Below are 121,896 nucleotides of genomic sequence, written 5' to 3' on the forward strand. Positions count from 1 at the left end.
GCTGCACTTCAGGTGTCCTAATGCAGCCCTAGTCCTCTCCAGCGCTCAGGGGCACTGTCCTGGCAACGGACTGTCCTGGTAAATAGAACAATGGCTCCTGGCACCCTGAGAATGCCTGTTCCCCCGGCAACCTCAGTGCCATTTCCTATGGAAGTGATGGTGTCAGTAAAGGTGATGGAGGTGGTCAGGCCTAGTGGTTGGAGCTGGACTCAGGGGGCGGGGCAGGGCATGGGTGGAGCAAGGCTGGAGCGAGAGCAGGGCTGGAGTAGGACTAGGAACAGGGCTGGAGCAGGCTCAGCCTGTTGCCTCTGTCAGGCAGGAGCGAGTTCCTGGCCCTGGAGTGATGTTGAGCAGACTGAGCTGCTGCTGTGAGACTGATATACCTGCTCTGGGAGTCACAAGGCCAGTTCCTGGCTTGTGGATTAGCTGGAGCCCAGCACAGGAGGGAATCAGCACCTTACAGATGGCTCCCGGGACGCTTGGCTCCCGGCCCCGCTGGGTATTGACATGCCAGGTGCAGGGGGCGAGGTGCAGCGCCAGGGAGGAGATTGGGGAGGCAGGAGCACTGAGGTGGGGCTGAGCGGGCAGGTGCTGAGGAGCTGCGGCTGGCTGGCCAGCAGAGAGGAAGAGCAGCAGCTCGGCTCTGGAGGGCCCAGCTGCAGCTCCACACAGGGCGCTGCCAGAGCCTGGCAAGCGGCTGGCTGAAGTGGCACTTTGTGATCTGGCACGGGCGGGAGCTAGCTCCCCACAGCTGAACGCTCCGCAGCGCCGGTGGATTCAGATCCAAACCAGGATCTGGCTCCAAATTCACAGCTGGCCCCTTCCCCCGATCTGGAGCGGCCCGCACCGTGTGGGGGTGGTTGATTTCACAAGAGAGGGGGCTTCCCACAGACTCTCCAACTCCCTCACTGTGACGAAGTGGGGCTGTTCTTAATGTTTCCTCTGAATACTGTAGGGGTGCCTCAGTTTCCCCTATGCATTTCTTAAGTCTCTAGGTGGGGGGATAAAGGGGCACTTGGTAGACATGCGCCGCACAGCCAGGAGCTCGGGGAAGGCTCGGTGTGGCTGGTGATGCAATGGAAAAGCAGCGGCGGGCAATAGAAGATTCTCCTACCTGGAGTCAGGAGTGGGCAGAAGCCAGCGTGTATATGGGCCACCCACTTTCTGCTATCAGTGGCGGAGCTGAAACGGCCGGATCAGCTTTCCCAGCGGCACGTGCCAGCTCTCGCTCTGCCAGAGCCAAGCCTGGCAGTGAGGGGATGAGGCTTTGGCAGCCAGCAGGGGGCACGTCACAATGGGCAGGTGAGTCACAAGCCAGCCAATGTGTGACTGCCCAGCCATGGGATGCCCCAGCCCAGATTACTTTTGGCCTGGCCGGGGCTTTAGAGCCTGTCCTTCCCCACCCAGAGCAGACTGTCAAAGGCCAAACCCCTCTCACCACCGGCTCTGTAGCTCCCCCTTGCTTTTGGTCTGTCTTAGACACCATCCTGGCCCTCATCCCCGTGGCATCAGAGCACTGTCCAACCTCGATTTCATTTATTCTAACCGCCCCCTGCAGGGCAGGGCCTGGCTGCTACCCCCACTGAACAGACAGGGAACTGCAGCACAGAGGGAATAAGGGATTTGCCCGAGGCCACGCAGAGCATCTGTGGCAGAGCTGGGAAATGACCATGGGTCTCGTGGGGCCCAGGCTGGCACCTTCTCTTCCAACCTCCTGCCCCCTTTGTCCCTGGTTCAGTGTAAGCTGTGAGAGCTCTCTGGGGCACAGGAGCTGGCTGGTGCCCAGATGGAACTACATTGCCTATTGCACATATCTCGCTTTTCCCGAACATTGAGTCTGCTGCTACAACCATACCAGGGCCCGCCAGGATCCTTGCAGCTGGTCAGTGCTAAGTTGTGAACTGTGCTAAGTAGGGAAGACAAAATAGATCTTCCATCACTAGCGCAGCTCTGTGTTACTGGGGACTCACTGCTGGCTCAACCCAACCAGCCCTCCTCACACAGAGCCTGTAAATCCTCCAGCCCTGCTGTTCTCCTTTGTATTTCGGCAGTGCCCAGAGGGCTCAGTCCCGGATCAGGGCCCTGCAGTGCTAGACATTGTACACACACAGCCCGATTCCCCCCACGCTGGGTCTCCTGAATGGCTCCTGCCCGAAGGCGGGACGGCTCTATTCCTCACCCAATGTCTCCTGCTGGCAGAGATGCTCTGAGAGACGTCTACGCTCTGGGTCTCTGGGCTTCCCGGGCTGGGAGGCAAGCGTGGCTGTCTCCGGGCGGTTCTGCTGACTCTCCAGCAGCTGCACTTCAGGTGTCCTAATGCAGCCCTAGTCCTCTCCAGCGCTCAGGGGCACTGTCCTGGCATCGGACTGTCCTGGTAAATAGAACAATGGCTCCTGGCACCCTGAGAATGCCTGTTCCCCCGGCAACCTCAGTGCCATTTCCTATGGAAGTGATGGTGTCAGTAAAGGTGATGGAGGTGGTCAGGCCTAGTGGTTGGAGCTGGACTCAGGGGGCGGGGCAGGGCATGGGTGGAGCAAGGCTGGAGCGAGAGCAGGGCTGGAGTAGGACTAGGAACAGGGCTGGAGCAGGCTCAGCCTGTTGCCTCTGTCAGGCAGGAGCGAGTTCCTGGCCCTGGAGTGATGTTGAGCAGACTGAGCTGCTGCTGTGAGACTGATATACCTGCTCTGGGAGTCACAAGGCCAGTTCCTGGCTTGTGGATTAGCTGGAGCCCAGCACAGGAGGGAATCAGCACCTTACAGATGGCTCCCGGGACGCTTGGCTCCCGGCCCCGCTGGGTATTGACATGCCAGGTGCAGGGGGCGAGGTGCAGCGCCAGGGAGGAGATTGGGGAGGCAGGAGCACTGAGGTGGGGCTGAGCGGGCAGGTGCTGAGGAGCTGCGGCTGGCTGGCCAGCAGAGAGGAAGAGCAGCAGCTCGGCTCTGGAGGGCCCAGCTGCAGCTCCACACAGGGCGCTGCCAGAGCCTGGCAGGCGGCTGGCTGAAGTGGCACTTTGTGATCTGGCACGGGCGGGAGCTAGCTCCCCACAGCTGAACGCTCCGCAGCGCCGGTGGATTCAGATCCAAACCAGGATCTGGCTCCAAATTCACAGCTGGCCCCTTCCCCCGATCTGGAGCGGCCCGCACCGTGTGGGGATGGTTGATTTCACAAGAGAGGGGGCTTCCCACAGACTCTCCAACTCCCTCACTGTGACGAAGTGGGGCTGTTCTTAATGTTTCCTCTGAATACTGTAGGGGTGCCTCAGTTTCCCCTATGCATTTCTTAAGTCTCTAGGTGGGGGGATAAAGGGGCACTTGGTAGACATGCGCCGCCCAGCCAGGAGCTCGGGGAAGGCTCGGTGTGGCTGGTGATGCAATGGAAAAGCAGCGGCGGGCAATAGAAGATTCTCCTACCTGGAGTCAGGAGTGGGCAGAAGCCAGCGTGTATATGGGCCACCCACTTTCTGCTATCAGTGGCGGAGCTGAAACGGCCGGATCAGCTTTCCCAGCAGCACGTGCCAGCTCTCGCTCTGCCAGAGCCAAGCCTGGCAGTGAGGGGATGAGGCTTTGGCAGCCAGCAGGGGGCACGTCACAATGGGCAGGCGAGTCACAAGCCAGCCAATGTGTGACTGCCCAGCCATGGGATGCCCCAGCCCAGATTACTTTTGGCCTGGCCGGGGCTTTAGAGCCTGTCCTTCCCCACCCAGAGCAGACTGTCAAAGGCCAAACCCCTCTCACCACCAGCTCTGTAGCTCCCCCTTGCTTTTGGTCTGTCTTAGACACCATCCTGGCCCTCATCCCCGTGGCATCAGAGCACTGTCCAACCTCGATTGCATTTATTCTAACCGCCCCCTGCAGGGCAGGGCCTGGCTGCTACCCCCACTGAACAGACAGGGAACTGCAGCACAGAGGGAATAAGGGATTTGCCCGAGGCCACGCAGAGCATCTGTGGCAGAGCTGGGAAATGACCATGGGTCTCGTGGGTCCCAGGCTGGCACCTTCTCTTCCAACCTCCTGCCCCCTTTGTCCCTGGTTCAGTGTAAGCTGTGAGAGCTCTCTGGGGCACAGGAGCTGGCTGGTGCCCAGATGGAACTACATTGCCTATTGCACATATCTCGCTTTTCCCGAACATTGAGTCTGCTGCTACAACCATACCAGGGCCCGCCAGGATCCTTGCAGCTGGTCAGTGCTAAGTTGTGAACTGTGCTAAGTAGGGAAGACAAAATAGATCTTCCATCACTAGCGCAGCTCTGTGTTACTGGGGACTCACTGCTGGCTCAACCCAACCAGCCCTCCTCACACAGAGCCTGTAAATCCTCCAGCCCTGCTGTTCTCCTTTGTATTTCGGCAGTGCCCAGAGGGCTCAGTCCCGGATCAGGGCCCTGCAGTGCTAGACATTGTACACACACAGCCCGATTCCCCCCACGCTGGGTCTCCTGAATGGCTCCTGCCCGAAGGCGGGACGGCTCTATTCCTCACCCAATGTCTCCTGCTGGCAGAGATGCTCTGAGAGACGTCTACGCTCTGGGTCTCTGGGCTTCCCGGGCTGGGAGGCAAGCATGGCTGTCTCCGGGCGGTTCTGCTGACTCTCCAGCAGCTGCACTTCAGGTGTCCTAATGCAGCCCTAGTCCTCTCCAGCGCTCAGGGCACTGTCCTGGCATCGGACTGTCCTGGTAAATAGAACAATGGCTCCTGGCACCCTGAGAATGCCTGTTCCCCCGGCAACCTCAGTGCCATTTCCTATGGAAGTGATGGAGTCAGTAAAGGTGATGGAGGTGGTCAGGCCTAGTGGTTGGAGCTGGACTCAGGGGGCGGGGCAGGGCATGGGTGGAGCAAGGCTGGAGCGAGAGCAGGGCTGGAGTAGGACTAGGAACAGGGCTGGAGCAGGCTCAGCCTGTTGCCTCTGTCAGGCAGGAGCGAGTTCCTGGCCCTGGAGTGATGTTGAGCAGACTGAGCTGCTGCTGTGAGACTGATATACCTGCTCTGGGAGTCACAAGGCCAGTTCCTGGCTTGTGGATTAGCTGGAGCCCAGCACAGGAGGGAATCAGCACCTTACAGATGGCTCCCGGGACGCTTGGCTCCCGGCCCCGCTGGGTATTGACATGCCAGGTGCAGGGGGCGAGGTGCAGCGCCAGGGAGGAGATTGGGGAGGCAGGAGCACTGAGGTGGGGCTGAGCGGGCAGGTGCTGAGGAGCTGCGGCTGGCTGGCCAGCAGAGAGGAGGAGCAGCAGCTCGGCTCTGGAGGGCCCAGCTGCAGCTCCACACAGTGCGCTGCCAGAGCCTGGCAGGCGGCTGGCTGAAGTGGCACTTTGTGATCTGGCACGGGCGGGAGCTAGCTCCCCACAGCTGAACGCTCCGCAGCGCCGGTGGATTCAGATCCAAACCAGGATCTGGCTCCAAATTCACAGCTGGCCCCTTCCCCCGATCTGGAGCGGCCCGCACCGTGTGGGGGTGGTTGATTTCACAAGAGAGGGGGCTTCCCACAGACTCTCCAACTCCCTCACTGTGACGAAGTGGGGCTGTTCTTAATGTTTCCTCTGAATACTGTAGGGGTGCCTCAGTTTCCCCTATGCATTTCTTAAGTCTCTAGGTGGGGGGATAAAGGGGCACTTGGTAGACATGCGCCGCACAGCCAGGAGCTCGGGGAAGGCTCGGTGTGGCTGGTGATGCAATGGAAAAGCAGCGGCGGGCAATAGAAGATTCTCCTACCTGGAGTCAGGAGTGGGCAGAAGCCAGCGTGTATATGGGCCACCCACTTTCTGCTATCAGTGGCGGAGCTGAAACGGCCGGATCAGCTTTCCCAGCGGCACGTGCCAGCTCTCGCTCTGCCAGAGCCAAGCCTGGCAGTGAGGGGATGAGGCTTTGGCAGCCAGCAGGGGGCACGTCACAATGGGCAGGCGAGTCACAAGCCAGCCAATGTGTGACTGCCCAGCCATGGGATGCCCCAGCCCAGATTACTTTTGGCCTGGCCGGGGCTTTAGAGCCTGTCCTTCCCCACCCAGAGCAGACTGTCAAACCCCTCTCACCACCGGCTCTGTAGCTCCCCCTTGCTTTTGGTCTGTCTTAGACACCATCCTGGCCCTCATCCCCGTGGCATCAGAGCACTGTCCAACCTCGATTGCATTTATTCTAACCGCCCCCTGCAGGGCAGGGCCTGGCTGCTACCCCCACTGAACAGACAGGGAACTGCAGCACAGAGGGAATAAGGGATTTGCCCGAGGCCACGCAGAGCATCTGTGGCAGAGCTGGGAAATGACCATGGGTCTCGTGGGTCCCAGGCTGGCACCTTCTCTTCCAACCTCCTGCCCCCTTTGTCCCTGGTTCAGTGTAAGCTGTGAGAGCTCTCTGGGGCACAGGAGCTGGCTGGTGCCCAGATGGAACTACATTGCCTATTGCACATATCTCGCTTTTCCCGAACATTGAGTCTGCTGCTACAACCATACCAGGGCCCGCCAGGATCCTTGCAGCTGGTCAGTGCTAAGTTGTGAACTGTGCTAAGTAGGGAAGACAAAATAGATCTTCCATCACTAGCGCAGCTCTGTGTTACTGGGGACTCACTGCTGGCTCAACCCAACCAGCCCTCCTCACACAGAGCCTGTAAATCCTCCAGCCCTGCTGTTCTCCTTTGTATTTCGGCAGTGCCCAGAGGGCTCAGTCCCGGATCAGGGCCCTGCAGTGCTAGACATTGTACACACACAGCCCGATTCCCCCCACGCTGGGTCTCCTGAATGGCTCCTGCCCGAAGGCGGGACGGCTCTATTCCTCACCCAATGTCTCCTGCTGGCAGAGATGCTCTGAGAGACGTCTACGCTCTGGGTCTCTGGGCTTCCCGGGCTGGGAGGCAAGCATGGCTGTCTCCGGGCGGTTCTGCTGACTCTCCAGCAGCTGCACTTCAGGTGTCCTAATGCAGCCCTAGTCCTCTCCAGCGCTCAGGGCACTGTCCTGGCATCGGACTGTCCTGGTAAATAGAACAATGGCTCCTGGCACCCTGAGAATGCCTGTTCCCCCGGCAACCTCAGTGCCATTTCCTATGGAAGTGATGGAGTCAGTAAAGGTGATGGAGGTGGTCAGGCCTAGTGGTTGGAGCTGGACTCAGGGGGCGGGGCAGGGCATGGGTGGAGCAAGGCTGGAGCGAGAGCAGGGCTGGAGTAGGACTAGGAACAGGGCTGGAGCAGGCTCAGCCTGTTGCCTCTGTCAGGCAGGAGCGAGTTCCTGGCCCTGGAGTGATGTTGAGCAGACTGAGCTGCTGCTGTGAGACTGATATACCTGCTCTGGGAGTCACAAGGCCAGTTCCTGGCTTGTGGATTAGCTGGAGCCCAGCACAGGAGGGAATCAGCACCTTACAGATGGCTCCCGGGACGCTTGGCTCCCGGCCCCGCTGGGTATTGACATGCCAGGTGCAGGGGGCGAGGTGCAGCGCCAGGGAGGAGATTGGGGAGGCAGGAGCACTGAGGTGGGGCTGAGCGGGCAGGTGCTGAGGAGCTGCGGCTGGCTGGCCAGCAGAGAGGAGGAGCAGCAGCTCGGCTCTGGAGGGCCCAGCTGCAGCTCCACACAGTGCGCTGCCAGAGCCTGGCAGGCGGCTGGCTGAAGTGGCACTTTGTGATCTGGCACGGGCGGGAGCTAGCTCCCCACAGCTGAACGCTCCGCAGCGCCGGTGGATTCAGATCCAAACCAGGATCTGGCTCCAAATTCACAGCTGGCCCCTTCCCCCGATCTGGAGCGGCCCGCACCGTGTGGGGGTGGTTGATTTCACAAGAGAGGGGGCTTCCCACAGACTCTCCAACTCCCTCACTGTGACGAAGTGGGGCTGTTCTTAATGTTTCCTCTGAATACTGTAGGGGTGCCTCAGTTTCCCCTATGCATTTCTTAAGTCTCTAGGTGGGGGGATAAAGGGGCACTTGGTAGACATGCGCCGCACAGCCAGGAGCTCGGGGAAGGCTCGGTGTGGCTGGTGATGCAATGGAAAAGCAGCGGCGGGCAATAGAAGATTCTCCTACCTGGAGTCAGGAGTGGGCAGAAGCCAGCGTGTATATGGGCCACCCACTTTCTGCTATCAGTGGCGGAGCTGAAACGGCCGGATCAGCTTTCCCAGCGGCACGTGCCAGCTCTCGCTCTGCCAGAGCCAAGCCTGGCAGTGAGGGGATGAGGCTTTGGCAGCCAGCAGGGGGCACGTCACAATGGGCAGGCGAGTCACAAGCCAGCCAATGTGTGACTGCCCAGCCATGGGATGCCCCAGCCCAGATTACTTTTGGCCTGGCCGGGGCTTTAGAGCCTGTCCTTCCCCACCCAGAGCAGACTGTCAAACCCCTCTCACCACCGGCTCTGTAGCTCCCCCTTGCTTTTGGTCTGTCTTAGACACCATCCTGGCCCTCATCCCCGTGGCATCAGAGCACTGTCCAACCTCGATTGCATTTATTCTAACCGCCCCCTGCAGGGCAGGGCCTGGCTGCTACCCCCACTGAACAGACAGGGAACTGCAGCACAGAGGGAATAAGGGATTTGCCCGAGGCCACGCAGAGCATCTGTGGCAGAGCTGGGAAATGACCATGGGTCTCGTGGGGCCCAGGCTGGCACCTTCTCTTCCAACCTCCTGCCCCCTTTGTCCCTGGTTCAGTGTAAGCTGTGAGAGCTCTCTGGGGCACAGGAGCTGGCTGGTGCCCAGATGGAACTACATTGCCTATTGCACATATCTCGCTTTTCCCGAACATTGAGTCTGCTGCTACAACCATACCAGGGCCCGCCAGGATCCTTGCAGCTGGTCAGTGCTAAGTTGTGAACTGTGCTAAGTAGGGAAGACAAAATAGATCTTCCATCACTAGCGCAGCTCTGTGTTACTGGGGACTCACTGCTGGCTCAACCCAACCAGCCCTCCTCACACAGAGCCTGTAAATCCTCCAGCCCTGCTGTTCTCCTTTGTATTTCGGCAGTGCCCAGAGGGCTCAGTCCCGGATCAGGGCCCTGCAGTGCTAGACATTGTACACACACAGCCCGATTCCCCCCACGCTGGGTCTCCTGAATGGCTCCTGCCCGAAGGCGGGACGGCTCTATTCCTCACCCAATGTCTCCTGCTGGCAGAGATGCTCTGAGAGACGTCTACGCTCTGGGTCTCTGGGCTTCCCGGGCTGGGAGGCAAGCGTGGCTGTCTCCGGGCGGTTCTGCTGACTCTCCAGCAGCTGCACTTCAGGTGTCCTAATGCAGCCCTAGTCCTCTCCAGCGCTCAGGGGCACTGTCCTGGCATCGGACTGTCCTGGTAAATAGAACAATGGCTCCTGGCACCCTGAGAATGCCTGTTCCCCCGGCAACCTCAGTGCCATTTCCTATGGAAGTGATGGTGTCAGTAAAGGTGATGGAGGTGGTCAGGCCTAGTGGTTGGAGCTGGACTCAGGGGGCGGGGCAGGGCATGGGTGGAGCAAGGCTGGAGCGAGAGCAGGGCTGGAGTAGGACTAGGAACAGGGCTGGAGCAGGCTCAGCCTGTTGCCTAGGTCAGGCAGGAGCGAGTTCCTGGCCCTGGAGTGATGTTGAGCAGACTGAGCTGCTGCTGTGAGACTGATATACCTGCTCTGGGAGTCACAAGGCCAGTTCCTGGCTTGTGGATTAGCTGGAGCCCAGCACAGGAGGGAATCAGCACCTTACAGATGGCTCCCGGGACGCTTGGCTCCCGGCCCCGCTGGGTATTGACATGCCAGGTGCAGGGGGCGAGGTGCAGCGCCAGGGAGGAGATTGGGGAGGCAGGAGCACTGAGGTGGGGCTGAGCGGGCAGGTGCTGAGGAGCTGTGGCTGGCTGGCCAGCAGAGAGGAGGAGCAGCAGCTCGGCTCTGGAGGGCCCAGCTGCAGCTCCACACAGGGCGCTGCCAGAGCCTGGCAGGCGGCTGGCTGAAGTGGCACTTTGTGATCTGGCACGGGCGGGAGCTAGCTCCCCACAGCTGAACGCTCCGCAGCGCCGGTGGATTCAGATCCAAACCAGGATCTGGCTCCAAATTCACAGCTGGCCCCTTCCCCCGATCTGGAGCGGCCCGCACCGTGTGGGGGTGGTTGATTTCACAAGAGAGGGGGCTTCCCACAGACTCTCCAACTCCCTCACTGTGACGAAGTGGGGCTGTTCTTAATGTTTCCTCTGAATACTGTAGGGGTGCCTCAGTTTCCCCTATGCATTTCTTAAGTCTCTAGGTGGGGGGATAAAGGGGCACTTGGTAGACATGCGCCGCACAGCCAGGAGCTCGGGGAAGGCTCGGTGTGGCTGGTGATGCAATGGAAAAGCAGCGGCGGGCAATAGAAGATTCTCCTACCTGGAGTCAGGAGTGGGCAGAAGCCAGCGTGTATATGGGCCACCCACTTTCTGCTATCAGTGGCGGAGCTGAAACGGCCGGATCAGCTTTCCCAGCGGCACGTGCCAGCTCTCGCTCTGCCAGAGCCAAGCCTGGCAGTGAGGGGATGAGGCTTTGGCAGCCAGCAGGGGGCACGTCACAATGGGCAGGCGAGTCACAAGCCAGCCAATGTGTGACTGCCCAGCCATGGGATGCCCCAGCCCAGATTACTTTTGGCCTGGCCGGGGCTTTAGAGCCTGTCCTTCCCCACCCAGAGCAGACTGTCAAAGGCCAAACCCCTCTCACCACCGGCTCTGTAGCTCCCCCTTGCTTTTGGTCTGTCTTAGACACCATCCTGGCCCTCATCCCCGTGGCATCAGAGCACTGTCCAACCTCGATTGCATTTATTCTAACCGCCCCCTGCAGGGCAGGGCCTGGCTGCTACCCCCGCTGAACAGACAGGGAACTGCAGCACAGAGGGAATAAGGGATTTGCCCGAGGCCACGCAGAGCATCTGTGGCAGAGCTGGGAAATGACCATGGGTCTCGTGGGTCCCAGGCTGGCACCTTCTCTTCCAACCTCCTGCCCCCTTTGTCCCTGGTTCAGTGTAAGCTGTGAGAGCTCTCTGGGGCACAGGAGCTGGCTGGTGCCCAGATGGAACTACATTGCCTATTGCACATATCTCGCTTTTCCCGAACATTGAGTCTGCTGCTACAACCATACCAGGGCCCGCCAGGATCCTTGCAGCTGGTCAGTGCTAAGTTGTGAACTGTGCTAAGTAGGGAAGACAAAATAGATCTTCCATCACTAGCGCAGCTCTGTGTTACTGGGGACTCACTGCTGGCTCAACCCAACCAGCCCTCCTCACACAGAGCCTGTAAATCCTCCAGCCCTGCTGTTCTCCTTTGTATTTCGGCAGTGCCCAGAGGGCTCAGTCCCGGATCAGGGCCCTGCAGTGCTAGACATTGTACACACACAGCCCGATTCCCCCCACGCTGGGTCTCCTGAATGGCTCCTGCCCGAAGGCGGGACGGCTCTATTCCTCACCCAATGTCTCCTGCTGGCAGAGATGCTCTGAGAGACGTCTACGCTCTGGGTCTCTGGGCTTCCCGGGCTGGGAGGCAAGCGTGGCTGTCTCCGGGCGGTTCTGCTGACTCTCCAGCAGCTGTACTTCAGGTGTCCTAATGCAGCCCTAGTCCTCTCCAGCGCTCAGGGGCACTGTCCTGGCATCGGACTGTCCTGGTAAATAGAACAATGGCTCCTGGCACCCTGAGAATGCCTGTTCCCCCGGCAACCTCAGTGCCATTTCCTATGGAAGTGATGGTGTCAGTAAAGGTGATGGAGGTGGTCAGGCCTAGTGGTTGGAGCTGGACTCAGGGGGCGGGGCAGGGCATGGGTGGAGCAAGGCTGGAGCGAGAGCAGGGCTGGAGTAGGACTAGGAACAGGGCTGGAGCAGGCTCAGCCTGTTGCCAATGTCAGGCAGGAGCGAGTTCCTGGCCCTGGAGTGATGTTGAGCAGACTGAGCTGCTGCTGTGAGACTGATATACCTGCTCTGGGAGTCACAAGGCCAGTTCCTGGCTTGTGGATTAGCTGGAGCCCAGCACAGGAGGGAATCAGCACCTTACAGATGGCTCCCGGGACGCTTGGCTCCCGGCCCCGCTGGGTATTGACATGCCAGGTGCAGGGGGCGAGGTGCAGCGCCAGGGAGGAGATTGGGGAGGCAGGAGCACTGAGGTGGGGCTGAGCGGGCAGGTGCTGAGGCGCTGCGGCTGGCTGGCCAGCAGAGAGGAGGAGCAGCAGCTCGGCTCTGGAGGGCCCAGCTGCAGCTCCACACAGGGCGCTGCCAGAGCCTGGCAGGCGGCTGGCTGAAGCGGCACTTTGTGATCTGGCACGGGCGGGAGCTAGCTCCCCACAGCTGAACGCTCCGCAGCGCCGGTGGATTCAGATCCAAACCAGGATCTGGCTCCAAATTCACAGCTGGCCCCTTCCCCCGATCTGGAGCGGCCTGCACCGTGTGGGGGTGGTTGATTTCACAAGAGAGGGGGCTTCCCACAGACTCTCCAACTCCCTCACTGTGACGAAGTGGGGCTGTTCTTAATGTTTCCTCTGAATACTGTAGGGGTGCCTCAGTTTCCCCTATGCATTTCTTAAGTCTCTAGGTGGGGGGATAAAGGGGCACTTGGTAGACATGCGCCGCCCAGCCAGGAGCTCGGGGAAGGCTCGGTGTGGCTGGTGATGCAATGGAAAAGCAGCGGCGGGCAATAGAAGATTCTCCTACCTGGAGTCAGGAGTGGGCAGAAGCCAGCGTGTATATGGGCCACCCACTTTCTGCTATCAGTGGCGGAGCTGAAACGGCCGGATCAGCTTTCCCAGCGGCACGTGCCAGCTCTCGCTCTGCCAGAGCCAAGCCTGGCAGTGAGGGGATGAGGCTTTGGCAGCCAGCAGGGGGCATGTCACAATGGGCAGGCGAGTCACAAGCCAGCCAATGTGTGACTGCCCAGCCATGGGATGCCCCAGCCCAGATTACTTTTGGCCTGGCCGGGGCTTTAGAGCCTGTCCTTCCCCACCCAGAGCAGACTGTCAAAGGCCAAACCCCTCTCACCACCGGCTCTGTAGCTCCCCCTTGCTTTTGGTCTGTCTTAGACACCATCCTGGCCCTCATCCCCGTGGCATCAGAGCACTGTCCAACCTCGATTGCATTTATTCTAACCGCTCCCTGCAGGGCAGGGCCTGGCTGCTACCCCCACTGAACAGACAGGGAACTGCAGCACAGAGGGAATAAGGGATTTGCCCGAGGCCACGCAGAGCATCTGTGGCAGAGCTGGGAAATGACCATGGGTCTCGTGGGTCCCAGGCTGGCACCTTCTCTTCCAACCTCCTGCCCCCTTTGTCCCTGGTTCAGTGTAAGCTGTGAGAGCTCTCTGGGGCACAGGAGCTGGCTGGTGCCCAGATGGAACTACATTGCCTATTGCACATATCTCGCTTTTCCCGAACATTGAGTCTGCTGCTACAACCATACCAGGGCCCGCCAGGATCCTTGCAGCTGGTCAGTGCTAAGTTGTGAACTGTGCTAAGTAGGGAAGACAAAATAGATCTTCCATCACTAGCGCAGCTCTGTGTTACTGGGGACTCACTGCTGGCTCAACCCAACCAGCCCTCCTCACACAGAGTCTGTAAATCCTCCAGCCCTGCTGTTCTCCTTTGTATTTCGGCAGTGCCCAGAGGGCTCAGTCCCGGATCAGGGCCCTGCAGTGCTAGACATTGTACACACACAGCCCGATTCCCCCCACGCAGGGTCTCCTGAATGGCTCCTGCCCGAAGGCGGGACGGCTCTATTCCTCACCCAATGTCTCCTGCTGGCAGAGATGCTCTGAGAGACGTCTACGCTCTGGGTCTCTGGGCTTCCCGGGCTGGGAGGCAAGCGTGGCTGTCTCCGGGCGGTTCTGCTGACTCTCCAGCAGCTGTACTTCAGGTGTCCTAATGCAGCCCTAGTCCTCTCCAGCGCTCAGGGGCACTGTCCTGGCATCGGACTGTCCTGGTAAATAGAACAATGGCTCCTGGCACCCTGAGAATGCCTGTTCCCCCGGCAACCTCAGTGCCATTTCCTATGGAAGTGATGGAGTCAGTAAAGGTGATGGAGGTGGTCAGGCCTAGTGGTTGGAGCTGGACTCAGGGGGCGGGGCAGGGCATGGGTGGAGCAAGGCTGGAGCGAGAGCAGGGCCGGAGTAGGACTAGGAACAGGGCTGGAGCAGGCTCAGCCTGTTGCCTATGTCAGGCAGGAGCGAGTTCCTGGCCCTGGAGTGATGTTGAGCAGACTGAGCTGCTGCTGTGAGACTGATATACCTGCTCTGGGAGTCACAAGGCCAGTTCCTGGCTTGTGGATTAGCTGGAGCCCAGCACAGGAGGGAATCAGCACCTTACAGATGGCTCCCGGGACGCTTGGCTCCCGGCCCCGCTGGGTATTGACATGCCAGGTGCAGGGGGCGAGGTGCAGCGCCAGGGAGGAGATTGGGGAGGCAGGAGCACTGAGGTGGGGCTGAGCGGGCAGGTGCTGAGGAGCTGCGGCTGGCTGGCCAGCAGAGAGGAGGAGCAGCAGCTCGGCTCTGGAGGGCCCAGCTGCAGCTCCACACAGGGCGCTGCCAGAGCCTGGCAGGCGGCTGGCTGAAGTGGCACTTTGTGATCTGGCACGGGCGGGAGCTAGCTCCCCACAGCTGAACGCTCCGCAGCGCCGGCGGATTCAGATCCAAACCAGGATCTGGCTCCAAATTCACAGCTGGCCCCTTCCCCCGATCTGGAGCGGCCTGCACCGTGTGGGGGTGGTTGATTTCACAAGAGAGGGGGCTTCCCACAGACTCTCCAACTCCCTCACTGTGACGAAGTGGGACTGTTCTTACTGTTTCCTCTGAATACTGTAGGGGTGCCTCAGTTTCCCCTATGCATTTCTTAAGTCTCTAGGTGGGGAAATAAAGGCCAGTGTGCATAAATGGCCAACACTCTGTCTCCTGGCAACTAATGTCCGGGGCCCTTCCCCCCTGCAAGGGGATCGCTAAAGGTGTTGGAGAACAAAGATCAGGTGACCTCCTGGCCTGGGAAAGAGACAAAGGCCAGAGAGAAGGGGCTGGAGAGTTTCAGTTTGGAGCTGGCTGGGGAGGAGGAGTGAAGTGCAGATGTGGGTGTCTGGCTCACTGCCCCCCAAAATGGACCCAGCTGAGGGGTCCTGTTCTCTGTACCTACAAGCTGTTTTAGACCATGTTTCTATCATCTAATAAACCTCTGATTTACTGGCTGGCTAAGAGTCACGTCTGACTGCGAAGTGGGGGTGCAGGACCCTCTGGCTTCCCCAGGATCCCACCTGGGCGGACTCGCTGTGGGAAGCGCAAGGAGGGGCAGAGGATGCTGAATGCTCCAAGGTCAGACCCAGGAAGGTGAAAGCCCTTTGAGCTTCTGGCCCAGAAGACAGTCTGCTCACAGAGAGGAGACTTCACCAGAGTCCTGACTGGCTTCATAGGGAGCAGCTCCAGAGCATTGTCTGGGGACTCCATGACACACACCTCTCATGCTTCTTCCCATTTGCCTTTAATCACCCCCACATGGCCCATGTTGGCCACCAGCTACCTCCCTGTCTGGACCCTTACCTGGCCCCATCATGGCAGTGGCTGAGCACGCGGGTGTTGTTGTATTTAGCCTCTCAACCCCCCGCATGGAGCAGGGACGTGCTCTCCCTAGTTTGCTGAGGCCCAGAGTGACAGGGACTCACCTGATCTCACACAGAAGACTTACAGCAGAGCTGGGAACTGAACACCGCTCTCCTGAATCCCAGCCCAATGCCTCATCTACCAGCCTGTGTCGCCTTCCCGTGCCCTGCCACCAGCCCCGCCAAACCCTCCTCCCTGTCTCTGTCCCCTCCGGGCTGGACTGGTGTGACCCCTTCTGTCTGGCCACCGCAGACTCCCTCCTGTGCGCATGCCACTGCCCACTTCCTCACTGGCACCAGGCTAGACAGCCGGCACCGGGGCACTTGGTAGACGTGCGCCGCCCAGCCAGGAGCTCAGGGAAGGCTCGGTGTGGCTGGCGATGCAATGGAAAAGCAGAGGCGGGCAATAGAAGATTCTCCTACCTGGAGTCAGGAGTGGACAGAAGCCAGCGTGTATATGGGCCACGCACTTTCTGCTACCAGTGGCAGAGCTGAAATGGCTGGATCAGCTTTCCCAGCGGCACGTGCCAGCTCTCGCTCTGCCAGAGCCAAGCCTGGCAGTGAGGGGATGAGGCTTTGGCAGCCAGCAGGGGGCATGTCACAATGGGCAGGCGAGTCACAAGCCAGCCAGTGTGTGACTGCCCAGCCATGGGATGCCCCAGCCCAGATTAGTTTTGGCCTGGCCGGGGCTTTAGAGCCTGTCCTTCCCCACCGGGGTCATGGGAGGGACCTGTGATGGGTTGGATCACAGAAACCCCCCGGGAGCTGCCACCTGATGTGCCAAGACTACCTCTGCTCCTGTTTTCCCTGCCAGCTCAGGACTCCAGCGCCCTGTGTTGCTGAGCCAGACACTCCTGTCTGCTCCAACAAAGACCCAGGGTCTGAATTACTTGCACCAAAGCTGCAGGTTTACCTGAAAGCAGCTCACAGAAGTGTTCTTGTCTTTAACACTCAGATGCCCAACTCCCAATGGGGTCTAAACCCAAATAAATCCATTTTACCCTGTATAAAGCTTATGCAGGGTAAACTCATAAATTGTTCGCCCTCTAGAACACTGATAGAGAGATATGCACAGTTGTTTGCTCCCCCAGGTATTAATACATACTCTGAGTTAATTAATAAGTAAGAAATGATTTTATTAAATACAGAAAGTAGGATTTAAGTGGTTCCAAGTAGTAACAGACAGAACAAAGTAAGTCACCAAGCAAAATAAAATAAAATGCGCAAATCTATGTCTAATCAAACACTGAATACAGATAAGATCCTCACCAGTTCCAGAATGCTCCCTTTTACAGACTAATCTCCTTTTAGCCTGGGTCCAGCAATCACTCACACCCCTTTGTTCCAGTTTCTTCCAAGTATCCTGGGGGGTAGGGAGGCTCTCTCTTTAGCCAGCTGAAGACAAAAGGGAAGGGTCTCCCATGGGTTTAAATAGACTTTCTCTTGTGGGTGGTGACCCCCCTCCTCACTCCTATGTAAAGTCCAGCTCCAAGATGGAGTTCTGGAGTCACCTGGGGAAGTCACATGTCCTTGCATGACTCACAGTCTTTACAGGCAGAAGCCATTGTCCACATGGTATCTTGTATGTCTCCAGGAAGACTTCTTATGTGGATTGGAGCATTCCAAGATGCATTGTTCCCCAAGTGCTTCCTGATCGGGTACTTAACCTTGCGAATTCCTTCCTAAAGAAGCTGACCAAATGCCTCACAAAGCTTACTTAGAAATCAAGCAAGTATACGGCCAATATTCTTAACCTCAAGTACAAACTGATATATGTGTACAAATAGGATGAATAGATCTAGTAGACCATAACCTTTACAGAGATATGTTACATGGCACAGGCAGCACAAAACATATTCCACTTCTGTCATATTTCCATAAAGCCTTATGGGAGGTACCGTCACAGGACCTTCCACTCCCCACAGTCACAGATGTTAGGCCGGAAGAGACCGCTGGGCTCGTCTAGTCCCAGCTCCTGCAGACCCCAGGCCAGAGCCCCTCCTCGTATCTCTGCAGCTGGAGCCGGGGGGGTCTCCGGATCCCCGAGTGGGAGAAGCAGTTCCATCCTGGCTCCTCCTCCTCATGACAGCGCAGAACAGGGGTTCCTGAACTCTCCCGACCCCCAGCTCCCAGCTCCCATGGGCGGCTCTTTGCACCTGCCCAGGCTGCCGGGTGCCTTGGCCGTGGGATGTAAAACGGCCCCATCTCTGCTTCCCCTCCCACCGCGGCAACAACACAAAAGCTGCTTTAAGAGCAGCCCCCCACCCCAGCTGAATCTCAGGCCTTGCTAGCCGCTCAGTGCCACGGCAGCCCCAGGACTGAGACCATAGGCAGGAAACACCTGTGTGTGAGGGTAGAACCAATGGGCTGTTGTCACAGAGTGTGGGGTAGTCAGCGCCCGGTACCCCTCTTCCTGAGATTCACTGTGACTCTCAGCCAGCCAGTAAAATGGAAGGTTTATTGGACAATAGGAACGCAGTCTACAGCAGAGCTTGTAGGTACCACCCAGACCCCTCGATCAAGTCCTTCTGGGGGGTTCAGGGAGCTTGGACCCCAGCTTGGGGTTCCCTGCGTTCCACCACCCAGCCTAAACAGGAAAACTAAAAACCAAAACCCTCCGGCAGCTTTCTCCCCCCTCCCCTCTGCCCTTCTCTCCTTTGTTCCGTCTCCTGGGCAGAAGGTGTCATTTCTCCCAACCCCGCTCCTGGCTCAGGTTACAGCTCAGGTATCTCCCTGCAAGGCCAGCCCCCAATCCCCAATGTAACTCCCCTGCTCCATCACAGCTATGTTTGGAGTCTTTGAGTTTGATTTTTGGAGCTCTATTTACGTGTATACACGAGAACCCCAAGGAGGAGTAATGGAGTGGTAAAAAACCCATGTGTGAGGTTTGTTTCAGAAGCCTTTGAGGGAGAAATGGTTAGCAGGGCACTGCAGAGGCGCCTCTGTGCTTGGGGAGGGGTGTGCACAGGAGGCAGCTGACCCCATTGCAAGGATGGAGACACACAACCTCTCCCCCAGACCAACAAGAGCTCTGTTAAGGACTCTGGCTCCCTCCTCTCTGGGCTGGGAATGGAGACAGGAAGGCTGCTATTGTGCTATCTTTAGCTGGCTGGGAAGTGCTCAGAGGCTGCAGTGGTGGGAGTCAGAGAGAAGGATACACCAGAGGGTGTTATACATTGCCAGGCGTTTGCAATCCATCAGTGGGTTGGACAGGTGACTCCATTACTCCTGTCAGCCTGCGGCAGTCATAGATTCCCCCCGCAGCACCTGCCATGTCCTGCTGAACCCAGCTAGTGGTTGGGAAAGGATCCTGGGGCGGAAAGGCTGATCTAGACAATGCATCTGACCCTGCATGATGTCCCAGGCAGGGGCTGCTGCAGTTCCTTGAACCACCCTGGGAGGCAGCTGGGCTTCATGATGCAAAGGCAGAACTGATGTTCCCCACTTGGGCCTGTGCATCCTCCCTCCCCCACCTCCACATCCCAGAGCAGTGGCTCCACCAATAAGACCGCTCTCCAGAGCGAAGGAGGTGCCGGAGCTGACTCCTCTCCGGCCAGCATGGCTCCGCTGTGGCTAAGAGCCCAAAGGACCGCTGTTGACCCCTCTGTTGGCAGGCTGGTACCTGGATTCCTCCTTCTCTTACCCAGCATGAGCGACGGACTGTTTCCTGGGCTGGTCTCGCAAACTCTTTTTTCCATCACCACATGCCAGAGCCTCGGCGCCCTCCTCTCCCTCCCTGACTGCGTCAGCACTGCAGCCTCCGGATCCTCCCTCCCACACCCCGCACTGTCTCCAGGCCACAAACTCCTCTGCACTTGAGATCTGAGGGCTGGGGTGGGGGTGGGGGCAGCTTTTAATGAAGTGGCTCTAGGACTGGTAAAAGGAACTGGGTGAGAGTCCTGGAGACCAAAGCTCCCTGGTCTTCCACAGCTTGGCCTGGCAGGGACACTGGGCTAGGCTCACCTCTTCTCCCCAGGTACCTCAGCCCTAGCCTGGAGAGCCCACAGCTGGGCCTGAGAGGGGAGTTCAAGTCTCCAAGGCCCATTGGTCCATGGCCTCTCTGGAAGGTGGTTCCATGGTGGGGATGCCTGGCCACTGCACTGAGTCCTACCAAATTCATTTCAGGTATGGGTCACCACACGGTAGCAACTTCTGGTACCTCCTAACCAGGGCCACATTTTACCCTTGGGGCAAAAGGTACACAGACTGTTGGTGGCTCCTCAAGCCATGTGCTTCTGTGGCATTCAGAGGTTTGGAAGTGATGGCCTTCTCCAGGAGAGGGATGAAGGACCGCATCCAAGGGCCAGACCCTCAGCTGGGGCAACTCCATGGAAGGCAGCCGAGCTACGTTAAATTACACCCGCTGGGGGGTCTAATCCCAACTTCTTAACACCCATGGAAGGACATGGGCTGGATGGGATGTTCTACCAAAGCAAACCTCCTTGTGATGAGTGACCCACTCCATCTGTCCCCATTGCACTTACCAGTCACATGGCCAGAAGCTCCAGGGCTGACATGAGAGAGTCTCTCTCTCTAGGAAAACAACGAGGAGTCCGGTGGCACCTTAAAGACTAACAGATTTATTTGTGCATAAGCTTTCGTGGGTAAAAAACCCACTTCTTCAGATGCATGGAGTGAAAATTACAGATGCAGGCATAAATATACTGTCCCATGAAGAGAAGGGAGTTACCTTACAAGTGGAGAACCAGTGTTAACAAGGCCAATTCAATCAGGGTGGATGTGGTCCACTCTCAATAATTGATGAGGAGGTATCAATTCCAGGAGAGGGGAAAGTTGCTTTTGTAATTAGCCAGCCACTCCCATTCCCTATTCAAGCCCAAATTTATGGTGTTAAATTTGCAAATGAATTTTAGTTCTGCAGTTTCTCTTTGAAGTCTGTTTCTGAAGTTTTTTGTGTTGAAGGATGGCTACTTTTAAATCTGTGATAGAATGTCCAGGGAGATTGAAGTGCTCTCCTACTGGCTTTTGTATGTTACTATTCCTGATGTCCGATTTGTGTCCATTTATTCTTTTACATAGAGACTGTCCAGTGTGGCCAAAGTACATGGCAGAGGGGCATTGCTGGCACATGATGGCATATATCACCTTAGTAGATGTGCAGGTGAATGAGTCCCTGATGGTGTGGCTGATGTGGTTGGGTCCTATGATGGTGTCGCTGGAGTAGATATGGGGACAGAGTAGGCAATGAGGTTTGTTATAGGGAATGGTTCCTGGGTTAGTGTTTCTGTGTTGTGGTGAGTATTTGCTTCAGGTTGGGAGGCTGTCTGTAAGTGAGGACTGGCCTGCCTGCCTCCCAGGGCCTGTGAGAGTGAGGGATCGTTTTCCAGGATGGATTGTAGATCGTTGATGATGTGCTGGAGAGGTTTTATCTGGGGGCTGTATGTGATGGCCAGTGGTGTTCTGTTATTTTCCTTGTTGGGCCTGTCCTGTATCTATCTCTAGGGACACTTGTTTTCTGTTTCCCTGCTGCATGCTAGAGTGTGGGTTACCTGCCCTCCTTGGCAAGTGATGGGGTCTTGGCTCATCCTACCAGGGATCCACAGGCATTTCCATTGCCTATCCAGTACCGCGACAACATCCTGGTCACTTCAGAGCATTACTGACTCATAAGGTGTGACGAAGTGGGGGATTTTTTTATTTTTTCGTGGTTTTCCAATGGTTTGCATGCAGAGGGAGTGGGACTCAGTGTCCCTGGGTGTTACTGGTTTAACAAGGTGAGGGGAGAGGGAGTTTGTTGTTACAGAGGACCGGAGAGGGAACTTGGGACCCCAGCCGATGGCCTGGAGGAGGGACACCCCAGCAACTGGTGACCTGACAGAGACGCAGCTCAGGAGTCGCAGCCGGTTCTGGCCAGTAGGAGGACAATGGGCTGCGACGAGAGGACCCCATGACCTAACCAGCCGGATCCAGCCAGAGGAGGGCAGAGAGGAGAGGAGGCCCAGATGACCCTGTTTACCTGGAAATAAGACAATGGACAGAGGCGGGGCCTGGAGCCGGTGATATCAGATGCCCAGCTGGGAAGCAGGGGGGCTCGGGGCTGAAGATAGGAGGCAGGCAGGGCCAACTTGGATGCAGAGAGAGACTTGGATGTGCTGTGCTGAGGGAGGCCAGGCCTGAGGGTCAGAGAGTTTCCTGTGCTGTGTTCAATGCTCAATAAACCCTCCTGTTTTACGCTGGCTGAGAGTCACTTCGGTCTAGAGAACAGGGTTGCATCGTCCCCTTCGGGGGTGGGGACCCCGGGGGTCCAGAGCGAGTGGACTCCCTGAGGGGGCCCACGGCAAGAGACAGATGTGCTAAGGCTGAGAGAGGTGTGGCTCCAGGAGGTGGAGGGGCCTGACCCCGAGAGAGAGTGGACCCCCGAGAAGGGCTGTCTCACTGGGCACCCCCCCACACGGACCGCACAGGGCCAAGAGTGGGCACGATCTGTGAGTCCGTGACATAAGGCGAAGTGGACTCTGGTGAATCAAGGAGCGATGGAAGCCAGGGAGAGACGGTTTGGGGGAGACAGGGATGGTAATGGGCTGGGGAATGGTTGCATAGAGCTGGCCCTGGGACAATGGAGTCAGGATGTGGGTGCATTGCCAGAGCTGTGGGGACGAGGGAGAATCTGGGGCTGTGGTGTGGGTAGGGATTGAGGCATGGGCAGAGCTCAGGGGAGACAGTTGGGGTGGAACCCAGGTTGGGATAGCAGTGGGTGATGGGTCGTGCTTTTGGGGAATCAGCAGAGCTGGGCTGAGAGAGCTGGTTGAGGTGATGCTTGCTCAGCCTGGTAACTGTCTCCCCCTTTCATCCTCTCTGGGCCCTGAGGATCAGGTGGTGCGAGAGGGGGGAGCGCGGTGCATGTAAGGGAGGCCAGTACTAGGAAGAGAACGCCGGCTCTCGCCAGCGTGGGGATCCTTTGCCATATCTGAACGTGCCGGCCAATTCACCAGGCCGGCGGGGAAGCAAATGGCGCTGGAATTCACGTGGGGATGGATCCAGGATCTGCTGAGGCATCCTTCTGGGCAGCTAACTGCCTGTGATGATCTGTTTCCTTTGGACGTGTGCCCGGGGCTCTTGGGCAATGTTTTCCTTGGGTCCAGTGATATTTAACCAACACTTTGTGCAACAGCCTCTTTTGGAGGGGTTGGGCAATATCGGAGGCACGCATTCGATGCCAGCTTAGCAGCCTCCCTTGACTTGGATGTCTTGCGCTGCTGCTGCTTCGACCCACAAAGGCCAACTGAGGTCCTGTAGCCTGGCACCCCCTGCCCTAAGCACCCATGAGCCTGCCTGCTGCCCTCATCTCTGCAGTAAAAGGCTCAGTCTAAGAGCCAGCAGAGGGGCTTGACTAGACCAGGGCTCCAGCGATAAGGACTAGGCTGTAGGGGGGGGGGCTTCTTCCTGCTGGGTGGGGAAAGCATCATTACAAGAGGCCTGAAATGAAATGCTGGAGGTTTGGGGGGGGGGTGATTTCATGGGGTGTCCCCCTGGCTTTGCACAGCTGGATGCGGGGGGCTCAGCCTGGATCCCAGGGCATGGGTGGCTGGAGCGTAGCTTCCTCCCCCACACACTCCCACTGGTGCTAATTTGTCCCATACCCCAGTTGGCATTGTGACCAGAGAGACCCATGGACTGTGGAGACTGAACTGCCCTGGGACCTCAGTAGTGGGTCTCAGTGGCTCAGAGCTGAGGCACATCAATGCAGGCTGGTGTGGGGGCTTCATTCACAAGGGCTCCCTAGCCACCTCTTCTCGCCAACCAATGCCAGGGGTGGGGCTGGCCCTTGGGTTATGCTGAAGACGGGTTCCCACATGATTGGCTGATTATTTTTTCCCCCAACTCAAATATCTGCTCTCCCTGCACCTGCCTCCATGGATGGGGAAGCTCCACTGATTCAGCACTGGACAGGGGCAGCCAGGACTTGGCCAGGCCTCTGGGAAGCCACTTACAACAAAAGAGCTGCTGGAGGCTACTTCCCTTCCAGGTAGGAGGCTGCAGAGAGATCCGCATGGGGCGAGTGACCCTGGCAGGCATAGGGTAGCTGAGTCCTGCAGTGGCTCACCCACTGGGCTCTGCAGCGCACCAAGGGCTGGGGCAGGGGTCCTCTACTCAACTATCAGCTTTATGGGGATGTTGTGAAGCCTGGTCATAGACTCCCAGACTCAGGGTGAGCTGGGAATGGAGGGGAGATGAGCGGGCAGTGCATGATTTAGAGGATCCTCTCCATCCCAGTGGCATAAAGGAGATCTGCCTGGAGCAGGGGGTGCAGGACATCAGGACACAAATATTATGGAGTGTACAGCACGTGGCTATAAGCATTGGAATATTGTCATCGGTCAGGTCCAGCTTCCCATATAGGCAGCACCAGTGGGCCTTTAAACGGCCAAAAGCACACTCAACAGTCATTTGGCACTTGCTCAGCCTGTTGTTGAACCGCTCTTTGCTGCTGTCAAGTTGCCGTGTGTATGGCTTCATAAGCCATGGCATTAAGGGGTAGGCGGGGTCTCCCAGGATCACAATGGGCATTTCAACTTCCCCTAAGGTGATCTTCTGGTCTGGGAAGAAAGTCCCTGCTTGCAGCTTCCTGAACAGGCCAGTGTTCCAAAAGATGCGTGCATCATGCACCTTTCCAGACCAGTCTGCGCTAGTGTCTGTGAAACGCCCACCGTGATCCACAAGCGCCTGGAGAACCATTGATAAATACCCCTGGCGATTAATGTACTCGGTGGCTAGGTGATCTGGTGCCAGAATTGGAATGTGTGTGCCATCTATCGCCCCTCTGCAGTTAGGGAAGCCCATTTGTGCAAAGCCATCCACAATGTCATGCAGGTTGCCCAGGGTCATGGTCTTTCAGAGCAGGTTGCGATTAATGGCCCTGCACACTTCTGTCAACACGAGTCCAACAGTCGACTTTCCCACTCCAAACTGGTTAGTGACCAATTGGTAGCAGTCTGGAGTAGCCAGCTTCCACAGTGCAATCGCCGCGCTCTTCTCCAACAGCAGGGCAGCTCTCATTCTCGTGACCTTGCGCCGCAGGGCTGGGGCGAGCTCATCACACAGTCCTATGAATGTGGCTTTCCTCATCGGAAAGTTCTGCAGCCTCTGCTCGTCATCCCAGATGTGCATGACGATGTGATCCCACCACCCAGTGCTTGTTTCCCGAGCCCAAAAGCGGCGTTCCACTGTGGTCAGCACCTCCGGGAATGCCACAAACAATCTCGTGTTGTAGCTAGTACGAGCGGCGAGATCCATGTCTCACGCCTCTTGCCTTTGTAGTTTCAGGAATAACTCCACTGCTACTCGTGACGTGTTAGTCAGAGCGAGCAGCACACTGGTCAACAATGCGGGATCCATTCCTGAAGCCCAAAGAGGCAGAGCGCGCAGTACACAAACCATTGAAAGATGGCTCCAAATGCGGACGGAAGCACAGGGACTTCTGGGATGTGAAGCAATGCATCACAGGGCTTTGGGACAGGACCCAGGATGCCCCGTGACCCTCTCCGCCTTCCCACAACTCCTAGCGGCGGAAGAGGAAGAGGTGCTCTGTGGGATAGCTGCCCAGAGTGCACCGCTGCAAGTGCCGCAAGTGTGAGCACGCTATTGCGCAGGCAGCTGACAATGTGAACACACAACAGCGGTTTCCCTTCAGCGCTCTCTGAGCGGCGCTGTAACTGCTGGTGATGTAACTCTGCCAGTGTGGACAAGGCCCTAGATCTCCCCCCCCCCCCCCACTGCAACTTGAGACCATTGTCCCTTGTTCTCCATCTCACTGAGCCACCCAGCACGCAGCAGCCATGGCTACCCTGGGGCAGCTCCAACCTGGGGGGTGGGGGGAGAGCTGTTTATATGGCAGTGGGCTCTGTCTGCAAGTCCATTGCCTAGTGCAGAGAACTGGACGTCTGGGGTTCTGATTCTAAATCAGTGTGGTCTCTTCTGAACTGGATTCCTGCCTCATTGGACGCCAGTGAAGGCAAAGGCCAAACTAAGAAAAGATGCTTTATTGTAAATGCACTCCAGTCTCAAGAAAGCCCCACTTTACACAGAACCCAGTGCCTAAGAGGAAGTAGTTCAGGCAGTTCAATCCTGACAGCAGTTAGTGTTTGGAAAGAGACATTATGTACGAATACAGTCAGCAGAGCTTTCGAGAGAAGATGTGAAAATTGTTCAAAGGTCCAAGCTAAGCACTGCGCCGTTAGGAAAAGGGGATGGGAAAGATGGACAGGTGACCAGCAGGGTGTGCGCTGCAGGTTTGCATATGTGATTTTATTGCTCGGCATCTTGTGACTGTGGGGCTGCATGGCGTTGTGCTGTTATTGGAGACATCGCATTGGTTATGTGAGTTTATACTACAGCAGGGGTGATGAGTTCCTGCGGTCGCTCAGGTTTCACATACCCTGACTTTTCGGTGTATTGTGAGCCTGTTTTCAAAGCCTGCTGAAGTTTTTCCATTGACCTTAATGGGCTTTGGGTCAGGCCCTAAATTCCCTAGATTGCTTTTTTTGTACCTACATAAAAGGAAAAGTCCCCGGGCGAAACCCTGTTGAGTGGCTTTCACTAGGTGCTGCTGCTACCTGTGGGGAATCCGTTCTCACTGAAAGACGCCAGTGGGACTAAAGGTGCCGGCTGCCATCGGGAGCCATTACCGGGCCAGAAATGGGAGCGTCTAAGCTGTGAATCCGCTCCACAGGCAAACCCAAATACCCAGAGGAACTGGTCCTTATGCACCCTGAAGCTCCTGCCTTCTCTTTGGGGCCTGAGACTTACTGTCTGGGTCCTGGAGGGTGTCTACAAGGTAATCAGAGGGGTGACAGCAGCAGAGGGGTGACGGCAGACACAATCAGAGGGGTTACAGCTGCAGAGGGGTGATGGCAGACACAATCAGAGGGGTGACAGCAGCAGAGGGGTGATGGCAGACACAATTAGAGGGGTGACGGCAGCAGAGGGGTGACGGCAGACACAATCAGAGGGGTGACGGCAGACACAATCAGAGGGGTTACGGCTGCAGAGGGGTGATGGCAGACACAATGAGAGGGGTGACGGCAGCAGAGGGGTGATGGCAGACACAATCAGACGGGTTACGGCTGCAGAGGGGTGATGGCAGACACAATCAGAGAGGTGGCGGCAGCAGAGGGGTGATGGCAGACACAATCAGAGGGGAAACGGCTGCAGAGGGGTGATGGCAGACACAATCAGAGGGGTGACAGCAGCAGAGGGGTGACGGCAGACACAATCAGAGGGATGACGGCAGCAGAGGAGTGACGGCAGACACAATCAGAGGGGTGACAGCAGCAGAGGGTGATGGCAGACACAATCAGAGGGGTTACGGCTGCAGAGGGGTGATGGCAGACACAATCAGAGGGGTGACGGCAGCAGAGGGGTGATGGCAGACACAATCAGAGGGGTTACGGCTGCAGAGGGGTGATGGCAGACACAATCAGAGGGGATACGGCTGCAGAGGGGTGATGGCAGACACAATCAGAGGGGTGACAGCAGCAGAGGGTGATGGCAGACACAATCAGAGGGGTGACAGCAGCAGAGGGTGATGGCAGACACAATCAGAGGGGTGACAGCAGCAGAGGGTGATGGCAGACACAATCAGAGGGGTTACAGCAGACACAATCAGAGGGATGATGGCAGACACAATCAGAGGGGTGACAGCAGCAGAGGGGTGACGGCAGACACAATCAGAGGGATGACGGCAGCAGAGGAGTGACGGCAGACACAATCAGAGGGGTGACAGCAGCAGAGGGGTGATGGCAGACACAATCAGAGGGGTGATGGCAGACACAATCAGAGGGATGACGGCAGCAGAGGGTGATGGCAGACACAATCAGAGGGGTGACAGCAGCAGAGGGTGATGGCAGACACAATCAGAGGGGTTACGGCTGCAGAGGGTGACGGCAGACACAATCAGAGGGGTGACAGCAGCAGAGGGTGACGGCAGACACAATCAGAGGGGTGACGGCAGCAGAGGGGTGACGGCAGACACAATCAGAGAGGTGACGGCAGCAGAGGGTGACGGCAGACACAATCAGAGGGGTGATGGCAGCAGAGGGTGACGGCAGACACAATCAGAGGGGTGAGGGCAGACACAATCAGAGGGGTGACGGCAGCAGAGGGGTGATGGCAGACACAATCAGAGGGGTGACGGCAGCAGAGGGTGACGGCAGACACAATCAGAGGGGTGACGGGAGCAGAGGGTGATGGCAGACACAATCAGAGGGGTGATGGCAGACACAATCAGAGGGGAAACGGCTGCAGAGAGGTGATGGCAGACACAATCAGAGGGGTGACGGCAGACACAATCAGAGGGGTGACGGCAGCAGAGGGTGATGGCAGACACAATCAGAGGGGAAACGGCTGCAGAGGGGTGATGGCAGACACAATCAGAGGGGTGACGGCAGCAGAGGGGTGACGGCAGACACAATCAGAGGGGTGACGGCAGCAGAGGGTGACGGCAGAAACAATCAGAGGGGTGAGGGCAGACACAATCAGAGGGGTGACGGCAGCAGAGGGTGACGGCAAACACAATCAGAGGGGTGACGGCAGCAGAGGGGTGACGGCAGACAGAATCAGAGGGGTGACGGCAGCAGAGGGTGACGGCAGACACAATCAGAGAGGTGAGGGCAGACACAATCAGAGGGGTGATGGCAGACAAATCAGAGGGGTGACAGCAGCAGAGGGTGACGGCAGACACAATCAGAGGGGTGACGGCAGCAGAGGGTGACGGCAGACACAATCAGAGGGGTGACGGCAGCAGAGGGTGATGGCAGACACAATGAGAGGGGTGATGGCAGACACAATCAGAGGGGAAACGGCTGCAGAGGGGTGATGGCAGACACAATCAGAGGGGTGACGGCAGACACAATCAGAGGGGTGACGGCAGCAGAGGGTGACGGCAGACACAATCAGAGGGGAAACGGCTGCAGAGGGGTGACGGCAGACACAATCAGAGAGGTGACGGCAGCAGAGGGTGACGGCAGACACAATCAGAGGGGTGACGGCAGCAGAGGGGTGACGGCAGACACAATCAGAGGGGTGACGGCAGCAGAGGGTGACGGCAGACACAATCAGAGGGGTGACGGCAGCAGAGGGTGACGGCAGACACAATCAGAGGGGTGAGGGCAGACACAATCAGAGGGGTGACGGCAGCAGAGGGGTGATGGCAGACACAATCAGAGGGTGACGGCAGCAGAGGGGTGACGGCAGACACAATCAGAGAGGTGACGGCAGCAGAGGGTGACGGCAGACACAATCAGAGGGGTGACGGCAGCAGAGGGGTGACGGCAGACACAATCAGAGGGGTGACGGCAGCAGAGGGGTGACGGCAGACACAATCAGAGAGGTGACGGCAGCAGAGGGTGACGGCAGACACAATCAGAGGGGTGACGGCAGCAGAGGGTGACGGCAGACACAATCAGAGGGGTGAGGGCAGACACAATCAGAGGGGTGACGGCAGCAGAGGGGTGATGGCAGACACAATCAGAGGGGTGACGGCAGCAGAGGGTGACGGCAGACACAATCAGAGGGGTGACGGGAGCAGAGGGTGATGGCAGACACAATCAGAGGGGTGATGGCAGACACAATCAGAGGGGAAACGGCTGCAGAGAGGTGATGGCAGACACAATCAGAGGGGTGACGGCAGACACAATCAGAGGGGTGACGGCAGCAGAGGGTGATGGCAGACACAATCAGAGGGGTGACGGCAGCAGAGGGGTGACGGCAGACACAATCAGAGGGGTGACGGCAGCAGAGGGTGACGGCAGACACAATCAGAGGGGTGAGGGCAGACACAATCAGAGGGGTGACGGCAGCAGAGGGTGACGGCAGACACAATCAGAGGGGTGACGGCAGCAGAGGGGTGACGGCAGACAGAATCAGAGGGGTGACGGCAGCAGAGGGTGACGGCAGACACAATCAGAGAGGTGAGGGCAGACACAATCAGAGGGGTGATGGCAGACAAATCAGAGGGGTGACAGCAGCAGAGGGTGACGGCAGACACAATCAGAGGGGTGACGGCAGCAGAGGGTGACGGCAGACACAATCAGAGGGGTGACGGCAGCAGAGGGTGATGGCAGACACAATCAGAGGGGTGATGGCAGACACAATCAGAGGGGAAACGGCTGCAGAGGGGTGATGGCAGACACAATCAGAGGGGTGACGGCAGACACAATCAGAGGGGTGACGGCAGCAGAGGGTGACGGCAGACACAATCAGAGGGGAAACGGCTGCAGAGGGGTGACGGCAGACACAATCAGAGAGGTGACGGCAGCAGAGGGTGACGGCAGACACAATCAGAGGGGTGACGGCAGCAGAGGGGTGACGGCAGACACAATCAGAGGGGTGACGGCAGCAGAGGGTGACGGCAGACACAATCAGAGGGGTGACGGCAGCAGAGGGTGACGGCAGACACAATCAGAGGGGTGACGGCAGCAGAGGGGTGACGGCAGACACAATCAGAGGGGTGACGGCAGCAGAGGGTGACGGCAGACACAATCAGAGGGGTGACGGCAGCAGAGGGTGACGGCAGACACAATCAGAGGGGTGAGGGCAGACACAATCAGAGGGGTGACGGCAGCAGAGGGGTGATGGCAGACACAATCAGAGGGTGACGGCAGCAGAGGGGTGACGGCAGACACAATCAGAGGGGTGACGGCAGACACAATCAGAGGGGTGACAGCAGCAGAGGGTGATGGCAGACACAATCAGAGGGGTGATGGCAGACACAGTCAGAGGGGTGACAGCAGCAGAGGGTGATGGCAGACACAATCAGAGGGGTGACAGCAGCAGAGAGTGACGGCAGACACAATCAGAGGGGTGATGGCAGACACAATCAGAGGGGTGACGGCAGCAGAGGGGTGACGGCAGACACAATCAGAGGGGTGACGGCAGCAGAGGGTGACGGCAGACACAATCAGAGGGGTGATGGCAGCAGAGGGTGACGGCAGACACAATCAGAGGGGTGACGGCAGACAGACCCAAGCTAGCTTTGCAGTAGCGAGCTCAAATAACAATAGCAGTGAAGTCGCAGCAGCAGGTCCTGTATCAAGAACCATCCTGCCTGGGACCCTGGATGTGGACTCGACTGACTCGCCCATGCTGCCGCAGCTTCACTGCTGTTGGGACTCCTGCCAGCGAGAGCAAAGCTAGGTCGGGTCTGTCTGCACACTGGAAGAACTCTTGCTTGACTCCGAAAGAAGGATTGGAAGTTTTGATGGAAGGAATGGGAGCGCTGGGACTGGGAGAGCTTTCCTTGCGTGTGTGTGTATTAAATAATAATAGTCACTAACTCTTTCCTTCCGCAGATCCCAAAGCATTCCAGAAAGGAAGAGCAGTATCATTATCCCCATTTTACAGATGGATAAACTGAGGCACAGAGCAGCAATGTGATTTGCCCAGGGTCACCCAGCGGGCCAATGGCAGAACTAGGAATAAAACTCAGGTCTCCCCAAGTCTCAGCCCAGAGCTCTGGCCACTAGGCCACACTGCTGACAGAAACAAACCAACGAACTTTAAACAGTCTGGGTAAAAAATCCCTTCTGTTCCTGTCTCAGCAGACATCACTTCCTTGGTACCCGTGATGTCACAACCCCGCCAGCTCCCCTGTCACCTAGAATGTCTTCCAGGGTAGACCAGGCCAGAATTCCTAATGGAAAAACCCTGTCTCACTCCATCGAGGTCATCCTCTCCAACCTTCCTGTGCCTCGGTTTCTCCCCTGCCCCCATAGAGGATAGTCCTGCTGGGAGGGTTCATTCCCTAATGCTCTAAGTGCTATGGACTATTACAGCCTGGCCCTGCAGCAAATACCAGCAGGCAGGGCTGAGAGCATAATGCAAGGAGCCTTTCCTGCCCAGACCTTTCAATAATATATGAACATTGTGTAACATCATCACACTCCCTTTTATCAGTCCGGAGAACTACAGCTGTGATGGAGGTAGAATCAGGGATCCTGGAGTGCAGGGAAGAGCTCCAGTTAGCCCTGCAGATCCCTTCGAAGCATCCCTGTGTATCCCCTAGCTAGGCCTGGCCCTCTAGGAGAGCGTGGTTTTGCTGATGCAGGGAGTTCCTTGTGGGGCGGGTGGAGAGGGCTCTGCTCAGGCACTGCTGTCTGTATATCCACCCCTGGCCTGCCAGCCCTTTGTTTGTCACTAAACAAGAAGTTCAGGAGATGTTTGTAAAAAGATGCATGTTTGAGACACCTGACTTGTTAGCTGAACCTGAATTTCAGGTTCCCAGCCTCGACTTTGTCCTGACTGTCTGCATGTTCCTGGCCCCCACTGGAAGGGAAGTTACTTGGCCAGAGAACAGAGAGCAAGGTAGGTTTGATACTCCTTCCTCTTGCATGCAGACGTCCAGGTGCAATGTCTAGGTCCCGTAACCAGAGGATAGCCTGTGGATCAAGGGAGGCCAGGAATTGCAAACTGCCCTCCAGCTATGGAACTGGGCAGGCTTCTACCACGAGTTATGATCTGCAACGCTGCCCCACAGTCCCTGCGTGGAGAGGAAACCAGGCCAGGGCAGAGGCAGCCTGTTGAGCCTGGCCCAGGATCTGTGATTAAGTGGACAAAGAGGCAGATGCAGCAACTGACTCCTGAATTTACTTGGTGCATTAGACTCTTTCCCACCGCTGCGTCCTCTCTGTAAGAATGTAGTTTTCAGCACCTTGTCAGTGTGTGGTAACCGGCCGTCTGCGTTCTTGTGCAGGAGTGCGTGAGCAAAGGGGCGTTGAGAGCTGTGGTGTCACACCTTGGTCCACAGGAGCAGGATCCCTCCCCTGAATACGAGCAGTGGGTTGTTTCCTGTCTGAAAACAGGGCACCAGTCAACCGGAGATGTCATTGGTTGGTTTCCTCCGGCACAGCTCTCCAGGCAGGCTTAGCAGTATTGGCATCTTGTTAAGGGTCTCGATTTTTCTCCAATGACTAGCTGAACTTCAGGCCAATATTTGTGAAATGGGGCAGCTATTGTGGGCACCAGCTTTGAGACCCCTTGACCTGATTTCCAGAGGTGTGGAGCGCCCGCAGATCATGGACTAGTGGAGCAGTTACAGGCGATGTAGGCAGGGGACGTGCTTGGAGTTCTCTTTCAGGTCATGCTGCGAGAACCCGATGGGGCTCTCTTGCATTTAAGTCTTGCGCTGGGGTGCGCCCCGGCATGGACATTCAAGCCCAGCATTTTATGAGGCCCGGGTGTCCTTTTGCAGTTTTTTTGCAGTACGTCATCCTGCGAGCAACACAGGATTGCAATAACGTCACTATAGGTCCCCCGGCCTCCAGCTCCAGAGAGATCCCCTCTCATCGCAGGAGTCCTGGGCTGGAGGTAGGATTCCGATGACTGAGCCAACCGTGTCTTATAAACTTGCACCCCCAGATCAGCACAAAATAGGGGGATGAGCGGAGGGATATTTCAGTGGTTTGAGCATTGGCCTGCTAAACCCAGGGTTGTGAGTTCAATCCTTGAGGGGGCCATTTAGGGATCTGGGGCAAAAATCTATCTGGGGATTGGTCCTGCTTTAAGCAGAGGGTTGGACTAGATGACTTCCGGAGGTCCCGTCCATCCCTGGTATTCTATGATCAACACCCACCTCCCATGCATGTACACCAGTTTCCCTTCTCCCCTACCCACCCTATTGGATAGATCTGGAGAGCATGATTCGGGATTAGTGGTAATTCTCTGCCCTTATTTTTCAGAACTGAACATTCACGTCAGCAGAGGCTGGCACAGGGAATCTTCTCCCTCTGAGAAGCCCCCAAAGAATTGCCCTTTGTCAAAACGGCAGCTCTCCCCCACTGCTCTCAACCGTATTGCCTCCAGGGCAGGCCGTGAACGGAGGACAATGGCAGACAGTGGCCGTTTTGCCAACGGGCAGTTTTCAGTGAGTTTCTCTGAAGACATCCCATCTTGATTTAAGAAATTGTCAATGATGGGGAATCCACCTGGTAAATTGTTCCCATGGTTAATTGCTGTCATGGTTAACAATTTACGCCTTTTCTCCAGTCTGAAATCCTACATATTGCTTTTCAAAAGCTACTCTTTGCACCGGATCGGGTCCAGATTCATTTCCCTGCCAATTTTTGCCTAGATAGACAATGGCTAAACTGAGATCAAAAAGGACCCCCCCCCCCAAAAAAAACCCAACAAAAAACCTGATGCCAAATGCTAACTTTCTAAAGGCCCAATTTTAAATCCATTTTCACTCCTAAACTAATAGATTGATTTGTAAATTCTTGCAGAATTCGGCCTCCGCTTGGAGTGAGGGCTGTAATTTAGAGGGGATAGGCTGTGTTCTCTAGACATAATGAACAAGTTGAATCCTTGCTTTAAGAACACAATTCAGTCAGCTTTAACTATGGATCCATGACTGGCGCCTCCAGAACTCTTTAGATAGGTGTCATAGCATGCCTGGCCCCTTTAAGGGGAGATGGGCCCAGCCCACCTGTGACTAATAAGTTACCTCCCTGCAGGCTGTGGGGCCAGGGCATCAGGTGATCGCTTGAAAAGCACCTGGTCTTTATAAAGGCCAGCAAGAGCTCAGTTGAGAGTGGCTGGGAGCCTGATGCTTGCAGGGATTGCTGTGGTCAGGGAAAGAACCCAGCTGTCAGGTGACTCCCCGGTACACAGGTTGGGGGTGAGAGCTGCAGGAAGTAGAAAGGTTCCTATGGGAGGCCCTGGCTCTGTGCACTGGGTGAGGGAAGAGCTTGTAGGAGCTGGTGCCGGGCAGAGGCAGTACCTTATTTGGGGATTTTGCCTAAGTTCCTGGTTAATCAATAAATGATGCCTTGAGGGACGGGCCTGAAACAGGCTCTGGTGTGGTATCCGTCCTTCCTGGGCTGGCGAGGTAGCCCACTGCAGGCAGAGGTGTGACTGTGGCATGGGTCGCGATACCGGAGCAAGCGAGCTAGCCCCAAGCTGTCGGGGCTTCACGGCTATTGCTTTCGAGCTAGCCAGACCCAAGCTAGCTGGGGGATGTCTATAGGAGCCGCAGTCGCCCCTCTGGCTGCGGGATAGCCATCCCTACAGAGGCTATCGAAAAGAAAGGGGGGGGGCTATTCCTGTACCAGGCACGGGGAGGAGTGCGCTTAAAACGAATAAAATGATGCTGCAGTGAGACCACTTGCCCACGTCTCATGCGGGTGGTACCCAAGCAGGGCCGGCTCTGGCTTTTTTGCCGCCCCAGGCAAAAAAGCCTCCGGCTGCTCCCCCTCCTGCGGGGGGGGCGGAGCCTGGGGGGCGGCGAGCCCCGGCGGGGGCTCCGCTCTCCCGCCGCGGGGAGGGCGGCGAGCCCGGGCGGGGGCTCCGCTCTCCCCCCGGGGGCAGGGCGCCGGGGGGGAGGGCGGCCGGAGCCCTGGGAGGAGGGCGGCGAGCCCCGGCGGGGGCTCCGCTCTCCCGCTGCGGGGAGGGCGGCCGGAGCCCCGGGGCGAGGGTGGCGAGCCCCGGCGGGGGCTCCGCTCTCCCCCCGCACCAGAGGGCTTCTGCCCGGGCCGCTGCACACTGGGGCCGGGAGCGCAGCCCAGAGGCTGCTCCAGCCCTGCAGCCCATGGGGCAGCGTGGTGGGTCCAGGCGGAGCGGTCAGGGGCCCAGTGGGCAGCGCGGGGGCGTGGGCCGAATCCCTGCTGCTGCCGGGGAGCCCCGCGCCTCTCCCTCCCGCTTGTGGCTGCGGCTCCTTCCCGGTGGGACGCGCCCCCCGGCCTGCCGCCGGAGGGGAGGGCGGCGAGCCCGGCTGTGGCCCCGCTCTCTCCGGCGGCCCGAGCGCCGCGCCGCCCCCCTCCAGGTGCCGCCCCAAGCACCAGCTTGGTTGCCTGGTGCCTGGAGCCGGCCCTGTACCCAAGGCCTGTGGAGGCAGTTTCCTTCATCCCATCGCACACGTCTCCGCCTCAGTAGCAGCCAGCAGGTAGTAGAAAGGGCAGGGTGAAGGGCTGTAATGTGTTTCGAGGGCATCTGCATCATTGGCTGAACAATTCCGTAACACTTACAATAAGTGACTTAGCAAGTGTTGATTGCGGGCCCTGCCCATCCTCCCAAGGCAAAAGGGACCTAGAGAGGACTAATAACCCCTCCTGCTGCCCACTAGCACCTGACTGGGGTCCGGGCGAAACTTCTGTGGGCAGGTTTGTCCGTATTGCTCATTAGGGGATTTCTTGCACCTTCCTCTGGAGCAGCTGGTGCCAGGCGCCTGGGCTGGCTGGATTCATGTGCTGAGCAGTTTGGGGTTCCTATTTACTGACGACCATCAAGTGCTGTGAGCAAGACCCTGCCATTCATATCCTTTAACACCTGAAGACTGGGTCTAGGGTCCAGTGCCTGGTGCATCCACGTGCTCGTACCTGGGCTGGGATTCTAAGTGGTCGGAGAGGAGTTGAGACACGTCTGACGTTGTGCAGCTGCCTCTCCTCGCCCCGAATCTGCCCTTGCTTTTCATGCCAGATTCCTGCTGCAGGTAGCAGGCTGCGCCTGAGGGTCGCAACCCCGGCTCTCAAATGTCCAGGTATCACTCGAGAAAAGAGCCAACGTACTACAACAGCCAAATCATCAAAGGCTTTAGAGTGCAAAACAAACATTGTGTATTGCACCTGGGAAGCCAGGAGGTCAGAGCCACCCTAGGGTGTGCTCCTTTCACCTGTGTCGGCAGGCATGTTCTGCAGTAGCTGATGTTTCCTCGTGAACTTCGGGTGCAGCCCCCTGGACTAGTAGCTTTATTTTTCTGGCAGGGCCCGTGAGCTGCTGTGCACCGTACAAAATGGATCTGTGCCTGCAGATCTTCCAGCGCTCAGTGCAGTGAGCGGATCTGGAGGTCGCAGCGCCCCAGAGCTCTGCAGTGTACTGGGTTTTGTGGGACATCTCACAATTGGAGTTGGGGGGGGGGGGGGGAGACAGCACCTCTCCCTTCAAATATGCTATAGACCAGTGGGGGTGCACCCACCTGTCCTGAGTGCTGTTTATATGTGCAGGTGCTTTGCAGCCCTCCTCCCCCAGCCCTAGAAGGCAGCCAAGTATTCGCCTGTCCATGTGACAAATAAGTCAAAGGAGCTCATGTTGATATAAAATTATTCTACTTAACTGCCAGGGGGCAAATTTGTCACGTACACATGGAAGCTATACAGCACAGCTATAGCTATGTCTTAACTCAGGAAGTTCCTTCGAGAGGAAATGTAGCCAAACTCCAAACCTGGAGACAATGGAACTTTCTGTGCCTGCGTCCTGTAAATAGCTAACCGCTTGGTTTGCAAAATAAGCAAGGAGGAGGGGGCAAATAAATAAACAATAAGAGGGGCAGATACATGTAACTTGCTAATTATGTATGGTAATAATGGCAAATTTTAGCCAATCATAGAGCGATAAATTATCATAAGCAACTGCATATAATGCTTTGGTGTAAGTGTTTTCTTTGTTCTTGCTGACTTATGAGCTCGAACCCAATTGCAATTGAAATAAACGGATCGCCCCTCCTGGGGCTCCTTGCTTAGCTAGTTGTGTCCGTCTCTCCTTATTCCTCAGCTGGAACCGACAGAAATTTCTATGACATTGTCATGTGACATAACTTAGTATGGCAGATCCCAAGTTTATTCAGTCAGGGGCCGCTCACTGGCTAGGAGTTCAGTCTGTTTGTGGCGGTTTCTTCCTGGCCCCTGTAGAGCCAGCAAACACCCTCAGCTCCCCGCCGGGCCCCTCACCCTTACGGGTGTCCTGTGCCGGACCCTTGTCACGGAAGCTGGTGAGAGCCGCTTGGGACTCTGGCTCTCCGCGCTGTGAGAGCCGAGGCGCTGGCTGGCTGCCTGGCAGCCCTCCCTGCCCTGATCCCTGAGCAGGCCGCCTCTGCATGGCCAGGCGCTCCCCAGGCGGGGCGGGCAGCGCTGCTCCGAACAGTGCCCTCATGCACTCTTGCCTCTCCCCCGAAGGAGCCCGGCCGAAACTGGCAACGCCCCCAGGCGCCAGCCCCTGCCCGCGGAGCCCGGCTGCCATGAGATGCTTCCCAAAGCGCTTGTTCGCCACTGCCCTGACGCTCCTGGGTCTGCTCCTGCTCCTCAGCCTCTGCCTGCAGCGCCCGGAGGACCCACTGGTGGTAAGTACCAGGCTGGGCTGGGCGGAGACTTCGCCTGTGCCTGCCCCCGTGCTCCGTAACTGCTGTGTTCCCCTCCCCTGCCCCAGGGCTGCCCCACATCCCCTCGCTCTGGGGTCTGTGTTCCCCTGGCCCTGCCCCAGGGGCTGAGTGGCTTCCCCTCCTCTTGCTCTGGGGTCTGTGCTCCCCTGGCTCTGCCCCAGGGCTGCCCCGCATCCCTTCTCTGTCCCTCCCCTTGCCCTGCCCCACATCCCCGCCCCTCGCTCTGGGGTCTGTGTTCCCCTGGCCCTGCCCCAGGGCTGCCCCACATCCCCTCCCCTCCCCTCGCTCTGGAGTCTGTGCTCCCCTGGCCCTGCCCCTGGGCTGCCCCGCATCCCCTCCCCGTCCTTCCCCTTGCCCTGCCCCACGGGCTTTCCCGCATCTCCTCCCCTCGCTCTGGGGTCCACGCTCCCCTCTCCTAACCCCACCTCCCATCCCTGAATTGGGGGCTTCATGGCCTCTCCTCCCTTGCCCCACTCCAGTGGAGATGTCTGAGCAGGAGGAGGGCGTGACTGGCTGGGTGGGGGGTGGAGCAGCACTACTAGGGGATGCTGTTCTCCAGCTCTAGCCCTCCTGAGCAAAGGGGGCTCTGGGCTGGAGCCCCTGGCGGACGAGGTGTATTTGCCACAGGCCTGCCTTGGGGTGCGCTAACAGCAGCTAACGCTGGCTCTGCTCTGGCTCCCAGGCGGAGGTGAATCGCTGGGTCCAGGAAATGGTGCTGCAGCAACTCCAACCCGACGGGAACCTGCGCAGCTTCCAGGAGCTGTGGAACGCTTCTGCCTCCAGGAACGTCTCCTATCGCTACCTTGCCGGCCACCCACCCTCTAGGAAGAGTGAGTATCCCAGGACCAGCCTGCTTTAGCCTCCAGCATTCTCTGCCAGCAGCAGGATCTGGAGAGAGATGGTCTAGAGCAGTGTTTTTCAACCTTTTTTTGGGCAAAGGCACACTTGTTTCATGAAAAAAATCACGAGGCACACCACCATTAGAAAATGTTAAAAAATTTAACTCTGTGCCTATATTGACTATATATAAAGTAATTCTCTTGAATAGGAATCAAATAAACACAAAGAAAGTATTTTATAATTACTTTATTATGAAATAGTAAGTAAACAGAAATATGAAAAATTATAAAATACTTTATTCAGTGCGCAACCTGGGCCTGTTTGGCTGAACACAAAGCTGATATTCTGAGCTATTTATAGTCCTTAACATCAGTGGTGGGATTCAAAAATTTTAGTAACCAGTTCCGACATTCAAGCATGGTTTAATATTTTTTTCCCACGGCACACCAGGCAACATCTCGCGGCACACTAGTGTGCCGCGGAACAGTGGTTGAAAAACACTGGTCTAGAGCTGTGGTTCTCAACCTTTTTGATACCACGGGGACTGACTTGCTGCCTTCCTAAACTGTGTCCGGGAGATCTCCGGGACTGGCGAGAAACGCTGGGTTAGAGGCACCAGCCATAGCGGAGCAGCTTTTGGGAAGCCAGCTGACGGATTTCTGCAACTGCTGCTCTGGCACCAATGCAGAATGGGGGATAACCGGCTTGGCAGCAGCACTGCTGAGAAGGATCTGGGAGCTGTGGTGGTTCATAACCTCAGCAGGAGTCAGCAATGCGATCCTGTTGCACAAAAAGCAAATGCAACTTTAGATTGCATTAACAGAGGCATACTCAGCGCTGGTTAGGCCTCAGCTGGAGGACGGTGTCCATTTTTGGTCACCAATATCTAGAAAGGATGTAGAGAAACTGGAAAGGATCCAGAGGCGAGTGACAAAGATGACCAAAGGGAAGGAATGCAGCCATACGAGCAAAGGCTGAAGGAACTGGCTATGTTTAGTTTGGAAAAGAGATTAAGGGGGCACATAACGGTCTTCAGATACTTGAAAGGCTGCCATAAAAAAGATGGAGAAAAGTTGTTCTCTCTTGCCACTGTGCTGTAGTTTGACCCCATTGCAATGGGGTCAAACTACAGCACAGCCACAGGCACCAACTTTTTTTGGTGCCGGTGGGTGCTCGCGCCGCCACCCCTTCCCACCCCGGCCCCACCCCGACTCAACCTCTGCCCCAAAGTCCCTGCCCGAACTCCGCCCCTTCCTGCCCCTATTGGATCCCTCCCCAAATCCCCGCCCCGGCCCCGTCTCCTCCCCCAAGCACGCTGCGTTCCCCCTCTTCCCCCCTCCCTCCCAGGCTTCCCACGTGAAACAGCTGTTTCGTGGCGCCAAGTGCTGGGAGGGAGGGGGGAGAAGCAGGACGTGGTGGCGCGCTCAGGGGAGGAGGCGGAGCGGAGGTAAGCTGGAGCGGGGAGAGCAGGGCGAGGAACTGTCCCTGCACCCACCAATTTTTCCCCATGGGTGCTCCAGCCCCAGAGCACCCACAGAGTCAGCACCTATGAGCACAGCAGATGTAGATTAAACCTCAGGAAAAACTTCCTAACTGTAAGAAGAGTAGGACGATGGGACAGACGCCTAGGGAGCTTGTGGAAACTCCTTCGCTGGAGGTTTTCAGAAGGAGGCTGGAGCCATCTGTCTGAGATGGGTTAGACACAACAAGTCCTGCATTGTGGCAGGGGGCTGGACGAGCTGACCTTGCGATCCCTTCTCACCCTGTGGTTCTGAGTCTATACCTGTGTTCGGGTGCTGGGCTTGGCTGTCTTGCCCGTGGCGGGGCTCGCCACCGTTTGAGAGGTCTGGGAGCAGCCTTGACGTTACTTGGAAGAATGGCGTGGGCTTTACTTGAGTTAACATCCTAGTGAAGACAAGGCAGGTTGTAGCTGTCACATGAGTCTGCAGGTCAAGTTAAAGGCTAGGCTCCCCCGTAGCCTCTACCTGTTAACTCCTCTGAAAGCTACAAGCTGCCACACCCTCACTAGGGCTCTAGCAAACACATGGCTGAGTCTCTCCGGAGCCTGGAATAGCGGCTGCAGACGTTTGTCATTGAGGAGCTATTCACGCCCACGGGAGAGGGCCCAAAACAGAAACAACAGTGGGCTGTGGCCTTCCCTCTGCTGCAAGTGGGAGTGTGTGACCCCGCCCCCCGCTCCCGGGTCCGAGACAAACCACAGGGCAGACTTGCGTAGGGTGCAAAAATCCACAGGAGTTTAGTGAGTAGGGTTACCATTCGTCCGGATTCCCCAGGACATGTCCGGCTTTTTGAGCTAAAAATAGCATCCGGGGGGAATTTGTAAATGTCCGGACTTTCCCCCTCCCTGCAGAGCGCGCGCGGCTAACAGGGCAGCCGGCGGGATGGTGCCACTTACATGGGGTCTGACAGCCAGAGAGAGCCCCTCCTCCTCTCCCCTGCAGCAGAGATCACTCCCTCCCTCCCTGCATTCGCAGATCGCCTCCGGCAGTCTGGAGCTCCTCCCCCGCTCCTCCTGCCCAGCGTGCTGGGACGAGCGGCTCAGGCCGTTCCTGAGCAAGTTCACAGAGACATTAGGCGAAGGCCAACAAGGGGGCCAGGGGGTCGGAGAAGGGGCAGGGAGGTTTTGGAGGGGGCAGTCAAGAGACGGGGGGGCGGGAGTTTGGGGGGGGCTTTCTGGGGGAGGCGTGGATAAGATTTTGGGCAGTCAGGGTACAGGTAAGGGGTAGGGTCCTGGGGGGCAGTTGGGGGGGGGTCTTAGGAGGGGGCAGTTAGGGGACAAGGAACAGGGAGGCTTAGGTAGGGGGTGGGGTTCTGGAGGGCAGTTAGGAGCAGGGGTCCCAGGAGGGGGCAGTCAGGGGACAAGGAGCGGGGGGGTGTTTGGGAGTTCTGGGGAGGGGGCTGTCAGGTGGCAGGGGTGGGGAGAGGGATCGGAGCAGTCAGGGGACAGGGAGCAGAGGGGTTTAGATGGGTCGGGAGTTCGGGGGGGGGGGCTGTCAGGGGGTGGAGAGTGGTTGGATGGGGCGTGGGAGTCCCAGGGGTCTGTCTGGGGGTGGGGGTGTGGATAAGGGTTGGGGAAGTCAGGGTACAGGTAGGGGGTAGGGTCCTAGGGGGCCAGTTAGGATGGGGGGAGGGTCTCAGGCGGGGGGACAAAAGGCAGGGAGGCTTAGGTAGGGGGCGGAGTCCTGGGGGGCAGTTAGGGGCAGGGGTCCCAGGAGGGGGCAGTCAGGGGACAAGGAGCGGGGGGGTGTTTGGGAGTTCTGGGGAGGGGGCTGTCAGGTGGCAGGGGTGGGGAGAGGGATCGGAGCAGTCAGGGGACAGGGAGCAGAGGGGTTTAGATGGGTCGGGAGTTCGGGGGGGGGGCTGTCAGGGGGTGGAGAGTGGTTGGATGGGGCGTGGGAGTCCCAGGGGTCTGTCTGGGGGTGGGGGTGTGGATAAGGGTTGGGGAAGTCAGGGTACAGGTAGGGGGTAGGGTCCTAGGGGGCCAGTTAGGATGGGGGGAGGGTCTCAGGCGGGGGGACAAAAGGCAGGGAGGCTTAGGTAGGGGGCGGAGTCCTGGGGGGCAGTTAGGGGCAGGGGTCCCAGGAGGGGGCAGTCAGGGGACAAGGAGCGGGGGGAGGGTTGGGGGTTCTGAGGGGGGAAAGTGGGAGGGGCAGGGGCGGGGCTAGGGCAGGACGGGGGCGGGGCTCCTCCCATCCTCTTTTTTGCTTGCTGAAATATGGTAACCCTATTAGTGAGGCATTTCCCCACTGCTCCCAGACACAGGTTCCCTGCCGCAGTCTCGCTGGGCCCCACAGGCCTGGCCCAGGCAGCCTGCAAATCACTGCTTTGCTTTACTGCAGAAGGGGTTCCAAAACCAATCTCCACCGTCCCGCGCCAGGCCCACCTTCCCCCTAGAGCTCTGGCACCCAGGCAGCAGTCTCTGCAAAGGCTCTGGGCTGATCCTTTCCTCAGGAAGCAAAAGATAAGAGATCTGTTCTCCTCCTGGGACAGCCACCCACAGACCTGTCCACTTCCCTTGGTAAATTCCTTCATTACCTGGCAGCGAATGCAGGTGCAGCGGGGCAGGGCTGAGCCCCATAGCCCTTGCCAGCTCAGTGTGGGGCTGGTGTCCCCCATCACAGCCGGGAAGGGAGTTTCCCCTTGGCATAGCTGGTGTGACACTGTCGCCCAGTGGGCAAAACGATCTGGCACAAGACGTACAGCTTCCTTCTAGCTCTGTTTGTACAACTCTTGCTACTCCATGGCCACAGGGAGGCAGTTCTTCCTACCTGCTCCTGCTCTCCCTTGGGGAAGGGGACCAGCAGAAGAGAGAGGAGACCCTGTCCTGTCTTGTGTGTTGGTGGAGGGTTTTTTTAGTGGCACTAAAATTCTCATTTGCGTCAGTTTGGAGGTGCAGTGGGAGTGGTTGAGTCATCTGGGGCGAGGAGAGATGGCAGCTATTCCACTCTGATTAAACAACACGGGCTTGGAGCTTTTCACTGAGAGAGATTCGGTAGGACGCAAAGGGGAAATTAACAAGAAAACGTGATAAATAAGCAAGGGCGAGTACGCACACATTTCTCCTCAAATTACTAGCATCATTAAACAATTCACATTTACCAGTGGGCTAGCTGCTGTACAAACAAATAGTACAATTTGCTTCCTGACTCCTAGAGCCTACCATTGAAATTCAGAAGACAGACACAAAGTTGGGGAAAGGAATAGAATCATAGAAGATTAGGGTTGGAAGAGACCTCAGGAGGTCATCTAGTCCAATCCCCTACTCAAAGCAGCAGGGCCGGCTTTAGGGCAATTCACCCGATTCCTCCTAAGAGGGCCCCACAACGTCCCTAAGGACCCTCCGCCGAATGCACCGGCAGCCAATAGAGCTGCCGCCGAAGTCCCGCCGCTGTCTTCAGCGGCAGCTCTTTTGAATCGGGCCCCGCAGTGCCTAAAGCCAGCCCTGCAAAGCAGGACCAACCCCAACTAAATCATCCCAGCCAGGGCTTTGTCAAGCCTGACCTTAAAAACCTCTACGGAAGGAGATTCCACCACCTCCTTAGGGAACCCATTCCAGTGCTTCACCACCCTCCTAGTGAAATAGTGTTTCCCAATATCCAACCTAGACCTCCCCCACTGCAACTTGAGACCATTGCTCCTTGTTCTGTCATCTGCCACCACTGAGAACAGCCGAGCTCCATCCTCTTTGGAACCCCCCTTCAGGTAGTTGAAGGCAGCTATCCATCTCAGGTGGGATGTAGCCAATCTGTCATAGGTAAGGCTGGGCACAACTCCCCGTAAAGGCCCAGCCATCCTCTGAGACCTTCAGTAGAGGGTGTCAGCCTGAGTTCAAACACAAGGACCTGCTATTGGCTTCTTGTGAAATCAGCCAGCCTCGCACCCTCATAGGTATTTAGGTGCCCAACTCTCCCGGATTTCAAAGGGAGTTAGGCCCCGAAATACCGTGAGGGTCTGAGCCTTACTGATGTGTCAGTGGTGCTCATGTCTGTCCTTTCATCCCTCCGTGTTTCAGAGTTCCTCACTGTGGGGCTGTCGTCTGTCAAGCGGAAGCGAGGCAACTACCTCCTGGACACGCTGAAGTCCATCTTCAAGCAGTCAACCCAGGAGGAGCTGGAGGAGATGGTGGTGGTGGTGCACCTGGCTGACCCGGACTCGGAGTGGAACACCCAGGTGGTGACGGACATTACCGCAAGATTCACTCCCCACCTCCTCCGGGGCCAGCTGCTGGTTATCCATGCCCCTCCGGAGTGCTACCCGCCCCTGGAAGGCCTGAAGAGGAACTACAATGATGCCGAGAATCGAGTGCAGTTCAGATCCAAGCAGAACGTGGACTATGCGTATCTCCTCAGCTTCGCTGCCAACCTTTCCTCCTACTACCTCATGATTGAGGACGACGTGCAGTGCTCCAAGTCCTTCTTCACTGCCATCAGGAAGGCAGTGGCATCCCGGGAAGGCTCCTACTGGGTCACGCTGGAGTTCTCCAAGCTGGGCTACATTGGCAATCTCTACCACTCCAGCAACCTGCCCCAGCTGGCCCAGTTCCTGCTGCTGTTCTACCAGGAAATGCCGTGTGACTGGCTGCTGGGGCACTTCCGCCTGCTGCTCACTCAGAAGGAGGTGATTCGCTTCAAGCCGTCCCTCTTCCAGCACATCGGCCTGTACTCCTCCTTCCAGGGGGCGGTCAATCGGCTGAAAGACAACGACTTCGAGGCAGATTCCTTGGACCTGCCTGACAACCCCCCAGCTGTGATGTTCACAGACATAGACACCTTTGAGAACTACCTGCCCAGCAAGGCCTACGGCACAATGCCAGAGTACTTCTGGGGGAAAGCCCCATCTGCCGGCAGCCACTTCACCATCGTGTTCCACCAGCCTGCCCGTATCTCACGGCTCCAGGTCCACACCGGCTCCGAGGAGCGCCACACCGACTATCTCCACTCAGGGGCCGTGGAGCTGGGCAGCCAGCGGCAGGGGAAAGGCAAGGGCTGCTCTACATACACCCACATCGGAGCCTTTGAGAAGGGACACTTTGAACGGAGCGGCTTGGAGAACAGCACGGCTGCCGCCCCGGAGTGCGTGCGGATCCTAGTGACAGAGAGTCAGAGCGAATGGCTGATCATCCGCAGCATCAGCATCTGGACCAAACCAAACAGCTAAGGGGGCTGCAGGGGACAGAGGCACGGCTGGTGACCCACACACCAGGGAGCTGGCCTCCCTTCTCAGGGGCAAGCAAGCGGTTTGGGGGTGTCTGAGGGGCAATGGAGGGTGGTGGCACTGCCCCTCCCAGGCAATGACACCCTGCGGGGGAGGCACAGTGAGGGCCTAGTGGGGAAGGAAGATGGGGCACTGAGGGTCAAGGCAGTGGCACAGCAGGATCCTGGTAGCATGGCAGGATGATGCATTAGGGCAAGAAATGGGAGCTAATGCAGCACATTGATACTCTGGCCTTTCAGGGCACCCTATGTCCTTGGGCACTAATTGCCGGTGGATAGGAGAGCCTGGGCCCACAGAGCTGACTGACTCCTCTGAACTACTTCCTGTGGGGGCCGTGCAGTCAGAACCAGGCCCGGGGAAGGCGTCCCACTGGGCCAGACCCCAGGAGCGAGACCTGGAATGGTGCTTGCAGCAGACCGCTGGGGCTCTGGAGAGGTCAGGAGAGCCAGCAGTGCCCAGCTCGGGGCAGGTTCAGAGCATTGTCTACTGGGGAACTCTAGCCCAGACATGGGCAAAACCAATGCCCCAGCGTGTGAGGCTGCTCCCAGGGCAGAGGCAGCCATGGGGGAAACCTTGGCTCAGGATCCTACTGCTCACAGTCGACCTGCTCTACCCCAACAGTTTAGAACTGGGCGTCCAACCTCTCCAGCCTGACGGCTAAAATGCTGTACCCCGAATGCCAGGGGGCTACATTCACGGTGGGAGGGGCAGGTTATTAATCACATTCATTACAGCAGTGCCTAGGAACCAACCAAAATCGGCCTGGTTGTGGTAGGTGCTGCACAAACACAGAGTGGCAGACAATCCCTGCCCTCAAGCGCTTACAATCTAACTAGACAAGACAGCCTGCTCGCCAGCCCCCTCCTCGCTCCTGACTTCTTCCAAAACCACATTGAGCCCCTAGAAGCAGGGCCTTGTGTGGCGCCTGGCACCACGGGGCCAAATACAGGGGCAAGAACTCCTCCGTTCTGTGGCAGTGTTCATCTAGTATATCCACTGTTAGGCTCAAGCCTTTGACAATCGCAAGATTGGCTTAAAAGTCATGAGATTTTTACAAACATCATAAATATTTGGTTCTTTTCACTTGCCTTCTGGTGTCTGAGCTTTTAGGGTCACACTTGGGTCACGTTTTTAAACTTTTCTCCACCACCGGGAGGGTGAAAAGAACCCTTCATATTTGTTTGAAGTGCAAGCTGAGATTCTCTTGTATTCACCTGACTTCAGGCCTTATGAGGAGTATCAAATATCATGACACAATCAAATCATGGGAATTGGCAACATTGGGTATCCCCAGGACACACCCGTCATTGCCAGTCCTAAGCGCACACAGCTGGCTCTCTGGGCCTTGGCTTCTAGAGGCCAGCCTGCACTTCTGGCCCGCTCCTCCACTCCTTGCCTACAAGCTAAATAAGCCTGGCAACCCAAACCCCCAGCCAGCTCTCAGAGGGCATGTCTACACTGCAATGTAAGGCATGGGTTAGTGGGACCTGAGTCCGTGGACCCTGCATTTGGGAGTGTCCATGCCCTAGGTTTACAATTTCAGGACACAGGCCCCAAAGCCGGGGCTCCAGCATCCACACTGCAGTACTCAAACCGGAGTCAAACCACCCTATCCCAGGCTTCCTAGCGCCCTCCCCAGCTGTGGCCACTCTAGCTCCTGGTTCAGTGTGGGAAAACGTGACTGTTCGCCCTGCATATGGCAGGAAGCTGTTACGGCCCATCGGGTTCCCAACGCATCCTGCCAAGCCGTCTTTTGGGTCTGCACGCTCCCGGCAACCAGAGCCAGCAACAGGGAGGAGTCCCCGTTTGAAGAGCTTCTCTTGCTTGTGCTTTCACTCCTGTTTCAGCAAACAGGTAGAGCATGCCGGAGACGTTGGTGGGCAGGGGCGTGGGCAGGAATTTCAATTTGACCACTTTTGGAGGGGCAAGTTAAACACATACATATTATACACATTAAACCATATCAACACACGCACCTACATCATCTGCATAGAAATAAACAGTGGTACACTCACCATTTCGACGGAAATCCATGCACCGGGGAGCCATCTGAATAAAGGTATCCACAGCCTCTTCTGTGTTAACGCTGTTGGTTACGTCAGTCTCTACTGCAAGAATTAACAGTTGCTGAAGACGAGCTTCTGTCAGGCGGCTGCAAAGTCTACTAAGTTTACACTTTTTAGCATTAAAACATTTTTCTGCAGTTGCAACTGTAACAGGTAATGTTGCCAAAAGCACCAATAGGTCAAATCCATCAGGATACAAAAGTTCCAGGTCATGTTCTTTACAGACCTTCATGAGTTCCAGAAAAGATATTCCGCTGTCTGGTCCCTGAGCGTTTAAAATAGGTTCAGTGTGGTGTACTAATAAATCATATTGCATTTCAGGAACTCTGCACTGAAATTCTTCGTTCAGCTTCACAAGTGCTTCTTTTCCTTTTGATATATGAACAGTTTTCAGGCTTTTTGCAGTGAGATAGGACACGCTTTGAGTATTAAATTGTCTGTCAATTTCACTTATTGCAGCATTGAGTGCAGGGAAAAAGAAATCGACTTTATATTTATTGTTTAAAGATTCAAAAGGTAGGATGCGGTGTGACTGCGATAAAAATGATCCAGAGTTTTTGCTGGTTGCCTCTTCCTGTAAGCTGGCATTTGCAGATTCAGTTCAGTAGCCTGCTGTTCAGCTTTGACGAAATACCTGTGGAACTTTTCATCCATTCTCAGGTTGTGCAAAACTTTTCAGCAACTCTCTTTTGCATTTACTGCACAGGCAAAATCAATGTTTTCCCGCTGCAAGAAGGTGATAACATAATACACACATCCAAAAATACCAAGATGCAGATTGTGAATTCGAAATCCATCCGTACCATAAGTCCCTTTGCTTCTGCCAACACACTTGCTTTGCTGGCATTCTGCTGACTATTGATTAAAGTTTCTCTAGTAACAGAAAACTATTCTTCTGTGACCTGCAAAGCTTGGCAGTATGAATACCAGTGCACTTCATGAGGAGCCTGAAGACGTGTCTCTTGACCACTGTATTCATTGCTATTGACACTTGAAGTCCCTTCTGTCTGTATCATGGGCCTAGTCTACACTACGGGGTTAGGTCGAATTTAGCCGCGTTAGGTCGATTTAAAAATGAATGCGTCCACGCAACCAACCCCATTCCGTCGACCAAAATGGCTCTTAAAATTGACTTCTGTACTCCTCCCCGACGAGGGGAGTAGCACTAAAATCGACTTTGCTGAGTCAAATTTGGGGTAGTGCTGATACAAATCAACGGTATTGGCCTCCGGAAGCTATCCCAGAGTGCTCCACTGTGACCGCCCTGGAAAGCACTTTGAACTCTGATGCACTAGCCAGGTACACAGGAAAAGCCCCGGGAACTTTTGAATTTCATTTCCTGTTTGGTCAGCGTGGCGAACTCAGCAGCACAGGTGAGTATGCGGTCCCCCCAGAATCATAGAGCGTAGAATGTTTCTACGCACTCGCGATGACATGTTTTCCGAGCTCATGCAGTCCTTCCGCACTGATAGGGCACAGCTTAATGCATGGAGGCATTCAGTGGCAGAGGCCAGGAAAGAATTAAGTGAGTGTGAAGAGCGGAGGCAGGATGCGATGCTGAGGCGAATGGGGGAGCAAACAGACATGATGAAGCATCTGTTGGGGGAGCAAATGGACATGATGAAGCATCTGTTGGAGCTGCAGGAAAGCCAACAAGAGCACAGACCCCCGCTGCATCCACTGTATAACCGCCTATCCTCCTCCCCATGTTCCATAGCCTCCTCACCCAGACGCCCAAGAATGCAGGCGGGGGGGGGGAGCTCCGGGCACCCAGCCACTCCACTGCAGAGGATGGCCCAAGCAACAGAAGGCTGTCATTCAAACAGTTCGATTTTTAGTGTGGCTACAATAAGCAATGTGGCCTTGTCCTTCCCTCCTCCCCCACCCCACCCGGGCTACCTTGTCCGTTATCTCTTTAAAAAAAAAATTAATAAAGAAAGAATGCATGGTTTCAAAACAATAGTTACTTTATTTCGAAGGGAGGAGGGTGGTTGGCTTACAGGGAATTAAAATCAACAAAGGGGGCGTGTTTGCATCAAGCAGAAACACAACTGTCACACCGAAGCCTGGCCAATTATGAAACTGGTTTTCAAAGCCTCTCTGATCTGCAGCGCGCCTTGCAGTGCTCTTCTAATCGCCCTGGTATCTGGCACGAAACGATTGTCTGCTGTTGCTTTCATGGAGGGAGAGGCAACTGACGACATATATCCAAAACCACCCGCAACAATGTTTTTGCCCCATCAGGCATTGGGAGCTTAACCCAGAATTCCAATGGGCGGCGGAGACTGCGGGAACGGTGGGATAGCTACCCACAATGCACCGCTCCGTAAGTCGATGCTTGCCACGGTAGTGATGACGCACTCCGCCAACTTAATGCGCTTTGTGTGGACATATGCAATTGACAATATAAAATCAATTTCTAAAAATCTACTTCTATAAAATCGACCTAATTTCGTAGTGTAGACATACCCATGGTGTACTTCTGTATTTTTTTAAAGATGGTGCTGTGGTAACTACTAGGTGGAGGAAAGTATACAGGTTCTGAACAAGTCCAAAAAAGTTCTTGGAAACGGTATTAGAGCTCAAAGGAGCAACCACGACTAAATGTAGACAATGCGCATAGCAATGTGTGTAAACAGCACGTGGTTGTTTTGTTTGGTTGTTAACAACCATCCAGCAAGAGCCATTGATGGGATTTCCCCCCCCTAACTTCTGTGTACGTGTGCCATGACATTACACCTCCCAGGTCTAAGCGACAGTGCAGGGCATCTCACAGACTAATTGAACCTTGTTAGTGTAGTTATTACCTTGGTTATCAATATGTGTAATTGTGTATTATATAAATGTTGGGGTTTTAAGAGTTATTGTTGTTAAGTTTTGGCTTGGAAGGGAAGATGTGGTATTGGGAGTTGTGCCTTCAAGGGCTGAGCTTCCCAGACAGAGAGTCTGGGCAGGGTGCCACAAAGCTCTTGTTGTTTTGTACAGCAAGCTGGAACTAGGCATAGAATGCTGAAGCGCTTGTGAGCACCCTCAGCATTGAGGCCCAGATCCTCCAGGGCATTTCAGCTCCTAAATCCCATTGAAATCAATGGAATCACCTTTGTGGTTTGGATGTGATCTCTGAATGCCACAGTCCCCACTGGGCTCTGCTGAGGATTCTCAGGCCTCCAAGAGGAGCCTGCCAGTTGGTGGATTTGATTGGAAGCCAGGTGCTACTCGGGGCTGGCACAGAGTTTGCCTCCTAACCTGGGGCAGTTTGGGCCGAATCTCCCTTGGCAGTTTGGGGCTGAGTCAAAGCCTGCAAACTCTTGAACCACAAAAAAGCACCTGCAAATCCAGCTCCGTGATGGTCCCATGGTACCATTCAGGACGATCTTGTGTCTTCTAGGGCTGGCGGTATCCCTGCCAGAGGCAGAGTCTGTCCAACTGGGGCCGGATGGAAACGTCGCCTCTGAATTTGCCATCTAGGCCTGATATTTCTTCACCTAGAGCCTTAGAAAACCCCAGGAGCCACCACCATGTCAGTCCTCTGCGGCTAACCCTTCCTGGCCAAGGGGATGGCACGGGGCAGGGAGCAGACCTTCCTTAGTCCTTCCATTCACACATTGCTGGATCTCTGTCTTTAAAAGCACACACCTAGTCAGTGATCAGTCAGTGTGTGCAATTACTTACAGCTGTGACTGGGGTGGAGGAAAACCATCTACCAAGGTGCGTGTACCAATTCCAAACTTGCCATACTCCCAGCTGGCCACGAGATGTCCCCAGAGACCCTTCCTAGTACTAGCAGCTGCTAGTGGCGCTGGAACAGGGCTGAGATCCTCAGAACTCCCCTCTGGGGCTGCAGCAGTAGCGGAGCTCATAGGTTGAATCCCAAGTGAAAGGGGACAGTGATTAGTGGGAGAAGGAGGGAGGGCAAAATGGGGACCCACTCAGGACTACAGTCAGATGTGGTGAACGCAGCCCATGATACCTCCAGGGACCCCATCATTTGGGGCGTGAGAAGGAATATTTGACCCTAAAATGTGGGAAAAGATTGGGGGGGGGGGTGCGTGTGTGGAATTAATGTTGCTAATTTTACCCCTTTACAGCTGAGCTGATTCTCCCAGAACATGCAGCAATGGACAGGAACAGCTGCAGCGTCTCGTCTCCCCCCATTGGTTAGCAGGCATGTAGCCAAGGGATTCTCCTTCAGGACTGTGTCGCACTGGGGTTGCTGGCCCTCAAATTGGGATGCTCCCAAGACAGGCAGTTCCATGGCAGATGACATGATCCTGAGATGGTATGAGCCTAGGATGACCAGATGTCCCGATTTTATAGGGACAGTCCCGATTTTGGGGTCTTTTTCTTATATAGGCTCCTATTACTCCCCACCCCCTGTCCCGATTTTTCACATTTGCTGTCTGGTCACCCTATATGAGCCATAGCAGGGTGGTGGCAGAGTGGTTAGCACCTCCAGCTGCAAGGCAGGGAATGGGGGTTCTGTCCCTAGCCTGCTGTCTGGTGTGGGGCCAGTACCGCCATCATGTGGGCCTGTAGTTTCTCTGCTTGTAAAATAGGGACACTGATATGTTCTTTCTTTGTCAAGTGTTCGCAGAGCAGGGTTTAGAAGCGCAAGATATGGTTGTTTTGTCAGCTCTGCCGTGAGTTTGCTGCATGCCTCTGAGCACGTTGCCTCTCCAGGCCTCAGTTTCCCCACCTGTGAAATGGGGATATGTGACGAACTGGGACTGTTCTTAATGTGGTCTTTGAATGCTGACAGGGGAGTGTGGCTAAGACGGTCTGCATTGGGGGATGGGAGACTGGCCAAGGGAGGATATCTGAGCATGTAACCTGAGAACCCAGGAAGGGGTTAGAGGCCAGGTGACACCTTTGTCCGGGAAACTGAACAAAGGCTAGAGAGAGAGTTCAGAGCTGGCTGGTGATATGGCTGGGAGGGAGACGGGGCTCTGACCTCCCAAGGGGGCTGGGGTGCCCTGGGACCCCAAGATGGACCTAACTGAGGGGGTCCTGTTGTCTGTGCCTGCAAGACCTGTCTTGGACTGTATTCCTGTCATCTAAATAAACCTTCTGCTTTACTGGCTGGCTGAGAGTCATGGTGAATCGCAGAAAGCCGGGGGTGCAGGGCCTTGTGTCCCCCCACACTCCGTGACAGGATAATACGTCTGACCCAACTTTCTAAAGAGCTTTGACATCTGCAGATACAAGCCTCTCTGTAGGTGCTCGGTATTATTATCTAGTAATGTTTGTAAAACACATCCAGGGTAAAGGCCCCTGTAGCAGGGCAAAGTCTAATACATCTCCTGGAGTATTTAACTGTTTGTATGTAGACATTTCCCTAGGGGACATGCAGGCAGATCAGTCAGTGTAAAATGCAGCGATGCGACAGAGGGGTAAGACAAGATGTTGGGTGTTGGTGCTAGCCAGTCCTAGACCCTTTTAGGGAGTGAAATCCAGAACAAGCCCTGTAGAATCCTCGAAATGTGGGGCTGGAAGGGACCTTGGGAAGTCATCAAGTGCAGCCCCCTGTGCTGAGACAGGACCAGTAAACCTAGACCAGGTGTGTGTCCAGCCTGTTCTTTAAAATCTCCAGTGACAGGGATTCCACAGCCTCCCTTGGGAGCCTGCTCCAGATCTTAACCACTGAATTTCCCTGGCAGCCGAGCGGAGGCAGCAGGAGACATGGGCTGTGTTCCTTGCTCTGGATGAGGCTAACGGCACTGCTGACCCCCCTTTGCTGGGCAGGCCTTGGAGAAGTGCCTGCTAGTTACAGTCAGGATCCAGGGGCAAACGCTCCGAGTTCGGCACGTGCTTTCTGTGACTACTCTGCAATGCAGAAGGAGACACTCGGGGTTCCCGCCCTGGCGTGGGGCTCAGGAGAGCTGCGTTCCATTCCTGGCTCTGCTACTGGGACTTTGACCCAGATCCGCAAAGGCAGTTAGGTGCCTGATTCTCATTGAGCCCCGTGGGAGTTAGGTGCCCAAATACCTTTGAGGATCTGGCCCTCACTGCTCTGTTCCCCTTCTGCAAAGTGGGGATCAGAACTCTAACTTCCTCCCACTCGTGTCTGGTTAGATTCTACACTTGTTGGGACAGGGATTGTCGCTCATGTACGTGCAGCGCCTAGCACGGAGCGGTTTCCATACATTCCCTGATTCCGATTAGTAACAACATTTGCTTTGACGGGGAATGTTTGTCCTAACAAACGCACTGGCCGGAAGGATTACCGGAAAGTGAACACCAGAAGGGAGAGGCAAATGCATTTGCAAATGAGGTAGGATTTATCTGCAGCAGTCACCCAACCCAAGCGAGGACTGATATTTCATTCTTTAGATGCACCCTGGTCCCAGTCGGACAAAGCAGGCGGCTTGTGTTGTTTAAACAGCCTGATGATTCCTTGGGCTGCTTCAGAAGCCAGAGGGAGATGGGGAAGAGGGCCAGGGAGAGAGCTGAAGTGGGTTGAAGAGGGATTTTCACCGAGTATTTCCCTCTTGAAGTGGGTCCCTCACCCCCACTCCCAACCTGGAGCCGTAGCTTGGGAAGCAGTTACCGGTGTTGGGATAAGCAACAGCTGCTGGGCTTCTTTTGCTGTCTCAGGAACTCTGACAGCACCAGAGAGCGGGGACGGAGTCTAATTTTAAACTCATGCCTGGTGCATTTGTGTATGTGTGAGTGCGATTTCCAGCCCCCGCTCACCCTCCGCCTCCCGCTCTGCACCGAGGAGACTGGCTCGGCAGAAGAGAACCAGAAGGGGCTTCAGGCTGGGGACGGGGGTCTCAGCTGTGGGAGGAGAGGACGGGGGGAGAAGAACTGGCGGAGGCAGCTAGGGAAGGAAGATCATGGAGCCTGCTTCTGCCCAGGATGATCAGAAGAAAAAGCAACAGAAAGAAAAGCCAAAGAAACCGGTGCCACCAGCAGCCCCCCGGCCAGCCAGGGCTCTGTTCTGCTTAACCCTTCAGCACCCGCTGCGGAAAGCCTGCATCGGCATTGTGGAATGGAAGTATCCTTTCCACCTGGGAGGAGAGACGGGACCTGCGTGGGGGTGTCTAGAAACATGGGAGACGGACACCCGGCAAAGCACAAAGGAGGCATTAGAAAGCGTGTGGAGGGAATGCCTCGACCCAGCGGCGAACGAGAGGAAAGTGCGTGCCCAAGGCACAGGAGAGAATGGGGCCGTTTGGTGGGTGTGGACAGGTTTAAACTCGGTGAACGATCGATCTGGTTTTCCTGTTCCTGACGGCTGACGAAGTGCCTGTTTGTACCGTCTATCTCGCCGGCGATGCGAAAGAGCAGGGGAGACTGAGGAAAGACTAAATATAGCTGAGGGGCCCGGTTCTGTGATCCTGCTGCACTCAGTGGCATGAAGCCGGAGTCAGGGAGATCAGGATCTGGCCTGTGTTTTCTTGGGACGAGGTCGGAGATGGTAATTGATGTGTTCAGTGGAAGGGGGGCTGTTTGGGTGAGAGAAACCGAGGCGGTTTGGACACTGCGGTTTCTGTTCAGTCTCTTTGGTACCAAGCGAAGATGGGGCCATGGGAAATAATCCCAAGGGTTCCCCTCTCCAGAGCGTTGTGCAGCCAGGCAAGCGGGAGAGACGTTGCTTTCACTTCAGGAGGGAAGTTATATACATGGTGCTGGCGGGAATCCAAGGAAGGCAGAAACCATTTTGGGGAAGGAATGCGAGAGGATCAACCAGTTTGGGGAGAGGGCTAGGAGGAGAGAACCGAAATGCAGGGGCCAGGGGCAGGAAGATGCCGGGTGATTGGAGAAGCCGGGGCAGAGATCGGGGTGTGGTGGGGAGAGGATGCACTTTGATCAGGAGGCAGGAAAGAGAAAAAGCTGGAGGTGGCCCGGAGCGGGGCGTAGGGGAGAAAATGTCAGACCGGGAAAGTAAAGTGTGTGTGTGGGGGGGAAGGGACTGAGAGGGACACTGCGAGCTGCTTGGAATAGCTCAGAGAGTGAGTCAGCCGCTCGCCGGCTGCCCGCAGCTGCTGTCTGACATCACAGATGGATGGCTCCCTTCGCCATTCCCTTCTCTCTCCCTCTTTCTTTCCTTCTCCCTTTTTCTCTCCTTCATTCTCCCCATCTCTTCCTCATTCTCTCTCCCCACCACCATCTCTCTGTCTTTCCCCTCCACCTCTCCCTCTCCATCCATCACTGCCCTAGGCTCCCCGCTCTCTGATCCCGGCTTTGCTAAAAGCTCGGCTCTAGCTCAAAGAGGAATGAGTTCAGGCCCTGTGTGATACAGAGGGTCAGACCAGATGGCCACAATGGGCCCTTCTGGCCTCAGATCGGGACCCTGCAGCAGGGATGACGGAATGGCAGCCCAGAGGGGCTGGGAGCTAACCCTGGGGGGCTGAAGAGGAGCCCATGGAGAGCGGAAGAACCTTTTGTGTGTTTGGATTCTTGTTACCTTGGAAGGGGTGAAGTTTTAGTCAGAGACTTGGCTGGAGGGCTGGGCCCTATCACCACCTCCAGCCTGGGTGGGGAAGGCTGAGGGTTGGGGACCACCTCGGAGGAAACTGAGGCAGGGAGTGCCTGTAGTGCCAGGCGTGGCCTGCAGAGAGTGCTACAGGCAGCCACACCGGTGACAAGTGTTTAGGAGGATGCCGCTGCTTCCAGCTCATAGCCCGAGGCCCAGAATTGGGAAGGTATTTAGGCACTGCTGTGCTCAGAACCCTACATATCATTTTCAAAAGGGACTTAGGAGCCAAAATCTCATTGGCAGTCAACGGCATTCCGGCTCCAACTGTGTCAATTACTAAATATGTAACAAGCTGGGCCTTACTTCATTAGCTCAAATGACAGAGGCTGTTGCTTTTAGGATCCCAAAGGGCCCAGATTCAACCCAGGCGTACTAGGCTGCATTCTGGCCATCAGGCATGTCGTCTGGGTCCTTTCTTGACTTGAGGGCGCTATCTCACTCTGGGAGAAATCAATGAAACAAGGGGGGGGGGTCGTCCTGTGGGTACATGCTGGCAGTTTGGCCATCAGAGTCCCTGTACTGTGGGCTGCAGGTATGGAACATGAAGCATGTTTGGGTCTAGTCACGGCTTGGCTGGGAGATCATCCCGGGTGCAGCAGGAAGAGGTGTTAGTGACTCAAGAGGTGGCGTCAAGTATCGGGGTAGCCGTGTTAGTTTGTATCTACAAAAACAACAAGGAGTCTGGTGGCACCTTAAAGACTAACAGATTTATTTGGGCATAAGCTTTCGTGGGTAAAAACCTCACTTCTTCGAGGTGGCGCTTCTCTCATGGACTCAGTCCTGAAGCCTGGCACCCGGCCGGGTGCCCCGTGCTGCTGGATCAGACCTAAAGTGTGGGGCGTGGCCATTGAAGGCTCGGTGGTACCTTTTGGAAGAAATGGCGTGTGGGGCCTTTGTCTTGGGTACGCTCCAGTTTTGCACTCTCTGCCTCCCTAAAATCCTTCCTGCATAATAGCTGTTAGTGACTCCTCCTCCCTCCCTCCCTGCCAGGCAGTGTTCTACCCCAGAAGTGGCAGCATTTCAGTGGGGAGTGAGCAATCCCAGTCCTACCCTATGCAAAGGGCTCTGGGACCTGCTGGGTTTTTTGTATCCTTTAATAATAACGCTCTAGGCTGCTTTTGCCCAAGGCTCTCTCACTGCCTTACAAACATTTAATGAATTAATTCTCACAACTGCTCCCCGCAGCTGTAACACAAGTAGTGCCCTCAAGCTACACATGGGACAAGAGACACAGAAAGCAGAAGTGACTAGCTCAGGGTCAGCCTGCAAATCAGTGGCACATCTGGGACTAGAACCTACGACTCCTAGGTCACTGCCGTAACCACTGAACCCCTTGTAGCCATGAGAGCGAATGGACCTGCTACTGAACACAGATTGGAAGGAGGAAAGAGACAGGTGTGCCAACAGGAAGGTCAAAGAAGCAGTCACTGCAAACAGGGTAGGGGACAGCATGATTGTGAGAGAGAGATTCCTCTGCATCAGGTTACACTGGTACCCACAATGCAGCAGAGTCTATCTATACCCACAATGCACTGGGCACTATTTATACCCACAGTGCCCCTGGTTTGCTGCTTTGGGGTTGCAACGAGAGGAAGTGGCCTAGTTCTGGCCACTCAAGGTAGCATTTGCTCAAAGGTCAGGCCGGTTGCTTGGTAGGGGGTTAATTGTAACCGTGCTTTGTGAGCATGCTGGGGGTGTACGGAGTGGGGTTTGGGAGTGTTGGGGCGCTGGGGGGACATGTGCCCCATTACAGGTATACATGGCACCTGGACTCCACCCTCGCTTCACAATGCTCAGAAGGCAGGTTGCTTATCCGGTGCCCAGTGGAGCTTGCTCCCTCTTATGCCCCAGAGAACCTGGCTATAAAAGCCAGCAAATTTCCAGGCCTGGTGTGATTTAGGCTGCAGCTAGAGACAGGTTTATGATGCATGCTGCTGCTGCTTCCGCCAGGGCTGAGCTGATGCTCTCAAAGGGCTTCGCCGGAGTCATAAATGGAGAGAAGCCAGGAGGGAACCCTGCCCCCACAGGATCCCAAACGGCTGTATTGGTTTAACTTGGCTGCATTTCCTGCCAGCAAAAGGGGCCAGGCTGGCACCCCTCGGCACTTCAGCCACAGACAAGTTAAGACCCGAGCATGCAGCAGGTTAGGACCAGAATTAGCTAGTACAAAGGAGGTCAAGTAAGGTGTCTATAAAAAAGTTGTGATTTGCTGGTTATGATTATGCTGTCTGTATGCATGTATCATTTTTGTATTTAAAGTTATAAGTATTGGCTCTATACTGTCTGTATTTCAAACTTGTGCTATGCTTCTGGGTGACACCCCAGACAGTTTGGCATCAGCACTGAATGGCCTGCTTGATGGCCCATTGAGAACCATCAGCTATACAACTGACCCATAATTGACCCATTGAGAGAAGGCAGATACACCTTATGACTCAGCAAGGCAGCAGGGGCATGCCTATGGAGAAGACTCTAAGGCTTTCAAGCCATGTGCTGGGCAGCTTGTGTTTGGAACAAAGGAAGTACAGGCCACATGGCAAGAGACGATAAAAAGCAGCTGTATCTTCTCCATTTTGTCTTCAATCCTGCTTCTTACCTCTTGCTACAAACTGAAGCTCTGAATAAAGGACTGAATGACCCATCCAAGCTGTGGATGTACTCCAGAGACTTGATTTGAACCTGCAGTTTATTCCATCACTGCTACAAGCCTGAACCAAGAACTTTGCCATTACTGTATGTAATTGATTCCATTTAACCAATTTTAGCTCTCATCTATATTTCTTTCTTTTTATGAATAAACCTTTAGATTTTAGATTCTAAAGGATTGGCAACAGTGTGATTTGTGGGTAAGAGCTAACTGATATATTGACCTGGGTCTGGGGCGTGGTCCTATGGGATTGGGAGAACCTTTTTTCTTTTACCAGGGTATTGGTTTTCATAACCATTCATCCCCATAAGGAGTGGCACTGGTGGTGATACTGGGATACTGGTGTGTCTGAGGGAATTGCTTATATGACTTCTGGTGGTTAGCTAGTGGGGTAAAACCGAAGTCCTCTCTGTCTGGCTGGTTTGGTGTGCCTTAGAAGGAACCCCAGCCTTGGGCTGTGACTACGCTGCTCTAAGCAATTTGTCCTGAATTGATACTCTCAGTAGAGTCCCGCCAAAGGCCGCTTCGTTACAACCGTTCTTACGTAATATTTCTATTCTGTACCTGGAAAAAAGCAGGACAATGTACTTGTATCATATGAAGCTGACAAACTATTTTCCAGCCCATCAGCAGGTCCTAATAACTTGCACCTAAGAGTCCTAAAAGAAAGAGCTCCGGAGATATGTGGCCCACTAGTGTTAATTTTTAATATATTTTAGAGTACCAGGGAAATTCCAGAAGACTAGCAAAAGACTAATGTTGTGCCAATATTCAAAAAGTAGAAGTGATATGAGCTGAGTAAGTAGAGGCCAGTTAGCCTGACATCAATCCTAGGTAAAATAGTGGGAAATCTTATATGGAAATCAATTACTAATGAATTAAAGAATAGGAATATAATTAATTCCAGTCAATATGATTATATGAAAAATAGATCCTGTCAGGCAAACCTGTTTTCATTCGTTGATGACAAGTCTGGTCAATACAGGTAAAGAGTTTGCAGGCACAATGCAGCCTCTTTTGGTTAAAGGTACATATCCACAATTAGTCAGTACGATCTGTAGTCTAGGAGTGCTCTTGGAGTCCTTGCGGATACTAAGCTCTCACATCACATCAGCCATGAGTAATGCTTTCTGCCATCTCCAGTTGGTTAGGAGACTCGATCCCACCCTAGTGAAAAATGACCTGGCCTCAGTTACTCACACCTTCATCACGTCTTGACCGGACTACAACAATCCAATATATCTGGGCATGAAGTCTTCAGCAGTTACAAAATTCCCACGAATACACTGCACCTGTCCTCCACTCCCTACAGTAGCTTCCCAGGTGCTCTATGGCCTAGACCCAGGATATCTAAAAGATTTTCTAAGCTCCAGAACAGTCAACAACCTCACTCCTCAAGCACATGGAACTCTCTGCAGTAAGGGTAACACTTGTTTGTGCAGCAGAAATGACTTTCTCGGGGATCGGTTCCAGACTGTGGAAGTGAACTTCCCCAGGAACTAGGGAACAACACAAACCTCACCACCTTCTGCTCCAAGTGCCAGGCTCATTTCTTTGACCTTGCCTTTTCTAACATAAACATATAGCAACTTGTACACCTCTACCCCAATATAACGCGACCCGATAGAACACAAATTCGGCTATAACGCGGTAAAGCAGTGCGCCGGGGGGGTGGGGCTGCGCACTCCGGCAGATCAAAGCAAGTTCAATATAACGCGGTTTCACTTATAACGCGGTAAGATTTTTTGGCTCTTGAGGACAGCGTTATATCGAGGTAGAGGTGTATATTTAAATAATAAAAAAACAAACCTAAACCCCAACAAAAACAAGACACTGTATTGCACACACTTCTTTCCTGGGGAGAGGATGAGAAAACGAACACCATATGACAGATGTGTCATTGATTAATGCACTACAGGAAGGCACTCAGATACTGCAGTGAGGAGCACAGTATAAGAACCTCTGTAGAACAGAATAGATATAATATAGGTAGACTTTTGCAAGGCCTTTGACTTAGTACTGCACAACATTCTGATTTAAAAGTTAGCACTCTACCATATCAATAAAATATACATTAAATGGATTCAGAAATGGCTGACCGGTCTCAAAAAGTAGTTGTCGATAGGGAGTCAACATTGAATGTGGGTGTTTCTAGCGGGCTTCTGCAGGGAGCAGCAGTAGCCCAATGCTATTTCAACATTTTAACCAATGAACAGGAAGTAAGGAGGTTTGCCAGGAGATGGAGACCTAAGCCCTGAGGTAAGTGGGGAAGTGGGATACTAGGAGGAAACACAAGGAGGAGAGTAAACAGGGGAGGCCTCCTGATTCATAATGAGAAAGTAGGGCAATTGGCTAGTTATCTTGGGTGCCTGTACCCCCAATGTCACTCCGACAACCCAATGTCAGCCTATGACACACCACCACCGTCACGCCACAACTTCCCCAATCTCACCCCAACACCTCCACATCCCATTGTCACCCCATGACACCCCACTGAGTGTCACCAAACGTCACCCCAATACCTCCACATCCCACTGTCACCCCATGACACCCCACTGACAGTGTCACCAAACATCCAATGTCACCCCAACACCTCCACATCCCACTGTCATCCCATGACACCCCACTGACAGTGTCACCAAACACCCAATGTCACCCCAACACCTCCACATCCCACTGTCATCCCATGACACCCCACTGACAGTGTCACCAAACACCCAATGTCACCCCAACACCTCCACATCCCACTGTCATCCCATGACACCCCACTGAGTGTCACCAAACACCCAATCTCACCCCCAATGACCATCCAACGTCACCCCACCCGTCACCCCACAGTCACTCCAATGACACCCCCCCCGACACCAGCATTCTCAGCCCGCAACACCCCCAATGTCACCACGCCCAGGCGCGAGGCTCCGGCTCGCCACGTCACTAACCCCCGCCCCCAGCACAGGGCGGGCTCCCAGGGTGCCCTGCGGCGGGGAGGAGGGGCACACAGCGGAGTGCTCCGCCCAGCAGGCGGGGGCTGGCACCGGAAGTGGGGTTGCTGCCGGCCGGAAGTGGGTCGCTGCCGCTATGGACTCGCTGTGGAGGCTGAAGCAGTTCGATGCGTTTCCCAAGACGCTGGAGGATTTTCGAGTCAAGACCTGCGGGGGCGCGCTCGGTGAGGGGCGGGGGCGCGCTCGGTGAGGGGCCGGGCCGGGGGGGGGCGGCGGCGGCGGCGGGTGGAGCTGCCAGGTCCCCCTTGCTGAGCCCGTCCCCTGCTGAGGCGCGCATCAGCAGCCTGCCGCTCGCTGCGGGCCCCGGCCGGGCTCAGGCCGCGCCTCCCCAGTGGGCCGGGGGCAGACAGGCCCTTCCGCCGCCTGCCTCGGAGCCCGGGCTGCGGCCGTCACGTCGCCGTGCAGCGTGCGGGGCAAGCGAGTCCCGGGGCGTGGGGCTCCCGGGCCAGCGCCGAGACCATCGCTCTCTTGCCCCGTAGCCACAAGCTGGTGCCCAGCCCTCGGCCGCAGGGAGTGAGACTTCCCCGCGCTTCCCCCGCCTCTGCATTGATCTGCCTCCTCTCACGTGCAACCGGGCACCTCAGCACCGAGCCAGGGGGCTTCCTAAAAAACCCACCTAATTCTCCCCTTCCCTTAACCAGCCTCCCCCCCCCCCCCCCGAGTGCCTCGCCTGAAACTCCCTCAAATACAGAACGTGATGGGAGAGAAAATACCTCCTCGCTTTGAAGGGTGAACATCCCCAGCCTGTTCCTCTCCCGCTAAGGCTAAAGACTAGGTCGTTTCAAGTCCAGCTGCATCCTTATCTCTTCCTCCCTGAGAGTCTTTCACCTCCATAGTCACTAAGGTGAACCACTCCACGCGCAGGGGAAAGGTTGTCACCTAACCCACTCCAGCCCTGGGCCATCAAAGCTGGAATAAAGGGCGTGTGCTTGTGTAAAAAGAAGAGAAGAGCCACCTCCCTGCCTGCATGGTACGAACCATCAATACCACTCCAAACAAACTGTCCAAACACACTCCTCAGTCCTAGAGCAGTACCTAGCCCTCAACCCAGAAACACAACAACCCCAGCCTCCCCATCCATGTCATCACTTACAAAGCAGAACATCCGGCCCTCATATAGGGCAGATAGTGTCTGATCATCCCAAAGCCAGACTGATGTTTCCAGCTGGAATTTGTGGGCCAGAGGTGGTGACAAATGGGCTAGGAGTGGCATATATTCCCTCACTCTGTTGTTCACGCACACCTTCCTTCTGATTGTCTCCCTGCTTCCTTTGTCTCCCGTTGTCCTCTTTTCCTCTTCTCTCTGTTCCTTCTTCCACCCCTGCTTTGAGGAGTAACCTGACCAGTGCCAGCACAGCCAGCAACAGCAGTGAGGGATGGGTAGGGTAGAGGCTGTTCAGTCTCCACTCAGGCCCCAGAACCTGGCCTGGATCCTCGTTTTGCAGTGACAGAGAAGAGGCTGCATCCTCTTTTAACTCTGAAGGTGGTCAGTGGGCATGATGTTTGGGCTTGTTTGCACTGGCAATTTACAGCGCTGCAACTTTCTCACTGCCGTAGCAGCGCTTTAGTATTGCCAGTGTAGACTAGCCCTTTGACTCACCTCAGATTTAAAATTTCAAATAAAGTGCGTGTCTCCCTTCTGTCTGTGTCATCCTTCCAGGCAAGGCTCAGTAAGCTCTTGTTCTTTTGTTAGTTGTGTTGTTTTGGGAGTTTTAGGTATAGTGAGGTGCTAGGAGTCCCACAGGCACCCTTAAACATGGTATGTATTTGACCTAAGTAAATCATAAGAGACTGTGTTTTGCTATAAGAAAGACCTGTCTGTTTGTTGCTGTATAGGAGAGACAAGTATTCATATGTAAGGTTTCTGTAGTGCAGAATTTTGGAGCAAGGTAGTGATCCAGCCAATCAAGTAGCCTGTTCCTGACAGTGGCCAATACAAAAATTAGTTCAGAGAAAAGAACAAGAAACCTCCCAGTGGGCCATTATGGAATAAACAGCATATAGGGAAGCTACTCCCTAGTTCTGTCAGTTGTTGGCTGGTACCCTAAAGCAGGAGGGTTTGCTTATGCAAATATATATGTTTAAATAATAGAGCCAAAACCACCTCATTAAAAGAATATTAAAGTGGCAAAGTCAAGCCCTCCAAAATTAGGAAATATCAGAATTAAGGTTACCATCGAACCTTAATCCTCCTCCCTCTGCTAATGGTGTGTGTTATGATACAGTCTTTAATTACGTGATCCCATACTATTTTTTCCACAGGACCCTTGCCTCATTCAGGGAATAGATAGTGGCATGGAGCCATAAGACCAGTGCTACACCCCCAGCTTTGGAACAACGAACAGGAGTACTTGTGGCACCTTAGAGACTAACAAATTTATTAGAGCATAAGCTTTCGTGGGCTACAACCGGATGCATCCGAAGAAGTGGGTTGTAGCCCACGAAAGCTTATGCTCTAATAAATTTGTTAGTCTCTAAGGTGCCACAAGTACTCCTGTTCATTTTTACAGATACAGACTAACACGGCTGCTACTCTGAAGCTTTGGAACAGTCTCTTGGAAGAACCCTTTGATGTGCCAGACCTCCAGGGGTCTCACTCTTCCCTCAGGGTAGGCCACCCAGTCTCACTGCCTCCTAAGATTGAACCTCTGGGGCTGCAGTACTCCTGCTTCATACTGTGAGCTCTGTTCAGTGAGTTCAACTGAGACAGACTCCTGGGAGAGACTTGTCCGCGCTGCAGGGATTAACGCACCTCACAAAGTATTTACAGGGACACTCAAACAGTGGTTTCAAACCAGTTGGGTTTATTAGTCCCCTGGCATACAGCATGGGAAGTCCTTAGGTTAGCACAGAGAAATGAAGCTTAGCACAGTCCAGTCTGGTCAGCCCAGAGCCCCAGCCATGCTGTAGTGAACGCTATTTTCAGGCTCTGTCTTTCTCAATTTGACCTTCTGTGTCACTTCCCAGGTTTCTCCAGAGAACTCCCAGCTTCCTCCAGAAGCCCCACTGCCCACCTTCCAGTCCTTTGTTCTTAAACTGGGCTCTCTGCCCAACTTCCTTGCTGAGAGGCCTTACCTCCTGCTTCTTTTGCTTTCCTTAAGCAGGTCTTGCAGGAGTGTGCTTCTGACCTGCCTCTGGAACTCCTCATTGTGCCCCTGCCCCGTGAGCCTCCCTGGCTGACAAGCCAACCTGAGTTGCCTGAACAACATCCAGCCAGTCCATCTCTGAACTGGACCCAGGGAACATGTGAAGCACAAGCATGTACACCATCTACTTCCCTGCCCTTGTGTCCCACCCTGACACTAAATGGTGAGACCTGTTGCCACCTAAGGAGTGTGGGCCAGTCTGTACTCTACTCTGGTTCCACAATCCACCGGCAATATTAGTTGGCAGCCCCTCCATGGAGCTGCGAGCACGAGTTTGTACCTGACACAGTTCATGAATTCTCCCTACACCTGTCCTTTCTGGGGTGAAAGGGAGAACCTGGCACACATCTGTGTAGAGTACGTCAGGTTGCAGTCCCTCTTCTGGCTCCCCCAGAATCTCTTATTGAGGTTCTAGGTGCACTTTTCCACATACTTCCTAATTCTTGCACACCCCATCCATGATCCTATAAAGTTGCAGGACCTCCTTGTCAACCTCCTCCTGGCACTGGGCAAGATGGCCATCCATCACTCCAGGAGGAGAAAGCTGCATGGGGGTACTCTGTGACTGGAGGGCCTATTTCTGGTCCCTTGTCTGATCATGTCTCGAGGTAGAGTTCCTCCAGGCAGTATCCACAGACTCTTTAGATGCCTTTGAGGAGTGGTGGGCACTGACCAGGGTTCTCTGCTCAGTGTTCCCTTCTGGTTCCCTGATTATTAAGCTTTGACCTTGCTCCTGTTTCTGTTTTTTCCTTTGTTGTCCCATGTACTCACTTGTGGCTTGGGCTTAGTGGTTCCTCCCCCTTAGCTGAGGAGGCAGACCTTTAGTTTTGTGTGGGCCTAGACCCACCTGGCCCAGTACCCGCAAATAGAACGTGCCTTCCAATTATTGCAACAGTTGAAGCAGGGGTCCTATAGACAACAGCCTCCTTTGCTACACAAACCTGATTCATCCCCAGAGCACCATCTCTCAGTTCTAGGATTAACTGCATCTCTGCCCCCTCTGTGGTCTCCTCAAGGGGCACCCCTTGAGGTCTCAGGCCTCCAGTCCTCACCTTTCTCTGGGCAGGGACTTGCATCCCCGTCCCTTCAGATCAAGGATTGCAGTCCTCCTTCAATTTGCTGTGATTATCACAGCAGATCTGACCTTCATCCAGCACCCCTCTGCCAGGGACTATGCCAGAGTTGTCAGTGACCAGACAGTTTCCACAAACCACAATACAATTATTTAGGACAAAAGCATTACAGAGAAAACATAATAAGGCAATAAACAGTCTCCATTGCATGCTAGTTTACTGGCCCTTCTTCTGACACAGGGACACTGGCAGGTTCCAGTCCTTCACACCCTTCCAACAAGGTTTTGCCGTCTTGGTTCTAGTTTCATGTCAGTTCTTGGATCAGAGGTACCTCAGCCAGTTCAGGCTGATCCTTTATGCCACAAGCTCTTTCTTTGTCTCCTGGATCACGGCTGAACTGGTCTGTGTACCTTTAGAGGGGTAGTGCTTCTCTGGAGTTGTTTACCTGTCCCAGGATTTGCAGTAATTACCCTCATTGATTTCAGATGTTGGGATAAACTCAGTAACCCTCTGCCATGGGCTGGAATAATGTCTGTAACTCACAAAGTTATATCAAATGTATAGATAGTTAAATCCACAGCTGACTGCAAGGAATTACAAAGGGATCTCACAAAACTCGGTGACTGGGCAACAAAATGGCAAATGAAATTCAATGTTGATAAATGCAAAGTAATGCACATTGGAAAACATAACCCCAACTGTACATACAAAATAGTGGGGTCTAAATTAGCTGTTAGCACTCAAGAAAGAGATCTTGGAGTCATTGTGGATAGTTCTCTGAAAACATCTGCTCAGTGTGCACTGACAATCAAAAAAGCTAACAATGTTAGGAACCATTAGGGAAGGGACATATCATAATGGCACTATATAAACCCATGGTATGCCCACATCTTGAATACTGTGTGCAGTTCTGGTCACCCCATCTCAAAAAAGATATATTTGAATTTTAAAAAGTACAGAGAAGGGCAACAAAATGATTAGGGGTATGGAACAGCTTCCATATGAGGAGAGATTAAAAAGAGTGGGACTGTTTATGTTAGAAAATAGATGATTAAGGAGGGGTATGATAGATGTCTATAAAATCATGAATGGTGTGGAGAAAGTGAAGAAGAAAGTGTTATTTGCTCCCTTCACATAACACAAGAACTGGGGTCACCCAATGCAATTAATAGGCAGCAGGTTTAAAACAAACATAAAGGAAGTACTTCTTCACACACCACACAGTCAACCTGTGGAACTCGTTGCCAGGGGATGCTGTGAAGGCCAAAAGCATAACTGGGTTCAGAAAGAACTAGATAAATTCATGGAGGATAGGTCCATCAATGGCTATTAGGGGACTGATTAGGGACGCAGTCCCATGCTGTGAGTATCCCTAAACCTCTGACTGCCAGAAGCGGGGACTGGATGACACTGAATAATTGTCCTGTTCTTTCCCTCTGAAGTATCTGGCCTTGGTCACTGTTGGAAGACAGGATACTGGGCTAGATGGACCATTAGTCAGATCCTGTATGGCCATTCGCATAGGATTTCCATGATTCCAAAGTCTTGCATCTGTCACACCAACCATTTTGTGCAATGAATGAGGCAGGGTTTCTGTGGAAAAAATAGTATGTGATCATGTAACTAAAGACTGCATCATAATGCAGACACACTGGTGACAGGGTGAATTAAGGTTGCAAGGAGAACTTTAACCTGTGTATGTCCTTGTGTGCTTGACTTTGAAACTTCAGTGTTCTTTTAAAGTCATTTCTTTTTGTTGCAATTACCTATTTAAAAAAAAAAAAAAAAAACCACTGAAAAACAGACATTCCATTGTGTGGAACCATACTGACCCCCAACTTGTGTTGTCAGAAGGATTATGATCTTTAGATCCACAACACAGATCTTCACCACTTCAGTTAATGGAGTAACTGGTAGCAACGGTAGGCTTTGTTATCCTCTATGTCAGTGGTTCTCGACCAGGGGTCCAAGGCCCCCTGGGGGGCTGCCAAGGCCAGTTTTAGACTTGCTGGGGCCCACGGCAGAAAGCTGAAGCCCTGCTGGGTGGGGCTGAAGCCCTGGGGCTCTGAGCCCTGCCACCTGGCACTGAAGTCAAAGCCTGAGCAACTCAGCTTTTCAGGGACCCCTGTGATGTGGGGCCCCAGGCAATTGCCCTGCTTGCTACCTCCCTAATGCTGACCCTGGGTTTTGTATGTTGTGGCACTGTTGGTCTGTGGAGTTTTTATAGCATGTTGGGTGGGGCCTCAGAAAGAAAAAGATTGAGAACCCCTGCTCTATTGGGACCAGCACTAGACAGTGATGAGATATGCACTTTACCAGTCGGTTTCATAGCTATTTGCTGACAGGAGAGGAATATAGGGACTCTCAGAATCATAGAAATGTAGGACTGGAAGGGACCTCGTTGGGTCATCTAATCCAATGTTACTCAAACTTTTTGATACCAGGGACTGGCTTGCTGCCTTCGTAAACCGTGTCAGGGAAGTCTCAGGGATTGGCAAGGAGGCTGCCATAGTCTAGCACCCATCCGTGGACTGGTTGTTGAGAAACATGGATTTCTAGTCTAGTCCCCTGTGCTGAAGCAGGATTTGGGGTATGTCTGCACTTAAAATGCTACAGCGGCACAGTAGCAGAGCTGCAGCTGTGCCATGGTAGCACTTCCATCTAGACACTCACTGTAGCGACATCTGGAGTTAATCCACTTCCCAAAGAGGCAGTAACTAGGTTGATAGAAGAATTCTTCCAATTGCTATCTACACCAGGGGTTAGGTTGGCATGGCTATGTCTCCCTGAGATGTGGATTTTTCATACCTCAGAGATAGAGGTATTCTGATGTAAGTTTTCAGTGTAGACAGCTCTGTGGTATCGACCCTTCCTGACAGTTTGTCTAACCTGTTTTTAAAACCTCCAATGATGGAGGTTCAGCAGCCTTCCTAAGTAATTTGTTCCAGTGCTTAACTATCCCTTACAGTTAGGAAGTTTCTTCTATGTCTAACCTAAATCTCCCTCACTGCAGTTTAATTCCATTACTTTTTGTCCTGTCCTCAGTGGATAAGGAGAATAAGAACAATCTTTTACATACATCTAGACTGTTACCATGTCCCCCCTCAGTCTTCTCTAGACTAAATAAACCCAATTTTTTCAATCTTTCCTCGTAGGTCATGTTTTCTAGATCTTTAATCATTTTTGTTGCTCTTCTCTGGACTTTCTTCAATTTGTCCACATCTTTCCCGAAATTTGGTGCCCACAGTCGAACACAATACTCCAGTGGAGGCCTTATCAGTGGTGAGTAGAGTGGAAGAATTACTTCTTGTGTCTTGTTTACTACACTCCTGCTAATACATCTGTCATGGGGTGCACCACTCACTGCTGGTCTGGCACCTCCTGATCACTCTGGACATTAGCTCATTCAGTAGACCCCTATTTAGCGGTTTGCACACCATTGCTCCAATGCTATGCAGCCTGCAGCCCCTTTCTCCATCTCAAGATTCACAGCATCCTCTCCGTGCCTCAGTCCTCTAGCTAGGTCACTCAAAGTTCTCCCTTCCGTGATATAGTTTCTCAGCAGTCCTAGGCAGTCTTCCCATTCACTGCCTCGGTGCCACTCCCGCAGTGGCTGGTAGGGGAACCTGGGCCCGCCCTCTGCTCTGGGTTCCAGCCCAGGGAACCTCAGCTCAGCAGTCCGGGCTGTCCTCCTCTACCCTCACTGCTCTTTGCTTGGGCTGCTTTCTACCACTGGTTCCCCTTCTCTTTCTTGGTCTATCAGTTCCCACAGCCTCCTCCCTCTTCCAAGGGAGCCAGCAGCCAACACCCCTGTAGTCTCCAAACATTCCTCCCCTTCTCTTGGGAGTGTCTGCCCTTTCCCAGCAGCCCTTGATGCTTCCAATTTTCTGTCTTTATATGTCCTGCTCAGCTCATTCCTCCCTAGCTGGTCCCTCACTCACTCAGGGGATTACTTGTCTGCCTGATTCCCCTCAGCTGTGGCCTGTTGGGTTAATTAGCCTCCTTCTTGGCCCTCATTAACCCTAGCGGCGAGTCGGGGTGGGGTGGGACACCTCATCTCAACATCCCAGGATGATGATTGCTTTTTTGACAGCAGTGTTACATTGTTCCCTCACTTTTAGGTTGTGATCCACTATAACTCCAGATCCCTTTTTGCAGTTACTCCTGGTAACTTTGCTAGTTGTCTGGTCACATGTTATTTTTTGTGTGAAGACTGAATCAAAGTAGGCACTGAGCAGCTACACCTTCTTCTCATCTTCCTTTTTTGCAGTCATTTTCCATTTTCATAGAATCATAGGGTTAGAAGGGACCGCAAGGGTCATGTAGTCTAACTCCTTGCCAAGATGCAGGATTTGCTGTGTTTAAAGCATCCAAGCCAGATGGCTATCCAGCCTCCTTTTGAAAGCCTCCATGCTATGCCTCTGTTAATGCATCCCAAAATCGCATTTGCTTTTTTTTGCAACAGTTGCATTGTTGACTCATGTTGAGGTTGTAATCCACAACTCCCAGATCTTTCTTAGCAGTGCTGCTGCCAAGCCAGTTATCCCCCATTCTGTATTTGTGCATTTGGTTGTTCTTCTCTAAGTGTAGCACCTTACATTTGTCTTTGCTGAATTTCATCTTGTTGTGTATAGCCCAGTTCTCCAATTTATCAGGATCCCTTTGATTTTAGCACTGTCCTTCCAAGTGTTTGCAACCCCACCTAGCTTTGTGTCATCTGCAGATTTTATCAGAATGCTCTCTATTCTTACATCCAGGTCATTAATAAAGTTGTTAAATAACACCAGACTCAGAACAAGTGCCTGTGGAACCTCACTTGAGACCTCCTTCCAATCTGACATCTTTCCTTTAATAGTCACTCTTTGTTTGCGATTATTTAACCAATTATATATCCACTTAATGGTAGTTCTACCGAGCTCGGATTTCTCCAGCTTACTTATGAGAATATTATGTGGGACTGTGTCAAAAGTATTGCTGAAGTCCAGGTATATTATGTCCACTGCATTCCCCCATCCATCAAACCAGTTGCCATGTCAAAGAAGGAAATCAAGCTAGTTTGGCATGATTTGTTCTTAGTAAAGCCATGCTGGCTGCTAGTGCTCACCCCTTCATCCTCCAGGTATTTGGAAATTGAATGTTTTATACATTGCTCCAATAGCTTCCCAGGTAACAAGGTCAGGCTGACTGGTCTATAGTTCCTTGGCTCCTCCTTTTTCCCCTTTCTAAAGATGAGCACTATGTTAGCTCTTCTCCAGTCTTCCAGGACCTCTCCTGTCATCAGTGAGGTTGAATATATTATTGCCAGGTGGCTCTGAGATTTCTTCAGCTAATTCCTTCAGCATGCTGAGTTGAACAGCATCAGGCCCTGCTGACTTGAATTCATTGTAATTAAAAGATCTCTGATGTGTTCTTTATTTGTCCTGATCTGCATGCCTTCCCCTTTATTGTCTATGGTAACTTTGCTAGTTGTCAGGTCACATGTTATTTTGTGTGTGAAGACTGAAGCAAAGTAGTCATTGAGCAGTTCCACCTTCTTCTCATCTTCCGTTACCAGGCACCCAGGATTGGGTTCAGGTGCAGGTGGAAGAGCCAGGAGCAGTGTTGGCATTGGCGATGCAACCTTTCCAAATCATGGTGATTGTATTCTTTCTCCCTCTCAAGCTTGCCTGTTTGCTGCCCCCTTTTCACTAGCTGGGTTCAGTTCCAGATTCTGGAGGGGAATGTGCTCTGCTGGTTATAGACTCCTCTGCCCCTGTGCGCCCAGCCTGTCCTCATCCCCCTCTCCTTCTGACCTCCCATTTGGCACTTATCCATCCCCCCATCTTCCTGCTCCTGCCCCCTTTCTGCTCTGCTCCTATCCAGTCCCCACAGAGGTTTCTGCCCCCTCCCCCATACAGCTGCTGTCCAACCACACACACACACACACACATCTGAGTCCTGCACTATCTATTCTCCCATATCCCTGCCCTTCTCTCACCCTGCTTCTACTCTGCTCCCTATCCCTCCAATTCCTCAACATTCAAGGAGGCAGCTTCCTCCTTCTTTAGGCTGATGGCTCCAGGTGGGAGAGCATCAATGTGAGAGCACAGAAGAGAGTGTGTACTTGCTCTCACTTCTAGTGCCCTGTGCTACTGTGACCCCTGGCAGCCAGGAGTAAAAATTGCAGAGAAATCCCACTCCGCCCCTGTAGCATGGGACTGGAGCATGCTCAGTTGCTCTGTGGGAATGGCGCATTCAGTGTGGTCAGCACATCAGAGCTGTGAGGGGATGGAGCATGCTCAGTGCAGATGGAATCTTCGGATAGTTTAGTTGTCAAACTCTAACAAGTCTCTACTGAGCATGCACAAACAGTTTTTTCAGAGGCTTATAGTGTGGCCAAATTTGGCTGAATTTTCATGGGGATGTCAGAAGGCACCTCTCTGACCCAAGGGAGACCCCAAATTCCAAGTCTCTATTCCAAAGCATAGAGGCTCTACTGTGTCTCAACAAAATGGTTGTAAGATTTTTTTAGCTTGGGCAGAATAACATATTTTCCCTAATTTCATTCCAGAAAGGGCTGAACCCTTTTAGCTGAAACTTTCCAAAAACAAATTCAGCCTAAGGCAGACACCAAGCATGGAAATTTTTATCTTGAATGGTTAAAGTTATACGCAACTGAAAACAGAGTCTTATAATGGGATGTGTCAGTCAGCCTGAAATACAGGCAGTGCTACCAGCTCCACCTATAATATATTTATAATATTTTTAATATATTTTGAAGGCCAAGACCATAAGAAGGTTCAAAAAAGAACTATATACGTTCATGGAGGATATGTCCATCAATGGCTATTAGCCAAGATGGGCAGGGATGGTGTCCCTAGCCTCTGTTTGCCAGAAGCTGGTAATGGGCGACAGGAGATGGATCACTTGATGATTACCTGTTCTGTTCATTCCCTCTGAAGCACCTGGCATTGGCCACTGTCAGAAGACAGGATACTGATGGACCTTTGGTCTGACCAAGTATGACCGTTCTTATGTTCTTTTTTAATCATATCTTCTGTGACTGTGGATGCTCTCATTATCCAAATAAATGTCTAATCGTAGCCAGGTTGGGGCTGCAGCCACCCCAGAAAGCATCTCTTCTATGTGAATGTTTCCTTTGGTGGCCAGGAGAGGAGGACTGTGCCCAAATGAATGAAAACAGCTCCTATCTTGGTACTCAGTACTGGTTCACTCTCCTCTTTAATAACTTTGAAATGCATGGATCAAAGATTTGCTTTGTGGTCTAGCCTTCAAGATGTACTGTCTAATTGGCATTTGTGTTGGGCTATCAGCATGTGTTTTTTACAGAGCACATGCGAGGAGGATAGCGATTTTCATGAGCAGCCTGGTTTCTTCTTACCTGCTGTAATGCCAGCTGCTTTCTTCACTGGAGTCAGGCAGCGGATTAGTGAGTCCCAGGGCTGCTCCACCACAGCCCATGGTAATGCTTGTCATTCTCCATTTGCAGTGACAATAATCAGTGGACTTATCATGCTCCTGCTTTTCTTCTCGGAGCTGCAGTATTACCTCACTAAGGAAGTAAGTAGAGCTTTGTATTGCTGTCTTTTTGGGTTTATGTTTTCCCTGTGCTGTCCTGTTGGAGCCCTGGAAGAAGGTAGGGCCACATATTCAACCAGGGTCCACCGTTTGTCAACAGCTGAGCCAGGCTCCCAAGTTTTGCAAGGCACAGGACCATTCTATAGCTGCACGTTGTCTCGCCTTTTCCATGCTGTGACGGGATGTGCATACCCCGCACTAGGCAGGAAAAGGTTAATCCCACACTCTGAGCAGAGGAAGTCCTGCCCCTCAGACCATGCTCCAACTGCTCTGCTAGTACAAAGGAGAGCAGCCCAGCTCAGTAAGGAGGAAGGATGCTTGGTGGAGGCTCTGGCCCAGGAGCCGTTACAGCCCTTGCCTGTGGGAGCCAGAGATCCCACAACCCAGACCGGAGGCCTGTGGCCTACAGCTGACTGGCTGGAGTCGAAATCCCAGGGAGTTACCTGCGCCAAGAAGCCCAGAGACCCTGATGTTGTATAGACTGCAGCTTCAGGAAGCCCGGTAGGAAGTGACCCAGGGAGGTGGAGTGGTATCTTCCACCTGTGGAAGGTCAGCATGTTGTGGTTGGATTTCCCCGCTGACCCAGTGATGTACCACTCCTCCACTGTTAGGGCCCTGAGTCAGGACGTGGTGGAGTCGGGTGGGCCCGGGTCCCCCTACCCTGGCCACCACCTCCTTTGGTGATGGCCCCTGGATTTGGCCACTAGGCCACGCTGTCCTGCACTCGATGGCCACTGTACAGACTCTGGCCACTAGGCCACGCTGCCCTGCACTCGAGGGCTGCTGTACTGACTCTGGCCACTAGGCCACACTGCCCTGTGTTCGTGGGCAGCCTTATTGTCTTGAGTCATTAGGCTGCGCAGCCCAGGTGGCTCAGAGGACCTGCCTTGTTGCTGTGATGGTGGCTAGAATTTAATATAAATTCCTGCCACACACAGCCAGCAGTTTCCAGTGCTTGGTCTAGTTCTGTTGTGAACCAGGGAAGGAAGTAGGATCGGTGACTTGCACTAAGACTTTGCTTTACTGTGTTTTGAGCTGGCACTGACCCTGCTGACAGCCCGACTAGTGAGATGAGAGTGAATTGCTGTTGCTGCTCCCTTCCTCTTTCCTCCCTGCATATCTCAAAAAAGATGAGCACTGGCCCTGCAGGGAGCCTCTTTCCCCTCCTGGTCACCCTAGCATTGGCTTCCTGTGCCTCCGATTGGGCTTTCGGTACCTGTCAACTCCACTAAGGCCTGGATCCCCCTCCTGGAGAAGGCAGCAGAAGTCATACTGGGCTGCTGGTTCCTCCAGCTTCTGCTGTGAACGGAGCACTCTCCTATGTCACCAGTAGGAGATAGCCACCAGTTTCCCACTTGCAGACTCCCTAGTGGGGAAGAAATTGCAAAAAATAAAATATTTTAAATTGCTTTTATTTAATTTAAATCCCCAAATTATCACTTTGCTGGCTAGGAGCATCACACATCGCAGCCAGGTTTGGAAGCCACTTCAACTGCTCTGTCACAGCATTCTGGAAGGTGCCAGCTTGTGCACCCCATGTGGAGGAGGCCTTTGGAAGTATGGTGGCATGGCACCTGTAGAGAGGCTCCTGGGCTGGGGAGAAGGCAAGGGAAAAGGCCTTGCCATGTGCTTCCAGGTGGAATGAGACTTCTGTTTTCTTTGTTCCTAGGTTCATCCTGAACTGTATGTTGACAAATCGAGAGGAGACAAATTGAAGATTAATATAGATGTTGTCTTTCCGCATATGCCTTGTGCTTGTAAGTAAGTCTGCTAAAGAGTTGGGAAGAAGGAAGCTTTCACTCTCTGCTGGAGGTTGGGCATACTGGCCAGTCAGTGCACGCAGCATTTTGATTTGCTATTCAGCTGCTTGTCTTGTCAGCAGTAAGGAATTACATTTCCCTGTAGTTAGAAAGAGGGAATTCAGTCAGGACTCCTGGGTTCTGTTCCCAGCATTGTCATTTGACACAGTAGGACCCTGGTCCAGTTGCTTCATTTCTCTGAGTGTGTTTCCTAATTCGTGCAATGAGGATAAAGCTCTTTATCCACTTCTGTAAAGTACTTTGAGACCTGCAGGTGAGGAAGAAGAGCCTGGATGAAAGGAGTATAATACTGACTTGCTCCCACGGGCTTGTCCCAGTTGCCATTAATTTTTGTAATGTGCAGAGCCTATTATGGAAGTCACTGTAGAGTAGATCTTGGAACCAGCTACTTTCTTGACTCTTGTGTTTAAATTCTGAACGTGTACATTAATGTCATGTGGAACCAAATCAATTATGTTACTGATGTCATGTGACACATTTTTCACTCTGTAATAACTTCCTCCAAAATGTTTCTATTGGTCTGAATACTTCTTAGCTGAATTGTGAGGTTTGTTGCAACTAAATCCATTCAGCTATTTGTGCTGTTTTTGAGGGGAGAATATTTTTACACTTAAAATTTTTTCAGACCCTTGATCACAGATAGCTCAAGTATGAACACTGGAGCCTCACATTTCCTCTGAGGAATAGGGATTTCGTAATTTAACTGCAAAGTGAAAGTGATTAAAAATCCCACCACTCAAGTGTACACTGCAATTTCTATTCTGTTTTTAGTAAGGTGGGCAGTTCTATGTGCTCTGTCTCAGATCACCCCATTGAAATGTAGTTGCGGAAGATACCATCACCCTAGGGAGGATTCTTCCCCTACTCCAATCTCAGACTTCCTCCCCTACTATGTTTAAAATGGAGTGGAGAGTCCAGCAGGTCTGGCAGCTTCTTTCCCCTTCCCCAGGGAAGATATTGACGTGTCTCCAAGTAGCAGGCAAGCCCCCCAAGTAACACACTAGGGCCCAGCAAAGACTATCTTAAACCCTTTGGTGAAAGGTAATGGGAAAGGGGCCACAGGGGAGAGCAGCTGGGATTGGAATGGTGTGGGAGTTCTCCAAATGAATTCAAGCTTGACCAGCAGGTTGAGGTATCTGCAAAGGGTTGGGTAGGTTATTTAGCCTGAGTTTATCTGCCCAGGTGAAAATATGATTTATATGAGTGCTAGCTGAAGAGGATCCCTCTTGGACAGCAGCCCAAAAGCCTTGTTTGCAGGAGAGATTGAAATGCAGGGGTGCAGTTTGGAGTCACCTTGAGGTTCTCAGCCACCACAATGCAGCCTCTTATGCCAGTCCCCTTCCACTCCTTGATTTTCTCCTAATCTGCAGATGAAATCTTCCTCCTAGATACCTGCCTTGGTGATCTTCCCCTTGTAAATAGGCTTGTGGTTTCTCACTGGCTTGCTGCTTCCATACGCCATCTCAGACCACAAAGAACCTGCCTTAATTCCCCTTGCTTGCTGGTTTCAGATTTGAGCATTGATGCCATGGATGTGGCAGGAGAGCAGCAGCTAGATGTGGAGCACAATCTCTTTAAGCAACGTTTGGATAAAGATGGCAATCCTGTGACCCCGGAGGCCGAGAGACACGGTAGTACAACGCCCTGCTGCCTTCCTCTGTTGGATGCTCTAATGGCCTGACTGCCACTGGTCTTCCTCTGTTGCCTTCCATAGGGAATCCCTGGGACTGAAGTGGCAGCCGAAGGGTATTTGAACTCTGAGCAGAGAGTTCACAGCAGTGTAATGCTGTTGTCTCAAGTGCACTGGTGTGGGATGTGCAGAGATGGGTGCTCTTCAGGGATCTGCCCTGCTCGAGGCTATGACTGAGCCTGGTTTAAGGGTGTCTGTCACCCCATGCCATTTATTTTCTCCTTTTTTTGGTCTTTGGGATTTCATAGGACCTGGTCGTTGCATAGCTGGAATACATTAGAGGCTGCCCTCAGCTCTGGAGCTGACATATCTGCACTGAAGCTGACAGCTACTCAGACTGCCTACACTAGTCTCTTTCCTCTAAAATGTATTCCCTTTGCTAACATTAGTACAGGGAGCACCAGTGTGGACAAGATACTGGTGGGCTTCGACCATCATGCCCTGACTTTGCTCAGAGCAAGTCTACATGACATAGAATCATAGAATATCAGGGTTGGAAGGGACCTCAGGAGGTCATCTAGTCCAACCCCCGCTCAAAGCAGGACCAATCCTCAGACAGATTTTTGCCCCAGATCCCTAAATGGCCCCCTCAAGGATTGAACTCACAACCCTGGGTTTAGCAGGCCAATGCTCAAACCACTGAGCTATCCCTCCATGGTGGCATTCTGTCTATACTGGAGTTCACACTTTTGATACTGTCAGTGGAGCTGCACTGAAGTTAGCAGTGGTGGGGAATCTTAGGGATCAAAAGGCTAATGTGGGTGTGGGCCCAGTGCTTTAAGGTAAATGCAGCGGGGGAGGTGTGATGTCTGCATCTCTTGACCAGAAGGGCACAAATATCATCCATGTTCATGATCCACACTGACTGTCACACTCATGAGGTAACAAGTTATACCAGCCAACCTACTGGATGATCACCAGTCTGCTGCATTGGATCCAACTTCTGGATCCCACATGCTTCCAAGGCAACTGGATCTGAGCAGTGTCCACATAGTGTTTCTAGTTCTGGTCTCCCGGGCACTCCCATGGTACAGACTTCCTGTCTTGTGCCCGTCTTTGGGATGACGGGACTCTGCAGTCCAACTGCCTTTGGCCCCGAGACTAGTGCCAAACCTCACTCCCCAGCAGCTTGTGTATACCAGAACTCCAACTCAGTGTGGACCTCTCTAGTTTATTGTTTAATTCTTCAGGGGCAATTAAGGTAAGGGATGTGTAAGAACTTCTTATCCACATCCAGAGTTTACTGTTACAAAGCACAAGAGAGTTACAGATTTAGGCAAAACAACAAATACCTGAACACAACCCCCACCCATCCCCTGTGAGACTGATCACATGTCTCCAGTTTGGGTCTGTGGTCTGTCCATGTTCAGGGTAGGTGGGAGAATCCTATCTCTCCCCTGCAGCAAATTCCTTAACCTCCTGCACACAAAGCCCCTTCTGCTTACAAGCCAGTCTTGGTCGTGAGTAAGGCTGCGAGTCTTTCACAGAGGTCATGGATTCCGTGACTTTATGGGACCTCCATGACTACTGCAGCTCAGCAGCCGGTGTGACTGGCCCCAGGGCTACCCGAGCAGCTGGGGCGGCCCTGGGGCCAGCTGCACTGGCCACTGCTTGAGCAGCCCCAGACAGCTTGTCCTGGCGCTGCCCGGAGCAGTGGTCCGGGAGCAGCAGCGGCGAGGCCCCCTGGCTGCTCTCCCTCCCCCCCCCCCACCCCCCCCCCCCCAGCAGCAGCAACCGCCAGAGGACCCCGCCCCCCCCCCACCCCCAGAGCAGCAGCGTCTGCTGGAGCATCCCATCTCCCCAAGCACCTAAGATTTAGTTAGGGGTATTTTTAGTAGAAGTCATGGACAGGTCACTGGCTGTGACTTTTTGTTTATTGCCTGTGACCTGTCCATGACTTTTACTAAAAATACCTGAGACTAAACCGTAGCCTTAGTTATGAGCCCCAGTATACAGCTCCAAGCCCCAGCCATGCTGGGTTCACGAGCCCAACACTCTGGTTGCATAGAGGATGGTAACGTGATTAAGAGTCATTAGCAAGCCAAGTATCAGAGGGGTAGCTGTGTTAATCTGGATCTGTAAAAAGCGACAGTGTGTCCTGTGGCACCTTATAGACTAACTGACGTATTGGAACATAAGCTTTCGTGGGTGAATACCCGCTTCGTCTGATGACATGCATCTGACGAAGTGGGTATTCACCCACGAAAGTTTATACTCCAATACGTCTGCTAGTCTATAAGGTGCCACAGGTCTCTTTGTCGCCTATTAGCAAGCCAGTCATTCATGGGAATTGGTTGGATGACTCTTCCTGTGTTCGCTGTCCCTGAGGTGGGAAACACCCCCTCCAGCTTGTTATACATCTCAACAAACTACATAAATGCCAGCACAACTGGCTCTACACTGGACACAAAGTGGAGTCAGATTAAAAAAGGGAAGTTCTAATCCATAGTGCCGAGTGGGATCATGAGTGATACAAACCACAGTTAAATTCATAAGATGACACAGAGACATATTCATATAACTGTCACACTATTTGGAAGTCTTACTTTGTTTCAGAGCTGGGCAAAGAGGAGGAGAAAGTGTTTGATCCAGATTCCTTAGATGCTGATCGCTGTGAGAGCTGTTATGGAGCAGAGTCGGAGGACATCCGGTAAATGAAGGATTTCCTGATCTCCTTACTTAGAGAGGGGGGTTGTACGCTGATCCTGATCTGACAGGAGTGGGGTGTATGCACATTCCTAACCTCCAGAATTGGAGGAGAGGGGTGGAATGACACATTTGTGGTGTTCTGACCTGCGTGGGGAAGTGGGGTTTGAGTGTGTGTTTCCCTAATATCCTGATCTGGACAGAGGTCAGGTGGGTGAGCCCACACTTGCATAACCTCCTGGTTTGTGACAGACCCCACGTACTTCTCTATTCTCCTGATGGGAGGGTGGGGAAAAGTGTGTGTGCGTGTGAGTGCACGATTTTCTGGTCTCCTGATCTCAGAGAGTGAAGTGGGGGACCTGTTCCATAACTTCTCAGCAGCATTTGCCCCAGATGTTGAATGAATCCATATTGTGTGTGAGTTCTCCTTCAAGAATTCCCATATGGATCTACCGTTTTGGGCTAAGCACTTCTGGGCATGTGAGCTTGGATCAGACTGGAAAGAAGTGTCCCTTGGGGCCTCTCCCCTTGGGTGGGGTTCTCAGGGTATAAAAGGAAGAGGGTCCCCCACTAGCTGTGAGCACACTCAGGGCTAGTTCATCATGTTTGCTTGCGCTCCGTGTGTGGGGCAAACTGGTGCTACATTGCTCTCCCCATCTCCTTGCATGCTCCTGCAAGAACAGATCAGAATCTGGCCCACAAGGTCTTGGATTCTTTCTCCTCCCCTGTTTTTTCTTTTCTGGGCTTAGAATAATCCATCGGGTTGCAGCCCCTGCCTGGAGATGCTCTCTCCTGGGGCATGGGGGATTCAGCCCTCCAGCCTCCCCTTCTCAGGTAACAAAAATGTCAAAAGAATAAAGAAACCACAGTCCTCTGTCCAGGGTCCACCCTGGTCTCCCCTTTGATGCAGGGGAGTGAAGGGGGTTTCCTCCCCACACCTTTGGAAGCCTTGGCCTGAGACCTGTAGACTAGTGGGGGTGCACCGCAGGAGTGAATTGTTTATTCATGGAGGAGAGACTCCAAGCCAGTAAGGTGAGAGGTGCATTAACAGACCTGCTTATGGGACTTCTCTGTCTGGTTAAAAAGTGATATCACCATGTTCTAAAGGGAGTCAGGTCCATTGGGAAGATCCTCAGAGCTCTATTGTGAATGCAGAGGTCCTCTGATGGCTGTCAGCTTCAGGAAGGTAGTGACTCAAAGCTGCTCAGCTAGGTGGATGCACAGCTTCAGTTCTGGGAATTTAATCTTCCCTTGACCCAGAGACCATCTACTGAGAGAGACTAGTAGCCCCAGTATGAAGGAGAATTCGCTTCTGTGTCCTCTGCAGAGAGATTGTTCCACATTTTGTGGTCTCTGCTCTTGATTTATGTTTGTCCTCCATTCAGGGTGAGTGAGAAGGTGCCTGTGCTTTTGCAGGTGCTGTAATTCCTGTGATGATGTGAGAGAAGCATACAGGCGGCGTGGCTGGGCCTTCAAGAACCCTGACACTATAGAACAATGCAGGAGAGAAGGGTTCAGCCAGAAAATGCAGGAGCAGAAGAATGAGGGCTGCCAAGTGTATGGATTCTTAGAGGTCAACAAGGTGAGAGCGAGCTTCCCTTGAATGCTAAGCTGTGCCAGGCACCTGAAATCCCACCACTGTCAGTGACCAGGAAAGGGCAGAGGTTGGGAATTCCCATCCTTCCCCCACTTTGCACGATGTCTTCACAGTTCTATGGTGCTGGGACTTAGGTATGGTTAGGTGCTGAGTGCAGCATAAGAGCCTAAATAAAACAGCGGTTAGTTTTGCAAATCGGAGAATGAAAAGCAATAAAAAGGAATGGCCGTGTGTGTTTTGTTGGCTGGACCTTTCAGAACGTGTGGGGACAGAGAGGCTGGTGGATTTTTAACCCATGGCCACCAGCTCTATATGCTGTCTAAACAATTGCTGAAAGGCCCAGTACAGAACACACATGGCAGGGTCTTGCTGGCTCTCATTTTAGCTAGCCTTGGTCTACAAAGGAAAGTTGGGATGTTCAAAGGGCCCTAAGGGAATTAGGTGTCCAATTGCTATAGAAAGTATGTGGAACTGGTGCCTAACTCCCTTAGGCCCCTTTTAAACATCCCAGGCTGAACTTTTAGTTATCTTTATTGTTTGTTCAGTGATTTATTGTCGCATTCAGCATCACTCTGGGAATATATCTTCCCCTTTAGGACCAACAGTGTTACTCCACTTTATTTTCCTTCCTCATCTTCCTTTTCTGTTTTTCTTCCCCCTTCCTAGGGGTCTCCTCTCATTTTCCCTGCAGCAACTTTCAGTTCTACTCCTGTGGACTTCACTCTTACGCCCTCCCCATTATTGTATCTGCTAAAAACGATCAACAGTGAAATAGTTAATGTTGACATTAACATACGGTCTTTAGGGTTGACACCCCAGTGAAATTAAGGTGGATGGTGAAATTCACGTCTCTCAGAGACATTGTTTCAGGCTGGCTGCATGTGCATTGGTTATATTTTGTTCCCATTTAAAAGATTATATTCACAAGCAGGAAAGGTCGAAATATATATATTTTAAATGAGAACTTAGATTCTGCACAATCTGTGTAGGCCCCACACACGCATCAGATCTGGTCTGTGAGCCAGGTGTCTGACATCTCTGCTCTACAAATTCCTGAAGAGTACTGATTGTTTTATTTGGAAAAAGGTTCTTTGGGGGAGTAGCTGGTTCACTGTGACTGTGTCAGCAGGTAAGTAACATGGGAGGGGGCAATCTACCTTTGAAAAGGGGGCAGCAAGTGTTAATGCTTCACTTTATTATGTAGAATGGGGCCTTTTAATGAAAGATGACTGTTTCCTACAGGTAGCTGGAAACTTTCACTTTGCACCTGGAAAAAGCTTTCAGCAGTCTCATGTCCATGGTAAAGTATTTTGGTTTTTTTTCCTGTGGCCTCCTGACTTCCTGGCATGTCTGCTTTTCTCTTTGAACATTTCCCTCTGATTTCCATGTCATGAACCATGATGGATAAAGTTGTCTGAAGTAGCACTGCCAGGGTGGGGAGGAATTGGCAGAAGTGCCATGGTAGGAGAAGAGAACCATCGGGAGCAAGTGGAGAAATGTTGGGTTGAGGAAGAACTGGGAGGAAGTGGGGCCAAGGAGGAGCCTGTCCCATCTCATTAAGCAACCCTGTTTTGCTATAAACAGCTCTGTCAGCGTGTTGAGTCCAAAAATGTTACATGGAGAATTTTAGAGCAATTCAAGTGATTTTTATGCAGAAGTTAGGCAAGTTAGTATTTCTGGGATAACAGAGTGTTTTAATTTATGCCTTAATATATATTCTCAAGAACGTTTTAAATAGATGAAAGATTGGAAGTATTTATGTAACTTAATAGTATGTTGCAGTTCCAGAAACATAAATGTTTGAAACTCCGGGGGTTCAGAGTTACGTTTTGACAAAGATTTTTAACTCTACCCTTATAATTGGCTGCACCATGTAACAACCCATCATGTAACACATACAGACCCATATTTACAGCTTTATAATAAATAGTTACATTAATGAGAAGTGCCTTAAATGCCTATTTCAACTCCTCTGTGCACTAGATATATGAGCGTAGACTAGCTAGCCCACTTTCAAGAGTAAGGTACTCCTCCAGTCTGTGGCTCTGTACAGTGGATGAGTTCAGCATAACTATCTGATTGTATGTGATTGGTGAGGTCTTGGACCCACATCAGGAGCATGAATATGATAATAGTGGCTCTAGTCTGTGTAGAGAGGGTGGAAGGGATAGAACGGTCTTGTAGAATGGTGGATAGGGCTGTGTAGTTACTATAGCCTGTATGCAGAGGGTAAGTTTTATGAAAATATGCTTTTGACTGTAATAGGAAGGTCGGGGAGGAGTTAAACTATTCAGTTCCTCACGATGCTGCATGTATGCACGCACACACCTTTCACTTTTGAGGAATTCCTTCAAATGAAAAATTGTTGAAGGAGAAGGGATTTGGTTGCAATAGAATAGAAATACTTTCAACCTGTTTAAAGAGGATTCTTCTTTTTTCTTGGTCCAAAAAAGAGAAAGGGGAGCCTATCTGAAATCTGAAAAGACTCAACTAGCCTATCAGAGCTCAGATTCCACATGGTGACCATGTACCAGAATCCTCTTCCTGAGTTCTCAGGATTGTTTCAAACACTTGGCTTCTGAGATAAGTACTTCCACACCTCAATAATGCAGCTGCACTAGAGTTACCTCAGGTTCAGACTGAGTGACAGTCTTCAAAACAAGGTGCTAGCTGCAGACCCCAGAGTTTTCACCAGTTTTCTGGCATTGGTGGCTGTATTCACTACAGTGTGTTTTTCAACCTACCCAAGTTTTGACTGTCATAGATATAATGGTAGATATAAGTGCTGCTTCAGTTTTCCTCCTTCCACTCTACTTCTTAGAGCAGGGATCGGCAACCTTTAGCACGCAGCTCGCCAGGATAAGCACCCTTGTGGGCCGGGCCGGTTTGTTTATCTGCCGCATCCGCAGGTTCGGCCCATCGCGGCTCCCACTGGCCGCGGTTCGCCGCTCCAGGCCAATGGGGGCTGTGGAAAGTGGCGCAGGCTGAGGGATGTGCTGGCCGCCGCTTCCCACAGCCCCCATTGGCCTGGAGCGGTGAACCGCGGCCAGTGGGAGCCGCGATCGCCTGAACCTGCCGACGCTTACCCTGGCGAGCCGTGTGCCAAAGGTTGCCGATCTCTGTCTTAGAACTTCCTGGTAGCAGTGTTGTAGCTGAAAGATCAGGATCCCGGAGCTGATGGTCTTGTATAGATATTCATTGACAATTGCATGACTTCAAATGCAACTGCTCCAGACATGGTTAAACAGCCATTACTTGGCTGGTCTCAGTGTGGTGGTCAGGCTTCCTCAGCCAATTTAGGAGGCATTAGGTGGTGGTCAGTTTCACAAAATGTCCTGCAGAATGTCACATGCTCTGCTTTCTCAGTCTTAGGGAGAGGTGCTTTTGTTTCAGGATAGGGAGCTGCCATAGGTCATCTCACTACTTAAAGCCTATGAAAGCCAAAAGAAGCCAGGTCGATGTAATGGCACTTGGGGCAATTCATATACCACTCACAGCTTTCTCCCTGTGATCCTGTACAGGCTATTGGATACTTGGAACCCAAGTTAAACAAATTCTTGATAGGTTCTATCAGAAAACTGACTTTTCTACATAAAGAGATCAAATTAATTTTTAGATTTTAAGGCCAGAAGGAACCATTGTTTACACTTTTATGTGTAAATTTTTCTTAACACTCAATTTGACTCACAATTATTTAAAATTTTGGGAATTTTACCTATTTAAAGCACCAAGTATATATTTATATAGGACAGGGCTATATTCTGTTAGCAAATAGCAAATGAAATTAGATAATGATCACTTGCACCCAGACAACCACTAATTTTTATTTTGGTCATCTGTCCATCTTATCCATCAGAATAAGAAGAGAGAATTACCCTGCTTTGGTTGAAATACTTTTTGTGTTAGAATGTTATCATCTGTAAATTTTAGGAACTCCAAAGATGTTTTACTGGTGGCAGTTTGAGATCTCAAACATTGGTTCCCCCAGATTGACATCCTCCATGATCATACACATTTTATTTCTACACATTATAGATAGATGAGGGAAAAGGGAGCAGCTCTTTAAACATGATTTGGTGTCCTATAACAGACCTCCACCACTACCCTGTCTTGTGATTGATTGGTTAGAACATTAATTTGTAAGGATTCAAGGTCCTGTCCTTCTGAATTGTCAGTAATTCTAAAGCAGGTAATGGCATTTTTAATGTAGAGTGCCACCCCCCCCCCCCTTCTACACACTCTGCCTTTTCTATAATAGCCCAAGAGAGAGGACTCTACCCTCATAGGAAGGTAGTAAGCTAAATTCTACTTTTATTATTAACTATTAAAAACAAGAAATAAACAAGAATCACAACACAATGCTATTCTGTGGTCATGTGCAAGGCTGGAAGCAGGCTGATGGAGCACTTTAGTCTTCTCCATATTGAGAGTCCTAGGCTTCAGTAAACTTGTGCAAAAAAATCCAATGTGGACTTAAGACCATTCTCAGTGTTCGTGAGGATGGCACAGTCATCAGCATACTGAAGATCAGTAGTGGATTGAGGACTTCGAGCGGAGACGTAGAAAATTAAAAAAATGCCCATCAGCCTGCTTCCAGCCTTGCACATGACCCACCACAAATCACCATTGAGGGACAGACTTTGGAGATCGTCGAGCATTTCTGCTACCTTGGTAGCCAACTTTCTCAAAACGCATAAATCGACAGTGAGCTCCAACACAGGATCCAGTGCCAAGTGCTTCCTTTGGGAAATTGCTCCGACATGTTTTCACGGACAGTGACCTACGGCAGGACACCAAGATCCAGATCTATGTGACAATTGTTATTCCTACAGTCCTCTATGGATGCGAAACCTGGGTGACTATCAACAGCATCTCAAGAGTCTGGAGAGGTACCACCAATGATGCCTCCGGAAGATCCTTCGCATCAAATGGGAAAATCACTACACTAACGCCAGCAGTCTCACTGAAGCCAATGTCACCAGCATAGTAGCAATGATCCTCATGCACCAACTCCACTGGGCTAGACATTGTGTGCGGATGCCAGACTCTCACCTCCTGTCCTCTACTCTCAGCTCACCCATGGTCAGAGATCCCATGGTGGTCAGAGGAAAAGCTACAAAGACGCACTGAAAGTGTATTTCAAGAAAACTGATGTGAACATCACAAGCTGGGAGGAGCAAGCCGCCACCACCCGACCCCAATCAGTGCCACATCCTCCATCAGGCAGTGGCCCACTTCGAGGAGAAGCGCTTTGCCCTCAAAGATGAAAAGAGACAGAGAAGGAAGGAAAAAGAAAGAACTTTCTCCCAGCAGGCAGCTGACCTACCAGGAAATGTCTGTACCTACTATGGGTGGATCTGTGGTTCCAGGATCGGATTCCTGAGTCATCTCAGGACCCATATATAAATCTGTGGCCTTGGGCTTGGTCCCTCTGGAAGCGGTGTAGGTGATGGGGTTGTTTCCGTTGACTGTGAACCGCTCTCCGCTGGTGCGCTATGTTGTATTTCAGGCTCCGGCTGAGCCTCTTGTGCAGGTTTAGCTGCTGCTGCCAGTGCAGGCTCGGTGGTGCCCTCTGGCGTTGGAGTTGCAGACGGGGTTGCAAGCACTGGATTCAGTGCTGGCAATGGTTCTGGGACTGGTTCTGATTGGGTCTCTAGGACTGGATCCACTACTGCTGTTGCAGATGTTTGCATGGGGTCCGGTTCCACCATCTCAGTCTGGGTCTCTGGTAACACAGATGGGGCCCTTGTAGAAGTCTCAGGAACAGGGATAGGTGTGAAAGCTTGCTTAGCCTTGCTGTGGGTGACCATTCCCACCCACTTGGCTAGCGTCACATGGTTGGCCAAGTTTTCCCCCAGCAGCATGGGAATGGGATAATCATCATAGACTGCAAAAGTCCACATTCCTGACCAGCCCTTGTACTGGACAGGCAACGTGGCTGTAGGCAAGTTAAAAGAGTTTGACTTGAAGGGTTGAATTGTCACTTGGGCCTGTGGGTTGATGAAATTGGGGTCCACTAAGGATTGGTGGATAGCTGACACCTATGCTCCAGTGTCCCTCCACGCGATAACCTTCTTCCTGCCCACACTCACAGTTTCCCTTTGCTCTGAGGGTATCTGGGAGGCATCTGGGCCTGAGGACCTTTGGTGTGATTCCGATGCAATGAACTGCAATCTGTTAGGGTTCTTGGGGCAGTTGGCCTTCACATGCCCCAGCTTGTTACATTTAAAACATCGCCCAGCTGACTGGTCCCTGGAGCGAGGTGGATTGCTGGAGAATGGTGTGGTGGGACAATAAGGCATCAGGGGTTTTCCTTGAGGTGTAGGGGTTGCCTTGGGCTGCCCCTATGGTAGGGTATTGGTTTGGGGCATCCCTTCTGGTATCCGCCCAAACTGCGACCGGGGTTGTTCCTCTCTACTACCTCCACCCATCTTGTTCCGATTTGCCCCACCTCTCTGACGGTCTGGGACTGCTCATATTATTAGCATAAGAAGCAAGACTTTCTGCCGAGTTCATTTTCTTATCCCATAAACACTGTTTTACATCATCACTGGACATAGTCAGGAACTGCTCCTGTACAACCAAATCGCACATCCCTTCAAAGCTAGTTACACCTCTTCCTTACATAAGCCACATTACTTAGTCCAGCCCCTCTTAAGGTTCTAAATTTTACTCTAAGTTTCAGGTGTAATTTGAAATTGTTTCAAAACCAAATCCTTAAATTTACCATAGTCAGAAGCATCCTCAATAGGCATCTTGTTGAATATGTCCAGAGCTCTTCCAGTCAATTTTGCCATTAACGTAGTCATTTTTGATTGTCAGGAATTGCACAGAGAGTGCAAAGTATCTCAAAGATGATAAAATATTCAGCAATATCACTGGATTCATCATACTTTGGACATAGTCACTCCCATTTGTGGATTTTTGGGGAAGTGGAGCCAGCTACTGAAGGGTTCTGTCTCTTCCACTCCATCACCTCCAGTTCATGCTGCCTCTCTCTTTCCCTCTCCTCCTTGGCATGCTGCCTCTCTTTTTCCCCTCTCCTCCTGAGCAGCTTTTTCTCTGGCCACTTGTGCATCAATCTCCATTTGTTTGAATTCCATTTGTCTTTCATGTTCCTTCTTTTTCTCTTCAGCCTCCAGTCTGGCTAATTCCAGTTTTTTCTGGACCTCACTTTGTCATATTTGCTAACCTTCCTGCCCTTACCATAGCCTAGCCCAAGAGCTAGAAAAAAAAAAACAGCTTGTGAATTTCCTTCCTGTAGCTTAACTACTCTGCCCTCAGGCAAAGAAAAAACTCAGCTGCTCTCAGCTAAAAAAAAAAAAGTGCCCTTTAAAAAAAACCTCCCTGGTTTTCAAGCAGCCAAAAGGAAAAAATGTGTCCTTTTAAAATCCTTAGGTCTATGCTTCTGGTTCAAAATGATCCCACCATGCTGCCACCATGTCAGGGTTCCCCCCCACTCTGAACTCTGGGGTACAGATGTGGGGACCTGCATGAAAGACTCCCTAAGCTTATATTCTACCAGCTTAGGTTAAAAACTTCCCCAAGGCACAAATTCCTTTCCTTGTCCTTGGACAGTATTGCTGCCACCACCAACTGATTTACACAAAAATTCAGGGGAGGGTCACTTGGAATCCCTGTCCCCCTCAAAATATCCCCCCAAGTCCCTTCACCCCCTTTCCTGGGGAGGCTTGAGAATAATATACCAACTAATTGCCTTATCAATGTGAGTACAGACCAGACCTTTTATCTTTAGGACACTAAAATCAATCAGGTTCTTAAAAGAAGAACTTTATTATAAAGAAAAAAGTAAAAGAATCACACCTGCAAAATCAGGATGGAAGGTAACTTTACTGGACTCAGCTTCACAGTTACAAAAACAGAAATACCTTTGTAGCATAGGAAATTCACAAGCCAAAACAAAAGATAACCTAATGCATTTCCTCGCCTTACTTACAATTTTTGTAATTTTAGATGCATCATTTCAGGTATGTTTTCGGGAGATGATGTACCTGCCTGGTCTCTCTCTCCATCTGGAGAGGGAACAAAAAAAAAGAGAGCCATAAATAAATTCTCCCCCTAGATTTGAAAATATCTTCTTTCCTCATTGGTCCTTCTGGTCAGGTGCCAACTAAGTGATTTGAGCTACTTAACCCCTTACAGGTAAAGCGATTCAGTACAGCTGCCAAGGAGGGATTTTATGCTACCCTTATCTCTGTTTATGACAGCATCTAACTTTCTGCATCTGGACATGCACACTGCCACCTCTCTCTAGATAAATATTTATCCACCATGGAATAGTCATTGGGTCAGACAGAAAGAGAGAGAATGAGAATGGTTCTGTAGTCCAGTCATTAGGGCATCCACCTGGAAGGTGGGAGACCTGGGTCCAGGTCCCCTACTCCAATCACTCTTTATTTATCCACCGTGAAACAACTTCAGCAGGAGACACTGAGGAAGCCCCACATCAGAATATCACTTAGCTCAGTGGTTAGAGCATCCTCCTGCAAGGTGGGGACCCCTATTCAAATCCTTTCTCCTCCTTCAGTCAAGGGGGACTTGGACCTGGGTCTCCCACGCCCAGGTGAGTGCTCTAACCAGTGGGCTAAAATTTATCAGGTGGGTAGTGGCAGCCCCTCCTCCTCCTCCAGCTGTTTTGTGCCTAACTCATTCCCCCAAGAAGCTGCTTGTCTCCAGGTGGCAGCTGGTTCCCGTTCATGGATTGCTGAGCAGAGGTAGGCACCATCCTGCAACTCGGACCTAGGCACCACAAGAGGGGGGCGGGTTTTAGGGCACATCCCTCTGGTTGGCATCTGCCATCGGCTAGTTTAGACAGCTTCCTGCCTAGCATGCTGGCTGTTGTGAATCGCATTTGAAGGTGTCTGTCTGTCCCCATATATTGTAAAGGAAGCCTAGGTGCCTAGCTCAGGCTTTGTGGATCACAGTGTGGTTCCTGTGATTTTTCTAGGCAGCTAAAAATTAGGCACTGTGATTGTCAGTCCCAAATTAATAGCTCCTCCATGAGAACTGAGCAAGGTGGGTTCTCTCAGCTGCCATGAGGACAAAGTATATTTTTATACCCTCATCCAAAATTCTTGGCTGCTTCTGGCTTACTACCAAAGTGCCTGTATCAAATTTATAAAGCTGCCACTTGGAGTTGAGTCCACACTTTTACTCGTCAGAATCCTCTCAATATTCAAGCTAGATCAGATCCTTGTTTCAGGAGAGCAGATCTTCAGTCTGTTTAGTTCAGAGGTAGGCAACCTCTGAAATGGTGTGCCGAGTCTTCGTTTATTCACTTTAATTTAAGGTTTCGCGTGCCGGTAATACATGTTAACGTTTTTTAGAAGGTCTCTCTCTATAAGTCGGGGGAGGGGGGGTGTGGAGGTGCAGGGCAGAAGGCTGGGTGTTGGGGGGACTCGAGGTCAGGGCAGAGGGCTGGGTGTGTGTGGAGGTGCAGGGCAGAAGGCTGGGTGTGTGGGGGGTTCAAGGCAGAGGGCTGGGGTGTGTGTGGAGGTGCAGGGTAGAAGGCTGGGTGTTGGGGGAACTCAAGGTCAGGGCAGAGGGCTGGGGGTGTGTGGAGGTGCAGGGCAGAAGGCTGGGGGTGTGTGGGGGTTCAGGGCAGAGGGCGGGGGAGTGTGGGGGTGCAGGGCAGAAGGCTGGGTGTTGGGGGGACTCAAGGTCAGGGCAGAGGGCTGGGGTGTGTGTGGAGGTGCAGGGCAGAGGGCTGGGTGTTGGGGGCAACTCGAGGTCAGGGCAGAGGGCTGGGTGTTGGGGGCAACTCGAGGTCAGGGCAGAGGGCTAGGGGGTGTGTGGGGGGTGCAGGGCAGAATGCTGGGTGTGGGGGGGAGGTCAGGGCAGAGGGCTGGGGGTGTGTGGAGGTGCAGGGCAGAAGGCTGGGTGTTGGGGGGAGGTCAGGGCAGAGGGCTGGGGGAGTGGAGGTGCAGGGCAGAAGGCTGGGTGTTGGGGGGACTCGAGGTCAGGGCAGAGGGCTGGGGTGTGTGTGTGGAGGTGCAGGGCAGAAGGCTGGGTGTTGGGGGGACTCGAGGTCAGGGCAGAGGGCTGGGGTGTGTGTGTGGAGGTGCAGGGCAGAAGGCTGGGTGTTGGGGGTGACTCGAGGTCAGGGCAGAGGGCTGGGGTGTGTGTGGGGATGCAGGGCAGAAGGCTGGGTGTTGCGGGGACGTCAGGGAGGAGGGCTGGAGGGTGTGTGGGGATGCAGGGCAGAAGGCTGGGTGTTGGGGGTGACTCGAGGTCAGGGCAGAGGGCTGGGGTGCTCGGCTTGTGGGGGTGCTCCCAGCCCCCTGCCATGAGCCGCTCAGGGCAGGGGGCTGGGAGGGATATGCCCTGTTCCACCCCTTTCCCCCAGGCTCCGTCCCTACCTCTCTCTGCCTGCTCTATGGAGCAGGGAGCACGCTGCCGCTCGGCTCTGCTCCGCTCCCCCTCCCCCTCCCCCTCGCAAGGGCCATAGCCGGGAGGGGGAGGAGGAGGAGGGGCCAGAACGCACCACGCTGGGGGAAGAAGCGGGGGAGGGGGGAAGCTTGGCTGCCGCAGGACCAAGCTTCTGCCTCCTGCCCCCGCAGGGGAAAGAGGTGGGCGGGGGGGCTGAGTGGGGTGGGGGCCGGGACCCCCCCACACCGCTCTCCCCTGCGGAGGCAGGAGGCAGAAGCTTGGTCCTGCGGCAGCCAAGCTTCCCTCCTCCCCCGCTTCTTCCCTCAGCGTGGTGCTTTCCGGCCCCTCCGCCCCTCCTCCTCCTCCTCCTCTCACCGGGCAGGCAGCGTGCCACTCAAAATCGGCTCGCGTGCCGTGTTTGGCACACGTGCCGTAAGTTGCCAACCCCTGCTTTAGTTAATACTCAGTCCTTGCCCTGAGGATTTCTGCTGGTTACTAATCTCTGAAACCAGGTTTCTGCATGGGCATTTTCATGACGGAAGGAGAAAAGTTCAAATTCAGAAGTCTTTTTAAAATTTGAGCCCAAATTTAGTTCTGATCTCAGCTGGCTGATTTTTCTTGTGTCATTTGGTTGCTATTCATTGGCATAAGTCTCAGTGATTATCTTCAGAGCTGATATAACTTCTGTCCTTGTTGGAGTTTCTACTTCCAGGAAGTAGGGTGAGAGATAAGAGGAGGTTTAGGGCTTGTCCAGACATAAAGTGGAACCGAAGTAACTAACAGTGTGAAGTACAACTGATCTGATTTCAGTGTAGACTGGCCTTTGGGCAGGCCCCTCATTTCATTCCCACAACTCCCCTCTGTCTGGGTTGATTCATTCCTTGATTAGAGCCCCATTTTCATACACAGTGTGTTGTGCCCAGGGCCGGCTCCAGCATTTCTGCCGCCCCAAGCAAAAAAAAAAAGCCGCGATCACAATCGTGACCGGCGGCAGCAATTGGGGGGGGGAGGGAAAGCCGCGATCGGCGGCGGCAGGTCCTTCGCTCCTAGAGGGAGTGAGGGACCTGCCACCCCCGAATTGCCACACATGCCGCCCCTCTCCCTTGGCCGCCCCAAGCACCTGCTTGTTAAGCTGGTGCCTGGAGCCGGCCCTGGTTGTGCCTTCCCACATATACATTTTGTTTTCACATACACAAACCCTGCTCTCAAAACACACTTCCAAACAAATGCTCTTCTAGACCGTAGTACACACACTGTTAGTTGAGGTCTGGCAGCACAAGCCAGAGCTAGATGCATTACGTGAAAGGTATAGGTAAAGGGTCTGAGCAGTCTTGTTCACATGAATTCATTCCATGCGTTGCAGCCACAAAATTGATTGCTTTGTATCTGGCTTGCAGCGCAACCCCCGATCTTTCCCTAAACCAAGAAACATCTGAGGTCTTGTCTGGACTAGGAAAAAGGTTTGAGTTTAGGTTGGGTTTAGCTAGCATGGGCTAGCTAATCTTGATCTTAACTCAATCACTTTTCCTAGTCCGGAAAATGCCAAAAGGTAACTACTGCACTTCCCTTCCTTCCCCCTCCCCCTCACTCTCACCCCCTTGTAACAACAGCTTCTCTTCAGACTTTAGCGTTTTTTCAAATCACATTTTAAATCTTTCAACCTCTTTCGTGGGGCTGACTGAGCCTCAGAATTTTGCTTTCCGATCCACATTCGGACATTTTGAATTGCCTATTGAAAAGATTACATGGCTTGTGTTTGTGTTTTAGCCCAGATTTCTCTGTGAGAAAGATCAAGAGAATCCATGCTTTGGGACAGTTGGTTTTTAGGAGGAGGGCTAGCTAATGAAGCTCACTCTTTCAAGGAAAGCTAGCCCAGGGGTTCTCACAACATATTTTTTGGTGGCCTTAGTGTGTGGCCACCAACTCTTGCTGGTAGCCGCTCTGACAATTTTTCCTAAAATACTTAATTAACTTTAGGAAAAACAAATAAATATGCACATACACATGTCCACATCATTGTAATTTATTTATGTAGGGTTTTTAGGGTTTTTTTTGCAGACTTAATAATAAAAATAGTATACAGTTGTCTCTATTCTTTACTGGACCCAAACAGAATAGAAACAAATAAGTGAAATAAAAGCTATTTCATTAGAATGGTGATGTAGCACTGGAATGGGTTACCTAGGTAGGTGGAGGAATCTCCATCCTTAGAAGTTTTTAAGGCCTGGCTTGATAAAGCCCTGGCTGGGATGATTTAGTTGGGGTTGGACTAGATGACCTCCTGAAGTCTCTTCCAACCGTAATCTTCTGATTCTAAGGTGCTTTGCATGTTCTTGACTTTTTTGTTATTTCTTTTGCTTTTCTTTTGCCCTTGGCTGCAGGGCTCCAGTTTCAGGCTCACCTCCCACCCCATCATTGCTCCTGGCCCCCAGCTGCCTCCCTACTCACTTCCCCATCCAGGATTTAATTTGTCCCCCAGCTTGCCAGGGCTGAGTAAGTCTGTTGTGAAAAATGATATTTGTATGTTTGTTAATATCACTTTTCACTGCCTCCCAGCTAGCTAGCAAGTCTGCTGCTGTGAAAAGTGATATTAACAAACACACAAATATCACTTTTTACAGAAATAGACTTACTAGTTAGCAAGTCTTTATAAAAAAAAAAAAAGCAACCAGAAAAGCAAAAGAAATAACAAAAAAGGCAAGTACGTGCAAAGCACCTTACAAAAAAGCCTACATAAATAAATTACTATGGTTTGGACATGGAGATGTGTATATTTATTTGTTTTTCCTAAAGTTAATTAAGTAATTTAGCAAAAATTGTCAGAGCGGCCACCAGCAAAAGTTGGTGGCCACACTCTAAGGCCACCAAAAGTTAGTTGAGAACCCCTGGGCTAGGGACTGGTTGGCAAAGTGATGATTCCTCCTCTTCTAGAAGGTGTAATTTTTAAATGCAGCCTTATCTGAATCTGTGCTTTTCAATGTAAAAATCTGAATGTTTCTCTTTTCTTTCCTTATTCCTGCCCTGATTTGCAGTGCACGCAGTTGAGCGTAAGTGATGCTTACTTCTTTCCTTTTCTATACTGTTCACTATGGAATTAATATAATTTCTGTTATGTGCTGTCTCCATAAATCCCCTTGGGGAGGGCACATAGAGCATTAGCTTAGGTTCTTAGCCTGGGATTTGTGAGTAGGTTTCAGGGGGCATGACCACTGACCCTTTCTTTGCCGCTAGAGTGGAGGGTGGATCTGTTCTAACTGGGGGTCCCAGTGTAGAAAAGGTTGAGAAGCTCTGGCCTGGATTACTAATAAGTCTGTAAGAGACAGTAGTTGGTGGATGTGTTTAGTCTGGTGGACTAGCTGAGTGAGGCCTGATAACAGTTTGGAGAGGTAGAGTTAATAGATTTAAAGACCAGAAGGGATGATCATCTAGCCTGACCTCCTTCATACCACAAGCCAGAGAATGTGCCCCCGTGATTCCTGCATCCAGCCCACTAGCTTGTGACTGAGCTAGAGCAGATCAAGAGGGTTACAAATCATGGGTTTCATTTTCAGGTGTTAAGTACAAATTGATTGATGTAGAAGTTGATTTCTTCAGAGCTAAAAATCCAAACGTTGTTGCCTGCTTGAATGACCTGGCATTCTTAGATTAGAAGCTCTGTGGGGCAGGGACTGCCTTTTTGTTCTGTGCTTGTACAGCGCCTAGCACAGTGTGGGCCATGCCGAGTGTTCTGAGGTGCTGCAGTAATACAGATAAGTAATAATAATAATAATGACAACAGTGCTTGACTTAGCTTCTACATTCGTTTTGAAATAATCTTATTTACGGGCAGAGGTCTCCTGCAGGATTTTGGTGGTTGTGGGGGTAGAGCTTATTGCTCTTCATAGGCGGGGTGGGAAGAATGAACCCTGCACCCTGGTTGTGGCAGCGGCCAACCTTTCGTCAGTAGAAGGCTGCTCTCTGTGCTGGATCCCAGAAATCCCGGAGGAGCCAGCAGCAAGGATGATCCAACCACCCTTTGTGCCTTCTAGTGAAGAAGCGAAGGGAGGCTGAAGTCGAGAGTAGCAAGGGGCTGAAACAATGGGGATGGTTACAATTGTGAAGGCCAGTAGGGTGTAGAGGCAGGATGGGAGGGGCAGCCCCAGGTTCTCCCACCCCAAATACCCCATAGGCTGCCCATTGCCATCCCTTTGGTACCTTTGGCTAAATTGTCCGCAGAGTGTGTAGATTCCCTCCATCACGTCACATAAACCGCTAATCCTGCTGTACATTGTATTGATCTGTAATCTCCACTATAAATAATGTTCCTATTCACCTTTAATACAGTGTTACTTGTTAGTCACCTACGACATTTCATGTTCGCCTCAAAGTGCATTTCAGTAGAGTTCTAAATACGTGGTGAATAGGCTGTGTATTGGAAACACTTTAACGATAGCAATTGGGCACGCATATGTAATATTGTTCAACATGGAGAGGTATACTGTATGTATATATCACTGAGAAAGTAACATTACGATTTGGTGAGGTCTTGGATATGAGGAGGAGAAGGCAAGGGAGGGATCAAGGATAATACTAAGGTTACAAGCGTGGGTGATGGCAAGGAAGATGGTATTGCTGACAGGGTAAGGAGGAAAGAACAAGTGTTCATTCATAGCCATGTGGAGTTTAAGGTGGTAGGACGACATCCAAGAGGATGGATTCAGGGGTCTGGGCTGGAGGTTAGAGGTCAACGATGGCTATGTCTGTGTTTGAGAAAGGGGAGCGTATGTGAATTTTTAAGTACTGATCAGAGGAATGATAGTGGAACACATGGGTTCTAATGGTATGTAGGAACAAAAGGAGAGGGCCAAGTATACTGGGCACAAACCTCATCAATGAGAAATGGATTCTCATCCTCATATTGACAACTATTTACTCTGATAGTGGCTGGGTCACAGAACCTCTTTGTACCTTAGTTATTCCATAAAATGATTCATCTCTGAGTAGATGAAGCTCTGTATTCCACTTAGGTGTGTGCATGCCCAGCGCACCGGAGCTGGAGAAATTTGCCTAGCAGTACCCATGGAGGGCTTAGTGGTCATAGCCCCTCCGCTGGCTATATGAGGCAGCACCGTTCTCAACATTTCTTCTTACCACCCGTGGCTGGAGTCGGAGCTCTGCGTGGTTTTAACCTCACAACCTCTCAACTAGTTTAGTTTTTTCGCTTGTTGTATATAGTTAATAGTATGCTTAGTGTGTTAGAAAACTTGCATTTCTAGTAGCGATAACATCTGCAAAAGAATCTACAAGTTGCAGGCTCTGATGGCAGAGCCACCTTATACACAATTCTCCAAAGACAGAGTGACTTTATGACAACATCCAAAATTGTTGTGTAAACTGGTTTCTCAGTTTCATTTGAACCAGGTGGTATATTTACCTGTGTTCTTTCCGAAGCCACATTCATCCCCAAAGGAGCAACGTCTTCATCCCTTAGATATCAGGCAATGTCTAGCCTTCTGTGTGGACAGGACTAAACTGTCTCGTGCTTCATCTCGTTTGTGTCATATGCAGATCACATGAAGGGTCAAGCGGTCTCTTCACAGACAATTACAAATGTATAGCATCCCACATCATAGAATCATAGACGATTAGAGTTGGAAGAGACCTCAGGAGGTCATCTAGTCCAACCCCCCGCTCAAAGCAGGACCAACCCCAACTAAATCATCCCAGCCAGGGCTTTGTCAAGCTGGACCTTAAAAACCTCTAAGGATGGAGATTCCACCACCTCGCTAGGTAACCCAATCCAGTGCTTCATCACCCTCCTAGTGAAATAGTTTTTCCTAATATCCAACCTAAACCTTCCCCACTGCAACTTGAGACCATTGCTCCTTGTTCTGTCATCTGCCACCACTGAGAACAGCCTAGCTCCATCCTCTTTGGAACCCGCCCCCCCCTTTCAGGTAGTTGAAGGCTGCTATCAAATCTCCCCTCACTCTTCTGCAGACTAAATAAGCTTAGTTCCCTCAGCCTCTCCTCATAAGTCATGTGCTCCTAATAATTTTTGTTGCCCTCGGCTGGACTCTCTCCAATTTGTCCACATCCTTTCTGTAGTGGGGAGCCCAAAACTGGACTCAGTGCTCCAGATGTGGCCTCACCCATGCCGAATAGAGGGGAATAATCACTTCCCTTGATCTACTGGCAGTGCTCCTAATAATGCAGCCCAATGTGCCATTAGCCTTCTTGGCAACAAGGGCACACTCTTGACTCATATCCAGCTTCTCGTCCACTGTAATCCCCAGGTCCTTTTCTGCAGAACTGCCGCTTAGCCAGTCAGTCCCCAGCCTGTAGCAGTGCATGGGATTCTTCCATCCTAAGCGTAGGACTCGTCACCTGTCCTTGTTGAACCTCATCAGATTTCTTTTGGCCCAATCCTCCAATTTGTCTAGGTCACTCTGGACCCTATCCCTACCCTCCAGCATATCTACCTCTGCCCCCAGCTTAGTGTCATCCACGAACTTGCTGAGGGTGCAATCCATCCCATCGTCCAGATCATTAATGAAAATGTGGAACAAAACCAGTCCCAAGACCGACCTGCCAACTAGATGTCGAGCCGTTGATCACTGCCCATTGAGCTTGATGATCTAGCCAGCTTTCTATCCACCTTATAGTCCATACATCCAATCCATGCTTTTTTAACTTGCTGTCAAGAATACTGTGGGAGACTGTATCAAAAGCTTTGCTAAATTCAAGATATATCTCGTCCATCACTTTCCCCATATCCACAGAGCCAGTTATCTCATTATGGAAGGCAATCAGGTTGGTCAGGCATGACTTTCCTTTGAAGAATCCATGTTGACTGTTCCTGATCACCTTCCTCTCCTCCAAGTGCTTCAAAATGGATTCCTTGAGGACTTGCTCCATGATTTTTCTGGGGATTAGGGTGAGGCTGTAGTCTGTAGTTCTCTGGGTTCTCCTCCTTCTCTTTTTTTACAGGTGGCACTGTATTTGCCTTTTTCCAATCGTCCGGGACCTTCACCGATCACCACAAGTTTTCAGAGATAATGGTCAGTGGCTCTGCAATCACATCAGCCAACTCCCTCAGCACCCTCGGATGCATTGCATCTGCCCCATGGACTTGTGCATTTCCAGCTTTTCTAAATAGTCCTCAATCTCTTCTTTCACCACTGAGGGCTGCTCACCTCCTCCCCATACTGTGCTGCCCAGTGCAGCAGTCTGGGAGCTGACCTTGTCTGGGAAGACCGAGGCAAAAAAAAGCATTGAGTACTACAGCTTTTTCCACATCATCTGTCACTAGGTTGCCTCCCCCATTCAGTAAGGGTCCCACACTTTCCCTGACCACCTTCTTGTTGCTAACATACTTGTAGAAACCCTTCTTGTTACCCTTCACATCCCTTGCTAGTTGCAACTCCAATTGTGCTTTGGCCTTCCTGATTACACCCCTGCATGCTCAAGCGATATTTTTATACCCCTCCCTAGTCATCTGTCCAAGTTTCTACTTCTTGTCAGCTTCCTTTCTGTGTTTAAGCTCACCTAATATTTCTCTGTTAAGCCAAGCTGGTCACCTGCCATATTTGCTATTTTTTCTGCACATCAGGATGGTTTGTTCCTGTGTCCTAAATAAGACTTCTTTAAAATACAGCCAGCTCTCCTGGACTCCTTTCCCCCTCAGATTAGCCCTCAGGGGATCCTGCCCATCAGCTCCCTGAGGGAGTCAAAGTCTGCTTTTCTGAAATCCAGGGTCTGTATTCTGCTGCTCTCCTTTCTTCCTTTTGTCAGGATCCTGAACTCGACCATCTCATGGTCACTGCTGCCCGGGTTGCCACCCGCTTCTACTTCCCCTACCAATTCTTCCCTGTTTGTGAGCAGCAGGTCAAGAGGGAGCACGGCCCCTAGTTGGTTCCTCCATCACTTGCACCAGGAAGTTGTTCCCAATACTCTCCAAAAACTTCCTGGATTTTCTGTGCACTGCTGTATTGCTCTCCCAGCAGATGTTAGGGTGATCAAAGTCCCCAGAAGAACCAGGGGCTATGATCTAGAAACTTCTGTTAGTTGTCCGAAGAATGCCTCGTCTACCTCGTCCTCCTGGTCTGGTGGTCTATAGCAGATCACCCTTGTAGCTCTTGCCTCTAAACTTAACCCAAAGACTCTCAACAGGCTTTTCTCCAGTTTCATACTGGAACTCTGAGCAATCCTACTGCTGTCTTACATACAGTGCAACTCCTCCACCTTTTCTCCCCTGCCTGTCCTTCCTGAACAGTTTATACCCATCCATGACAGTGCTCCTGTCATGTGAGTTACCCCACCAAATCTCTGTTATTTCAGTCACATCATAGTTCCTTGACTGTGCCAGGACTTCCAATTCTTCCTGCTTGTTTCCCAGGCTTCTTGCGTTCGTATATAGGCACCTAAGATAACTAGCCAATTGCCCTACTTTCTCACTATGAATCAGGAGGCTTTCCCCATTGCACCCTCCTCCTTGTGTTTCCTTCCGGTATCCCACTTCCCCACTTATCTCAGGGCTTAGGTCTTCATCCCCCGGCGAGCCTAGTTTAAAGCCCTCCTCACTAGGTTAGCAAGCCTGACTGCAAAGATGCTCTTCCCTCTCTTCGTTAGGTGGATCCCATCTCTTCCTAGCAATCCTCCTTCCGAGAACAACATCCTGTGGTCGAAGAATCCAAAGCCCTCTCTCTGATACCACCTGCGCAACCACACATTTACTTCCACAATTCGATGGTCCCTACCTGGGCCTGTATTGGTCTAGCTTCATCTTCCAGCCATTACATCGTCTTATACCCTTCTCTGATAGATTGAATAACCCATTAGCAAATAATCGTTCTCCATGTAGGTACTTATAGACTCTAATCAAATCCCCCCCCCCTTAACCTTCTCTTTGTTAGACTCAAGGAGCTCAAACTATTCAGCTTATTAATATAAGGCAGGTTTTCTAACCCTTTAATCATTCTTGTGTCTCATTCTCTTTGAACATGCTCCAATTTATCAATATATTTTTTGAATTCTGGGCACCAGAATTGGACACAATATTCCAGTAGCAGTAGCACCAGTGTCAAATGTAAAGATAAAGTAACCTCTATACTCCTTCTGGAGGTTCCCCTGTTTATACATCACGGGATCACATTCGCTCTTTTGCCCACAACATCACACTGTGAGTTCATGTTCAGCTGATTATCTACCATGATTCCCAAATCTTTTTCAGAGTTACTGCTTCCCAGGAGAGACACCCCCATCCTGCAAGTATGATCTACGTTCTTTGTTCCTAGATGTATACATTTACATTTAGACATATTAAAACGCATAATGTTTGTTTGTGCCCAGTTTACCAAGCGATCCCGGTCACTCTAAATCAGTGACCTGTCCTCTTCATTATTTACCACTCCCCCAATTATTGTCATCTTCAAACTTTGTCAGTGATGATTTTGTTTTCCCACAGGTGGCTAATAAAAGTGTTATATGGCGTAGGGCCAAGAACTGATCCCTGTGGGACCCCACTGAACACACAACCGCTTGATGACGATTCCCCATTTACAATTACATTTTGAGATCTATTATCCATCTTTTAATCCATTTAATGTATGCCAGATGTCATTCTAGTTTTTTTAGTCCAAATGTCATGCAGGATCAAGTCAAATGCCTTACAGAAGTTTTAGCATATTAGATAAACATTATTATCATTATCATCCAAACTTGTAATCTCATAATAAAAAGATACCAAGTTAATTTGACAGGATCTATTTTCCATAGGCCAAATTTGATTTGCATTAATTACATTACCCTCCTTGAATTCATTATTAATCGAGTCTGTATCAACCACTTCATTGTCTTGTCTGGGATTGATTTCAGACTGACACACCATAATTACCCTGGTTATCTCATTTACCCTTTTTAAAATTGGCACATTAGCTTTCTTCCATTCTTCTGGAACTTCCTCAGTTGCTCCAAGACTTATTGAAAGTAAACGTTAATGGTCCATCTTGCTCCTCAGCCTCTTTTAAAACTCTTGGATGCAAATTATCTGGACCTGCTGATTCAGAAATGTCTAACTTTAGTAGCTGCTGATTTAACATCTTTCACAGATGCCAGTGGAATGGAAAGAGTGTTATCCTCACCATATAGTGAGACTATATCATCTGTTTTTTCCCCAAATACAGAACAGAAGTATTTATTGAACCCTTTTTCCTTTTCTGCATTATTACTGATAATTCTATGATTTCCATCTAGTAATGGACCAATACCATTGCCAGGATTCTTTTTGTTTTTAATATATTTAAAAAACTCCTTGTTGTCCTTAACTCTGCTGTCCATAGATTTCTCCTTGTGTGCCTTTGCTTCCCTCATCAGTTTTCTGCAATTCCTAACTTCTAAATTATATTCATTGCTATTAATTTCCCCTTTCTTCCATTTGTTATATATTGTTTTTTAATTTTTATAGCTGCTTTGTAAGTCCTGATGGACACATTTCATGAGAGATATGCAGGAATTTAAACATAAGCTGTACCCTCACTCTGCAGTCGCAGCTTGTTAGCCTAAGAGGAGAAAGCTGAAGTGGGCAACTGTTTGATTCCCTTTCATGTGGGCAAAGGCATAAATGAAGTGCATCATGCTGTTTCTGGTTGAGCTGTGCTCCCAGTAATGTGGTGTCAAAGTGTGCTGGAAACCAGGAGAGACAGAGAGAGTAGGCTTGTACTCAAGGTCTGGCAATGATCAAATTATTTCAGATCAAGTCAGATGCTGGTAACCACCCAAAGTCAGAACACAGACAGTCTACACAGATATTTCTTCTTTGAGTGCTGGTCCCTATGTGTCTTCCACACGTGGGTACACATGTGCGCCCTGTGCCTGAGTCCAGAAATTCTTACAAGCAGAATCTGTTGGCCCACACATGTGCACGAGGTCTCCTTGTGTTCCCAACTGAAGGTTTAAGAGACAGTGTGGGCTGACACCTCGCCAGTTCCTTCTTACCACTGCACCTGAGTTGGAATCCTGTGTCCTTTCTTCCTTCAGCTCCTTTGTAGAACCTGTAAATATATTTGTAAATAGTTTTATTCTTCTTAGCTAGTTAAAATTTATAGTACAGTAGTATAGTTTGTATAGTAAGTTTTTCCTGGCTGGGGATTCCCTCCCTGGGTCTGGGACTATGCCCAGAATCCTGGGTTTCAAGAATTGTGTCTCTTGCCCTCATTCCTTCTGCATTAGCGACAACCATCAGCGCTGCCTCTACGGTCTGGGTGAGACACGTATTTCTGCAAAGTGCAGTATTTGTTGCTTGTTCCCACCCAGAATTTGAGAAGCTTGTGAGCATCGCTTGAGAAAACACCTGATGGAGGATGCTGTGAGGCCCCTCTCCTATCTGGGCCAGGGAGACACCCCCCCCCCCCCCCCCACATCAGCCTCAACTGACCAGTCCTCCTCTCCCCCTTCCCAAGTCCGTCGAGGTTGGATGAGCCTTTATATGCAAACCCTAAGGAACCAGCTCTGCTGAAAAGCCCCCAGATTGGAGGGTAAAGCGTTTAGAAAGAAAAATCCACCAGTTCCATCGGTCACCCCAATACCAAAATGTAAGGACCAACATCCACCAGTTCCATCCACGAGTGCGGGTCCAATTCATCATTGGTACCACCTCATTTGACCAAAGACTGCTCTGTTTCCTGGGATGCACTAGTTCCGTCAGACTTGACTGCCAGAACCCCCCAGACACCAAGATGTATCCCGCCTCCCCTCCCCTCCTCTCCAGCCTATCCCTTGGGAGACATTACTACACTGGAGGAGGATACTACTTTGGTGTCCCAGGAGACATCTTATCTCCAGCCCTCTGACAGGAGAGGCCTCATTGCTACCAGAGGAGCGATTTGGATGAGTCAGATGTGTTGGCTGCTCCTGTGTCTCTGCAGTGAGAGTCGAGCCCTGACAGACATTTAAGGAGTTACACTTGCTGTCCCTCCAGATATGAATTCCCCAGGGACCACTCAGGGTCCCTTGCAACTGGCTGACCCCCCTTTCTGGTCCCTACAGCAAACACCTGGGTCCTTCTTAGGAATCGTACTGCTCCTCTTCTCGCCAACCAGATCCATCGGTGTAAGAGGAGGAAGGCATTGACCCGGATCCGCAGTTTGTGACGGGTATCTCGTCCTCGTCCCCGAATGAAGTAGTCACCCCTTCTTCCCTGTCTCTGCCAGACGACCATAGGTAGTACCAGGAGCTACTGCAAAGGGTTGCCAATGATCTCCAGATTCCACTGGAGAAAGTCCAGGACCCACAACATCAGCTCCTGGATGTCCTGCAACCTCAAGGACCAAATAAGGTAGCCCTCCTGGTTAATGAAGCCATTCTAGAACTGGCCAGACCCACCTACCACCCACCTCTTCCCCCATCATTTTTGGGGGAGATCTCACACTATTCACCCACAACTGGCAGCTGATTTTGCCAGACACTTGGGTCTTGGAGATTATCCATCAGGGATACTTCATAGAGTTCCGCTCCTTTCCTTCTCACAAACCCCCTTCGGGGACCGAGAGGTGATTCTTTGGCAGGAAGCAGAATCCCTCCAACACTGACAGGCAATAGAACGCGTCTGGCTTCAGTATCACCAGTATCTTTCCCTCCTCCTTCCCCCCTACCCCCAATCAAGATTTGGCCCTCCCCAGACCTCCTAACTCCAGAATCAAACACCCCAGTCTGGGCTCACTCCACCTCTCAGCCTGATGTTTGGATGGGCATCAGAAATAGAACATTTCTGCTCAGCTCCTGTTCAGGCTGTTCTTACCCAAAGTAGGAATGATTCAACTGGAACCTGCTACCTGGCCAAACAGAGGCTTTTCTCTGCCTGGGCACAGCACAATCAACATTCTCCAATTACAGCAAGTATTCCAGTCATCTTAGATCATCTCTTGTCCTTAAAAGCCTCGGGTCTCTCCATTAGTTTGTTGTGGGTCCACCTTGCAGCAATTGGTGCCTGCCTCCCTCTGGTAGACAGATGTTCTGTTTTCAGACACCCAACTACAGTATGGTTTATGATCAAACCTACACCTACGTGGGACCTTAATTTCATTCTTTTGACACTCACCAGACCACCATTTGAACCCTTAGTGACACGCTGCATGTCTCACCTGTCCACGAAGGTTGCATTTCTGGTGGCTATCATTTTGGCCAGAAGGGTCAGCAATCTGGGTGCCATCATGGCAGACCTTCCTTGTACGTTTTTTCACAAGGAGGTTTCTCTTCACTTACATCCTAAATTTCTCCCCAAAGTTGTTTCTGAATTCCACATCAACCAAAGTATCTCCTTAATTGCCTTTTTTCTGAAGCCCCATGCTGCTTCTGAAGAGACTTAACTCCCTTGACATCTGGCTTGCCCTGGTGTTCTGTGTGTAGAGAATCAAAGCAGTCAGAAAGTCACCAAGACTTTTTATCATCATAGCAGAAAGATCACATGGGCAATCTATATCCTCTCAAAGGATTTCTAAGTGGGTTTTGGGATGCCTCCTAGAATGCTACAGGTTAGCACACATCCCTCCCCTTGGAGGTGTCATGGCTCACTCCACAAGAGCGTAAGCCGCCTCTACAGCATCCCTGCAGGAGGTCCTGATACAGTGCATTTGCAGGTGGCCACTTGGAGCTCCATCCATTCGCTATATGCTACACGTTCGTTCGCTGCAGATGCAGCAGTGTGATTGGCATCTTTACTGCCGGGTTCCTCGCACCCACCTCCAGTGTGAGCGTTGCTTGCGAGTCACCCATGTATGGAATATACATAGGGACCAGCACTTGAAGAAGTAGTGGAGGTTACTGGAGGCTCTTTGAGATGGGTGGTCCCTATATGTATTTCACTACCCGCCCATTATCCTCTCTGCTTTGGATCCTGTTGGATTCGAGGTAAGAAGAGGAACTGGATAGGCGTCAGCCCACACTGGCGCTTATACCCTCAGTCAAGAAAATGATGAGACCTACTGAGCATGTGTAGGCCCATAGACACGGCTTGTAAGATTTTCCAGACTTGGGTTCACGGCGCGCATGCATACCCAAATGCAGGATACAGATAGGGACCACACATCTCAAAGAACTTCCAGTTACAGTAAATAACCTCCATTTTTTCCCCTTTGTGGGCTCAGAGCTGCAGCGGGTAAGGACAGATGAGGGCTAGCTGCTACTGGGATGTAGAGGATCTGTTTAGATGCTTCATCTGGTGGTTTTTACAGTTCTGTAGGAAAATGCTCTGTTCAGTCACTCGTGTAAAATGCGTATGAATATTATTCTGCCTTCACATTCCACGACAGTCTGAGGAGCTAAGCAAGGACCAGAGTTGGAGCTCAGCAAGTGAGCATGAACACCAGTGGAGCTCTCCTAGCCAACCTACAAACACTGAATGTTTACTTCCTAAAGGCCATGGGCAAATATGATTGACGTGTCATTTAAATAAACCCCCTAGTTCAACTAACTTTCCATCCCTTCTTCTGGAGGTAATTAGTTAATGTTGGGAGGGGGAATTTTAGTGTTGTTTTATCTGTCCTATGCCCTACTGCAGAGGGGAGAAATCCAGGGTGTTTTCTTAATGCTTTAGATGGCAATAGATGTGATGGGAGCTCCCTTCTGAGACAAATAAATGTCCTTGGTTCCATGGTCTGGATTGTTTTAACATGCTGTTTCTCTATTGCAGTTCATGATTTACAGAGCTTTGGACTTGATAACGTAAGTGTTGCAAGAGCATGCGTGTTGACATGATGGAAAATATTCTTTAAAAAGACTGGATTTCTCCTTTCTTCTTCCTTCTTAACTTCTAGCTCTTCTCTGACATTCTTTTTTTTCCTTGCCACGTGTCTAACAGCCATATAAGCGCTGTTTGAGAGGGGGCACAGAATCCCACTGTGCCCCCAGTTGCATCTGATTGGCTCTTCTTTGCCCTGCACCAGGAGGGAAGAGACACCTGTGCCTCAGAACCTCTCCCCAGAGGGAAGTTTCCATGGTGGGAAGGGTGGGGGGAGTTGCCTGCACCTTGGAATCTCAATGGGCAGGAACATTGAGATTTCCCATGGAGGGAGAGAGGAGATGCCACCCCTTAGAGTCTCTCACCAAAGAAAGTTGTTCATGTTCTGCAAACCCCAGGGCCCTCGTCCTGCCCCTGGGTAGATGCTGTGCCAGCTGTTTGAGTGTGTCAGTGTTTCTGTTTCAGATCAATATGACGCACTATATCAAACGTCTCTCATTTGGGAGGGATTATCCAGGCCTCATCAATCCTCTGGATGGGACAGACATCACTGCACAGCAAGGTACAGCCATGTGCAGGAGAACCTCTTTCTAAACTTTTGTATCAAATAAGTGTTTCAGAACAACCTAAAGAGCTACAGCACAGCCAGAGCAACTGGGACAGGCTGCAGGGAGAACCCTGATGGTGCTGCCTAACGGGCGAGCCTTCCTGCCCTAGCAAAAATGACACTTCTGCTCTCCCTGACATTTGCTCACTCATTGCTCATCAGCCACTTGGGGGTGGGGCAAATCGGCCTACATAAATGAGTGTCTTTTTCTGGTATAGCATATGCCACTTTAAAGCACCCCTGTTTCCCTCTCGCTCCTGTCCTCCAAATTCCTCCTGCCGTGTGCACCTCCTTACAGTCCTCTATGCTCTCAAACACACATACCAGTTTCCTCTTCCCTCCAACAGCCCGTACACACTCCCCTGCCCACACATGTGCACACACGCACGCGCACACACAGTTCCCCCTCCCTCTTGCCCTCTCTGGAGAGTAGATCTGGTGCAGTGGGTAGCTTTAGTAATTTTTGCCATTATTTCTGATAAATGAAAGTTCTTCTCCTTCAGAGAAATACCCAAAGAATTGTCTTCTTTCAAAATGACTGCCATCTCCCATTGTTCTCAATGGGACTGAGGTTATAGGCTGACTTCAGTTAAGATGCCTTCTTTCAAACTGGCCAGCACCTTCCATTGCTCCCAAAGTGAAACTAACAGCGAAAGTAAGCAGCTCTTATTAGGCCTTGTCTGCACAGGAAAGTTATCCAAGTTTATACCATTATAGTTCTTCTAGTATAACTCCTCATCTGGACACTTGTATTCCACCATAAAGTACCTTTTTTTTATTTAGCATAAACCCTTTCCTGTGCAGCATAAACAAACCTGAAAAAGACACTTGTATACCAGAATAAGAGAGTCCACGCAGCAGTTATACCTGTAAACAGTATCAGTTTAAATTCTCATCTTAAGTTATTCAAAAAAATATTTCCGGTGTAAACAAGGCCTCAAATGGCTGCCTGTGTGTCAGAATGTGAAAAGGAACACCTAGCCCCATTGAGCTGGAGGCAGATAAATTCCTTTCTCAAAATGGCTACCTGAGGGCAGTGTGTGGCTTCAGTCTTATTGAGAACAGTGGGATATGGCAGCCATTTTGAAAGAGGGGAGTTTGTCATGGACTTCTCTGTAATAGAACATTATTCGTCAGCCCGTCCTGAAGGAGAAATTCTCAGTTACAGCCCACCATGAGCCACAGGTAGCTTGATGGGGCATGTGACTAAAAGCTGTGGGGAGGACTAGAAGAGCCCCCTGCTCTTTCCATCTTCCTTGCAGAATAACTGCCTTCAGTCTTCCTGATTCCTGAGAACTTTGCCATTCACTCTCTGAGACAAAACTTGGAAAGTTCCAGCCCCAAAGGTGAATTTTCTAAACTAGCTCTGGCCTCCCTCAGAGGGGAAGGTCCCTTGAGAATCCCTCTGTGGCAAAAGACCACAATCGATGGCCTGGTGGTAGGGATTTATTTGTATTGTATTTCAAGCACCAATCCTTTGCTCTAGGTGCCTTTGACCAAAATTAAAATATGCCCTGTAAACATTTTAAAAGAAACATGTGCAATAGTCCCTTCACCCTTTAGAGATTCATCTTATCTCACCATTGCCTCAGAGAGATCTGTTCCCTTCCCTCAATCTAACCCTCACCCTAAATGCCTGGGGAAAAGAGTGAGCATGGTATCCAGGAGGGTAGCAGATCTGCGCGGTTGCAAACCAAGTTCCATGGCCAGTATCCTCTGTGGAAAATGCCCTCCCAGCAGGCCCATCTGTCTAAACTAAGGGGCCTCTAAATTAAGCAGTGATGGCATGGGGAGAGAGGTCTCCTCTCAGGTAGACAAGTTCCTAACTATTTAGAGAAAATCAGCGTATTTTAACTTAGCTGCAGGTTTCTACTACCATCCTCGACTATAGCTATTGTGTGTGCCATGGCTATGCAGCATGGCTCTACAGCATGGTTTGGCAATGCTTTTTTGTGTCTATTTTGTGTGCTGTGGTTATTCCACATGATATATACTATGGCTAGTCAGAGTTCTCCCAGCCTGTAACACATCTAGGTAGTTCATCATGATGTGGCTGTCTTCTGCTGTCTGTAGTGGCTGTAGAAAGTATCTGCATTAGCATTTAAAAGAAAGATTTATTAATAAGGGTCAATGAAGTTCAGAATGGGCACATCTCTGTCTTTTCTGGTTATTCACTATGTCTCTTTGGCTTCTGCTGCTAGCTTCTATGATGTTTCAGTACTTCGTCAAAGTGGTCCCTACAGTCTATATGAAAGTCGATGGTGAGGTAAGCACCGTTTTTTTTTTCTTTGTACACACATTGGGGATGCTGGTCTCTTTCTGCAGGCCCAACCCCAGAAACACTCCTGTGTTTATATGCTTCTGTGCTTTATTAATTTTGTTTTAAGGCGTCTCTTATCTTTGAATGTGTAAAGCCTTCTCAAACTGTGATTGGTGGAGCACTTGCTGGAGGGCACTTGTTTGCTCTTCCTTCTGACTATCCATTTATGTCCCACTCATCAATGGGGTATCTGCTTCCAGCTGCTTCTGTGGGTCTCGGGCGTCCATGGCAAAAAAGCTTGGATGCCTGTAAAAGCAGCTGGAAACAAGAAGGAGCTAGCCTAATCATATCCATTATGTGGTGCTGCTGCTGCTACATAAAGGGAGGAGAGTGTGGGCATGGAAATGGGAGCTGCCCCCATGCTCCAGCTCCACCAGCAAGACTAGAGGTGCCAATGGCACGGAGCCATGAGTTGTAGCGGAATGACTGGAAAGGGGGTTGGGGGGGTGAGGAACCTGGTACCATGTCCAGTGGAAAAGAAGATCACCTTGCAGAAAAGTAGGTTCAGGTGGAGAGGTCTGAGCAGCAAGACAGCATATGTAAGGGAGAACGGGACCAAGTGGCAGAGAATCATGTGAAGGAGTAGGGGGAGAGAGAGGAGCAGGACACACAGGAGTGGTAGATGGAGTGATGAGCAGAAGGAGACAGTAGGAGTCACTCTTTTAAAGAAGGAACACAGTTAAAATGACCTGTATAATTTGCTGTCATCATATTTCCATGTAAGCAATTGTTATTAGCTTTCATATGATACTCAGACAGATGTTACTGCAGTAGCGTGTAAATGCCACAAGAATATTGTGCAATAATAAATGGAATTGAAGTGGGGAGGGAGAGAATCCATGAGACGAGGCCTGTTGAGTGAGATGCGATCCTCCCTGTGAAAAGACTTTTAAGAACCCCTGGCATACCCCTAAAGCACTCTATAGCCAGGTTACAAGGGAACCAAGTAAAATACAGTGTATTACCACAGAAATGAAAGCTTACAGCAGAGGGGGTCATTTGAAGGCTGCAGACCTTGTCAGGCCTCAAGTGGCCTCTCTGGACATAGCCTCTGCCCTTTAAAACAGTAGACCTTGCCAGATGCCAAACTGTGTATTGTTGTGATTGTGGCAGGGAGTCCCAGATGTGTGTGGCCTGGTTCTTAATTTAGATGTCTCCCTTACTCCTGTGCCTGCTGCACTTTATTCAACAGGCCATTGTTCTCTGGTTGAATAAACCTAATCTTGCTTTCCTGTCACTTTCCTTAAAGCAGGCCCCACCATCAACTTCTTCTTTCAGTGTTACATACCCTCCTCCCAGCTTCACTTGTGTTCACAGGAGAAATGAAATGGCAGGGCCAAGACTTTGGAATTAGGGGGCAAGGAAGTCATGCAGAGAATCAAGCCCAAGTCACATGACTGATCAGAAATGAAGTTCATATGGTAACTGCATCATTTGTTTTCACATCATATAAAAAAATGGTGCAGCCTCATCTGGATACCATGTGCAGTACTGGTTACCCCATCTCACACAGAGTATTGCACAATTAGATAAGAATGATTTGGAGCCTGGAAAAACTCTTCCTATGAAGAGAGATTGGAAAGAGTGTTTCCCTGAGAAAGATGATGCATAATACGGGACAGGATACATGGTCTAGGAAAGTTGGCTGAGGAGCTTCTGTTCTCTGTGACTGATAACACAAGAACAAAGGGACATTCAATTAATTTTAAAAATGGGAAATTCAGAACTGATAAAAGGGAATACTTTTTCACACAATGAGTAATTAGACTGAGGAACACATTGCACAGGAAGTTGTTGAGGTCAAGAACGTGGCAAGATTCAAAAAGGGATTATGTCTACATTTATGTGGATACCAAGAATATCCAGGGTTAGAATAATTAATGCTAGCAAAAAGTTTGGAAGAGATACTGAACCTGTGTGTGATGTTATGGGGTTCACCCAGGCCAGTAAGAGCTTTCTGTCCTGTATCCTTGGCTGTCTTGTGGCTATGAAGCTTTGGTCCAGAGCTCTGACCCAAGCAGCCTGCCAGCAGTCCACAAACCTCATCCTGGCTCTGACCAACCTGGTTATTCCTTGCAGGCTGACCTTAGTACCTTTCCAGCGCTGAATTTTCCCCCAAATAATCCTCCCTCAGAATCCAGTCCAGGGGATCCTCACAGAGATAGTGCTAGGTTTGCTGCCTTTACAGAGACAGTCAAACTCCAAGCTGTCAACTTTCTAGAAGCACACACTTACACAGCATTGATGATTTATAATGAAAGCAAAATAAGTTTATTAACAAAAGAAACTGGATTAAGTGATACCAAATAGAGGATAATGGTAGAGATGGTTACAAGCAAATAAAAGTGAAACCAGACATCTAGAAGTCTAAAATTTAATCTAGCAAGATAGTCTTTGTTAAGGGTGACCAGATGTCCTGATTTTATAGGGACAGTCCCGATTTTTGGGTCTTTTTCTTATATAGGCTCTTATTACCCCCCACCCCCGTCCCGATTTTTCACACTTGCTGTCTGGTCACCCTAGTCTTTGTTCAAGATGTTTTTTCTCTCCCCCGGTCTCTTTTACAGCTTTTACTGGCCAGCCAGGCCAGGACCCATCACAGAGATCAGATAGCTGGTTTCTTTGTCTCCTAAGGTGAAGGAACAAGATGGAGTCTCTCTTCCGTGTATCCCTAATGGGACGGTCTTTGTCTTACAAGTCAGGAAGGTCTCCTGGGGATTCAGACTCCTGTGTCTGTCTGAGGCACCGGAGCCGTGTTAGTTCTGTCCCTCTAAAGTTCAGAATCAGGATAATCCCCTCTGGTTTAGCTTGATGGCTTTGTTTACAGCTAACTTGTAAATTGAGGTAAACCCACATTTCTGTGTCTAGGACAGACCTGTCCATCACCTTTACCTAGGCTAAGCTGTCTTGTCTTAAACAAATTTTAATAACCTAATACAGAGGGAATTCAGAACTTCATATATAGCGTTAACACATATATTTTACAATGATATTAATAACAAGTATGTTAAATTCAAAGAACAACAAACCAATCCTGAAAGCAAAATGATTGAAAGGTTAGTGCTTCAAAGGTAGAACAGCGAACACAAAGATGTAAATATGAAGAGCACCTCAGAAAACTTCCGCTCCAAACTAAGAGGAGATATCTTCAGTAGGGCTGTCAGTTAATCGCAGTTAACTCACGCAATTAACTCAAAATTAACGCGATTCAAAAAAATTAATCGTGACTAATCGCAGTTTTAATCGCACTATTAAACAATAGAATACCAACTGAATAGTATTAAATATTAATATTAAATGGTTTTTTACATTTTCAAATATATTGATTTCAGTTACAACGCAGAATACAAAATGTACAGCACTCACTTTATATTATTTTTGTATTACAAATATTTGCACTCTAAAAATGATATAGTATTTTTCAATTCACCTCAGACAAGTACTGTAGTGCGATTCTTTATTGTGAAAGTGCAACTTACAAATGTAGATTTTTTTTGTTACATATCTGCACTCAAAAACAAAACACTGTAAAATTTTAGAGCCTACAAGTCCACTTAGTCCTACTTCTTCTTCAGCCAGTCGCTAAGAGAAACAAATTTGTTTACATTTACGGAAGATAATGCTGCCCTCTTCTTATTTACAATGTCACCGCGCAATTTAATTTTTTTAGTCGTGCAGCAGCCCTAATCTTCAGAGAACCAGAATTAGCAGGTGAGTAATTATTTCGTATCTAAAAATACCTCGTGTACAATACTCACTGCTGCTCAAAGGCACCATGCCTACAGAGCTCTACACGATCAGGAGCTAACCAATCAGGGAGAGCTCCTCTGCTAGGATAGAGTCAGGTGTCTTGATTCTGATTGATCATCTGAGGCCAGATAGTTAGTTTCAGTGGATAAAGAAGACAGAGAGAATTCTAGAACCCTAGGCGTAGAAGGGACCGCAAGGGTCATCTAGTCTAATCCCTGCCAAGATGCAGGATTTGTTGTGTCTAAACCATCCAAGACAGATGCTCTCCAGCCTCCCTTTGAAAACCTCCAGTGAAGGAGCTTCCACAACCTCCCAGTCTGTTCCATTGTCCTACTGTTCTTACAATTAGGAAATTTTTCCGGAGACTTAATCTAAATCTGCTATGCTGTAGTTTGAACCCATTGCCCCTCATCCTGCCATCTGTGGCAAGAAAGAACAATTTTATCTCCTTTTTTATGTCAGTCTTTCAAGTATTTGACGACCGCCATCATGTCCCCCCATAATCTTCTCTTTTCCAAACTAAACATACCCAGTTCCTTCAGCCTTTGCTCGTATTGCTTGCATTCCATCCCTTTGATCATCTTTGTCGCTCACCTCTGGATCCTTCCCCGTTTCTCTACATTCTTTCTATACAGCGGTGACCAAAATTGGACACAGTATCCTGCAACACCTAATCAGCGCTGAGTAGAGCAGTACTGTCTCCTCCCATGACTTGCATGCTATGCCTCTGTTAATTCAACCCTAAATTGCATTTGCTTCTTTTGCAACAGCATCACATTGCTGACTCATCAGTGTGGTCTCTTCTCAGCACCATGAGCAGGAGTCTGGCAACTTGTTCAGCGAGTTGTAAAGAGTCTAATTCTGATGTTCTCAACTGGAAGTTCCAGAGACTGCTCATCATAAGGATCAGTCTCAGATCCGCTCAGGCTGTCTGTAGTCCTGTTCTCTTCTGCCAGGTGACCGGAAATGTCTTGTAGGACATAGCCCCCCAACTCCCACATCCGTAGGCTTCCTGACACAGGAGTTGCCACCCCTTGCTTTCTTGCTTGGTTATGTAAAAACACAGCGGTTTGAATGTCTGTATGAATCAGGCTCACTTCCTGAGATACCAGGTCTCCAAGGTCCTTCAAGCATATAGGGCTGTTCCCATCTCGTGCAGCTGTTCCTGGAGAGTCCAAGTCCCCTGGTGAGGATTCCTCTGCATGAGCTCCTTAGTCAGGTGGGACACATCTATGATCCTTACAGTTTGAGTGGGAGAGACTTGGAAATCTCTTTCATTGTCACATTGTCACTGAACTGCCACCAAACCAGTGAGATTGTTCATTTCCCAGATGTAATGCAAGAGTCCCTGGGAGGCTTGCTTCTGCTGGGATCTCAGCATCCACTATGATGTTGTGTCGGTAGGTACTATTAATACAAGTGCAGCCGTGAAACCAAATAATCGAAGCATGGTCCAAGCTGTCCCTTGCTGGCTCTCATATATCCTTTCTGCCAGACTAGCAATGTCCTGGATCTTATCATGGTGTGGATAAGCTTTGAGTTGAGCTGCGTTGAGCAGGGCTCCTACATAACCCTGGTGTCTGCTGGGGAGAAGCTGGGAATTGGGTAGTTTATCATGAACACTGGTGAATCCAGCACCCTGATGGTGAACACGGATTGATCTTTCAACTGCTTCCAGTGACCTGTAATTGATCAGTCAATCATCGAAGTAGGGGAATGTGTGCACTCCCAGCCTGTACTGGTACCATCAGGCCTTTCATGAAAACACATTGTGCCAATGCCAGGCCAGAAATGAGTGTGGTAGAGCTGTTTCCGTAGGACACATCCAAGATCCTTCTGGTGCTTGGGAAGTACCCCTATGTGCATGGAAGCAACTGCAAGCTCCAGAGCACATAGCATCCTTCCAGAAGAGGCATGATGGCTCTCAGAGTGACCGTCCTGAGTGTTTCCTTTATTTAGATCCCTGATATCTAGGATGGGCTGGCTGGAACCCTCTTGTCTGACTATCAGGAAGTATCTGGAGTAATCCCTCTCCCTGTTTCACCCAGGGTCTGTGGCTTTCTTTGCCAGGAAGGAGTGGATTCCCTGCAGTATCTTTGCCTCATGTAGAGGACCCCAAGTGTATTCTTAGGGAAAGGTGTGGAGCAGTTTCAGAAAACCTGATCTTGTATCCCATGAGCAACGCTAAGGACACAGTTGTCCAAAGTGATGTAGGCCAGTGAGGAAGAAATGCTCCCATTCTGCCTCCACCAGGCAGGTTCTGGCAGGCTACAGAAAGTACCAGAGCATCAGATTTTCATTGGTCTTTGATGCTTATTGGAAGGAAATGTAGGATGCTTTGGCTTCTCTTGTTGATTTTGGAATTGCGCTCCCTGAGCCTGCGGAGTACTGAGCCCCTTGGAATGTGGCCTTTGATGTGAAAACCAACTTTACTTGGAATTTCTTCCTTTCCTTCCTTGTGGGAAGGGCCTGTGGGATGAGAGAGAGATCTGAGAGAACACAGAGTAGCCTTTAATGCCTTTGCTCTCAATAGAGAGGTCTTCATCTGTTCCCCACAGAGGTTCTCTCAGGTAAGAGGGACCCGCAGCCTTTTGGCATCTCCTGGTCGAACCTGGAACCTCAGATAGTGGCTGTGAGGTAGCCAGTGAAGTAGGTCCCCCAAAACTGTTGCCAGACTAGGTCTGTGCCTTCATACACAATCTTTCTGAGCTCCTGATACTTATCCCGGCGAAGAGAAGTGTCCCTTTTCCACAGCTCTACCTGCTCTTTATCCAGAAGGGCCATAATGCAAAGTGTTTCTGCAGTGGAGTGGAAACGCTTCTTCCAAATAAGCCACAGTGCTGAAGCTCCCAGTGCTGGTGTGCTTGGCTGGTACAGTGGCCAGGCTTCCTTCTGGCGGTGTGGGAAGGGAGGGATGCTGTCAAGGGCATCCTGGGGCAATATGTGCTTTTTCTCAAGCAACTTCAAACAGGGATTAGGGTGAGGAGGGTACCACACCTTCATCAGCTGGTCCAAAAGAGGGTGCAAGGGCACAGCACCTTTATTAGACAGAGGCTCCAGGGGTCTGTCCAATCCAGGGGTCTGTCCACTTGAGATTGTTGGAGCCGGGGAACTCAAAGCTGGTTGACTTAGCCTGCTCTTTTAGAGGTAAAATTGGATCCTCACATTGAGTTGCTAGTCTTCCGTTCCTGTGAATTGGACAGACACATACTTGGCATCAGAAGAGTTCTCCAGCACATCAGTGTCCAACTAGCTGCCAATGCCACCCTGATCATTACACTGCTTCCATTAAGGTTAACCTGCTGAGCTGATGGGGAGCCTGGAGCATCAGTCATTCCTCAGAAGATGTTGACACTGGCTGTGCCAAGGCACTCTGAACAGAGGAGGTTGAGCATCAAGTTTAGGAGCCAGCGCCTGATAGATCTTGACATATGGTCCCATATAAGAGTCGAAGATGATGATGTTGCCTTGGAGGCAGCTTTAGAGATTCACGGATTTTTATTTTTTTTATAATTATTATTATTATTATTTTTTTTTGAGGCCAGAGGGGCCATAATGGTCATATAATCTGACCTCGTGCATAGCATGGATCATGGAATTTCACCCCATGATTCCTGCATCAATCCCCTAACTTGTAGCTGAGCTAGAATGTATCTTTTAGAAAGATATTCAGTCTTGATTTAAAGACTGCAAGTGATGGAGAATCTACCACATCCCTTGGTAAATTTTTCCAGTGGTTAATTCCCCCCACTGCGCCTTATATCCAGTTGAATTTGTCTAGCTTTGGCTTCTAGCCTTTGGATCTTGTTCTGCCTTTGTCTGCTAGATTGAAGAGCCCAGTGCGATCAGAACTCTGCCTCTGTAGATACTTATAGACCCATGATCACGCCCCTCTTAACTTTACCCTTTATAAGCTAAATAGATTGAGCTTCTCGCATCTCTTACTGTAAGGTGAGTTTTCTGGACCTTGAATCATTCTTAGGCCTGGTCCCCACTAAGCCCCCACTTCGGACTAAGGTACGCAAATTCAGCTACGTTAATAACGTAGCTGAATTCGAAGTACCTTAGTCCGAACTTACCGCGGGTCCAGACGCGGCAGGCAGGCTCCCCCGTCGATGCCGCGTACTCCTCTCGCCGAGCTGGAGTACCGGCGTCGACGGCGAGCACTTCCGGGATCGATTTATCGCGTCTAAACCAGACGCGATAAATCGATCCCAGAACATCGATTGCCTGCCGCCGGACCCTCCGGTAAGTGTAGACGTACCCTTACAGTTCTTTTCTGAACACTTTCCAGTTTGTCAAGATCCTTTTTGAAAAGTGGACACTAGATTGATCTGGATGACATTGAGGCTCCCTGGATCAATCTCTCAATCCTAAATCGGTATGGAGAGGGGACACAGGAAGCTTTTATGTAAAACTAATGTGAGCCCAGGAGCTTCCGCAGTGACGAACCGGAGAGCAGCTGTCTCCTACTCCATCTCCTGTTGAGGCAAGGTGATGTCTCATCCATTTAGTGGGAGCTTGGTACAACCAACTCAAATACTGAGACCTGGAGGGTGTTGGGGAATCATTCTGTAGCATTGTTTCCTGCTTTGGATGGGAAGATAGACTGTGCTTTAGTGAAAGCTATGCCCCTGGGCCTACGAGGGAGGGTGGGTCAAAGCTAACTCAGGCTTACCCTTTCGGGATTTCTCCTTTTGAAGCCCTGCAGTCTGGGCTCATGCTGAACTTACTGGATTCTCTGAGAAACGATTGGAAACATAATGGTTCAGTACACAGGCTGCATTCTGCAAACATCGCCACACAGCATGCCCAACCTCTATGCAGAGGAAGCAGCGAATACTTCTTACGTGATAGACATCTTTCTGCCATGTAGATGTTGCTTGAAAGTGCCTGATGTGTCAAGATAGAGGATGACATTTGCTCAAGGGACAAGGAAAGAAACATTCGAGGCAAATCGCTCCAAAGTTCGGAGATCTCCAGAGTGCGCCAGAAAAGAACCGAGGCCTTGAGAGAGCAACAAGGCTTTGAAATGCTGATGCTCTGAAGCAAGAGTACGAGAGCATTAAGTACAAAGATCCAGGCCACAGAACCAAGGTTCCTCCACAGCCTCCGAAGGCTGGAGGAACTATCAGCAGTCAGGGAGCCAAAAGGTCACCAGAATAAAAATACCAAAGACTGGAAGGCAGGGAGGAGCATTAGGGGAGGGTTGAGAAGTGCTGGAACAGTGGCTGCAGGCAGCTCTCAAGGAGGAACTGTCTGGAAGGTTCCAAAGATGATGTGGGGGGTGGGGAGGACTTGTGCTCCTACCCACAATCACCACCATTAGGGACCAAAAATCGTTAAGAGCTTGGGGACTTGTGCATGGCTCATTCTCACTCCTGGCTTTCAGTTCTCCAGAATCCTGCAGGATGTCGTCTTTAGTGAAGATAGGGTTAGGTCTGGGAGTGCCCCTCCTAGCATCCTCTAGAGGTAGGGTGGCCTTCAGCAGAGGCTCCAAAGTGCAGTCTACACTACTTAGTCTTTTAGTTACTTTATTAATGAAACAATATTTCCCATATTTATTTCCTGCTAGGTGGTGAGGACTAACCAGTTTTCAGTTACCCGGCATGAGAAAATCGCCAATGGGCTAATAGGAGATCAGGGCCTCCCTGGTGTATTTGTGCTCTATGAGCTTTCTCCCATGATGGTGAAACTGACAGAGAAACACAGGTAAGGGGGTGTTTCTATTCACTTCATTCACCCTGCTTGGAAGGATGAGGCCAGTTCTTACACAACCTGAACCTCTCCAGATATTCTGAGATTTTATAATATGGCCTATAGTGACAGTAACACACAATGTATGTGAAATCTGTGTTTTGTGATGTTTTCAGTGGTGTGTCTATGTATTTTATTGTAGGCAGCTATATTGGGGATGGCACACATAGTGACACAGTGAAACACCAAGTATTTCTAATCAGTAGTCAACAAATAAAACACAGTCAAAGGGTACGAAAGTGTTTTGTTTAACGTAGCCATGTTTTAAATCAGTGTTCTGATGAAAGGAGAATTCACAGCATTTCTGTTACGATGGAATGGTACTGATGGATGGATGGATTAAAGTTGCCATCCAATAAACTTTCTGGGAACATCGCCCTGCAATTAATTCCTTTGTGTTAAGAATATTAACAAATGTGCTCACAGGATACAGCATATTGCACTGTGTGTTATCAGTTTTGGAAAGTGAGCTTTTGTGGTGCTGTCTCGCAGCAGAGTCCCATTGATCGTTGTGCAATGGTGGAAGTATTTGGGGGGAGGGATAGCTCAGTGGTTTGAGCATTGGCCTGCTAAACCCAGGGTTGAGAGTTCAATCCTTGAGGGGGCCATTTAGGGACCTGGGGCAAAAATTAGTCTGGGGATTGGTCCTGCTTTGAGCAGGGGGTTGGACTAGATGACCTCCTGAGGTCCCTTCCAACCCTGATATTCTATGTTTCTATGAAGTACAGCAGAAAAGAGTAAAGACATTCATATTGGGTGGGGGGAGTTAATCTCAATCTCAAATACAACCACGTTAATGCTACATGAAGATCATGAAGTTAATCAGATAGAATTCAGCAAACTGAAAAGCTGAGGTTCCTATTTTAGCTGCACACACAGGATGTCGTAGTTTCGGTTCCTATTTCTCTTATGTCATGCATTAATTACATGTATTACTCTTTATTAAATATATACCCTTAAACAAGCAGACTGTGCAATGTGGCTCAGTTCATGTTACTTAGCTTTGTGATATCCTAACTTTTTCCATGGTTCTCCATCTTAATCACGTATTAACATGGGGTTTTTGAGGTTTTTCATTGTCAGTGCAGATAGGCATTGATGGTAAATTATTGGGGATGAGGACCTCTGTATATTTTATTGTATAAAGTGAGTATATCACTTCATGAATAGTGCCATTGATATCAGTGGCCCTATTTGCAAAGTACAGCACCACGTAGCCTGAACGGTGGTGGCAGAATCTGACCAGTAGATGGACAGATTGAATTTTGGGATTTCATTTTCTTCACCATTAAACTCTTCCTTTTTGTTTTGTTTAAGCTCTATATTTATAACTTGCAAGCGATCGGTCTAGGTATTGATCTGTCATCATGGCACCTGAGCTCATGGAGATTATTCAACCTGTTTTCCTCTCTCTAGGCCCTTTACACACTTCCTCACAGGAGTCTGTGCCATTGTTGGAGGAGTATTTACAGGTATCGGAGCTTTTAGTTTCATTTTTTCTAAAATGTGCAGGCTTGTCACCCTGCTCATACTAGGGCTGAAATGTGGATTGAAGCTCCTTTGGGCAGAGATTAGGGCTTTCTTTGCCTTCCCTGAGGTGCCACACCCCCTTCGGAGCTATACATTATCATTAGCATGAATGTTCATTTCTTTACAAAGATCCAGTTCACAATAGAAGTATAAATACAATAATGTCTAATTTCAGCATAAGTGGCAGTACGAAAAGAAGCTAACTTTACACCGAATTTCCATTTGAAACAATAACAAAGTTGAAGAAATATAACAGAAGCTCTGTTGTTACTATACATTTGAGTCATATTTGTCTAGAAAATGTGTCTGACCAGGGAAAAGCTTTCCAGAAGCAATTCCTTTTGTCAAATGAATCTCAGTCTTGTTCTAAGCAGGGTGGTTGGGGCTTTCAGGTTATGCAGATAGGTTTGGAAATAAATATGCACAATGAGACACATAGGAGTGTAGGGGCCCATCTGTCGAAGGGAGACGTCTTGTCCTTTTGCTTTGGAATCCTGGCGCCTTAAATTCTGTGAGAATGGGGTTTAATCTCTTGTCTTTTGGATACCATTCTGTTCTTCAGCGCATGCATCAGCTGCCTTGGTGAGAATGATCTTTGTCCCGAGAAGCATAATCCCATCTGTGTCTCATCTCCATCAGAGGAGATCAGGGTCTCCACAATCTCCCAGGGAGCTGCAAGGGTTCTGTTCTCTGTGCTTAGAGCTGGAACTTCGCCCCTGGGGGAAGGATTCCGTGTTTGTCCCATGAGATAAAGCATTTTCTTCTGTTTTGTGGAATGTCTGGGCTGATCCTTCTTTTCTTCTTTCAGTGGCAGGACTCATTGATTCCTTGATCTATCACTCTGCTCGTGCCATTCAGAAGAAAATAGAGCTTGGGAAGACGACGTAGATACGAAATTGCTGCAGCCCATGAAGAATGCAGAGAGGAACTAAACAAGACACAAGTGACCCCCTGAGTGTGCAAAGAGAAGATACCTGGGATTACCAGACACCCCCACTCATCCTTCCATCACCATCTCTTTGTGCTTTGTTTGGCATTGATTTATGGACAGGACAGCTCGATCCTTGTTCCTGTGAGGATTTTTCATTAGCCATCTTATCAGGCTGTGCAGACCCTCCTGTGGGCAGCCTTTCGTGCCCATCGCTGTTGAATTGCCCCTGAGGCTGTTGCAGGAGGAGCAGCATCCTGTCATGAGATGCTGAATGGATTAAAGTTGCCATCAAATAAACTTTCTGGCAACGCCACCCAGCAGTTATTTCCTTTATGTTCAGAATATTTACAAATGTGTTCACTGGATACAGCATCAGACATCTGTCAAAATGTGCTGACCCCTCCTGTCTTGCCCTGCCGAATCTCAGGCAATAAGGTGTAAGACCTAGCACACAAGACATGGTTACAAGATGATAAATCTCTGCCTAGGGGCACCTCAAAACTCCAGCAGTAGGGATGCTCAAAACTGCTCTTTCAATGCAAGAAAAGTGATCTGTGCTAGTAAGAAACCAATCTTGGCTGTTTTTAAAAATGTTTTGTCAACTTTTTAAATTGAATCGTATTTTCACTCCCCATATCCTTATCTTTTGTAATAAAATATATCATCTGTGGATTTTAGTAAAGCATTTGGTAGAGTGACTCAATGTAACTAACTAATTAATTTATTAAAATTGGTTAATTAACTTTGATCCCATACTGGTACGTGAATTGAAAACTGTCTGAAGAACCACAAAGGTAATGATGAATGGCAAAGTGTGCAGGCAGGATGGCACGGTTAGATCTGTTCTTATCATTTACATTAGTGATTGGCCAAACTGCATGTTAACAAAGCTAGCAGATGATACTAAAGCTGACTCTGACTCTGGGACAAACTGGAATTATAACAGTGTACATCAGGATGGAGTAATGTTTGCGAGCGTAT

The 121,896-nt window shown here is 51.2% G+C and overlaps 2 protein-coding genes across 2 annotated transcripts; both read left to right on the forward strand.

Annotated features, from left to right (window-relative positions):
• Positions 1-31,666: 31,666 nt before the first annotated feature.
• Positions 31,667-45,114, forward strand: LOC135887100 (alpha-1,6-mannosyl-glycoprotein 4-beta-N-acetylglucosaminyltransferase-like). The gene is given in 6 exon segments (XM_065414887.1): positions 31,667-31,814; positions 32,701-32,760; positions 32,763-32,816; positions 37,394-37,557; positions 38,279-38,426; positions 43,970-45,114. Coding segments are annotated over 6 exon segments (1,719 nt in total).
• A 16,312-nt stretch (positions 45,115-61,426) lies between these two features.
• ERGIC3 (ERGIC and golgi 3) lies at positions 61,427-121,655 on the forward strand. Its single transcript, XM_065414501.1, has 13 exons — positions 61,427-61,532; positions 73,077-73,147; positions 74,835-74,922; positions 76,497-76,616; positions 79,232-79,325; positions 80,738-80,903; positions 82,161-82,218; positions 105,973-106,004; positions 106,486-106,582; positions 108,829-108,893; positions 118,273-118,409; positions 119,871-119,926; positions 120,793-121,655. The coding sequence occupies exons 1-13, from the start codon at positions 61,445-61,447 to the stop codon at positions 120,870-120,872; spliced, it is 1,152 nt and encodes a 383-aa protein (XP_065270573.1). The 5' UTR covers positions 61,427-61,444; the 3' UTR covers positions 120,873-121,655.
• The last annotated feature ends 241 nt before the right edge of the window (positions 121,656-121,896 follow it).

This window comes from Emys orbicularis, chromosome 12 (assembly GCF_028017835.1).
Source record: "Emys orbicularis isolate rEmyOrb1 chromosome 12, rEmyOrb1.hap1, whole genome shotgun sequence".
In the NCBI taxonomy this organism is placed as follows: domain Eukaryota; kingdom Metazoa; phylum Chordata; order Testudines; family Emydidae; genus Emys; species Emys orbicularis.

Excerpts from the sequence above, each read along its gene's own strand:
- ERGIC3 (XM_065414501.1), top strand. The coding sequence starts at position 61,445 with ATGGACTCGCTGTGGAGGCTGAAGCAGTTCGATGCGTTTCCCAAGACG. Across the intron at positions 76,617-79,231 it reads CCCGGAGGCCGAGAGACACG|AGCTGGGCAAAGAGGAGGAG; the intron begins GTAGTACAACGC and ends ACTTTGTTTCAG. Across the intron at positions 106,583-108,828 it reads AGACATCACTGCACAGCAAG|CTTCTATGATGTTTCAGTAC; the intron begins GTACAGCCATGT and ends TTCTGCTGCTAG.